The 132,359-nt window shown below is 46.7% G+C and overlaps 1 protein-coding gene across 1 annotated transcript; it reads right to left on the bottom strand.

The window, feature by feature from the left end:
- Positions 1 to 28,320: 28,320 nt before the first annotated feature.
- UBE2O (ubiquitin conjugating enzyme E2 O) lies at positions 28,321 to 126,344 on the bottom strand. The gene is made up of 18 exons (XM_073563172.1): positions 125,911 to 126,344; positions 114,169 to 114,228; positions 113,967 to 114,077; positions 109,600 to 109,697; positions 109,441 to 109,504; positions 107,026 to 107,169; positions 106,733 to 106,842; positions 100,033 to 100,183; positions 98,354 to 98,805; positions 71,383 to 71,537; positions 71,179 to 71,291; positions 70,344 to 70,472; positions 63,017 to 63,106; positions 62,150 to 62,834; positions 58,106 to 58,242; positions 33,065 to 33,268; positions 31,519 to 31,576; positions 28,321 to 30,783 (listed from the first exon to the last, which is right to left on the bottom strand). The coding sequence occupies exons 1-18, from the start codon at positions 126,286 to 126,288 to the stop codon at positions 30,080 to 30,082; spliced, it is 3,843 nt and encodes a 1,280-aa protein (XP_073419273.1). The 5' UTR covers positions 126,289 to 126,344; the 3' UTR covers positions 28,321 to 30,079.
- Positions 126,345 to 132,359: the final 6,015 nt, after the last annotated feature.

The raw sequence follows: 132,359 nt of genomic DNA, 5'->3' as shown, positions 1-132,359 counted from the left end.
GCCTTGGTCTCTTAAACTTCCTTTGAGTAAGAGAAGAGTCGGCAGATCACAAAAGAGGTCTTGTGATCTTGAAATGGCATTGGAAATGGCAAAAGACGGTGACCAGTAAGTATTGCACTGGTTCTTTAACTCATTGCCTATGCAGTGGATTTAGAGCTTTGAATCAAAAGAAAGCGCTTTGTGCCCTATGGCAATATACTACAAAAATTCATGGCTTGTAAATGAAGATCCTAAACAAGGACACTATGAAAAATGAAAGCTAAGTTTTGTAATTTTCTCAAGCACAAATGGTAAACGTCAAACTAATCCAAAAGGCAAGTGTTCCTTCCATATGACTGTCTTATCTGTAGTATTTCTCCAAGAATAGAACATATTTTTTTTTTTTGCTTTCTTCAATTGGCATTTTTAAGGCTGGTTATTTTGCAAGGAGTTCATTCCACGGTCTTTTTGCATACTGTAGAACATCCTTGTGTGGGATACTTAATAAATCTCATTGGTTTATCCAACAGCCACCATTAAAATGGGCGTCTGTCTTTGATTTTCCCAATAATCAATGTTCTCTCTGTGACAAACGGCTTGCTAAAGCCTGCTTATATAGTAATGGAGTGGGATTACAGCCTCCATATCCAATAATGTCATTGCCATTTGTTCTTCTTCAAGTTCTCACCATCATAACTGTCGCAGAGCAGGAAAAAGAGTCTATTTGCACACAAAAAAGTGTCCCCCCAATTACTGCCTTACACACCACAGGCCTTTCTCCTGGATTAGAAGTAACATATTCAGATTGCTTGTGCTTAAAGATTATTTGTAATAGTCTGCACTTGATACAGAGAAGGCTGCACTAAATGTCATTTATATGAAAACAAAATAAAAATGATTTTTATGTAAAATGAACTTGTCTGTCTTGTAGAAGCCATAAAAGTATTCTCATACGCTTGCAGGATTTATCGTACCACATTACAAGACAGGCTAGTGCATTTACTTGCTAATCCACTGTTTCCAATGCTTTGTGCTGTTGTAGAAACGCCTTTCCTGGCAGAGCTAATTTGGGGTGAGATACAAGAGTTCTCCAGATCTGCTGACTCTGGACAAATTAGGGAACGCTGCGTTGGAGAAAAGAGTGCCTGTGTGATGTATACACAAAGACAATTGGTTTTTATTGTACTCTCTGAAAGGAGGAAATTTCAGGACTTTGCCAAAAATGGATATAAGTTAACAGCACAAAAACTGTAAATCATAGATTCTGCTAACTTCACCCACTGAACCAGTTCTCAACATCTTCAGCAGTTCTCAGTAAGCTAATACCCTGTCTTGTTGCTTTTATAAATAAGACATATATATATATATATATATATAGAGAGAGAGAGAGGAGGACCGGGCTGCGGGGACCTGTGCAGAGCAGATTCCGGAACTGTTGAGGCTGCATCCCTTGTTTCCCGGGGGAAGTAATAGGGGACCGGACAGGTCCAATGACCCAGGAAGAGGAGGCGTGTTTAGTTGGGGAACCCGGCCAGAAGCTGACGGAAAAAGCGTGCAAGGCTGCAGAGAGGCCCCTGCCGTCAGCGAGCGAGCAGCAAGGCAGGCAGCGCGCTCCGCACTGTGAAGGATTGCAGCAGACAGACCCGGTGACCTAGAGGCAGGAGGCAAGGCTAAGAGGAAGAGTGCATGACTGCAAACAGTTTTGGCACAGACAGGGAGCGTGCAGCAGAGAGCGAGGTGCTCCGTCCCTAGAGCACCGGCGTTGCGCAGGCCTGCATCTGTTAACTCCCGCCGCTACCAGCGGGGACTTGAGAGAGAGGTGCTTAGTGATGGCCAGAGAGCAAGGTGCCATACGCTCTGTCTCCGTGAGTACAGCGCACGTGTCACATAAGAGAAACCGGGTACGGGACAGACACTTGCGCCCTGATTTGGCAGTTTATACTTGCCGGTCTACGTTGAACCCGGACAGTGCTGCAGCCTTAATTGTCTCGGACGCATCAACTTATGGACTAGGGGCTCAGCGGAAGGTACCGGAGACTGACCGCTGCCGCCAGAAGAAGGACTACTGTTACCAGCAGAATTCACACTCTGAGGAACTTCTGACACATTAAGTGTTTCACAAGAACTGCCGTTACCTGAGTCATTGTTCCTTAACTCTGTATATCATTTGCAAATTGAACTGTTTATTCCCTCATTTAACTGTTTACCTGCCTGCATGGAGTATCCCATTGTTAATTAAAATTGTTAACCCTTGCTCTGCCTCCTGTCCATACACACTAGATGTAGGCCCAATGTTATTGCATCGGGAGGGCGGTAATGTCACGATGGGGGCAGGCTTTGCAGCGTTCAGAATCTCTCCCTCCATGTGCTCACCAACCTATCCACTCTCTCTTTCCCCATGTACTGACTTCTCCCGTCTGTGCTCTCTTCTTTGACCTGTCTACCCCATGTCCTATCCCCTTTGTCTGCGCAGTGAATCATTCGGCTGATCCCGGCAGTTGCGCGACGTGTCTACAGGCAGAGGAAGCTGGTCACATTAAAGGGGTTTTCCCAGGAACGAAAGATCATTCATTTTAAAAATTGTCTGTTTGACCATATATGCAGCATACCACATCTCCTGGGTAGGGGAGGAAGCAAAAGATAATACTGACATTACAGCAGGAGATTGCAGAGGATACATTTTGTGAAATTTGCGCAGGCACAGTACAATGGTGTTCCGCTGGTGGTACCGCACAAGAGGGTGTGAGGTGCGTATAGAGTGTGTGTGGTGCGACGGTGTTCCGCTGGTGGTACCGCGCAATAGGTTGGTACCAGCATCAGTTTCCATATTGAGACACCCATCACTTGGGTGTCCCAATATGGCGGTTGGTGAACTTCCTTCACTTGGAATTCTGGGATACGGCGACATCTGGACAGAACAGTAAATGAAAACATTGCAAGGCAATTATATAAATACAAATTATATATATATATATATATATATATATATATACATACAGTATATATATGTAATTATACACACACACACAACATGGTGCTTTGCTATGTGATAATACAAATGCATATCTGTCATCAGTGAACTGATTTAAGTTCCAGCAATGGATATAAAGAGTCTGGAAAGAGATGCGATCTTTCTTTGCCTTGTATGTCAAGCACTGCTCTAGTTGATTGACAGGTCTGTATCGATGTACATACACAGAGACCTGTCAATTCGCTAGAAAGGTGCAAGGAAAAGCCTTTTTAAACTTTTATCTGAAACTGTGGAGTTTTACAAAGAATAACATACCAAGCTGCAGCTGTTAATCAGAGCCTGGCTGCACGTATCCCTTGGTTTGGGCAACATGAATTGACTGACAAGGGAACTGAACTCTTGGAAAAAAAAATTTAGCTGCACTTTGATTTTTCCAAATGTTTCCTTTTTTGCCTGCTGCAGGAACAGATCTCTGTTGCCAATAGTAAAGACTTATGGGGCATATGAACATAATGCCAGAGGAAGAGTTAAGGGTATTGGCCGCTGCGGATCTGCCGCAGATTCTGCTGAGTTGTACAGTACCATTATATCCTATGGAAAATGGAAACCGCAGTGCAGACGGTGCGGAATTTTCTGCGGTTTCAAATCCACAGAAAGAAATGACATGTCAATTCTTTCTGCGGATTCCCCTGCGGTTTACCAGCTCCTCCACTGTAGAGATGAAAAACCGCAGGGCAAAACCGCAGAGCAATCCGCAGGTAAACCGCAGGTCTTTTGACCTGCGGATTTTGCGAAATCCGCGCGGATCAATCCGCAGCAGAATCTGCAGCGTGTGCACATAGCCTTAGAATTCATATAGTGTGGTGTCAAGGTCTGTGGCTGCACTATGCAAACAGGACCTAATGAAAACAGTAGAATATGAGTGCAGCCATGACTGCTCATTCTAATGCTGTGTCAACCCTACATAGCAGCAGTTAAGCCACAGTCATGTGTTCATTATTTGGTGAGTATTATACATCAGTATTTATAAGAACAAAATACAGAGTGGAACAAATCAGAGGAAAAGTAGAATAGAAACCCGTCACCACTTCTGGATTTATCCCCCACTCCTGGTTTTGCCTTACAGATACTGAGGTAAAAAACTGACCAAATTCTGAGTGTCACCTTATAGGAGTTATCGCCTGTTATCTTTGCATTATGGCATCCCTGGATAGGGAAGAAAATTGAAGCCCTAGATGAAGCCAGGCCAGCTTCCTACTGGGGCAGTATTTGGTGAACATTCTATTTACTATGTGTAGGTCCGCTGTGAATTAGTTCATACTCTGATTGTGACCACGATTGAATGTAATCATTTTACATGAAACTGAACTTGTGGCTGCAGTTAAAAGCACACATTACAGGAAACTTTGTAATTTACAGTATTCTCTTCTGATCGCACAAGCCGTTCGAATTCTGTTTTGGATCCTTACCAGAAACCAAGTGGTTGAATTCATGTGAAATATGGATCCATTTGAAAACGACTCAAGCAGAAGCAAAAGGGCCAAGATGACTAGAATCAAGTTTGTCTAGTTTCCATTTTTTTATGAAACCACATAAGAAAAAAAAAAAAAGGGGGGGGGGGGGCTCTTAAGCTCCTCTGCCTAAACATTTTCCTCAAGGGACCAAGTTTCAGCTATATTTCCCACTAGGGGGATGTGGGCTAATGATACATTTTATTCATTTTTATAGTGCCAACTACTGACAAGCGAACATGCTCTGATAGGCTGTTATCCGAGCATGCTCATGTACTATCAGTGTCTTCGCCGTACGTGAATGTTTGGGTCCCCTCCGCTAATAGACAGCCGCTACACAGGCAGGGTTGCCCAATAGCGACGAGATATCCAGCCTCGGGGACTCAAACATATAAGTCGAACACGCCGAAGGCACTTCGATAACACCTTATCCGAGCAGGTTCGCTCATAACTAGTGGGTCGCCCTCCCAGGGCTGTGGGGTACTCGGTACCGGGCCGGTGTCAAGGGGGAAAGCATCACGGCAGCGGTGACCCGGTCCGTGGCCCTGGGCGCCCAATGTCAATGGTGGTTTGTAGTTAATGGAATGGAATAGTTCGTGGCGCCACCTGTGGTGTTCGGAAAGGGAGATGTTAAGCTGACGCTGCAGACAGATACTCTGGGACAGATGGTGGGATGCAGCAATGGTGGTATAGCCCTCCACAGGCAGGGCTGTTGTCCCAGGGCAGTGTAGATGTGGGGACACTTTGTTGGTGTAGTGTCCGGCGCAGGTAGTGTAAAGGATGATACCCAGATGTAGCGGTGCTGACGGTGTTGGCGTACAATGACTGGAAGACACCAGGGCTTGTAGTTCCAAAGCTTTACTCACAGTTCGTGGTACACACTGGTGCCTGCCTCCGTGCCGTGTCCTGCGGGGCAGAGACTCAATCAACCTCCCGGGCAAGTCAGGCTTCTCCTCTCCAACACTCCGCCAACATGTACCTGTCCTGAACGACTCCGCTATTGCGCCTATTAGTGTGAAGAGCTCCAGTACCTTGGTTACTCTGAAGTTCCTCCTGTCAGATGTTCCTAACAACTCTACTTGTATGACAGACAGCTGTAGCCTGATCAGTGACCTCCTGGAGCCCGGCTCTCTATCCGTGTTGCTGTTGTGTCCCAAGTCTTAGATGGGTGTAGTGCATTTACAGCCAACTACTCCACTGGTGTCTGCTGCAGAACCATAAGTGTCCATACAACCTCAGGGACCAGGCCCCAGCCTTGTACTGAGAACCTACAGGCAGGGTTCCTCTTCCAACCCACAACTCCTCTGTTCTCCTACTCCTTCGTTCCACACTGTTCCTTCTCTCTCTTATGGAAGCTTAGGTTGCAGTTCTACGTCTTTCTCCTTCTGTTCCTTTCCCGTGCCAGCTGGCTCAGGTCACTGAGGCAGCTTCAGCACTCCTTCCTCCATCCCTCTTCCAGGGATCCGTCCTCAGACTCTCCTGACTGACTGACCTCCAGACTCATCTGAACTCCAAACTTTCCCACTCTTTTATATCTAACTCCACCCACCTCCCAGCACATCTCGTGTTACGAAGCAAGGACCCATGAAAGGTGCTCTGCTACCCTCTAAGCATGAAGCCGCTATCTGGTCCCTTGCTGAACTATCCTGTGGGTGGCTGCAGGTGTGGAAAGGAGTTCCCGACTTACCTAGTTGGTGGGGCACTACACCTTAGAAGGTGCAGTACCTCTTTGGCGACTGAGCCTCAGGGGCACCACACTAGTACCAAACTATACTGCAGCACTTTACACCAGAGTAAGCGCCTTCTACAGAACCCTTCATATAAAGATCGATGAGACAGTGTCTGAGGACCTGAAACCATTGCTGCTGCACATTTGTCTCCTGTAATTTATTTCCTGTATGAACTTTTAAGAGATTTGGATGAAGTCTAAACGTGGTGAGCGCCGTGAATACCTCTTCAGATGAAGGACTTTGATTCATCTTACTTATCTACACAGAACAAATTTAACAATCGGATACTCGTGGGTAGAGTTGAGCGACTTTGGTCGGATCGGGTTTCATGAAACAAAATTTGTTTCAGATGAAACTCGTCCGACTAGGGCAAAAAAAGTCGGAGTTTCGTCCGAAACCCGACCTCAATGCAAGTCAATGGGAAATAAAAGTCGCCATTGAGCGGATGACATTCATGAATTTTTATTCTGTTAAATCAGAGAGATATGTGACACACAATGGTTAATAAATAACATTTCCCACATGTTTACTTTACATCAGCACAATTTTGGAAACAACATTTTTTTTCGTTAGGAAGTTATAAGGGTTAAAAGTTGATCAGCAATTTCTCATTTTTACAACAAAATTTACAAAACCATTTTTTTTTAGGGACCACCTCACATTTGAAGTCACTTTGAGGGGTCTAAATGGCAGAAAATACCCAAAAGTGTCACCATTCTAAAAACTGCACCCCTCAAGCTACTCAAAACTACATTCAAGAAGATTATTAACCCTTCAGGTGCTTCACAGGAACTAAAGCAACATGGAATGAAAAAATGGACATTTTAATTTTTCCAACCAAAATTTTATTTTAGCATCAGTTTTTTCATTTTCACATGGGTAACAGGATAAAATGTATCCTAAAATTTGTTGGGCAATTTCTCCTGAGTACACTGATACCTCATATGTGGTCATAAACCACTGTTTGGGCGCACGGCAGGGCTCAGAAGGCAAGGAGCGCCATTTTACTTTTTGAATGTAAAATATGCTTGAATGTTTAGCGGTTGCCATGTCTTGTTTTAAGAGTACCTGTGTGCCTAAACATTGGAGCTCCCCCACAAGTGACCCCATTTTGGAAACTAGACCCTCCAAGGAACTTATCTAGATGATAGTATGCACTTTGAACCCCCAGGTGCTTCACAAATTGATCTGTAAAAAAAAAAAAAAAATACTTTTTTTTTTTTTTTTTTTCACAAAATTTTTATTTGGCCTCAGTTTTTTCATTTTCACATAGGCAACAGGATAAAATGGATCCTAAAATTTGTTGGGCAATTTCTCCTGAGTACATCAATATCTCATATGTGGTCATAAACCACTGTTTGGGCGCACCGCAAGGCCCGGAAGGGAAGGAGCGCCTTGTGACTTTTTGATTGGAAAATTAGCTCCAATCGTTAGCGGACACCATGTCGCATTTGGAGAGCCCCTGTGTGCCTAAACATTGGAGCTCCCCCACAAGTGACCCCATTTTGGAAACTAGACCCCCCGAAGGAACTTATCTAGATGTGCGGTGAGCACTTTGAACCCCCAAGTGCTTCACAGAAGTTTATAACGCAGAGCAGTGAAAATAAAAAAATAATTTTTTTTCCTCAAAAATGATTTTTTAGCCCGCTATTTTTTATTTTCCCAAGGGTAACAGGATAAATTGGACCCCAAAAGTTGTTGTCCAGTTTGTCCTGAGTACACTGGTACCCCATATGTGGGGGAAAACCACTGTTTGAGCGCACGGCATGGCTCAGAAGGGAAGGAGCGTCATTTGACTTTTTGAATGGAAAATTAGCTCCAATCGTTAGCGGACACCATGTTGTGTTTGCAGAGCCCCTGTGTGCGTAAACTTTGGAGCTCCCCCACAAATGACCCCATTTTGGAAACTAGACCCCCTAAGGAACTTATCTAGATGCATAGTGAGCACTTTGAACCCCCAGGTGCTACGCAGAAGTTTATAACGCAGAGCCGTTAAAATAAAAATATTTTTTTTCCCTCAAAAAATAAATTTTTACCTGCTATTTTTTATTTTCACAAAGGTAACAGGATAAATTGGACCCCAAAAGATGTTGTCCAGCTTGTCCTGAGTACGCTGGTACCACATATGTGGGGGGGACCACTGTTTGGGCACACGTTGGGGCTCAGAAGGGAAGTAGTGACGTTTTGAAATGCCGACTTGATGGAATGGTCTGTGGGCGTCATGTTATGTTTGCAGAGCCCCTGATGTACCTAAACAGTGGAAACCCCCCACAAATGACCCCATTTTGGAAACTAGATCACCCAAGAAACTAATATAGATGTGTGGTGAGCACTTTGAACCCCCAAGTGCTTCACAGAAGTTTATAACGCAGAGCCGTGAAAATAAAAAAATATTTTTTTTTCCTCAAAAAATTATTTTTAGTCCACTATTTTTTATTTTCACAAGGGTAACAGGATAAATTGGACCCCAAAAGTTGTTGTCCAGTGTGTCCTGAGTACGCTGGTACCCCATAAGTGGGGGGGACCACTGTTTGGGCACACGTTGGGGCTCGGAAGGGAAGTAGTGACGCTTTGAAATAAAGACTTGATGGAATGGTCTGTGGGCGTCATGCTACATTTGCAGAGCCCCTGATGTACCTAAACAGTGGAAACCCCCCACAAGTGACCCCATTTTGGAAACTATATCACCTAAGGAACTAATCTAGATGTGAGGTCAGCACTTTGAACCCCCAAGTGCTTCACAGAAGTTTATAACGCAGAGCTGTGAAAATAAAAAAATATTTTTTTTCCTCAAAAAGTGATTTTTAGCCCACTATTTTTTATTTTCACAAGGGTAACAGGATAAATTGGACCCCAAAAGTTGTTGTCCAGTTTGTCCTGAGTACGTTGGTACCCCATATATGGGGGGGGACCACTGTTTGGGCACACGTTGGGGCTCGGAATGGAAGTAGTGACGTTTTGAAATGCCGACTTGATGGAATGGTCTGTGGGCGTCATGTTACGTTTGCAGAGCCCCTGATGTACCTAAACAGTGGAAACCCCCCACAAGTGACCCCATTTTGGAAACTAGACCCCCCAAGGAACTTATCTAGATGTGTGGTGAGCACGTTGAACCCCCAAGTGCTTCACAGAAGTTTATAACGCAGAACCGTGAAAATAAAAAATCTTTTTTTTCCACAAAAATAATTATTGTAGCCCCCATTTTTTTATTTTCCCAAGGGTAGCAGGAGAAATTAGACCCCCAAAGTTGTTGTGCAATTTTTCCTGAGTACCCTGATACCCCATAAGTGGGGGTACACCAGTTTGGGCACACGTCGGGGCTCGAAATGGAGGGAGCACCGTTTGACTTTTTGAACGCAAAATTGGCTGGAATAAATGGTGGCTCCATGTCGCGTTTGGAGAGCCCCTGATGTGCCTAAACAGTGGAAACCCCTCAATTCTATCTCCAACCCTAACCCCAACACACCCCTAACCCTAATCATAACCCTAACCACAACCCTAATCCCAACACACCCCTAACGAAATCCCAACTCTAACCCTAACCACAAGCCTAACCGTAATCCCAACCCCAACCCAACCCTAACCCCAATTCCAACCCTAACCCTAAGTTCAACCCTAACCCTAAGTTCAACCCTAACCCTAAGTTCAACCCTAACCCTAAGTTCAACCCTAACCCTTAGTCCAACCCTAACCCTTAGTCCAACCCTAACCCCTAGTCCAACCCTAACCCTTAGTCCAACCCTAACCCTTAGTCCAACCCTAACCCTAGCCCTAACCCTGGCCCTAACCCTAACCCTAGCCCTGGACCTAACCCTAATGGAAAAAAAAAAAAAATATTTTATTATTTGTCCCTACCTATGGGGGTGATAAGGGGGGCGGTGATTTACTTTTTATTTATTTTGATCACTATGAAAGTTTATCATAGTGATCAAAATAAATGAATGAATCTGCAGCGTTGCAGATTCGATTCGGCGCACTGCGCATGCGCCCGCCATCTTGCAAGATAGCGGCGCCCATGACGCTGGACGGCAGGACACCGGGACGGATAGCGGGAGGTCAGAGGCACAAAGGAGGGTGAGAGTGGGTGATCGGAGGGGCGATCGGAGGGCTGGGGGGGCGGAGGGAAGGCGGAGGGGCAGATCATGACGGCGGCTGCCGATCGGTGCCGTCAGACGGTGGCGGCAGCCGATCGGTGCCGTCAGTCGGTGTGGGGGGGGGGGTCGGGTCTCGGTGTCCAGCCATGTCCGATGCTATTTCAGCATCGGCCATGGCTGGATTGTAATATTTCACCAATTTTCATTGGTGAAATATTACAATCGCTCTGATTGGCAGTTTCACTTTTAACAGCCAATCAGAGCGATAGTAGGCACGTGGGGGCTAAGCCACACCCCCAGGTGTTAACTCTGAAGGGTCCTTTGTGTGCGGGTCGGGTGACCTTTCAGTGACCCCGGTCACCCGACCCGCAGGGGGGCTATTTATAGCATGACGCCTACGTAGGCGTCATAGGTCGTTTGGGCACCGCTTTTCATGACGCCTACGTAGGCGTCATGGGTCGTGAAGGGGTTAATACCCTAGACAGAAATATAAATTGTTTTTATGTTTTGCAGGTTCCTGGCAACTGGAGAGAGTCTTTCATCCCTGCATTTCCAGTACCGGCTGGGAATCGCCACTTTATCCGGGATTGTTGCCGACACCTGCAGGGCTCTGTGGGATGTTCTGTGTCCGGAGTTTCTGCCCTTGCCCACCGCCGAAAAGTGGCTTCAAATAGCGGACAAATTCTGGGCAGTCTGCAATTTCCCAAACTGCCTAGGAGCGGTGGACGGGAAACTTTTCCGCATCACAAAACCCGCAAGAAGTAGCTCTGAGTACTACAACTACAAGAAGTACTTTTCTACAGTACTCATGGCCATTGCGGATGCAGACTGCCGGTTTGTGGCGGTGGACATAGGGGCATTCGGACGGGGCAACGATTCCCAGACTTTTAAAAACTCTGATATGGGCCAGAGGTTGTATGGCAACCAGTTCAATTTTTCACTGGCACAGCCTCTTCCCCAAACCCAAGCTCCACCACTGCCATTTGTAGTGGTTGGGGATGAGGCATTTCAGATGTGCCAAAACCTGCTCAAGCCGTACTCCAGCCGTGACTTGGACCACTCCAAGAAAGTATTCAACTACAGGCTTACGAGGGCACACAGGACTGTAGAGAGTGCGCCTTTGGCATTCTAGTGTCCAGATGGCGAATTCTCAGCACCGCCATCAATCTCAAACTTGAAACAGTGGATGAGGTGGTGAAGGCGTGCGTGGTTCTGCACAATTTTGTTATGGCAAAGGAGCAGCCGAACTTTGACATGGATGAACCTGCTGCCAACCCTTTGCCAGATTTTACTCAGCATCCTCTTCGGTCATCAGTCGAAGTTGCCCAAATGAGGGACCAATTTGCGGACTTCTTATCCGATGTGGGTCGTGTAGCATGGCAGGATCAAATGGTGTAATAGCTTTGTTGCTTGTTAATAATAAAATACCGTTTTTTTTTTCCTGTACCCAGTGTACTGTGTCTTAATACACTCGACTACTCGCCTGCCCAGGTGTCCAGTGAAATCAGGATGCTGTGCTTCCTGATTTTACTAGGACTCCTGACCAGGTGACCCTACATATAAAAGTTGTATGACCTTCCTCATTTCTCCAGTCCGTGTTCATAAGGCATATTGGCGAGAAGGTGTAGATACAACTAATATTTATAACACCTTGCCTAAGTATATTGATTTTGGGATGCAGTAACATCCTTCACTCTGTCTGATAACTGACCATGTGATTAAAACTATTAGTTTTAGTATCTCCACTGTTGAACGCAGACTGGAGAGATGATAAAGGTTTATACAACTTTTACAATCCCCTGGCCTGGTGTCATGATGAATTGATGATGCCCCCAAAAAACGCATCCTGACTTCAGAAATTTTGGACACCTGGCCAGGTGAATACACATAGGAGTTAACCTCCAGCATCTCTACAGTCTGTGTGCAATAGATAATGAAGACTGAAGCGACGCTGCAGATTACAACTCATAGGTATACTCACCTGGCCAGGTGTGCTAAATAGTTATGACACCAGGCCAGGGTATTTGTAGATATGGCCTGTAATTTCTCCATCATCTATTCAGTCTATTTGCCACAGACTTGTATAGATGATGTGGTTCATGACAAGGTATCTAGGATCCCCTGGCCTTGTGTCACAAAGAGTGAAATGACGATGGGCAAAACACACCATCCTCAATTCACTCTTTATGACACCTGGCAAGGTGAGAATAGATATGCCTTGCACCCTCCACCATCAGTCTGATCAATATTAGCAGACTGAAGAGCCTGGTGGATGAAAATACAAGTCATATATTTGTGTTTTTGACATCACATTGCTCCAGGACTGGCACAAGAAACATGTGTCAGTACTGGAGCTATGAGGTGTCAAAAACACAAAGTGTACGGCGCAGTGTGTGCAGGCGGCGAAAGACACAATAACCAAACATTATTTTCAAATCAAACATTAAACTTTATTTAAATAAAAGAATTTAAGATTTAAAAAAAAAAAAAAAGAAATAAATTTACTTGGGGTCAGTTGGTGGAAACTGGGGGGTGTGGAGGGATGAGGAACGGCTTAGGGTGGAGGAAGGGGTTCTAGGGGAAGGAGGAACCAAAGAAGTGGGGGAAGGCAGCGGAGGTAAGGAAAGTTGGGAAGTGGAAGGTGAGGGAGTAGGGAGGGTTAGAGTCCTCCTCTTTTTTTTTTTTTTTTATGATGGTGGCCTGTCGGCGTGCTGCTGTTCAGCATGGAGCCTGAGGACTGGCTGGACCCCGGGGACCGCCTTGAGCCTGTGGACCGGCTGGAGCTGGGGGACCGCCTGCCAGGATCCTGTAGCCGCTGTAGCATGCTGGTGGTGGATGTCCTGGCAGGGTCCGTAAATAGTGAATGCGGTGCGGGTCCCCCAGCTGATGCTGCTCAGAGGTGGTGGTGCTGGTGGTGGTCCATGCAGGCGTGTTGGCGGTGGCGGTCCATACCGGGGTGGTCCTCCCGGTGGTGGTGATGGTGGTGGCGGCGGTGTTGCCCCAGTCAGGGGTGGTGGTGCTCCAGGTAGGGGTGGTGACGACGGGCCATCCAGTGGTGGTGGTGGCGGCAGCAGTGGTGGGCCAGGCAGGAGCAGCGCTTGGCATGGTGTTGGCGGGGAAGTGTCCAGCTGCACTCGGACTTGGGGCGGTATATTGGTGTCCGGCGTGGCTTGGAAGTGTGGTAGCCATGCAGTGATATGCAGCAGAAGTAGGTAATGCTGTGAATCGAGTCAGCGGTGGCACCGGTGGAAATGCCACCGCTGACTGCTGCATATACCTACTCTGCTGCATAGCCTGCATAAAAGCATTGTCAACTGGAGTTCAGGGGTAAGGTGTTCTGCCGTGTCCCGAGCTATTTGTGTATAGAAATGATGCGCTGGTCTGGCGAGGTCGACTTCCAGGCGCTCAAGGCGACCCTCTATAGACTTGTAGCGTTGGTCCAAAAGGAGGAAACCACTCTCAAGTCTATCGGAGAGTGCCTTGAGGCTACTCTGAAAGACCGAGCTCAATTCAACGAACTCGGGCATGACAGGCCTGTCCGAGGTCCTCTGCCGCTGCTGGCGGGAAGTGCCCGCAAAACCAGTGGCAGAGACCTGGGACAGGGGAACACCTGAGCGACCAGCTTCCTGTTCTCCAGATGACTGTGGTGCAGACCTGCAAGGTGCTTCCTTGCTGATGGATTGCTGGGACGGTCCGGGGCAGCTTGATGAAGGACCACTTCGGGCCCAGGTTGCAGGGTGCTGCTCCAGGTGCTGTGAAAAGAAAAGAAAGAAATTACTACCATAAATTAACAATCGCCAACTCCTGTGGAATAGAAAAGCACAGAATAAAACACAATACAACTAGAAAATACTTACGTTCGGGAGGCAAGGACCGGTCTTAAAAATGCCAAGGCACGATGATATCTGTATTTCGTGCCGGTCCTTGCCGCAGCACCACTGCGAACCTGCTTCTCCTGACGGATATCCCTGTTGAAGCGGTCCTTCATCGAGCGCCAACGGGTTCTGACTTTGTTCACTGTGGGTAAAAAAAAAAAAAAAAAAAAAAAAAAAATAAGAGTATGCACTGGAGGCCGTGATCACCCAACTGTGTGTGATGCTAGAAACTCCATGGAGTTACTAGCATCACACAGTTGGGTGATCCCGGCCAAGATCACTGCTGCATCACACTGCATTTATATACTTACGAAAATCCTTGCGGACCCGGGGAGAGGCGTTGTCCCAGCCATCCATCAGCGATGCGGTCACCTCGTTCCAGAGCCGCCGGATCACCACGTTGTCCGAGTGCAGTTGGTGACGGGTGTCCCACAGCGGGACTCGCTCCTGGACTAGACGGATGAGCTCGTCATTGTCCAGGGCGAGGTCCTCCTCCCGTTGTGGAGCCTAGAAAAGAAAGACAATTTTAAAATGAAAAATATAGAAAATAAACCAGCCATGAAAAAATTTTTTTTTTAAATGAAAATATAAGCAAAAAAAGCATGAATAACAAAACACAGAAAAAAACCCAGCATGAAAATGTTAAAAAAAATACTTTAAGAAATGATTACCAAAAAAACATAGAAAATAAACCAGCATAGAAATTAACAAAAAAAAAAAACACTGTACCAAAAAAAGGACCAAAAAATAACAGCAGGAAAATTACTAAAAAATACTAATAAAAAATTACCAAAAAACATAAAAAAAAAAAAACACCAGATAAAATTATTTCAATACAGTTCCAAAAAAAAAAAATAACCAAGCATAGAAATCAACTTTAAAAAAAAAAAAAAAAAAAAAAAACAGCAGAGGAATTAACCCAAACAAAAATGTGAAAAAAATACAGAACAAAATTAAACCAATAAATGAAGATGAAAAAAAAAGGCATAAAAAAGTAATGACAATAAAAAAAAAAAAAAATCAGACTGTCTGTACTTACATTCCATCTTCCCACCCGCACTGGGCTTTGCTGCTCCTGCCGTTCCTCCGGTGGTGGTGGTGGTGTGGTGGAGGATGAGGTCTGAAAATTAAACAAAAAAAATTAGCCACATGTGTATATTTTTAACAATCCATAGGGAAGCATGGTACTCACTTCTTGTGCCTCTTGCCCTGTCCCGGGGACATATTCTTCACCAGATGAAGAAGACATGCTGCAATAAAAAAAAAAAAAAAAGAGACATAAAAGTACATAGAAATGTATTCAAAATTCAGCCAGACATTAGGTTTTATACTTACATTGGTACAGCTTTGGGTTTTTGTTGTGACTCTTGCAGCAGTCTGTAGATTATTGGGGAATTCCAGTGCCCACACAATCTTTTATCACCTTGGTTTTTGGGAGTGGTTTTCCAGTGTCTAGACCACATTCCAGACTTGTTTACCGTATTTTTCGCTTTATAAGACGCTCCGGATTATAAGACGCACCACAATTTTTGAGGAGAAAAATAAGAAAAAAATATTTTTTAATAAAATGGTGGTGCCTCTTATAATCCTTGCATCTTATTGCTTACCGGGGTTGGTGGCTGCGGTGTAGAGGGGTCCCAGGCTCGCTGCTGGAGGAGGCAGGCGTGGAGTGATGCTGCAGGCCGCATTCAGGGATGAGGGGGGGCTCCGATGTGTGCTGTTGCTGCTGCAGAGTCTTGTGCTGGTGTCAGGTTTCTCCACTTGTCCGGCGGTTGGAGGCCGGTGCTGCGGGTGCTCCGGTGCGGCGTTGTGTGCCCATCGATGCCCGGGGCTCTGCCGACATTGTTCGACAGACCAGAGCCCCAGCATTTCCTCGGTTCCCTGTATATGTGCGCTGAAGTGCCGGTAAAAAAAAAAATGGCCGCCGGCGCGTGCGCAGATGGGATCTCGGGACCAGTTCTCGAGAGATGAGATCTGAAATCTCATCTCTCGAGAGCTGGGTCCCGAGATCCCATCTGCGCACGCGCGGCGGCCATTTTTTTGCAGGCACCACCGCGCGCACACAGGGAACCCAGGGAAAATGGCCGCCGGCGCGTGCGCAGATGGGATCTCGGGACCCACCTCTCGAGAGATGAGATTTCAAATCTCATCTCTCGAGAACTGGGTCCCGAGATCCCATCTGCGCACGCGCCGGCGGCCATCTTTTTACCGGCACACAGGGAACTGAGGAAATGCCGGGGCTCTGGCCTGTCGCACAATGTTGGCAGAGCCCCGGGCATCGACGGGCACACAACGCGGCACCGGACACACCCGCAGCAGCGGCCAGCAACCGCCGGACGCCCCCGATCACAGCCTAGGTAAGGCATGTCCGCTTTGTAAGACGCACCCCTGTTTTCCCCCCAAATTTTGGGGAAAAAAAGTGCGTCTTACAAAGCGGAAAATACGGTACCTAAAAAACGCATGCGTGCAAAAGCGCGCGCAAGACCATGCGCACGCACGCGTTACCATAGACTGCAATGTGTTGTTTTTGCGCATTCTGTGTGCAAGCGTGCGCATGCGTTGTTTTGATGAGACAGGGCGGACCAAAAAATGCAACATGTTGCGTCTGGCGCGCCTGGCGCAAAAGACAAAAAAGAGCATGCGCGCAAAAGCAGAACGTGCGCAAGACCATGCGCCCGCCATGTTAAACATAGGTGCGCCATGCGCATGCGCACGGTGGCGCTAGATGCGCTGCGCACAAAAGCGCTAATGTGAAACCAGCCTAAATCAGATCAGCATTAGGTTCCTTCTGCTTCCAAGATGGCAGCTGCAGAGGTATATGGAGTCGGGCAGACAAAGACAGCTCGTGGCCCCCTATCTTGGTAAACTACCGTAGCAATTACATAGTTTCTCTCATTATGTACATATTGCCGTCCCATATTACAGTGCACTCTCTTATGTACAGCACCGTCCCTTACAGATCAGATTCACGTCCTTTTTTGGGTATTTGCAGCACCCTGTTCTTTATTTCACAGCATCCTCTTTCTTTAGATATAAATTGAAACTACGGCGGATGGAGCATAGGAAAGCTTCTTTTCTATTAGAGGAGGCTGATGGACTGATCTGGTCAGATGCGGCTCCATCAACTGTCTTTTTATTTTATACCTATAAAGAGTAGACTATATAATAAAGAGAGGGCGATGTGAATACCAAAAATAATGAGAATACACGATGTAAGGAACGGTGCTATATATAACAAGACTCAATACTAAATTATAATGGGACAGCACTGTACATGACAGAGGATCCTATGTAAAAAGTGATCATACGTAATAAGGGACGCCCCTTCCAGGGATAATGTCATCCATCCTGGTCCCCTTCCATGTATAATGCCCCCATCCTGATATATACTGTATGTGTCCTGCATCTAAAACAAACGATACTACTCACCTCCCCCCACACCTCTTTGGGTCCTTTTCTACAGAGTGGGAGGCAGTAGCTGATTTTGGTTTCCCCGTCATGGCGCATGATATCACTGATATGTTTCCCCAGTCATGGGCATGCAAACGTCAGCTGCCAGTGGTCGGAGACGTGTACTGCAGCACAGGAAACCAGCGGAATCCCAACGCTGCAGTACTTTTCAGCTGAATGTGCATCGTTCGACACATATCTAGCTGAAGTAGTTGCTGGTGGCGGCGGGCATATCTTCACCCCTGTGGGGAGAGCATTGGTAAGTATAAACCACACCTTCGCTGTTTCCATCACGCAACACCGAAAAAGAAGGTAATGTGTGGTTTAAACTTACAAATGCACGTCTCATAGGTCTGAGGTGATCAATAATGAAGAACGCAAGTGCCTGTTACTCAATTTTGCCTAGGGTGCTTCAGTGACATGTTAGAATCCCCACACCGCATGTTTTGCAGCTGTTAGACAACCACAAAACATGCGAGGATTACCAACAGCCACGAAACGTGGGGGTGTTGGCTCTAACATGTCACTCGAGCACCCGCAATACTCGGTAAGGGCTGCCATTAGGAATTTCAGGGCCCCATACTGGCCAACTTTTAAGGCCCCCTTGAGATTTTGCCTAGGCTCCACCCCAGTTCTGACTCCACCCAAGATCCGCCTCCCCCCTCAAACTTTCCATAGTCTCAATGCCCATTATTGGAAAAAACTCCACTTCTGCACCATATCCTCACACAATCACAGGTCTCATCAAACACCAGATCACATACGTAGCCAGCAGCCTTTGTTTTGGCCAAAAGATTTTTTTAAGTCGCAACCACGACAAGGTAGACTCTTTTTGCAGCACCCTACTCTACTCTACTCTAACCTATTAAACATTTCTAAAAATATCCAATACTCCTTTTAGGTGTATTTTTCTTTAAGGGAATGTGTCACATACCTTTTGTAAACTAATTGACATCAGATTGTGATAATTTTTTATAATTTGTATTTCAGGTTTGCAGATTATTGTATTCTGTTTTCTGGACATTTATGGAAGCTGCTCTCTTGTCTGAGATATGGACATTGGACATATGCATGTATATATACACACATGGTCAAAATTGTTGGTACCCCTCCCCTTGTTTAATGACAGAAAAACCAACAATGGTGACAGAAATAACTTGAATCTGACAAAAGAAATAGTAAATCAAAAATCTATGAAAATGGACAAATGAAATTCAGACATTGCTTTTCAACCATGCTTCCACAGACTTAAAAAAATAAATAAATAAAACTATAGCCTCTCTATATACAATATGAGACCACACATAGCCTCTCTATATACAGTACAATATGAGCCCACACATAGCCTCTCTATATACAGTACAATATGAGACCACACATAGCCTCTCTATATACAATATGAGACCACACATAGCCTCTCTATATACAATATGAGACCACACATAGCCTCCTATATACAGTATGAGCCAGAGTTGTATCTAGTAGTGATGAGCAAGCATGCTCGCCATTGCTTGGTACTCGGTCAAGCATTGTGGTGCTCGGTTACACTTGTTACTTGATTGAGTATCGTGGGTGCTCGAGCACCATTTGCAAGTCTCATCCTCGTATGTTTAGCGACTGTTAGACAGTTAAAAAAACGTGGGGATTGCCTGCCATACACGATATAGCCATAGCCATTGTTGGGTACTGGAATTACTATGATTGGCGGACCGCATCACTTCTTCAGATCTTATACAAGACCCGGTGATACAATGCTCAGCACATGCTTCTCTGGAAGCAGTTCAGGGAGAGTTGATCTAGGAAGGAAAGCTTAGATTAGAGCAGGTATATAGGCAGTGTATAATTTCTATTGCAGTACTTATATACTGCTGCTGCACTATTAAAGCAAAAATCCTTTTCAGGGCTACAAACTGTCCTTTCTCTAGTAAAACTGCTGTTAGTGGCATTGAGTGTAGGCATAACTGGTGGAGGAAATGAGGGGGTGCCGCACTATGGAAAGCTTTGTGGGTGAAAACTAGCAGTTTAAATTGGATCTTATAATGTATGCAATGACTAGCACAGAGGAGAAGCATCTGAGTAAACAATGGCCAGATAGATGACCCTGGTTGCTGCATGAAGGATGTATGGGAGCTACGTCATGTGTAAAAAAAAAAAAAGCAGAATCCCACCTCAAGTGACCCCATTTTGGAAATTATAGCCCTTTGGAAAATGTATCTAGATATGGAGAGACGATTTTGACTGCACAGTTGTTTTCTAGAAACAAGCTGTGGATGTTACTGAGTGAAAATTGCAAACTGCCATTGTGGTTGGTGCCTATACAGTGCAGTCACCAATACATTGTAGTCACCAGTACGTTGTGATGCCCAGCTCATGCTTCTGGAACACACACCTTTAAATTAAGCAGGCTGTCATCGCTACAGAAATGCCAAACACGTGGATGCTAAATGTGGTTTAGGTACAGTGGGGCTCAGAAGAGAGGCGGCGATGTTTGGATTTGGGAGTGCAGAATTTGCTGAATTTATTTTGGGGGTGAGGAGCTATAGCACTTTTCTAGAGCTTTTGTACTACTAATAACTACTGTGCTACCGTTAACAGATGACAGATCTGAGTGGGGAATTGCTTTTTTGCAGATTGATTTGAATCTTCTGTTGACAACATTTTAGATAACATTTGTGATCACATTTATCCGGCACTCTACACTGAGCACTTACATTGGGGTTTACATCTAAATCTTCGAGTAATGTGATTCAGATAAAATCACCAAAGGATCCATTTAATTTAATAAGAATTACTCTTGGCTCCATCTGGCCTCTGCTTATGGGGGTCCTTTTCAGAGCTGCACAGAACTGTTGTGGACCACACTTTAATGCATGCCTAAAAAGACGGGACACTGCCGGATCATAGGCGGCTAGATGGCATCCACAATGCTTTCATCTGCTTCATTGTGGGGAATCTTCCATTTGAGGTTTCATCTGAATCATGTATTTCAGAGATTTACACAGAAATCTCGATGTAAGCACTCAGGACAGGATAAATGTGCGCCGAACCCTATTATGATCTTTGGGAGGCAGAATAAACAAATCAACAGCGGTTGAAGTATTGGTTTTATTTTTTTATGCCGTTCCTTGTGCAATATAAGTGATTAGGCGACTTTATTCTTGATCGGTGCATTTACAGCGATACCAGATTTATGGTTTTTTTTTAGGTTTGTCTGCTGTCACACACGAAAAGACGCTTTTTAGTGTAAATTCTAATTCTAACAGCTGACACCCAGCACTAGATGCTGAGCGGTCACTAGCGGCTCCCGGCACTTTAACCCCCGAAATACTGTGGATCAAACAAGATCGTAGCATTCCGGAAGCCGGCACAGTGCTGACAGCCCCTCTGCCTTTGGATTGGAGACCCTGCGGCGTGATGTGGGGTCCCGATCATTGCCATGGTGAGCAGATGTCATCATGACGACATCCAGTTCACCAGAGCTAGGAAACTTGCTGATCATGCACAGTGCATGATTAGCAAGTCTCCCTGAGTCAGTGCAGCGCTGACAGCTTCTATGGCATGCAGATGCTGCTTCATTCTGCATGCTATAGAAGCGATCAGCCTGCCAAAAAATGATTGTCCCATAGTGGGACAAAGCAAAAAAAAGTTAGGAAAAAGTAAAAAAAAAAATTTAAATTGTAAAAATATTTTAAAAAAATCAAATATCTTTAAATAAACATTCGTATGAAAAAAAAAAAAAAATCAAAACAATAAAAAAGTACACATATTTGGCATCACCATGTCTGCAACGACCTGACCTATAAAACTGTCCCACTAGTTAACCCCTTTAGTGAACACCATAAAAAAAAGAAAAAGAAACATCAATGCTTTATCATCATACTACCAAACAAAAAGTGGAATAACACGCAATCAAAAAGATGGATATAAATAAACATGGTACCACTAAAAACGTCATCTTGTCCCGCAAAAAACAAGACGCCATACAGCTCGACAGCGGAAAAATAAAAAAGTTATAGCTCTCAGAATAAAGTGATGCAAAAACAAATTTTTTCTATAATTACACTGGGTGCAGAATTATTAGGCAAATGAGTATTTTGATCACATCATCGTTTTTATACATGTTGTCCTACTCCAAGCTGTATAGGCTTGAAAGCCAACTGCCAATTATGTAAATCAGGTGATTTGCATCTCTGTAATGAGGAGGGTTGTGGTCTAATGACATCAACACCCTATATAAGGTGTGCTTAATTATTAGGCAACTTCCTTGCCTTTGGCAAAATGGGTCAGAAGAGAGATTTGACAGACTCTTAAAAGTCAAAAATTGTGAGATGTCTTGCAGAGGGATGCAGCAGTCTTGAGGTTGCCAAACTTTTGAAGCGTGATCACCGAACAATCAAGCGTTTCATGGCAAATAGCCAACAGAGTCGCAAGAAGCGTGTTGATAAAAAAAGGTGCAAAATAACAGCCCATGAATTGAGGAAAATAAAGCGTGAAGCTGCCAAGATACCGTATTTCAGAGCTGCAACGCTACTGGAGTAACAAAAAGCACAAGGTGTGCCATACTCAGGGACATGGCCAAGCTAAGGAAGGCTGAAAAATGACAACCTTTGAACAAGAAACATAAGATAAAACGTCAAGACTGGGCCAAGAAATATCTTAAGACTGATTTTTCTAAAGTTTTATGGACTGATGAAATGAGAGCGACTCTTGATGGGCCAGATGGATGGGCCCAAGGCTGGATCAGTAAAGGGCAGAGAGCACCACTCTGACTCAGACGCCAGCAAGGTGGAGGTGGGGTACTGGTATGGGCTGGTGTTATCAAAAATGAACTTGTGGGACCTTTTCGGGTTGAGGATGAAGTGAAGCTCAACTCACAGACCTACTGGCAGTTTCTGGAAGACACCTTCTTCAAGCAGTGGAACAAGAAGAAGTCGGTATCGTTCAAGAAAAACATGATTTTCACGCAGGACAATGCTCCATCACATGCATCCAAATACTCCACAGCATGGCTGGCCAGTAAGTGTATAAAAGAAGAAAAAATAATGATATGGCCCCTTGTTCACCTGATCTGAACCCCATAGAGAACCTGTGGTCCCTCATAAAATGTGAGATCTACAGGGAGGGAAAACAGCACACCTCTCGGAACAGTGTCTGGGAGGCTGTGGCGGCTGCACGCAATGTTGATCGTAAACAGATCAAGCAACTGACAGAATCTATGGACGGAAGGCTTTTGAGTGTCATCGTAAAGAAAGGTGGCTATATTGATCACTGATTTTTTGATTTTTTTTTTTGTTTTGTTTTTGAATGTCAGAAATGTTTATTTCTAAATTGTGTTGCTGTATTGGTTTACCTGGTGAAAATAAACAAGTAAGATGGGTATATATTTGGTTTTTATTAAGTTGCCTAATAATTCTGCACCGTAATAGTTACCTGCACAAACAGATATCCTTCTAAGATAGCCAAATCTTAAAAAAACCCACTCCAACTTCCAAAAATATTAAGCTTTGATATCTATGAGTCTTTTGGGTTGATTGAGAACATAGTTGTTATTCAATAATAAAAAGAATCCTCTCAAATACAACTTTCCTAATAATTCTGCACAAGGTGTAGTTTTTATTGTATAAAAGCAACAAAACATAAAAAAATATAAATGACACGGAGAATAAAACTGCCTTATCAATTTTGCCACACACGGAATGGTATAACCCCCCCCTCCCCCCCCAAAAAAAGAAAAAATAAATTCATGAATTGCTGGTTTTTGCTCTGTCTCCCAAAAATCAGAATAGAGAGCGATCAAAAGATGACATGTGCCCAAAATGGCACCAATAAAAACATCAGTTCGTCCCACGAAAAACAAGACCTCACGTGACTCTGGGTCAAAATATGGAAAAAAATATAGCTCTCAAAATGTGGTGATACAATAAAAACCATCTTTTAACGTGTGACAGCAGCCAAACAGAAAAACCCGCTATAATGCCTCATTCACGCGTCCTGATATTTCCGGTACTGAAGAGGTCAGTGTCCGTGTGTGTAATACTTGCGGCACACGTGTGGCATGCATGTGCCGCATCAGTACCACAAGGACGGGCGCCAGGGAAGACGCTTTACAGTAAGAGCTGTTCCCCGACCCCGGGTGCTGAACGTGGCTCTCATCATTCTCCCCGTTCTGCCGGCGATCGGCGCAAGCAGGAGAATGATGAGCGTTACATTTAAGTAATAAGAGACAGCAGGCGGCGGCTGATTGGACTATTACTCCCACCAGCCTACCCCTGCTGCTGCTAATAACAGTGACCGCAGGAGCGGCGGATGGGAGTATTCATCTCCGCTCCTGAGCTGTAAATAAATATGGTAATTAAATGAAAAACGGCGTGGGTTCGGCCCTATTTTTGATAACCAGCCAGACAAGACTCACAGCTGGGGGCTGCAACCCTCAGCTGTCAGCTTCAGCAAGACTGGTTATCAAGTATAGAGGGGTCCCCACGCTGTTTAACTATTTAAAAAGTTTAAAAAAACAGCATGGATTGCTAAAGCTCACAGCTGGGGGCTGGTATTCTCAGGCTGATAAGGTGCCTTGGCTATTGACTCCCCCAGCCTAAAAATAGCAGCCCGCAGCTGCCCAGAAAAGGCACATCTATTAGATGCGCAAATTCTGACGCTTTGCCCGGCTGTTCCCTGTAGCAGTGGCAAGTGGGTTAATATTTGTGGGGTTAATGCCACCTTTGTATTGTCTGGTGACATCAAGCCCACAGCTTAGTAATGGAGAGGCTTCTATTAATCACCTATCCATCACTAATCCTACAGTTGTATTGTAAATAAAGACAGACAGAATAAAGTCATTCATTTGAAAAAAATTACACAGACTCCTTCATTAATCTCAATTAATCCATACTTACAACCTGGCCTAATTCCACCGAAGCCCTCGATCACCAAAAGTAAAATAATAACACAATATACCACACCTGTCTGTCGTTGTGTCCCATGCAGTAATCCATGTCTGGGGATAATTAGTCTTCAACCTGTACGGTGCCAAGATGTGACCATCTCAGCTGAAAACCACTGGTGAATGAGTTGCTGGGAATGCGACAGTGACCGGGGGGTGACGTCATAGAAGTTATCTCTGGTCACTAAGCTCTGATAAGATCCCTGCTAGCACCATGAGCGCTCACGGTGCTAGTGGGGACCTCCCCCCCAAAGTAACCGCAGCTGTAAAAAAAAATAAAAAAAAAAAGTGTCATTTTCAGAGACACATAGTTTTGACGTTTTCTCGTTACACTGTTTAATAATGGATTAATTCTTTTTATATAGCGATATATATAGAAATCCGGCAAATGACAACCACAGGGGTCTGCTGCAGCCCTCGGGTTGTCATGCCAACCCATCGGCGACCCTCGGTCATGTGACACGGGAGCCTATGGAAGGGATTAGTGGGGTGCTTCTAGCGCGATCGTGTTAAATGCCGTTGTCAGATTGACAGCGGCATTTAACAGTTTAACAGCTGCGGATGGATCGCATTTCCACCCGCGACTGTTAGGGGCACATGCCAGCTGTTCAAATCAGCCGACATGTGCCAGAAAAAATGTGGGCTCTGCACCGGAGTCCACATCAAAGGGGGAGACCAGACATGCACCGTACATGGTTAATGTTTGTCTGAGGAACGTTCAACGCTATGCTGAATGCAGTGGGGCAGCAAATCAGCAAGATCTGCTGCTGGCAGCTTCCTTTGCAATTGACAACCAATGACTTCCCAAATTGCTCAATGGGAGAAAAGTCCGGAGATGTGTAGGCCATGGTAGAATGTGAATGCCACACAGGCTACTCACAGTTGTACAAGCAACATGCGGCCTGGTATTTTTTTTAAAAAATAGCTCCTTGGATACAGTAATCTTTGTATCAACGGTTCCACTACCAAATCAATGTAATATCCATCGGTTGGTGTACCTGGAATGAAGACTAGAAGAATCCAACTACAGTAGATGAGTTCACAACACACCATCATCCCAGAAGTAGAAACGGTGTAATGTTCTTTCTTGAACGTGTTCCCGTGACCTCTTGCCACCGCTCTCCAAGACTATGATAGTGCAGAGCAAGACAGAGATGGATATCCAGCTCATTTTTGTTTCAGACACCGATAGCCAAAGAATGGCCTGAAGACCACATGGTCACACATCATAACGAGGCATTGACAAAGGAATTTCACACACGTCCTACTCCATGGATTATGGTGTGGGGTGGCATTATGTATGGTAGCCAGCCCCTTCCAGTCTTCATTCCAGATACACCAACATTTTGGCCTTACACTGATTTTATGGTGGAACTATTGGTGTAGCTGTTTCTCCAAAGTGTCTCCCAGGAGCCATTATTTTTAACCCAAGCCAAAGTGTTACTCGTGTTACTGTGAGCAGTCTGTGTGGCCTAAGTATGCTACCATGTCCTTAATCATCTCCACAATAGTCTCACATGGAGCACATTTGGAACGTCATTGGTCGGAAATTGTAAAGGAAGCTGTCAGCAGAAAATCTTGATGATTTACATGCCCAAGTGCATTCAGCGTGGCAGAAGATTCCTTTGATGACCATTAGTAACTTAATTTATAGCATGCCAAGGTGTAAATTGCAGGTATATTGAGCATATGACACTCATACTCAATACTGAGCAAATCTAGATTTTTTTTTTTTAAACATATGCATATGAAAATCACAGGATCAAAAGACATGATCGTTCTAGGACTAGTGAGTATACTCGTTCGGGTTTTCCCGAGCATGCTCGGTGTCCTCCAAGCATTTGGGTGTGCTCGGAGATTTCGTTTGTGTTGAAGCAGCTGCATGATTTGCGGCTGCTAGACAGCCTGAATATATGTGAGGATTCCCTAACAAACAGGCAATCCCCACATGTATTCAGGCTGTCTAGCAGCAGAAAATCATGCAGCAGTGCCTACACAAACTAAATCTCCACGCACGCCCAATTACTCGGAGGACACCAGTGCATGTTCGGGAAAACCCGAGCAACGAGTATACGCGCTCATCACTATCTACGACTTTTACTTCTTGGTGTTACCAATTCAATGTTGAGGAGTGGTGATCAGGTTGAAATCTAAATATTAGGGATGTACATAGAACCTTATATTATGTTCAGTCTGCAGGCCATCAGTCTTGCGTTTTCCATAAGTCCTCCAACTTTTCCTTTTTGGTGATGCATTTTCAATGTTGAGGTGTGTATAATACAGTCAAGTGATTAAATTGTTTATGAGAACTAGCAAAGCTTTTTAGGGCTTGTGCAGGCGACTGTATTATCAATCAGAGTGCGATCCAATAAAATTTATGTTTTATTGGGCCATGTACAGGTCCAAGTTTTTTTTTGTACAGAGCCGGTCTGGGGAAAAAATTGCAGCATGCCAGAGTTTGGTCCAATATTTGAATCTAAAGGCCCCTTTACATTTAGCGATGCACCAGCAATCCGCCACGATATGATCCAGTCAGGATCGCTGGTGCATCGCTAAATGGTCGCTAGTGATCTGCCAAACAGGCAGATCTCACTAGCGATGTAGCGACGCAGCAGCGGTCGTTACTTACCTTTCACACGCAGCGATGATGACGTCCTCCCGCCCGCGTCCACGCGTCGGCGCCAGTAGGAAGCGCCCAACGAGAAATGGACCCGGCCGATCTCTCACGATCAGCGACAGACAGCGGGGGAGCTGGTTGGAGGCAAGTGTCACACATAGCGATATCGCTAGCAATATCGCTGCTGCGTCACAAAATCGGTGACGCTTTAGCGATATTGCTTGCGATATCGCTATGTGTAAAACCCCCTTAACTTGGCCATGAAAGTCACCGAGTCCGTGGAAAATAGAGTACATCTGGATGACAGCCGAGTGCAGTCCAATTTGCACAGACTGAAAGAATGGAGAAGATGGAGAAATTTCTTTTTCATCTTTTCTTCATCCGATACAATTGGAAAGCATCATGCTCACACTTTGGCAGGATGGGATTTGCATAACTGAACAGATTTTCTCGGATGAAAGAATATATAGTCAGCTGCACCTAGCCCAACCGTGTAATTCCGTCTCAGTGGAATTGTTTAATGATGAGCGAACGTGCTCGGATAAGGTGTTATCTGAGCATGCTCAGGTGCTAACCAAGTGACTTCAGCGTGATGGAAAATATATTAGAATCCCCGCAGCTGTTAGACAATCCCTGCATGTGTTGCAGCTGTTGAAGAGCGTGAGACCTGCAGCCGCGGAGACTCAAATATATTTTTCGAGCACGCCGAAGACACTGTTAGCACCCGAGCGTGCTCAGATAACACCTTATCCGAGCACATTCGCTCATCAATATTATTTAGCAGCTCTACAATACATCGTCACTTTCCAAATTTAATTTACAGTAAGCCACCTAGAATGGGTACCCTGAAAAAAAAAAAAAAAAAAAGACCCAAAACACAACTTCTTCTGGCATGCGACTCCCAACAGATTACCGCTGCCATCCATGGGTGACACACTGACAATGGGCAAGTATGGCAAACTTGCCTGCCATTTACATCAACCACTGAAAGTATGGGATTCCTTCTGACTGCGCTTCTCTATATACTTGAGGTTTGCAGTAGAAGTCATGGAACAATTTACATTTTATATAGTTTCCAATGTAATTCCATAGTGCATCTTTAACATATTGCATTTCTTGAATGCAGAGCATAGAATCAGAAGCAGCACCATCATTAAGCAGAGGCATCTTTAATTGATCAAACTTTTTAACATTAAATAGCAAAACAAACAAAAAAAAAATTGTAAAAAAAAAGAAAAGAAAATAAAATGAAATGATAACGTCTCACAGCACTATACACACATCAGAAGCACCAGCACTCAGAATTTTACAGCATTTGGTTCAGAATTATCCGCTGCCAGTAATTAAATACTGTACATCTGTCAGAAACAGGGTGTATAAGATCATTCCTTACATTTTTACCCCCTACAGCTCTGAGATCAAACTCCGCCATTTCTAAGGAGCCAATTGAAAACCTGTTGGGTGGTCATAGCTTAGGAGAAAAAACCCACCCAGCACATTCATTTGTGTACATTACCATAGACAGGAAAGCTAAATGGGTCAATTTAGAAGTCTCTTTAAGATCTCAGAGGTTTAGGGGATACAATGTCTAAAAAAGAAAAACATAATACAAAGCAGTCTATACATGTTTTATATAATATCACACAGCGCATGTCTACAAGGCCCGGTTATCACTCATGCTCTCCTCAATGCATGATAGTAGTGCTTTATTTTGCGTTCAGACCCCTATATAGTACATACACACAGAATATAATCCAGAACTAGAAGAATGGTGACCCTAAAACCAAATATCACATTGGGGACGAGGATTAATGTAAACATGCCAAAATGTAAGGCAGATCATCCTGAAGGCAAACAAGGGTTAACTAAGGAAACATGACTTTGCCTGCATGTTCTCGTCTTCACGGCAGTGGTTTATCATAGTAATACGAATAGAGATCTCATCCTGCTGGTACATCCCTCATAACTGATTAACGGTTATCAGGACATTGCAATGTATCCCCCTGACCAGGCTACGTCCCCTGAAATATTAAACAGCCCTGTCCCCATCAATTAGCTTTTGGCGAGAGGAACAGGATGACAAGCCAAAGTAATTACTGAAAAAAAAAAATGAATTCTTGACTCCCATTATTCAATGCTAGTTTCAAGTCTGGAACCTCTGCAGCTTAGTGCTGGGTGGGCCGTGCGTCACATGATTGCCACAGCAGGACACATAAGTGGCCGGAGGCATCATTTGAGGACTATAATGAGCAGCAATAGAGAAAAAAAATGATGCATATACCTTTATGGATGCAAATTATATCTTACAAGACCAGCCAACTTTACCTGTCCTCTATGTAGTGCTTGTTTCTAGGCCCCCTACCTTTTGATACTGCAAAAGAGAAGAAAGGGTTTAATCTACACCTTTAGCTCAGACACCATTCCGGAAGAGGTCCCCAAATCCCAGAACAATACCTCACGGCTCACATTCAGTAGCATATAGGACTATCAATAAGAAATACCCTTAAGTAAGAGGGTGGTGACAGACAAGGAGGTTCCCACAACCCATTTAGGGTCAGGGTCTCAGGTTGATGCAGTGGATAACGATCTTCTTCCATGAGCAATAATGGTACAATTCTCTGCCCCATAGCAGCAAGGCAGCCCGAGGCATTATGCCAGGAGCAGATAAACTGGACAGAGTAAATGAACAGAACAGCAGAGCAAACAGCAACATTTCAGCCATTATTATTAGGGTTACAATCTTATTTGGTCTCAATAGGAGACCCTAAAGTTTTGGAGTCTTACATTACCCCAGACCTTTTACTTGGGCCTCACTTGGCAGTGTAAAGGATGGGGGAGATAGAATGTATATGATGAAGGCATGTGGAGGGGCAGGGGAAAAACAAAAATCCTGCCCACCAAGTCCCTCACTTCTACAACGGTAATGTCAGTCTTCCTGCACGGGGCTCCAGGATGCCAGCTTCCAAGAGTGCAACCTTGTATTGCCCTAGAACACCCTGGATGCTTTTGATAAAGCCCTTGGATAGAGGGAACAATGGAAACCCAATGTCGGGGCAGCCTCGCTTGTCAGGCAGAAAACTGCGGTAGCTCTTTCTGCGTTTCTTTGGTTTCACGTTTGGCTGAGCCCCTCCTGTTGCTCCTCGTAGCTCTTCTGCAGGGCTGGTGTTACTCACCACAACCCCCTTACCAAAATTCTCCAAGTCAGAATAACGTGGGGCTTCTCCAGGAGAAGCAGTAGAGGCTCCACATCCAGAATCGTCCAGGTCCTTGGAATTTAATGTAGGCTCGGGCGTGCTTTCAGGTTCAGTGGGACTGTAGGGTACTATACACGGGTGTTCTTGACCATTCGACAACTCGCCACTCTTTTCTACCACAGAGTTGGTTTCAAGCCAAGTTTCTATCCTGTGAGCTAAACGCCAGCCACTGCTTTGAAAGTGCTCCAGGATCTCCTGCTGGAAGACTTCCACAGGTCTCCTCAACATCTGTGTCATTGACTGCACCACTCTGATGAGAGCCATCTCATTGTAGCAGCGACTATTCTCATAGCCTTCCTGTAGCCCGCGGTCACTGTCAAAGCCAGCCTCATTGTAGTATGGCTCATTGACCAAGATGAGACCTGAGAATTGGAAAAAAAAATAAAATTAGCATATTAATCAAAGCAGCATGCTTTCTAAAGGTGTATGGTGTGTAGAGCAAGTGCATTAATATGCTCACTGATCACAGTCTTCTTGGGTTTCCAGCACTGCTCCGCTCCCCTTCTTGCTCACGTGAGCCAGAAATCGCTTTTATACTGAAAGTCTATGGAGTGTAAGAATGAGGTGCTGTAGGCTTACATTGTAAAAGGGACTCCCTGCTCACACACAAAATCCTGTGCGTTCCAGAATTTCAGTCACGTAAGCAGGGCTGGAAGCCGGCGATCAGTGAGTATATTAACATACTTAGGGTACGTGCAGCAGAAAGTTATTCCGCAAGCACTCATAAGTTGGCGCTAATAATGATGTGTAAAATATGCATGTTTTGACATGTTTTTGCATATAAAAAAAAAAAAAAAAAAAAAAAAGTATGTTTCCCCATTCATTAAAATAGGTGAAAAATGCTGGAAAAAAGCCGAAAGAATTTATGTACTGCAGATTAGAATCTGCTTCAAATTTGCAAAAATAAGCAACGTGTGCATAAGATGTCAGATCTCACTCACTGCTGGGACAGTAAATGTGTTCATCACAGAAAGAACACGGCTTGTGAATATAGCCTTATACTACACATATGGTTTAGGAAATAAAAAAAAATTCCTAGGAGAGCTCCTGTAAAGCCATTTCCAAATGTCAACATTTTAGGAAAGCTTTAAACCCACCTTGAATTGATATTAGGACCTGAAGCAGACTAGACTTGCTTGTCCATCTCTCCGTACCCTATTGAATAATAGATAAACAGATCACTGCAGACAATCAGTATTACCAGGATCTGAAAGACACATATGTAAACTTATTTGCTTCAGTAGGGTTACTATTGTATGATATGAAGGGTTGACACCTGGTCACAGACCCATTCATCTTCCTGCACTATGCTAATGAGTCTAGTTGAACCCTTATGCCAATTGAATTAATTTATGCAGGCAAAATTTACCCAAGCACATTCAACCTTGTATTTTCCACAGCTTCCAAGTGACTGTTGTCTTTTAGAATACCTTTTTAGCAGGAACAGTCAGAGACAAGTCTTAAAGGGGTTGTCTGGTGAAGGGGAGTGATCACCTCGCCGAAGGATAGATCAAAACTCAGATCAGTGGCTGTTCAACAGCTGGAATCCCCACTGATCGTCAGAAAGGGGGCTCTCTCATCCCCATTGGAATGGAGCAGCACTGAAATGCACGACTGCTAGTCTATTCATAGTCTATGTGACTGCTGAGTGCTGTACTCCGGTTTTTCTAGCAGCTCCACAAAGAATGAATGATCAGGAGTCAAGTATGTGATTTCAGCTCCATTGTAACAAAAAACCACCAAAAACAAATCAGAACTTGTTGATGAGGTCAGTGTCGGTCCCACCAATGTATGAATTATCACCAGACCTGCAGAGTGGCGATAATTCCTTTTCACTGCACAAACTACAAAATCTTTTTTTCAGTTTCAACAACGCCTAAGCATGATGGAGCTACCACTACAACAGCATTAAAGGGAACCTCTCATCAGTTTTGGTCGACATGTTATGGCTAATACCTTTCAGGGCTGATATACAGAATTCTACAAATGCTGTATATCAGCCCCCAACCCGACCTGGAAGAGAAGAAAAAGAACTTTTATTATACTCACACGGGGGGGCGGTCAGGTCCAAGGGGTGTTGCTGGTCCTGGTCCGGCACCTTCCATCTTCATGCGATGCCGTCCTCGTTTCGTGTGGATGATGCGTCCCTGAGTCATATACACAGTCTCCTCGGCATTGCGCTCCTGCACAGGCGTACTGATTTGCCCTGTTGAAGGCAGAGCAAAGTACTGCAGTGTGCAGGCGCCGGGAAAGGACAGAGAGGCCCAGCGCCTGTGCACTGAAGTGCTTTGCTCTGCCCTCAACAGGGCAAATCAGTATGCCTGCGCAGGAGCGCGACACGCAGCAAGCAGGAGGGCGGCTTCGTATGAAGATGGGAGGTGCCGGACCAGAACCTGCGACACCCCCCAGACCGGACTGCCCCGCAGGAGAGTATAATAAAAGTTATTTTTCTCATCTTGCAGGTCGGGTTGGGGGCCCGATATAGGGTATTATAGAATACTGCATATAAGCCCTGAAAGGTGATGGCCGTAACTTATATCGGCCAAAACTGATGACAGGTTCCCTTTAATATGGTTGCCTTTTCATCTTTGGATAATATAAGGCAATTTCAGCAGTTCCAAGTCTATGTAAAGAATAAGTTACCTTTCCTATCCAGGTGCCCAGAAGACTAACACACACTTTCCCATTGTCATAAAGGTTTGGATTCAGCCTTCCACTGCATTGGGACAAATAACGGAAAAGTGGTGGCACGGCAGGATAGATGTTGGGCAGCTGAATGTCAAACAAAAACAAGCCATCTTCATATGGAGTTCGAGTGGGACCCTTTATAAAGGCAGAAAACAGGTCCTAAAAGGAAAGACACAAAGCATAAGTGAACATGGAGCAATAAATCTACTGACCGCACATAATTTACATTTGGACTAACGATCTAATCCTCGCAGATAAAAGAGTTGTCCGGTGCCACTCAAGTCACTTGCACCATTAGCAGTGGTCGTGCAACGGTATTATTTCTTAACAAAGTACATACCTGCATCCCAGCAGGTGTGTGCAGTTACAAGGTCATGGAGAAGTGAGCATCATTGGAGAACCCCTACAACATGCTAGCCCTTATGGTAGTGGTCCCCAACCTTTCCCACCTTAAGAGCCAAATTCAACTTTGAGAGATAGTCATGTGCAACATCAAGAACCTCCCCCCCCATATAGTGACATCCAGTTCTCAGCCTCCTCTCACCCCCCACAGTAGTGACATCCAGAGCCAACCATTACCAAAATAGATCACACCACGACCCTGTGGCGTCCTCCCTTTCAGGCAGTATGCCAACATCTAGGGGGTCCCATCTTCGCAAATATTTGGTAGTCAGGCATCAAGCACTCCCTCCACACTATTGCCTTCAGTTTCAAGCAAACATCTAAATGGCAGCATCATCGTAGCTTTAGCTTACAATATTACCCTATTACACCCGCATTCAGAAGATGTGCATTTGCTTTTTCATGCAGGACTATTCACTAAAGTCCCTATCTGGAGACATGCTCTTCATTACTGTTTGCTAGACCCTGTAATGAGTCACCAAGCTGGCAATCCACATGCGACTCCTGAGCTCCTGCCTTATGGAGTAGCAGACACCCAGAAACAATCTTTTAGGACTGCCGTGAATGCAAGAAAACAAGATGGCTTAAGTGTTTTTAACATTCAATCAAAATGCACAGAAAAAATATTTCAATGGCATTTTTTTTTTTTTTTAAATTCGTTTATTAATCCATAGACAGGGTATACAATATGCAAACTGGCAAATAATGAGAAATACCATATAAAGCGTATATGTTTCACATAGCATTAATTCCAAGTAGTATGTGTATACCGGTTGCTTACAGAATAAAACAATGTCAATTACCTTACATTAATCTTCATGGTATTATTCAACAATAAAGCCTGTCAAACCTCTAAACCATTACTATAACTACAAAACAACAACTATTTGCAGCCTGCGTCCACATAATTAGCTCTTTATCATGCGATATCTCCATCCTACAAAGTGAGATGAGAGGAATTCCACCTCTCCCATATCTTCTCAAATTTACCTGGGCATCCCCTGTTTTGGTACAGCGTACGCTGGTATGGTACACTCGAGTTTACCAATTCGATCCAGGCCCTAAGGGAGGGACCCGAACCTCCCATCCACGGCAGTGCCAGTACCTTTCGTGCCATAAACTACATCTCCGGCAAGAAAATCCCTGTATAGTGTCCCCACGTCTCGTCGTCCCACACCCCAAACAAACAAACTAATGGCTCAAGGGGAACAGGAATTTGTACCAGGGAAGTTAATAATGATGTCACCTCCTTCCAATAATGTGCTATAATTGGACACTGCCAGATCAAGTGGATAAAGTCTGCATCTAATGTATGGCATCTCAGACATTCCGAAGATTGGAATCGGCCCATCTTAAAAAGTCGAGTCGGATTCAAGTATGATTGGTTTATAATGTATAGTTGTACCATCCTGTTAATGGAAGGAGACACCTTAGTCAGCGATTCCAAGATTTCCTCCCACTCCTCTCCCTGTGTATCAGGGATGAGCCTTTCCCATTTCCCCCTAACCGAGCATATGGCGGATTCCACCCCTACTGACAGCATGTATGTGTACGAGACCCTGGGGACCCTGTGATTTGAGAATACCTATCAAGGGTAGAGACGAGATAGCATTATTCACACCCACATATCTCACGTGCGATTGAAAGGCTGATCTCAGTTGCAAATATCGGAAGAATTGCGACCTCGGAACATCGCATTTCGCTTGTAATTGTTCAAAAGATAATAGTGTACCGCAGTCACATAAATCCCTTATCGTGGAAACATTGCACTGAGACCAGGATTCAGCAGACGAGTGGACAAGTAGTGCCGGAAAAACAGGATTTTTGAGTTGCTTACCGTAAAATATGTTTCTCGGAGCCTTCCTTGGGGGGACACAGAGACCATGGGTGTACGCTGCTTGCCACTAGGAGGCTGACACTATGCACAAAAAAAGGTTAGCTCCTCCTCCGCAGTGTACACCCCACCGACCGGCAGGAAATTCCTCAGTTAATGAGAAAGCAGTAGGAGAAGTAACAGAATAGGTTGAAAAACAGAACAGACAACTCAACTGTAAATAACCAACAAACATAAGAACAGGAGTTGTAGAACATGGGAGGGTGCTGTGTCCCCCAATGAAGGCTCCGAGAAACAGATTTTTCGGTAAGCAACCCAAAAATCCTGTTTTCCCTATCGCTTCATTGGGGGACACAGAGACCATGGGACGTCCCAAAGCAGTCCCTGGGGCGGGAAAACAAACTTCCATCAGGCCTGCGGACTCACCACCGCTGCCTGCAGGATCTTTCTACCTAGGCTGGCATCCGCCGAAGCGTAGGTGTGGACCTTGTAGAATTTCACAAATGTGTGAACCGATGACCAGGTTGCAGCTTTGCAAAGCTGCAGCGCGGAAGCTCTGCGGCGCACCGCCCAGGAGGCACCCACTGCCCGGGTAGAGTGAGCTCTAATTCCCGGAGGGGCCAATCGATGTTTGACCCGGTAGGCCTCCAAAATTGCCGATCTGATCCAGCGAGCAATAGTAGCTTTGGAGGCCGGCTGACCTTTCCACGACCCATCTGGAATGATGAAGAGAGAGTCTGTCTTCCGCAAAGAAGTCGTCCTAGCTAGGTAGACCTTCATCGCCCTGACCAAGTCCAGCTTGTTCAAGGAGCGCTCCCGAGGATGAGTTGGACCCGGACAAAAGGACGGGAGAACAATATCCTCATTCAGGTGGAAAGTGGACACCACTTTAGGGAGGAAAGAGGGCGGAGGCCGCAGAACTACCTTGTCCTGGTGGAGTACCAAGAAAGGAGAGCGGCAAGAGAGGGCTGCCAATTCCGACACACGCCGGATGGAGGTGATGGCTACCAGGAAGGCTACTTTCCATGAAAGGAGGGATAGGGAAACTTCCCTGAGAGGTTCAAAGGGAGGACCTTGCAGAGCCTCAAGAACCAGATTAAGATCCCAAGGATCTACGAGCGCTCGGTACGGAGGAGCCGTATGAGCCACTCCTTGAAGGAAGGTTTTGACCGGAGGACGGGAGGCCAACGTCTTCTGAAATAAAATGGACAGCGCCGAAACTTGACCTTTTAAGGAGCTGAGGGCAAGGCCTGCATCAAGCCCTGCCTGAAGAAACGCCAAGACAGAAGGGAGCGAAAAATGCATGGGCGGAATGTCGTTGGACTCGCACCAAGTGAAATAGGCCTTCCAGGTACAGTAATAAATTTTGGAAGACGATGGCTTTCTGGCCCGGATCATAGTATGAGTAACTCGATCCAAAAAGCCTGATAGTTTCAAAACCTCAGTTTCAACAGCCACGCCGTTAAATTGAGCGGCCGAGAATTGGGGTGGCAAATCGGACCTTGAGACAGCAGATCTGCCCTGTCTGGAAGCTTCCAGGGGGCGTCCGCGAGAAGGTTGACGATGTCCGCGAACCAAGACCTTCTGGGCCAATTCGGTGCGATAAGAATGACTGGAATTCCTTCCGCCTTGATTTTCTTCAACAGCCTGGGAAGAAGAGGCAGGGGAGGGAATAGGTAGGGTAGCTCGAACTACGACCAAGGAATGGCCAGAGCGTCGGCGCCCACTGCGAGAGAAATTGGGCAAAGGGAACCGCCTCTGTCGCCGCCACCATCTTTCCCACGACTTTCATGGTTGTCCGGAGAGATGGAAGTCGTATGATCTGCAGCGATCGTACATCCTGCTGCAGGGAGCAAATCTTTTCTCGTGGGAGAAAAACCCTCGATCGACGAGTGTCGAACAATAGACCCAGACACACAAGACGTTGTGTCAGAACAAGGCAGGACTTCTTTTTGTTGATGAGCCACCCGAAATTGGACAAGGTGTCGAGGACGATGGTAAGACTTTGGTGAGCTTGATGAAAGGATGAAGCTTTGATCAGAATGTCGTCGAGGTACGGAAAGAGAACGAGACTTCTGATTCTTAACAAGGCCATCAACGCCGCCATGATCTTCGTAAATACTCTGGGTGCGGTGGCGAGACCGAACGGCAGTGCAACAAACTGGTAATGTTCCTGGCGAATCACGAAACGTAGGAATTTCTGATGGCCGGAGAAGATGGGAACATGTAGATAGGCATCTTGAATGTCTATTGAACACATGAACTCCTGCGTCTCCATGGAAGCGATTACCGACCGAAGAGACTCCATTCGGAAATGACGCAGTCGGACTCTCTTGTTGAGTAACTTGAGGTCCAAGATGGGGCGAACTGTACCGCCTTTTTTCGGCACCACAAACAGGTTTGAATAAAACCCTGTGAAACGTTCTGATTCGGGAACGGGCACAATCACTCCAGAATAGAGGAGAGAGGCGATGGACGCAAAGAACCCTGGAACTAAGGCAGGATCTTTTGGAGGTCGGGACTCGAAGAAACGATCCCGGGGACGAGAAACGAACTCTATCTTGTATCCTGATGATACAACTTCCCTGACCCAAGCATCCTCTACTGAAGCAAGCCAGACGTCTCTGAAGAAAAGGAGGCGTCGACCTCCCAATTGGGAAGGACCCTCGGGAGTTCGTTGATCTGCCCTGGGAGGAGTGAGATCGCCAGGAGGGAGTGGGTCTGAAGGACACCTTTTTCTATCCTGGCGTGCCTGCGCTCTCTGTTGGTTAGAGGAATTGTCTGCCGTATTGAAACGGCGGAAAGACCGAAAAGGCCGAAACTGACGTCTTAGCGGAGGTCTGCGAGGCTTGGACTGAGGGAGGAGGGAACTCGTGCCTCCAGTGGCGTCTTTAATAATCTGGTCCAGCTGGGATCCGAAGAGACGCGCTCCCTGAAAAGGCAGATTGGTAAGGGACTTTTTCGAAGACAAATCTGCCTGCAAAGCCTTGAGCCAAATCGTACGACGGATTGCCACAACGTTGCTTGACGCCTGGACTGCGCAAGACGCGGCATCCAAGGAGGCAGAGAGCAGATAATCCCCTGCATGGGAGATCTGGTTGGCTAGTTCGGCCAATTGCTCTGGTTGGGCCTTATCTAGGATGCCCTGGCGGAGATCCTCTGCCCAAGTGGCTATGGCCTTCGCTACCCAAGATGAAGCGAAGGCTGGGCTTAGCACCGCTGCGGCCGCTTCAAATGTTGACTTTGCTAAAGATTCTATAATTCTATCATTAGAATCCTTTAGCGACGCCACACCTGAAATCGGGAGGACTGTGTTAGACAGTCTGGACACGGGTGCGTCTACCGAGGGGGAAAGCAGACCAGTTGTCGGTGAGCTCTTTGGCAAACGGGTACAGCACGCCGAGGCGCTTCCCTCTTTGAAAATCGCCTGGTCGGATTCTCTCTATCCCTGGTAAGGATCTTGCCAAACTCAGAGTGGGAGGCGAAGACCCTGGCAGGTGTTTCTGCCAGTCTGAACGAAACCTCCTGTGCTGAGGATTTCGCAGGGGAGTCTGAGATTTTGAAGGTGTGGTTAATCGCAGCAATGAGGTTCTGTACCGTAACCTTCATGTCCGCGTCCTGGTCCGAATCTAGCTCTAAGATCTCTTCGGATGGCACATCCGAGAACGCTTCACCTGACTCGGGTGAGGAGGCACAGGAGGGCGACAGCTGGGAAGGACTATGTGGGGATGTGAGGTCAGGAGGGGATCCCGGCCGGAGATCCTGTCTGGGCCTTTTGCGGCTTCTGCTGGCTGGCTCAGATGGAGCTTCATGTGACCTGCTGGACCCTGCAGAAGTGTCCAGGGGCAACTTATCAAGGACGGCTACTAGGGACTGAGACACCCTGGTGAGGTCTGCCACAGATTGAGAAAGAGACGATGCCCAACCAGGAATGGGGGTTTTCGCTTTCACGTGGCACATTAGATGGCTCCTGGACGGGGTCATGCTGAATGGGATTGCTGCAGTCCAGGCAGAGGGGAGTAGGCTGACCTGAGGGAAGTTTGCGATTGCAAGAGGAGCAAACGAAGAACTGGACTAGAGAGACCGTGGGGGCCGGCGGGCGGCCTCGCTCAGCTTTAGAGTTAGGCATAATGAAGGAAGAAAGGAAGGACCCTGAAGAAATGCCGGAAGGTTGGGGGACAGAAGGCAGAGGAGGGTGTCAGTCTGCAGTTGCAGAGTTACTCACGATCCGGTGTCCCCAAAAGTGCTGATACACAGCTCGTCTGAAGATGCAGGGCCCCAGCAGAGGAGAACTTGGGACCCTCTGTGTCCGGCTGACAGACTGAGAAAATGGCGGCAGCCTGAGGATAAACGCGCACCTTCACACGAAGATGGGCGGAGCTAGCTGCTGAGCCAAGGAAGGTACCGCCCGCTGCCCACCGCAGGCTCTGAGAGGCAGTGGGTGGTCCTAGAACGGGCGGGAGAGAAGCCCGCCTATGAGAGAGAGTGGGGGGCGTGGCTGCGACGTCAGAGAAGGCCCGAAATGAAGCCGGGGACTAAATTAATGGCGGCGGCCGCCTGTCAGCGCGGGTCGGCGCAGAGGTCTCGCAGCGTCGCCGCGGCCACCTCCCTACCTATCACCGCTCGATTCCTGTGCTACCCCTGCCGAACGCAGGAGAAAGAAGGAGGTGGGGAAGCGTAGAACAAGGCCCGCGCAACGGCCGGGGCCTGTACGGATGCGGCTGCCGTCGGGAGGCGCAGGCGGCGCAGAGACCCTGAGTGCTCCCTTGGCGACTGCTCCCAAGATTCCGGGAACCGCCAGGGGGCCGGACTGCATACTCACCCCGTGATCCGATTGCAATAAAGGTACCTGATGTATCCCACGCTGTCTACGTCTTTTGTGGTATCCGCGCCTCATCCGACCGACAGGCTCTGGTAGGCGAGTGGGTGGAAGGCGGGGGGCGAGAACTCTCCGGATTGCTGGCATGCACCCGTGCTAAGCTGTGGTCCTGCAACGGAGAGCTATGAGGATACGGGGTGGCAGTACACACCGTACTCAGTCTCTTTGTGGGAGTACAGTTGTGACCATTCACACTATATCCCTCTGGAAACCTGAAAATAAACGACGCACATCGAGGTAGATAGGGGTCTAATGAAAGACCCGTGTCCACCTCCTACTGACACTAAGCTAAACTGAGGAATTTCCTGCCGGTCGGTGGGGTGTACACTGCGGAGGAGGAGCTAACTTTTTTGTGCATAGTGTCAGCCTCCTAGTGGCAAGCAGTGTACACCCATGGTCTCTGTGTCCCCCAATGAAGCAATAGAGAAAGATGGATTTTTGGTTCTTACCGTAAAATCTCTTTCTTGGAGCCTTCATTGGGGGACACAGATTACCATGGGTGTATGCTGCTGCTGCTAGGAGGCTGACACTATGCAAAACAAGAAAATTAGCTCCTCCCCGGCAGTATACACCCACCGACAGATACCAAGTACCTCAGTTGGTGAGAAAGCAGTAGGAGAAGCCACGGAACTTTAAACATATGTACCAACCCAACAAGGAGCTCAAAGCCCAACACGGTACAACTTAAACAGGGAGGGTGCTGTGTCCCCCAATGAAGGCTCCAAGAAAGAGATTTTACGGTAAGAACCAAAAATCCATCTTTCTTTATCGCCTTATTGGGGGACACAGATTACCATGGGACGTTCCAAAGCAGTCCCAAGGGCGGGAACAGCAAAAAGGAACGAAAGAACCGGAAAGGCTTAGGTCGGCCGGTGAGCCACCTCCGCCTGCAGAACCTTCCTACCAACAACTGCATCAGACGAGGCCTGGGTATGAACCCTGTAAAACCTCGCAAAGGTGTGCAAGGATGACCAGGTTGTGGCCCTGCAATTTTGCAGAGCCGAAGCCTGATGACAAACTGCCCACGAAGCCGCCACAGCTCGGGTGGAGTGAGCTCTCACTCCCGGAGGGGGCCGTTTTTCCTGAAGTCGATATGCTTCCTGAATGGTAGAACGAATCCAGCAAGCGATCGTGGATTTGGATGCCGGAAGCCCTTTCCGGTGACCTTCTGAGATGACCAGCAATGAATCGGACTGACGAAGTGAAGCGGTCCTAGCGAGGTAGACACGCAAGGCTCTAACAACATCCCATTTGTGGAGCGACTTCTCAAGAGGGTGAGAAGGAGCAGGACAAAACGATAGAAGAACGATATCCTCGTTGATGTGAAAGGAGGAAACCACCTTTGGAAGAAAGGAAGGAACGGGCCTGAGGACGACCTTATCCTGATGGAGCACCAGATAAGGAGAATGACATGACAAGGCCGCTAACTCTGAAACTCTTCTGATGGATGTAATGGCGATCAAAAAGGTTACCTTCCATGACAGAAGTGAGAAAGGAATGTCCTGGATGGGCTCAAACGGCGCCTTTTGAAGAGCGCCAAGAACGAGATTGAGATCCCACGGTTCTATTGGTGAATGATAAGGAGGAGCCACATGAGCGACTCCTTGGAGGAACGTCTTAACCTGCGTTAAGGAAGCGAGCTCTCTTTCAAAGAGGATAGACAAGGCAGAAACCTGGCCCTTGAGGGTACTGAGAGACAGACCCGAATCTAAGCCAGACTGGAGAAAACCCGCACCAACGGAAAAAAGCCTTCCAATGCCTATGGTAAATGCGGGAAGAGGCCGGCTTCCTGGCTTTGATCATTGTCTGAATCAGCTGGTTGGAAAAACCTGATTCTCTTAGGATTGCGGCCTCAACGGCCATGCCGTTAAATTCAGAGACCGAGAATTCTCGTGGAAAAGGGGGCCTTGCGAGAGAAGATCCGGACGGTCTAGAAGCCTCCAGGGAACGTCCGCGAGCATGTTCACCAGTTCCGCATACCAAGGCCTTCTTGGCCAGTCTGGAGCCACAAGAATTACTGGAACGCCTTCCGATTTTATCTTCTTGACCACTCTTGGGATCAAGGCAAGAGGTGGAAAAAGATAAGGTAGTTGGAACTGGGACCACGGAATTACTAGGGCGTCGCAAGCGACGGCTAGAGGGTCCCTGGACCTGGCTACGAAGTGCGGAACTTTGTGGTTCATCCAAGGTGCCATGAGGTCGACGTCCGGATAACCCCAGCGCTTGCATATCTGATCGAAGACTGAGGGATGGAGAGTCCATTCGCCTGACGCTAGGTCTTGACGACTCAGAAAGTCGGCTGCCCAGTTTTCCACCCCTGGAATGTGAACGGCGGAGATTGCTGGGACGTAACGTCCCGCCCAGCGCAGAATCCTGGCCACTTCTGACATGACTTGGCTGCGCGTGCCGCCCTGATGGTTTATGTACGCCACAGCCGTGGCGTTGTCCGACTTAATGCGGATCAGCTGCCGACGAGAAGGGGTTGCCAGCGAAGAAAGGCCAGAAAGATTGCTCTGATCTCGAGCAGATTGATAGGAAGAAGAGCTTCCTGTGGGTTCCACTGTCCTTGGGCCGTCCTCTGAAGAAAAACCGCTCCCCAGGCTGGCAACGGTGGTGATGACTTGCCCCTGAAGCGGGAGGAAGGACCTCCCTTGGAGGACTGACGTAGACCTTGTCCACCAAGTGAGGGATTGCCTCACTTTGAGAGGAAGGAGAATGGGCCGGTCTAAGGACCTCGTCGTCTTGTCCCAGACTGAAAGGAGGGACAGCTGAAGAGGGCGAAGTGAAACTGTGCAAAGGGCACTGCTTCCAAGGAAGCTACCATCTTCCCCAGAACTTTCATGCAGAATGGAAGGGGAATGGGCGTTGGCTGTTTGAGGACTCGAATCCCTTTGAACAGAGACGCAAATTTTTCCCTCGGAAGAAACACCCGGGCCAGATTTGTGTCGAATTCCATGCCTAACAAGGTCAGACGCTGAGTGGGGCTGAGAATGGACTTTTCTTTGTAGACTAACCATCCGAGACGGCCGAGAGTATCCAGGGTTATCTGAAGACTTAGGAGACAGTCTTGACGGGACAAGCCCTTGATAAAGAGATCGTCCAGATAAGGAATGATGAGAATGCCTCTAGATCGAAGGATGGCCATGACCGTCGCCATCAGTTTCGTGAAAACACGGGGGGCGGAGGCTAGGCCGAAGGGAAGAGCCGTGAACTGGTAATGACTTTCCTGAATCGCAAACCTGAGATATTTCTGATGCTGCAACCAAACAGGGATGTGAAGATAGGCATCCTGTATGTCCACAGAGCAGAGAAATTCTCCGGGCTCCATTGAGGCCATCACCGATCGAAGAGACTCCATTTTGAAGTGAAGAATCTTCACGTGAGCAATTTGGGGTCCAGGATTGGCCGCAGGGAGCAGTCTTTCTTCGGGATTACGAAGAGATTTGAGTAGAACCCTGAAAAACCGTTCGTCTGAGGGAACGGGAACAATCACTCCGGCGGAAAGAAGGGAAGAGACGGCCTGAAAGAATCCTGGAATGTGGGACCGTTGTCTTGGAGGTCGAGACAGGAAAAAACGCCTGTCTGGCGGGGAAGAAAATTCGATCTTGTAACCGGATGCAATGATTTCCCTGACCCAAGCGTCGTCGACAACCAACAGCCAAGCGTCCACGAAAAAGGAAAGTCTGCCTCCCACCCTGGAAACACTTCCAGGTGGGGGTGCCCCGTCACTTGGAGGCAAACCTACCGGAACGGACACCTGAGGACCTGGAGTATTGTCCTCTAGATCTCCAGCGGGGAGCGGGCTTGTAAGATGGTTTCTTCTGCTCTCGCTCCCTAGATGCGGAAGGGCGCTCTTGCTGGACAGATCTCTCTGTGGACGAGAACGGACGAAAAGGTCTAAAGGGCCGAAAACCCTTTCTGTTAAAAAGGCGTCTTGGTCGAGACTGGGGGAGGGAAGTACTTTTACCCCCAGTGGAATCGGAAATTATTTGATCCAGCTTGGCCCCAAAGAGCCTAGAACCATGGAAGGGCAGATTGGTGAGTGACTTTTTAGAAGTGGTATCCGCATTCCATGACTTTAACCAAAGACCTCGGCGTACAGCCACTATATTGCTGTTAGCCCTTGCTACGCAACCGGCCGCATCTAAGGCGGCGGCCAAAAGGTATTTACCCGCATGTTTAATTTGGTATGCCAGAACTTCCAACTCGTCCTGAGGGGCAGCCGACAGAATGCCCCTGCGAAGAATTTTTGCCCAAGCTGAAATGACTTTTGCCACACAGGCAGAAGCAAAAAATAGGGAAGAAAGAGGCGCCGGATGCTTCAAAGAGGATAGACGAGAAACTGGTGGGTCCACTTCGGGAGCTTTCGTCCATTTTGTAAGAAGGTCCGCATCGAATGGATACAGGACGTCTAAGTACCTGCGGCCTGAGAAGCGCTTCTCAGGGGGCTCCCAGTGTTTGGATAAAGTGGTCTCGAACTCCATGTGGTTAGGAAAGTTTAGGGAGGAAGGTTTTGCTCGTTTAAAGGGGACGGAGCCATCCTGAAGAGGAGCTTTATCTTTCTTTATTTCGAGCGTTTTGAAAATGGCCGATATGAGACTATCGACCATGTCCTGAGACTTAGACATGTTATCTGCGTCTGAGTCAGATCCCGTCGTTTTCTGACGAGGGAAACGAGAAAAGCAGCCTGGGTGGAGCGGACGGACCTTGCGAGCTGGAAGACGAGCTAGAGGTAACGCGCTTCCTAGCAATCCTATCCGGCCTGTCCCTGTGGAGGTCGCGGTCAGGTGCAGACGACTCACCGTGAGAGGCGGTCGGAGCACAGGTGGCTGAAGATAGTTGCATAAGACGTTCCAAGACCTGGACCAGGGACTGAGAGACATTGCAGCAGCCCACTATGGAGGAGGGGGGGTGCGCTCATCCCGGGACTCGGGGTGCTCCGGTGGGGCAGACATCCGGAAGGACTTCCGGACGGCCAGAAGGGAGACAACTGCCCTGACGCCCGCTTCTTTTTGCAGTGCGCGCAGGCGTAGAGGGTAGCGGAGGGTCTAGGGTAAGGAGCCCCTGCAGAGTAGGACATATGCAAGGACTGCAGAATTACTGCGGCCAGTATCTGAATAGGGAGTACTGCCGCGGGGGCAAAAATTAGGGGCTCAGAAAAAAATAAGAGCCTACCGTTACCAGCACCGTTAACTGATGTGCAGCAGAACAGCAGAAGAGTCCCCCAAGCTGAGATCCCTGGCGTGTGTCACACGAGGAATCAGGGAGGCGCAGGACCTTAGAGATGGGCGGCGCTGGGCGGCAGCGCTGCGCGATTGGCTGAGACCTGCGGGGGGGGTTTCATAAGTAGAGAAAGGGTCCATGAACAGAGCGCAGTCCTGTGACGGACTGAGGAATGGCGCCAACAAAGCGCGCGCTCTGCAGTGGGCGCGCACCGGAGCAGAACAGAAAGTGAAAGTAAAATCAGCGCCGCGCCGGTTTCTGCCCCCGCAGCCCTGATCCTGGCGCGATGAGCCCGTGACGGCGCGGTGGATGAGGGAGGTAAGGGAGAGAGGCCCCGCTGCCTGCTGCTTCAGGGAAGGGCACCCAGCGTGGGAGCTGAGAGGCGCGCGGCTGCAGAGAGGCGCGCGGCTGCATAGAATGGGCGGGAAATTCAAAGAAGACTCTGCTACCAGACTGTAAGGAGTGTGCATTGGACTGATGGTAGCGCTTTTGGCTGCTTACCTGACGTCCACATGCTTCCTGAAGAGGATGACCACAGGGGCCCGCGATGAGTGGGTGCCGCTGGGAATGAATGTCCTCTGCCCCGCACTCTCTCTGGATAGTGCAGAAGACGGCGCCAAACCTTTCTGCCTGCAAGGGATAGTCACCGCCGGTGACCGCCGTCTTCCTCTCAGCCCTGTCCTGGGAGAGGGGTGAGGAGGGGAATTGGCTAGGACCCGCCACCTGAAGTCAGCCCGTAGCACCCGAGGGTGATAGGGAAAGGGTCCTGCCTGCGGTCCTGAGAGTTGCGATGTGGGTAACACCACATTGCTCGCTCAGCCGCATGATATGGGAAAGCAGGGTGAACATTTACCCCCTGTTTCCCGGTGTAGAATCTGGAAAATAAATGGGAAAAGATTAATACACACACAAAACCTAAAAGAAAATGGTTAGATGCGGATCTGGGGAGATCCCGATCCGCCTCCTACAGACACTAAGCACAAACTGAGGTACTTTGTATCTGTCGGTGGGTGTATACTGCCGGGGAGGAGCTAATTTTCTTGTTTTGCATAGTGTCAGCCTCCTAGCAGCAGCAGCATACACCCATGGTAATCTGTGTCCCCCAATAAGGCGATAAAGAAATAACTATTATTCCATAAGGGCATCTCAGCTATGATATCTCCAAATCCAACCACCCTCTTAATCTGTCTCCACACTAATCTTGCCAGACGTGGGACATTTACCTTCTCCAACTCCAAAAAACCCAATGGGCAGTCAGTACGTGCGGCATGAAGCAAATGGCCTTCAGAGTTAGGAAGATGATTACCGGGCATCCATTTATTTTTAGCTCTGCCCTGTCCAGCCAGATAGCACAGAAGAAAAAAAAAAAAAATCATGCAGTGCTGCCCCTCCCCCCTTTTTTTGGCCTTTGTAGGGTGGACAGCTTGAGTCTTGGCCTGGTTCTCCCCCATATAAAGGACGTAATCTAGGAGTTCAAATTGGTAAAGAAAGACTTAGGCACCACCACAGCACTATGTTGGAGAAAATGGCTGATCTTGGGGAGTAATATCATTTTAACCCCTTCACCCCCAAGGGTGGTTTGCACGTTCATGACCGGGCCAATTTTTACAATTCTGACCACTGTACCTTTATGAGGTCATAACTCTCGAACGCTTCCATGGATCCCGGTGATTCTGACATTGTTTTCTCGTGACATATTGTACTTCATGTTAGTGGTAAAATTTCATTCAAATAACTTGCGTTTATTTGTGAGAAAAACGGAAATTTGGCGAAAATTTTGAAAATTTCGCAATTTTCCAACTTTGAATTTTTATGCCCTTAAATCACAGAGATAAGGCACACAAAAAACTTGATAACTAACATTTCCCACATGTTTACTTTACATCAGCACAATTTTGGAACCAAAATTTTTTTTTGTTAGGAAGTTATAAGGGTTAAAAGTTGACCAGCGATTTCTCATTTTTACAACACCATTTTATTTTTAGGACCACATCACATTTGAAGCCACTTTGAGGGGTCTATATGATAGAAAATACACAAAAGTGACACCATTCTAAAAACTGCACCCCTTAAGGTGCTCAAAACCACATTCAAGAAGTTTATTAACCCTTTAGGTGCGTCACAGGAATTTTTTTGAATATTTAAAAAAAAATGAACATCTAACTTTTTTTCATAAAAAAAATACTTCAGGTTCAATTTTTTTTATTTTACCAAGGGTAACAGGAGAAATTGAACTGCAAAAGTTATTGTGCAATTTGTCCTGAGTACGCAGATACCTGATATGTGGGGGGGAACGACTGTTTCGGCGCATGGCAGAGCTCAGAATGGAAGGAGCGCCGTTTGACTTTTTCAATGCAAAATTGGCTGGAATTCAGATTGGACGCCATGTCACGTTTGGAGAGTCCCTGATGTACCTAAACAGTGGAAACCCCCTACAAGTGACCCCATTTTGGAAACTAGACCCCCCAAGGAACTTATCTAGATATGTGGTGAGAACTTTGAACCCACAAGGGCTTTACAGAAGTTTATAACGTACAGCGGTACAATTAAAAAATCATATTTTTTCCACAAAAATGATCTTTTCACCCCAATTTTTATTTTCCCAAGGGTAACAGGACCCTAAAAGTTATTGTGCAATTTGTCCTGAGTACGCTGATACCCCACATGTGGGGGTAAACCACTATTTGGGCGCATGGCAGAGCTCGGAAGGGAAGCAGCGCCATTTGACGTTTTTGGCTGGAATTGAGATCGGACACCATGTCGCGTTTGGAAAACCCCTGATGTACCAAAACAGTGGAAACCCCCCACAAATGACACCATTTTGGAAACTAGACCCCCTAAGGAACTTATCTAGATGTGTGGTGAGAACTTTGAACCCCCATGGGCTTCACAGAAGTTTATAACATAAAGCCATACAATTAAAAAATCATATTTTTTAAACAAAAATGATCTTTTCACCCTCAATTCTTATTTTTCCAAGGGTAACAGGACCCTAAAAGTTATTGTGCAATTTGTCCTGAGTACGCTGATACCCCACATGTGGGGGTAAACCACTATTTGGGCGCATGGCAGAGCTCGGAAGGGAAGCAGCGCCATTTGACGTTTTTGGCTGGAATTGAGATCGGACACCATGTCGCGTTTGGAAAACCCCTGATGTACCAAAACAGTGGAAACCCCCCACAAATGACACCATTTTGGAAACTAGACACCCTAAGGAACTTATCTAGATGTGTGGTGAGAACTTTGAACCCCCATGGGCTTCACAGAAGTTTATAACATAAAGCCATACAATTAAAAAATCATATTTTTTCCACAAAAATGATCTTTTCACCCTCAATTCTTATTTTTCCAAGGGTAACAGGACCCTAAAAGTTATTGTGCAATTTGTCCTGAGTACGCTGATACCCCACATGTGGGGGTAAACCACTATTTGGGGGCATGGCAGAGCTCGGAAGGGAAGCAGCGCCATTTGACGTTTTTGGCTGGAATTGAGATCGGACACCATGTCGCGTTTGGAAAACTCCTGATGTACCAAAACAGTGGAACCCCCCACAAATGACACCATTTTGGAAACTAGACCCCCCATGGAACTTATCTAGATGTGTGGTGAGCACTTTGACCCCCCCAGTGCTTCACAGAAGTTTACAACGCCCAGGCGTGAAAATAAAAAATTCGTATTTTTTCCACAAACATGATCTTTTAGTCACCATTTTTTTATTTTCCCAAGGGTACCAGGAGAAATTGGACCCCAAAAGTTGTTGTCCAATTTGTCCTGAGTATGCTGATACCCCATATGTGGGAGAAAACTACTGTATGGGCACACGTCGGGGCTCGGAAGGGAAGTAGTGACGTTTTGGAATGCAGACTTTGATGGAATGGTCTGCGGGTGTGATATTGCCTTTGGAGAGCCCCTAATGTACCTAAACAGTGGAAACCCCCCACAAATGACACCATTTTGTAAACTAGACCCCCCAAGGAACTTATCTAGATGTGTGGTGAGCACTTTGACCCCCCCAGTGCTTCACAGAAGTTTACAACGCCCGGGCGTGAAAATAAAAAATTCGTATTTTTTCCACAAACATGATCTTTTAGTCACCATTTTTTTATTTTCCCAAGGGTACCAGGAGAAATTGGACCCCAAAAGTTGTTTTCCAATTTGTCCTGAGTACGCTGCTACCCCATATGTGGGAGAAAACTACTGTATGGGCACACGTCAGGGCTCGGAAGGGAAGTAGTGACGTTTTGGAATGCAGACTTTGATGGAATGGTCTGCGGGTGTCATGTTGCCTTTGGAGAGCCCCTAATGTACCTAAACAGTGGAAACCCCCCACAAATGACACCATTTTGTAAACTAGACCCCCCAAGGAACTTATCTAGATGTGTGGTGAGCACTTTGACCCCCCCAGTGCTTCACAGAAGTTTACAACGCCCGGGCGTGAAAATAAAAAATTCGTATTTTTTCCACAAACATGATCTTTTAGTCACCATTTTTTTTATTTTCCCAAGGGTACCAGGAGAAATTGGACCCCAAAAGTTGTTTTCCAATTTGTCCTGAGTACGCTGCTACCCCATATGTGGGAGAAAACTACTGTATGGGCACACGTCAGGGCTCGGAAGGGAAGTAGTGACGTTTTGGAATGCAGACTTTGATGGAATGGTCTGCGGGTGTCATGTTGCCTTTGGAGAGCCCCTAATGTACCTAAACAGTGGAAACCCCCCACAAATGACACCATTTTGTAAACTAGACCCCCCAAGGAACTTATCTAGATGTGTGGTGAGCACTTTGACCCCCCCAGTGCTTCACAGAAGTTTACAACGCCCGGGCGTGAAAATAAAAAATTCGTATTTTTTCCACAAACATGATCTTTTAGTCACCATTTTTTTTATTTTCCCAAGGGTACCAGGAGAAATTGGACCCCAAAAGTTGTTGTCCAATTTGTCCTGAGTACGCTGACACCCCATATGTGGGAGAAAACTACTGTATGGACACACGTCGGGGCTCGGAAGGGAAGCAGTGACGTTTTGGAACGCAGACTTTGATGGAATGGTCTGCGGTTGTCATGTGCGTTTGGAGAGCCCCTGATGTACCTAAACTATTGAAACTCCCCACAAGTGACCCCATTTTGGACACTAGACCCCCCACGGAACTTATCTAGATGTGTGGTGAGCACTTTGAACCCCCAAGTGCTTCACAGAAGTTTATAACACTCGGACGTGAAAATAAAAAAATCATTTTTTTTCCACAAAAATGATATTTTTGCCCCCAATTTTTTATTTTCCTAAGGGTAACAGGAGAAATTGGACCCCAAAAATTGTTTTGCAATTTGTCCTGAGTAGGCTGATACCCTACATGAGGGGGTAAAACACTGTTTGGGTGCATAGCAGAGCTTGGAAGGGAAGGAGCACCATTTGACTTTTTCAACTCAGAATTGGCTGGAATTGAGATCAGACGCCATGTTGCATTTGGAGAGCCCCTGATGTGCCCAAACAGTGGAAACCCCCAATTCTAACTCCAACCCGAACCCCAACACGCCCCTAACCCTAGCCCTAACCCTAGCCCTAACCCTAGCCCTAACCCTAGCCCTAACCCTAGCCCTAACCCTAGCCCTAACCCTAACCCTAGCCCTAACCCTAGCCCTAACCCTACCCCAACACACCCCTAGCCCTAACCCTAGCCCTAACCCTAATGGAAAAATGGAAATAAATACATTTTTTTTATTTTATTATTTTTCCCTAACTAAAGGGGTGATAACGGGGGGTTTGATTTACTATTTATGGCGGTTTTTATGTTTGGCGGCTGTCGCACGCTAAAAGACGCTTTTTATTGTAAAAATAGTTTTTGCATCACCACATATTGAGAGCTATAATTTTTCCGTATTTTGACCCACCGAGTCATGTGAGGTCTTATTTTTTGCGGGACGAGTTGACGTTTTTATTGGTACCATTTTCGGGCACGTGAAATTTTTTGATCGCTTTTTATTCCGATTTTTGGGACGCAGAATGAACAAAAACCAGCGTTTCATGAATTTCTTTTGGGGGGGGTGCGTTTACACCGTTCCGCGTGCGGTAAAATTGATAAAGCGCTTTTATTCTTCGGGTCAGTACGGTTACAGCGATACCTCATTTAGGTCATTTTTTTATGTTTTTGTCGGTTTTATGCAATGAAAACTATTTTATATAAAAAATAATTATTTTTGCATCGCTTTATTCTGCGAGTTATAACTTTTTTATTTTTTTGCTGATGATGCTGTGTGGCGGCTTGTTTTTTGCGGGACAAGATGACGTTTTCAGCGGTACCATGGATATTTATATGCGTCTTTTTGATCTCGCGTTATTGCACTTTTTGTTTGGCGGTATGATAATAAATCATTATTTTTTGCTTCGTTTTTTATTTTTATTTTTTAAGGGGTTCGCTAAAGGGGTTAACTAATGGGACAGTTTTATAGGGCAGGTCGTTACGGACGCGGCGATACCAAATATGTGTACATTTATTGTTTTTTTTTTTTATTATTTTAAAAAAATGAATTTATTGGGGAATATTTTTTTTTTTTTTTACTAATTTATTTGGCGATTTTTTTTAATTTATTTTTACACTTTTTTTTAAATTTTTTTTTACTTTATTACATAGTCCCAGGTGGGACATCACTGTCCTGTGACAGATCGCTGATCTGTCACATCACAGATCACTGTGACAGATCAGCAATCTGTCACAGGCAGTGCACAAGGCTTCCTCATGCCTGCGCTTTGCAGGCACTGAGGAAGCCAGCTTCCCCAGGCCCCCGAAGGCCCCCGTCGCCATCTTGGATTCGGGGGCCTGGAGGATAGGAGTCCCCCGCAGCAGCGCTGCACATTGCGCTGCCGTGGGGGGCTCAGGGAAGCACGGAGGGAGCCCCCTCCCTGCCGATGCTTCCCTTTAACTCCCGGTACACCGCGATCGCGTTTGATCGCGGTGTGCAAGGGGTTAATGTGTCGGGGGCGGTCCGTGACCGCCCCTGACACATAGTGCCGGGTGTCAGCTGTGATAATCAGCTGACACCCGGCCGCGATCAGCGGCGCTCACCACGTGGGCGCCGCTGATCGCGGTAGACGTACTATCCCGTCCCCGGTCATACGGGCCCGGGTACCGTGGACGGGATAGTACGTCTCATGTCAGGAAGGGGTTAATTAAGTTAATGCGTCTGGCTACAGACAGTGGGAGTTTGCTCCAGATCGCAAATTTGACTTTAACCATCTCCAGCAATGGATATATATTAAGTTACAGATCAAACGTGCTGCATTGAGAAATATGAACACCCAGATATGTAAAGTGTGGTACAATAGGCAACAAGGAGAGAGTCTCAAGTCGTGGCATCGGGGTATGGGAAAGAGGCATCAGAGCAGACCTCTCCCTATTGATATAGAGGCTGGAATATTTACTGAATTTGTTTATAGTGGCGATCACTCCTGTCAGTGTCTCCTCCGCCCTAGCCATAAATATTACCATGTCGTCAGCATATAGGCCTATAGTATCCACCCGATCTGCTATTTCTATGCCCATAATATCAGAGGAAGTTCTTATTCAAATTTCCAGCGCCACTATTGCAAGAGCAAAGAGGGTCGGGGAAAGGGGACACCCCTGGCGAGTCCCCTTGTGTAGAGAAAAGGCCTCAGATATGGAACCGTTTACGATGACACGGGCTTTAGGTTTCATATATAAATGTATTAACCCATTTTAGGAACCAATCCCCAAATCCATATTTCTGCAAGCATGCGTGGAGGAAGGGCCACTCAAGGGAATCGAAGGCCTTGGCTGCATCCAACGATGCCAATGCCCACTTATTGTCTGGCATCAAGGAGCTATATTGGACCACCGATTGGACCTGTCTAATATTAATGGAGGTGCTTTTACCAGTCATAAAGTCAGTCTGGTCAGGGTGTATAAGTTCCAAAATGATTGAATTCAGCCTAGTAGCCAAGATTTTCGTAAAAATTTTATAATCCACATTTACTAAAGATATGGGGCAATAAGATCCACAATCTAAAGGGTCCTTCCCCTCCTTCTTAAGCACTATTATATTAGCTTCATAAAAGGACTCCGGCATGACCCCCCCCCCCCCCCCCCCCGGAACACCGACAACAAAAATGGCGCCAAAATCTTCCGGTATTTCCTGTATAGCTCGATAAGAAACCCATCCAGCCCAGGGGCCTTCCCAGAGGCCATATCCCTCATGGCATCTTCTATCTCTTCCAAAGTGAATCCATAAAGGCCCGCTGAGAAGTACTCAATGTGGGAAACGTTATATCTGATAGGTAGTCCCTTAGATACCCGATGTGTACGTTAGTTACCATCTCCCTGCATCAGCGCGCTGGTAACTAACGTACACATTGGATTTCTAAGGGACGCACGTCCCTTGGATACCCGATGTGTACGTTAGTTACCAGCTGATAGCTGGTCTCCCGCCTGTCACACGAAGCGATGCGTGCTGGCCAGCGGGTGACCAGCGACCAAAGAAATGTCCAGAGGTTTCCAAGAACGATCAGAGATACCGGCAGGGGGGGCCGGTCGCTGAACGCTGTCACACACAGTGATCTTGCTGGTGAGATCGCTGTTGTGTCACAAAACTTGTGACTCAGCAGCAATCTCGCTAGCGAGATCGCTATGTGTGACGGGGCCTTAAGAGTCATTTCTTCCTGCTCAGTCTCCTCTCCACCCCCTGAGGGACGATTTTTACAGGTTTTCAGGTTGTGAAGAGGTATTCCTTAGAGAATGTGCACTCTCAGAAGGGTCGGGTCTGACAAATTCTTTTAATTTTTCTGCTGCCGTCGATCCTTTAGATCGATTCATGGTTAAGAGCAGTGAGATACACCGGGGTAACTAGAAATGTGCAGTCCAGGATTTCTTCCACTGCAATTACATACACAGCAGCGACCAGGTTTACTAAATGTGGCCTGGGAGCAGTATCTGTGCAGACAGAAACACCATATCACTGAGGCTCCTTATGGCAGGGGGGAGGGGGAGAGAGATCCACCCTCAGAGACAGCAGCAGTGGGAGGGAGAGCAAGTTCTCCCACAGTAATGTCACCAACAGGCCAGCAAGTCTATTAGTAGGAGGGAGGGAGTAATGCAGGGCCCATTTTCCAGGGCACTCACAGCAAATCGCCCCCCCCCCCCCCCCCGATTCTGCAGGATACAGGTCGCTGCCCGGTGATGCTGCAGCGCTGGGAGCTGGACACTGCCGCTCCCTCTTATAGAGCGAGCATCCAAGATGGCCGCCGCCTCGTGTGGGCCCCGCCGTCCGCCCCGGCTTCCCAGGTCTCACGCTCACCGGAGCTGTCCTGCGCCCTTCCGCGGAGTTCCCGGGGGGTTCCGGTACCCAGGGACACCAAGCGCTGCCAGGTACATAGCAGCAGACATGCGGTAATTGCAAGATTGAGGCAGGATGGTCAGGAGCTCTTGCAGCGCGCGTCTGTTCTCCTCAGCTACATAGCCACGCCGCCCCTTTCAATGGCATTTTACTTCCATATGTGTGTGTCAGATATTCAGCATGGAAAAATCAGGAGTTCAGTAGAGCTCTAAAAACTAACAATCTGACAAAAGTTAATTTTGGGCTTGTTTTCCCCCTTGAAGCTCGCATACTTAAAAATTCTGAAGTACTACATGCCTAAACCCGGAATATTACATTTACAGGACTACTAGAATAGAAAGTAAGAGACTATCAGGGTGTGCACACACGTAAGTGGGTTTTTTTTCTCGCATTTTTTTAAGCGTTTTTACCGGCAAAAAACGCTTAAAAGAAGCATTCCATTCATTTTTTTCCACGAAAAAAACGCATCGCGGTAAAAAACGCAGCATGCTCATTAATTTCGTGGAAAAATCTGCATTTTTAACTATTTTCTATGACACTGGGGCCGCTCCAGAAAAAAACGAATCAAAAACGCGCAAAAAATGTGCGTTTTCTGGGAAGGAGTCCGGTTTTCAGTCAGGGATTTTCTGCATACTTGGGTACATAGCCTCAATCTTTGTGGTATATGAACCCCAATAAATGCTTAACCATCCAGGACTGGGTTAAAGCAATTATTTCTATGATCAGAATGGCACCAAAGTGAAACAAAAATTCTCAAGTAGATTATTAAACAAGTTTTACCCAGATTGTAAGTTATCCTCATATTCACTGGATAGGGGACAGCTTGCTCATTGCTTGTGCTCTATCTGAAGGGCACCCATTGACCAAGGCAATGAGGCTCTGCAGAGACCTGTCTGAATGGAGCAAAGGACGAGCATGTGCATTTCCTCTGCCCCATTCATTGCACATAGGACTGTAGGACAGAAGAATGCAACGCTCTTATTTCCAGAAGTCACAGACAATGATTGTAGCAGAGCTGCACATGCTCATCCTTCTCCACTCCAGATCTGCAGAAAAGTGTTATTCAGATTGGTGGGGGGGCAAGGGGTTAGTGGGAAATATTTGGACCCCCAATAATGAGCAAGTTAGCAATATTACAATCTTTAACATATTAATCCCCGGAGGCATTTTCAGTTTTGTGTTTTCGCTCCCCTTCTTACCAGAACCATAGCTTTTTTATTTTTCCATCAATATGGCCGCGGGAGGGCTTGCCTTTTGCGGGAGGAGTTGTACTTTTGAACAACAACATTGGTTTTACCATGTCGTGTACTAGAAAACAGGAAAAAATTCCAAGTGTGGTGAAATTGCTAAAAAAGTGCAATCTCACAGTTGTTTTTTGTTTGGCTTTTTTGCTAGGTTCACCAAGTGCTAAAACTGACCTGCCATTATGGTTCTCCAGGTTATTACAAGTTCATAGACACTAAACATGACTAGGTTCTTTTTCATCCAAGTGGTGAAAAAAAAGTCTAAAATTTGTTTTGTTAAAAAAATCTGTGCCACTTTCTGAAACCCGTAGCATCTCCATTTTCGTGATCTCGGGTTGGGTGAAGGCTTATTTTTTGCATGCTGAGCTGACGTTTTTAATGATACCATTTGGTGCAGATACTTTCTTCTGATCTCTTAATTCTGGTGTTTTGACTTTCTTTCATGCGACACTGTTTATTGATCAGGTTAGCCCTTTTTTTTATTGATAGATCGGGCAATTCGGAAAGCAGCGATAACGAATATATGTATGTTTGATTTTTTTATTGTTTTATTTTGATTGGGGCGATTTGAATGTTTATATCTTTAAAAACTTTTTTTTTTTTTTTTTTTTTACCTTTGGCGTGCTTCAATAGCCTCCATGTGAGACTAGAAGCTGCCATAGCCTTATCGACACTGCTATATTCAGGCGATGATCAGTTCGCCTGTATGTAGCTAAACTACTCACTTGCTATGAGCGTCGACCACTGGGTGGCGCTCAAAGCAAGCTGGCAGTGACAACCATAGAGGTCTCCAAGAGACTTCTGGTTGTCTTGCCAACCCACCATTGACCCACGATTATGTGACACCGGTGAGTGGATTTCCGTCACGATTGTCGGAAGCGCATGTTAAATACCGCTGTCAGCATTTAACAGCGGCATTTAACAGGTTAATAGCAGCGAGTGGATCGCAATTCCACCTGCAGCTCTTCCGGGCACATGATAGTTGTTCAAAATAGCTGCCATGTACCTGGAAAGATGTGGGCTCACCGCCGGAGCCCACATCAAAGGGAGGGAGTCTGACATCAGCGTAGTATTACAACCGATGTCGAAAAGGGTTAAAATCCCTTTGACTAATTAAAATGCACAAAATTAAGGAAGTGATGGGAAAATCCACAGGCCTATTTATATAATTGCCTTGTAATGTTTTCATTTCCTGTTCTGTCCAGATGTCACCGTATCCCAGAATTCCAAGCGGAGGAAGTTCACCGATCGCCATTTTGGGACACCCAGTGATGGGTGTCCCAATATGGAAACTGCTGCTGGTACCAACCTATTGCACAGTACCACCAGCGGAACACAGTCACACTGCGCTTGCGCGAATTCCACGCAGGCGCAGTGAATCATTCGGCTGATACCGATGGCAGATGCACAACATCTCTACAGGCAGTGGAAGCCGGTCACATTAAAGTGGTTTTCCCACAATGAAAGTTCATTTTAAAAGTTGTCTGTGTTTGAACGTGTACGGAGCATACAACATCTCCTGGGCAGGGGAGGAAGCAAAATACAATACTGACATTACAGCAGGAGATCAACAGAGGATTCATTTTGTGAGGTAAAATATTTCACTGACTGTTTTTAAACAATATTTTACCTCACAAAATGTATCCTCTGCGATCTCCTCCTGTAATGTCAGTATTGTCATTTCCTTCCTCCCCTGCCCAGGAGCTGTGGTATGCTCCATACACGGTCCGACACAGAGGTGAGAGAGACAGAGCACAGGGGGGAGACAGCTCAAATGGGACAGCACATGAGGGGAGAACACAGCACAGGAAGGAGACAGCAGACAAGGGGGATAGCACATCAGGTAGACAGGTCAAAGAAGAGAGCACAGACGGGAGAAGTCAGCACATGGGAAAAGAGAGTGGATAGGTGGGTGAGCACCGGGGGTGGGGGGGTGGGGGGATTCTCAACGCTGCAAAGCCTTGCCCCATCGTGACATTACCGCCCTCCCGATGCGACAGCATCGGGCCTCCATCTAATTAATAATAAGGGTCAAAATAAGAGGACATGCAGCATCCAAACAAAACTTACCATCCGGTCTTCAAAGGTCTTCACCATGATGCCATCAGGGAGGGATGTGGCAAGTAGAGCCATTTCCTTACGTACGGTGCTGAAGAACTTCTTTGCTTCTGGTGCCTGAAACTCCAGCTTTTTGAAGGCATGGCTCTCTGAGGAGAGGAGAACAAACAGCAGATTACAATTTAGATTGTAATTAGCACCAGGCGATTTGCCTGAAGAACTGAGTGTTTGGCATTCCATGCCCATGACCCGACCTCTATATCCAACTATCGTCCCATATCGCTGCTCCTGTTCACTTCCAAACTCCTCGAACAGCATTGTCCATGATGAACCACTTCTCATTTAACTCACGCTTTGACAACCTACAATCCGGATCTGTCCCCACCACTCCACTGGAATTGCCAAAGCTAACAAATCATTCTCTAATCCTCCTTCTAGACTGGTCCTCTGTCTTCAACACAGTCGACCACTCGTTCCGACTACAAATCCTCTCTTAACCCTGGCCCTGTCCTGGATCACCTCATACCTTTCTAATCACACAATTAGCATTTCCCACTCCCATACTAACTTTTCATCATGCCCTCAAGGCTCTGTCCTGGGACCTCTACTCTTCTCAACCTACAACTCTGGCCTTGGCCAACTGAAAGTCCTATAGCTTCCAGTACCACCTATACGCTGATGATACACAGTTCTACCTCTGTGGCCCAAACGTCCTCTCTCTGCAGACCAGAATCCCAGAGTGTCCATCACCCATATCCTCCTCCCCTAGCTTCCTAAAACTCAATGTGGACAAAACTGAACATCTTTCCTCCATCTCAGCTAACTCCCCTAGCAATCTCTAGTGGCTTGTGAAAGTATTCACCCCCTTTGGCTGTTTACCCATTTTGTTACATTATAACTTGTGTTTAAATATTTTTGTAATCCGATTTGTGCGTTGGCGAAGTGAGAAAAATATAGGCAAAAATTAAATTTATGTGATAAAATAAATGTGACTTGCAGCTGTAATTGTTGCAAAAGGAGGATCTACAAAGTACTGACTTTAAGAAGGTGAATAGCTATGCACAATAATGTTTACAGTTGTTTTGTTCTATTTGTTGTTTGCTTCACAATAAAAAGAAAACCTAATGTTCATAGTTATAAACATGTTTATTACAAGAACTGATGCAAACTCTCGAGAAAAAAAAAAGTGAAATTCCAGGTTATGAGGTAGCTAAACATGTAAAATGCCAAGGGTGTGGGCTTACTTTCGTAAGCCACTGTATCACAATAAATAATAATAATCTTTATTTATATAGCGCCAACATATTCCGCAGCGCTTTACAGTTTCAAAACACAAGTCATAAGTAACAACGTTAACAATACAATAATTAAAGCAAAATAAGATAAGACGACCCTGCTCGTGAGAGATTACAATCTACAATGAGGTGGGGGAGATACAAAGTACAGGTGTGTATTTACAAGGATGTATTTACAATGATGGTCCAGCCATCTTGAGGGAGTGAGGGATAGATGGAGATAGTGAATGGGCTACACACGCTCACTTACATATAAAATGACTTTGAATAGTGAACGTGATAGGCCGCTCTGAACAGATGCGTTTTGGAGGGAGCGCCTAAAACTGTGCAAATTGTGGATAGTCCTAATTTCTTGGGGTAGAGAATTCCAGAGGATTGGCGCAGCACGGGAGAAGTCTTGGAGTCGGGAGTGGGAGGTGCGGATTAGTGCAGAGGTTAGTCGAAAGTCGTTTGCAGAGCGCAGCGGTCGGTTAGGCCAATAGACAGAAATGAGGGAGGAGATGTAGGGGGTGTGCCGCCCTGTGGAGAGCTTTATGGGTGAGAACAAGTACTTCAAATTGGATCCTATAATGAATGGGCAGTCAGAGTAACGATTGGCGAAGATCGGACGCGTCCGAGTACCGATTAGCCAGATGGATTACCCTGGCTGCTGCATTAAGTATGGACTGTAGCGGGGAAAGTCAAGTAACGGGGAGGCCAATTAATAGAGTGTTGCAGTAGTCCAGGCAGGAGTGGATCAATGCGACAGTGAGGGTTTTCGTTGTTTCCATGGTGAGAAAAGGGCGGATTCTGGAGATGTTCTTTAGGTGTAAGTGGCAAGAGATTGTACATGGGATGTGAAGGAGAGGTTGGTGTCAAACATAACACCCAGACAGCGCGCCTGCTGCCGGGGTGTTATTGTGGTGCCACCCACAGAGAGGGAAATGTCAGCTTTAGGGAAGTTAGTAGACAGCGGGAGCAGAAGTTAAGTTTTTGAGAGGTTAAAGGCCCCGTCACACTAAGCGACTTACCAGCGATCCCGACACCGATATCAAGGTGTCAGGATCGCTAGTAAGTCGCTATGTGATCGCTGGTGAGCTGTCACACAGACAGCTTCACCAGCGATCAGCACAGCGATGCCGAGCGCCCGGCATCGCTGGCCATCCATGTAAAAAATAGAATCAAAATAAAAAATATAGTTATTCTCACCTTCCGACGTCTCGTTCAGCCATCCTGCCTCTCTCCACGCTCCGGTCCCAGTGATCCTTTGCGAGAATGACCGCGAGATGTCACGGTCTCGAGGGATAACAAAGTCTCGCGGTCATTCGGGCAAAGGATCACTGGGGACCGGAGCGTGGAGAGAGGCCGGAAGACTGCGTGGGACATCAGAAGGTGAGAATAACTATATTTTTTATTTTTTTTTATTATTTTTTACACCTGATCGCTGGTCTCCCGCTTGTCACACACAGTGATGCGTGCTGGCCAGCGGGAGACCAGCGACCAAAGAAATGTCCAGAGGTTTCTTCCAGCGATCAGCGATACCGGCAGGGGGGCCGCTCGCTGTCACACACAGCGATCTCGCTGGTGAGATCGCTGTTACGTCACAAAAGTTGTGACTCAGCAGCGATCTCGCTACCGAGATCGCTTAGTGTGACGGGGGCTTAAGTTTCAGATAGAGAGCAGACATGATGTTGGAGACTGTGTACAGTCACTGGCGTTCTGTAGTACTGCGGGGGTAAGGTCGGGGGATGACGTGTATAGTTGTGTGTCATCAGCACAAAGATGGTAATGAAAGCCAAATCTGCTGATGGTCTGTCCAATTGGGGCCGTGTAGAGAGAAAACAGAAGGGGGCCAAGGACTGAGCCCTGAGGTACCCCGACAGTGAGAGGAAGAGGAGATGATGTGGAGCCAGCGAACAAAACACTGAAGGACCGGTCAGAAAGATAGGAAGAGAACCAGGAGAGGGCAGTGTCCTTAATGCCTAGTGACTGGAGCCTAGAGAGTAAGGTCGAGAAGTATGAGCAGAAAGTGGTCACCGTTACATTTTGCTGTCAGAAGGTCATTGGTAACTTTGATGAGTGCAGTTTCAGTCGAATGTAGGGGGCAGAATCCAGACTTTGAAGGATCTAGGAAGTAGTGAGTGGAGAGGTAACTGGTAAGGCGGGAGTAGACTAGGCGCTCCAAAAGTTTGGAGATGAAGGGGAGATTGGAGACTGGTTTGTAGTTGTTTGTGCAGGATGGGTCGAGAGCGGATTTCTTTAGTAATGGAGTAACGATAGAGTGTTTGAAGGAGGATGGGAAAATGCCCGAGGAGAGGGAGAGATTAAAGATTGTAGTTAGGCGAGTGGTGACATTATGCTTTCCCTATACCAGAAATCCACTGCCTCAGAGTAATCCTGGACTCTGTCCTCTCCTTCAAATAACACATCCAAGCTTTCACCACGTCCTGCCGCTTCCAACTCAAAAATATTTCCAGAATCTGTCCTTTCCTCAACCCACAAAAATGTTAGTGCATGACCTCATCATCTCCTGTCTCGACTACTGCAATATCATCCTCTGTGGCCTCCCTACTAACACGCTTGCACCTCTCCATTCCGTCCTTAACTCCACTGTTTGACTAAGCCACATCTCTCCTCCACACATCCCCTCATTGGCTTCCAATTCCCCAACGTATTCAGTGCAAACTAGTATCATTGACCTAAAAAGGTATCCATAACCTCTCCCCTCCTGGTCAATTTGCATTTGCCTGGTCGATATAGACATGAATCCCTTCAACTTTACCTGGTGCAGTCTCCAGCACAGAGAACACCTCTCCTTTAGCACTTGTGAATATGACACCAGGTTTGCCACCACACTGCTGACAGAGGACAGGTGTGTCACTAGGCCATTCAGAGCGGACCGGTGTCTGAGCTTCTGGTTTATCTTCTTTTTCAGTCTCTGGCGCAGATTCCATCTTCTCTTCCTCTGCAATGGCCACATTATCAAGTGTCTTCTTTAGATTTTCCTGCAACTTCTTGATATCATCCAGGAATTTTTTTTCCCTAGTAAATTTCTCTGGCTCAGCAATGGGTGAGGTTGGAGAACCAGTCAGCAGCTGCTCTACAGTCATATTTTTCAAGCTTTCTAGGATCTTTATAGCCTCCTTTAACTCCTTGAAGCTCTTTACCATCCCTTCCTTTTCATTCGCTTTAACCACAAGCCCAGGGACCACTATAGAGGCCACAGAAGTTCCTTGCCCAGGGTCATCCTTCTCAGTCTGTGGAGCTTGCTCTGTAGATGCACTTGGATTCGGTGCTTCCTCTACTGCTTCGGCAGCAACACGTGCGTGTTCGTCCTCCGTCAAGCCATTGTCCGTCTCCCAGCTGTCACTGTCGTCTTCCCACTCATCAGAGGAGGCGCCACTGGTGCTACTATCCACAGAATCATAGAAAGACTCCTCCAACTCTGATTCCACATTGAACAGATGCTGAAGAGGAACATAAAGGTAATGAGAAGGGCAGTAATAAAACACTTTAAAAAGCAAGCTCAGAAATTATGTTACTTTCAACCCAGAGCCACATAGGAGGAAAACAAAAGGCCAAAACTTTTCTAGTGTAGGCTCCCTGTCTTCCATTCAGCCAAAAAAAAAATCAGTTAAGATATTCTCACCTGTGGAAGGATAATGGTCCTGGAGTTGTCAGCCCAAATTACTTCTACTTTACTACTAACGTCTACACGGGCAACTTGTCCCACGGAGGGCTGCAAGAGGCAGAATGAGAGAGGACATGTTTATTGCAGCTTACAGCAACCGAGCACTGTGGAAACCCTAGATAGCACAAGCCGGCTTTAAATACTTTTTTTCCCCTCATAGCAGCTCTACCATTACCTTAATTGCTCATGTCCCGGATTCAGATTATACTAATATCAGAACTGCTTCTAATGTAATTTCCCACTTTAAAGACCGGCAAGCAATTTTTCTTTTTTCTTTTACGAGGCTCAGATTGTTTCAGTGCACAGAATTCAGTTGAGAAAGCTGTGTGCAGGAGGATCTCCTCATCTCCTGTGAGGAGAAGCTAGGAAATAATGCCTGATCTTTAATAACTGTTCCTATGTTAGGTGGTTAGTCAGCTAGTTTCTTCATGAAAACCAATGTAGCCAAGAAATAAGGGAAACAAACCTGAATTCATTGTAATGAGGGGTTTCTCTGGGTTTAGGCATCTGATGTTCCAACTACAGGATAGATCATCTATACCAGATCCCCTTTTTTTGGAGGAGGCAGGGGTTGCTCCAGCAGGGGCCATATGTAAGCACTTTGACTGAAACTGCACTCAGAAAATCTGTTCAAAGTAGCAGCCGCAGCACAGATCCTGTTCTTCTGAATAGAAGATGTGCTGCAGCAGCCAGCAACAGCATCTACACTTTCATTCAAAGTGCGCTCAGTGGATCTGTTCAAAGTGTTTATATCCAGTTGCCCATCTTGTAGGGAGACTAATACTTAAAGCTAAGACCAGCCCTTTAAAGTGGGTCCAAAAAGGAAATACATTGATCTTACTTACCGTGTTTTTCTACCGATAAGATTCTTTTTTAGTAAGATGACATCTTGTTAAAATTTATGTGCATCTTATGGTTCGCAGTCACTAAGCTCATCAGTGCCAGATTTCCCCGATTCCTTAAATCATAGGGTAGATCAGGGATAACGCTTGGTTATCGTGGTCATCGTTCTCTCGATGTGTGCAATTAATGCTGATAGGGAGAGACTGAGCTGAGCTTGCTAGCAGTTAAAGGGGTTGTCCACTACGTTAAATTAACCCCCCAATGTATTGCCCCGGGGCCTCTAATGAATTTTGTAAATACCTTATGTTGTCTATACTGCCTGTGAGCGGCGCTATCCGTGGCCCACAGCCTGGCAGCCAGCGTGGAAGGAGGAAGAGGGACCCCCTGGCTGCTGCCAGCACTTGTCGGGATGTCAGCGGAAGCAAGAGCCAGCTGCAGCCGGGGGTCAAGTGCTGCCTGTGAGCGGCCAGCGTGAGGCCGCTCACAGGCAAAAGGGGGATTTTTGGAACTTACCGTAAAATCTTTCTTGGAGCCTTCATTGGGGGACACAGGTTACCATGGGTGTATGCTGCTGTCACTAGGAGGCTGACACTGTCATGAACTCATTTTCTGCTCCACCAGTTGAGAGTTCCCCTTCCGTTCTCCCTCTGGTGGTGACAGGAGGTAGTGCGGTTGGTTTAAGTGGTAGTGATCTGCCACCTGATGAGGAAGATAACGATTGGATCTCTGGAGTATCAGACTGGATATAAGACAGCCGACGCCCTATCCGGGTGCTGGTGATTCAGTCTGCTTCTCAGGTCCTGGACTTCAGCTCTCTTCCAGTCTTCTCAAGTTAAGTTTGTTTTTTGCTATTGTTCACACTTGCTCTTGTTGGTCAATTCAGTTTGTTGTTTAATCAGCCTGCCCCTGTTGGGGCTATGCTGAAATTCCACTCCTTTTAATCAGTATTTGCCAATGTGCTTTTTGTCCCTTATTAGATTGGCCTCTTTTTTTGCTCTGTCTCAGAATATTTCAGAGTGCTGATATAGGTTTAGAAGTCTAGTGACTTCAGGGTTAATTTTGCTATCAGAAGTGTTGGACAATATTTTTGTAGGTTGTTTTTGGCATATTGCAGACAGTGTCTTTCCTTTCCTGTCCTTTCTAGTTAGTCGGGCCCCATCGTTTGCTCAGCCTATTTTCCTGCCTGTGTTTGTGCATTCATCTTGTTTCACCGTCAATACATGTGGGGGGCTGTCTTTCCTTTGGGGTCTGCTCTGGGGCAGTTAGTCTTCCTCTTTTCCTGCTTTAGGCTTATGTAGTTCTCCGGTTGTGAGGAGGTGTCTAGGACCAACGTAGGAACGCTCCACGACTGCTTCTAGTTGTGCGGTTAAGATCAGGGATCTGCAATCTGCATAGTTACCAACTTCTCTGGTTTTCTGAGACTTAACTTGTTGTCCTGTTTTTCCTCCTCGGTTCCCATTCATAACATGACACTATGCAAATAAGAAAAAGCTAGCTCCTCCCCAGCAGTATACACCTACCGACAAGCCCAAATTACCTCAGTTGGTGCAAAAGCAGTATGAGGAGCTACTAGAAGAATTCAACCGTAAGAACTCAACCTATGTACCAACCAAAACAATGGCCCATTGACCAACACGGTACAACATTAAGGGAGGGTGCTGTGTCCCCCAATGAAGGCTCCAAGAAAGAGATTTTACAGTAAGTACCAAAAATCCCCCTTTCTTTCTCGCTTCATTGGGGGACATAGGTTACCATGGGACGTCCAAAAGCAGCCCCACGGGTGAGAAAGAAATGCTGAGAGAAGGGTACTTAGGTCAACCGGTGGGAGACCGCCGCCTGCAGTATCTTCCTACCCAAGCCTGCATCAGCAGAGGCGTGAGTATCTACCTTGTAAAATCTCACGAAGGTAAGGAGTGACGACCAGGTAGCAGCCTTGCAAACTTGCAAGGCCGAAGCCTGGTGACGAACGGCTCAGGAAGCTAATACAGCTCGGGTAGAGTGAGCTCTCACCCCGAGGAGGCTGTTTGTCCTGGACGCGGTATGCCTCCAGAACCGCTGAACGAATCCAACGAGCAACGGTGGATTTGGAGGCTGGAAACCCTTCCGACGACCCTCAGAGACGACAAACAGGGAATTGGACTGACGGAAAGGAGCAGTCCTAGCAAGGTAGATTCGAATTGTCCTGACCAAGTCCAACTTGTGAAGGGATCTCTCCAAGGGATGAGCTGGAGAGGGACACAGAGAGGGGAGGACGATGTCCCCATTGATGTGAAAGGCGGAGACTACCTTTGGCAGAAAGGCAGGAACCAGTCTGAGAACTACCTTATCCAGGTGCAAAACTAGGAAAGGAGAACGGCAGGATAATGCTGCCAACTCTGAGACCCTCCTTATAGAGGTGATGGCGACCCGGAAGGCGACCTTCCACAAGAGGAGGGAAAAAGAAATATCCTGAATCGGTTCGAAAGGCGCACGCTGGAGGGCGCCCAAAACAAGATTCAGATCCCATGGGCCGACTGGAGACTGGTAAGGAGGCGCTATGTGAGCGACGCCCTGAAGAAAAGTCTTCAACTGGGGAAGAGAAGCCAGATCCGTTTGTAAAAGATAGCCAGAGCGGACACCTGACCCTTTAACCCCTTCACCCCCAAGGGTGGTTTGCACGTTCATGAGAGGGCCAACTTTTACAATTCTGACCACTGTCCCTTTATGAGGTAATAACTCTGAAACGCTTCCATGGATCCCGGTGATTCTGACATTGTTTTCTCGTGACATATTGTACTTCATGTTAGTGGTAAAATTTCATTCATATAACTTACGTTTATTTGTGAAAAAAACGGAAACTTGGCGAAAATTTTGAAAATTTCGCAATTTTCCAACTTTGAATTTTTATGCCTTTAAATCACAGAGATACGGCACACAAAAAACTTAATAAGTAACATTTCCCACATGTTTACTTTACATCAGCACAATTTTGGAACCAAAATTTTTTTTGTTAGGAAGTTATAAGGGTTAAAAGTTGACCAGCGATTTCTCATTTTTACACCATTTTATTTTTACGGACCACATCACATTTGAAGCCACTTTGAGGGGTCTATATGATAGAAAATACCCAAAAGTGACACCATTCTAAAAACTGCACCCCTCAAGGTGCTCAAAACCACATTCAAGAAGTTTACTAACCCTTCAGGTGCTTCACAGAAATTTTTTGAGTATTTAAAAAATAAATACGGTAAATAAATAAATGAACATTTAACTTTTTTTCACAAAAAAAATAATTCAGGTTCAATTTTTTTTATTTTACCAAGGGTAAAAGGAGAAATTGGACTGGAAAAGTTATTGTGCAATTTGTCCTGAGTACGCTGATACCTGATATGTGGGGGGGGGACCTCTGTTTCAGCGCATGGCAGAGCTCAGAAGAGAGGAAGAAACATCCTTTTGGGGGCGAAGAAAATTCTATCTTTCAGCCTGATGTGACAATACCCCCGGACCCAAGCGTCGTCGACCGCCGCCCACCAAGTTTGCTTGAAGAGAAGAAGCCTGTCTCCCACCCTGGAAAGATTCCCAGGTGGGGGTGACCTGACCTTTTGAGGAAAATCTGTGGCCGCAAGAACCGGAGGGCTTAGAGAGGCGGCTCCTAGACCTCCATCGCGGGGCGGGCAGGTTTGAAGGAGGGTCTCCTTCTTTCCCCTTGTGCGGAAGGACGGTCCTGCTGGGAGTATCCGACTGAGGGAGAGAAAGGTCAAAAGGGCTGAAAAGGCTGGGGGCCCTTTCTGTTGAGGGGACATTTTGTCCTGGATTGAGGTAGAGAAGTACTTTTGCCCCTGGTGGCATCCGAAATAATCTGGTCCAGCTTGGCTCCAAAGATTTTGGAGCCTTGGAATGGAAGGCCAGTGAGTTTTTTTTTGTTTTTTGGAAGCTGGATCTGCGTTCCACGCCTTCAACCAAAGGATGCGGCGAAAAGCAATAATGTTGCTGTTTGCTCTTGCTGAGCAAACAACAGCATCCAGGGAGGCATTCAACAGGTATTTACCCACATAGGCAATCTGGTCTGCCAAATCTGCTAGCGCTTCTGCAGGAGCTGCCGCCAAAATGCTTCAACGAAGTATCTTGGCCCAGGCAGAAGACGGCGTCACCCATTAGGAATAAGGGGGAAGTCCACCACCGGTGACCACCGTCTTCCTCTCAGCCCTTCCGAGGAGAAGGGTGAGGAGGGGATAAGGCAAGGACTGGCCACCAAGAGTCACCCTAAAACACCCCAAAAGGTGGACAGGAGACAAAGTCCTGCCAGCGGGTCCGAGAGTGGGCGATGTGGGTGATACCACACTGCTCTCTCGTTCGCTTAAATGTGGGAAAACTGGGTGAGAATTCTGCACCCTGTTACCCGACGAGCTGTATCTGAAAAATAAAGGGGAAATGATTAATAAAAACACACACAAAACCTGTAAGGAAAAACAACTGCGGATCTGGTGTTAGATCCAGGTCCGCCTTCTTCAGACACTAAGCAAAAACTGGGGTAATTTGGGCCTGTCGGTAGGTGTATACTACTGGGGAGGAGCTAACTTTTTCTTATTTGCATAGTGTCAGCTTCCTAGCGAAAGCAGCACACACCCATGGTAACCTGTGTCCCCCCAATGAAGCGAGAAAGAAATAGGCAACATGAGGTGATTACAAGATTCATTAGGGGCCCCGGGGGGATACATTGGGGGGTTAATTTGAAGTAGTAGACAACCCCTTTATGTAAAGCTTACGTCCACATGAGTCAATATAATGGGTCTTTGTGCACGGGTTAAAGAAATATAAAACTGTTGCACAATTGTCAGACAAAAGCCAATCTTTTGCATTTGCACCATATAGGGTACATATGTGATGCTGTCCTCGTTGGCCCACATTAGTGTGTGGTCGTGAAGGGCACAGAAAATCAGAGTGGCACAGGACTGCATAACATGAAATCTGCAACAGGCATCCTTGATAGAATGGAAATCAGAATTACTTCTAAACTGTACAACTGGCAAAACTCTGCATAAGGAGCTGAAGTGGCATACACGAAAGAAATTACACCAATAAGACACCAAGGACAATAGTTGATTCCACAATAAACGTATTTATGCTCTTTATGAATTTTGGTACAAGAAAACCTAAGTAAACTGAATTGGGACCTAGAGGATCTTATATTGTGCCCTTTATTTTGTTGATATAACACTGCTACCTCTTTGGAATAGAGGTCACGAAACAAGCACAACCGGAGACCTCCAACATTAGTGACATTACCCCCTCCATATCTTTATATCACCAGGGAAGTTTTATTATTTTTTTCAGAACTTGTTATCCAAACCTGGGTGCGATTTATAAAGGTACAACATTCATGAGAATAGTGCTTCTTCAGTCTGCCTCTTTCAATAACATGTATACTTTTTTAGGCCGCTAAAATATTTTTTTATGTTACAAAATAAAGCTTTATTCTTTATTTGAAATCACATTATTTCAAATTTTTTTTTATAATTATGGTCTTTTGAGAGGATAAAATGCATTTTCCAAATTTACATTTGTGTCCACTACGATTTTAATATGGAACATGACTTGGTTAAAGGGAATCTGTCACCCCATTTTTCGAGTATCAGCTGCCGGCTCCGCCATCAGGGGCTTATCTACAGCATTCTTTAATGCTGTAGATAAGCCCCCGATGTAACCTGAAAGATAAGAAAAAAAAAAAAAAGTTAGATTACTCTCACCGGGGTCTTGGTCCGATGGGTGTTGCGGTCCGGCGCCTCCCATCTTCTAACGGTGAGGTCCTCTTCTTTGCTGCCTGTCGTGGCTCCTGAGCAGAGCAGAGTCCTGCATTGTGCAGGCGCCGGGAGAGGTAAGTCTGCACAGGAGCCACGAAAGGCAGCAAAGAAGAGGACGTCACCGTTAGAAGATGGGAGGCGCCGGACCGCGACACCCATCGGACCAAAACCGGACCTGGACCGCCCCTGGGTGAGTATAATATAACTCATGTTTCTTATCTTTCACGTTACATCGGGAGCTTATCTACAGCATTACAGAATGCTGTAGAAAAGCCCCTGATGGTGGTGCCAGCAGCTGATACTTGAAAAATGTGGTGACAGATTCCGTTTAAGGAATTATTTCAGGACTAGGAATTCAGACACACTGGGGTGAATTTTTTCTTTTTTAAGAGTATTATTTTTAAATATAATTATTCTGTAATGTTATTTATTATGTATAAAGTGTCAGACATTGTTATCACGTTCCCCATCGGGGCTAACAATCCAAGTTCCCTATGATGAGGAGGAAACCTATGCAAACACAAGGAGAACACAATCTCCTTACAGATGTTGTCCTCGGTGGGATTTGAAGAAAGGACCCCAGTGCTGCAAAGCAACGGTGCTACAAACCAATAAAAATATTACCATTTTCACACTGGTAAGTGGGGCTATTTGAGAGTTACCTGACTGCCATCAGCAGCAACATCAGGGTCTGAGCTACCAATACGTATAACAATATCTGTGGCTCGGAAACGGAAGTCTGGATGGTCAGCAATGTCATAGACACTAACATCATCTTCTTCGCCAACAACCTAAAATATAAAGGTTTACTTTTTACATCAGTTTGGAATAAGGCATCAATTTTGTCTTTTTTAGGTTTTAAGGGGTTGTCCACTACTTTAAATTAACCTCCCCAATGTATCCCCCCGGGGCACCTAATGAATTTTGTAAATAACTTATGTTGCCTATACTGCCTGTGAGCGGCGCTATCCGTGGCCGCTCACAGGCAGCACGTGACCCAGCACTGACGTCACGTCAAGTGAGGAGTGACTCAGCGCTGGGTCCCCACAGTGGCTGCTGGGTTGTGGGCAGGGTTACCCCCGCGTCACACCCAGCATCCACTGCGCGGTTTCTCAATGAATGGGCGCGCGGTGGATGCCGGGTGTGATGCGGGAGGATAACCCCGCCCACAGCCTGGCAGCCAGCGCGGAAGGAGGAATGACCCCCGGCTGCTGCCAGCACTTGACGCGACGTCAGCGAAAGCAAGAGCCAGCTGCAGCCGGGGGTCACGTGCTGCCTGTGAGCGGCCAGCGATAGCGCCACTCACAGGCAGTATAGGCAACATGAGGTATTTACAAAATTCATTAGGGGCCCCAGGGGGATACATTGGGGGGTTAATTTAAAGTAGTGGACAACCCCTTTAAGCCCATCAACTTTTTCGATTACATATTTGTGCTGCTCTTAGACTAATACACAATTAATACCCAACAACCCTAGAAACAGATTCTAAACCCTCACCTCGACAGCAGTGCCTTCCGAATTCAACTTGATCCATTTGACAACACAAGTCCGCCCTGTGTGATCTCCGGACTGCACCACACCATAGATGCTAGGATCCTGCAACGCGTGCCCTGAAAGAGATCAAAGGAACATCATTAAAAAGATGAAACCACTACCATAACACAAGGTCATTTACTGAGAAGAACAGCATGATTCACCGACCTCGCTTATCCACAACAAAATCTCCTGGACAGAATTCATTGTTGTCCAAGTGCTGAATAGGGATGAGCTCATTAGACCGAATGTTGGTTTCTACACTTCCATCTTGCCACATGACATCCGCTGTTGTTACGGTGGTGATGACTTCCACAGCCACCCTGCAGAGAAACGGTAAGAGTTATGGTGAAACCCATCTTTGAAAAATATCTTTGACAATTGAACACTTGGTTATATCAGATATGATACTATGGTATTTACATCCTTTAAGAAAAAGCAATGTGTCGTCACTATAAATTGTGATATTACAATTTGAGTTACAGCTAGGCCAAAATTATGCTAACGACAACTAAAATCCATCCTGCAAAAATAAGTCCCTTTGAAGGGATTTCCCCACAAACAAATGTGATATTATTCTAAGATGTATTGATTAAAAAGTTCCACAATTGGTAGGTTTCTTAAAGAAAAAAAAAAAAAAAGATCCTGTGCTGAGATAATCTTATAAATGTGCCCCTGCTGTGTACTGTGTAATGGCTGTGTCTGGGAAAAAAAAAAAGCATGCCCAGAAAAGACCATAATAGGTTACTTATCTGATTCCAGCCCGAATAGCATCGTCCATACGCGTTTCACACCCTCCCAGTGTCCGGGCTCATCAGGTGACCACGCGTTTCACCCCCCTCCCAGTGTCTGGGCTCATCAGTGGACCACAATTAAGGAGTAATCCATAATGGGACTGGATTCAGATAAGTAACCTATTATGGTCTTTTCTAGGCATACTCTTTTTTTTTCTTTTGAGGTCTTGAGGCCTCTTTACATTTAGCGATGCACCAGCGATCCCGACCACGATGTGACCTGGTCATGATCGCTGGTGCATTGTTAAATGGTCACTAGTGAGTTGCCAAACAGGCAGATCTCACCAGCGATGCAGCAGTGGTCGGCGGTTGTACTCACCTTTCAGATGCGGCGAGGGTGACCGTCTTCCGCCTGCATCCATGGCTCGCTCGTCGAGCAGGCAGACGAGGAAAAATGGACCAGGCCGATCTCGCGTGATCAGCGATAGCCAGCAGGGGGGGGGGGGGGGGGCGGTCGAGGGTAAGTATCACATGTAGCGATATCGCTAGCAATATCGCTGCTTCGTCACAAAATCTGTGACGCTTTAGTGATATCGCCATGTGTAAAGCCCCCTTTGGGATTGACTGTACCAAAACTGTGATATAGGATTCCTGTATTTGATAGGGACTATAAATTACTAAGCATGTTCAGATATTTACTAGCTGAGTAGCCAGAGAATGTTTGTACATCAAGCTTATGTGCATTTCACTATAAGAGCTCATTTTCTTTATTGCTTGAGGGAAAGTTTCTAGACTAGGCATATTACATCCAGGTAGTGGAATTCTTGGCCATCTAGTACTTTATATGGCCCAGTCTACGGGATGACTAGCTGGCGAAGAATACCTCTTATTGAGGGTCAGTTTTGATGGGCATTTTTTGAGACCATGTTTTCACCAAGTTTAGTGAGCTATACTATAGTTCACACTGCTTCAATTTAGGAGCAGGTGCTCGTATCCTCAAAGACATATAAACTTTACTGGGTATTCAGCTGTTTTTTTGTGTGTTTGTGGTTGGGTGGTGATAGGTTGGTTTTGTTTTTTGTAATATACTATTAATTTATGTCGTCTTTGTAGTCTTCTATTGCAATAGGACTACTTTTATATATTTTTGTCAAGTAAAAATATTGTTTGTATTGGTATTCAAGAGGGCTTACCGTATATTTGATATTCCCCTCTTTTTCTGAGATTATCTGTATCGTTTTTTCAAAACCTACCTTGTTCTAGGTGCTGTCAGTTATATTTGTCTACATATATTTACTCTATTGTATCCAAAAAATGTTTAAAAAAAAAAAAAAAAAAGGCCTAGGGTTTTCTTTATGGTGGTTCTTCAACTGAGTATACCCATATATTAGCAAATGCTTTAGGTGTGTCTGACCATACAGGAACATGGTCCGATCATACCACACCTCATAGGCAGGAAAGGGTGGTGAAAGAATATACAGACATTACGGCACAAATTATTCTTTGAGGTAAAACATTTTTTAATAACAGGCAGAGAAAAGTTCTCTCTCAAAAAAAAAATCAGCTGTGATCCCATGTAATGTCTGGATACTATTTTGCTTCCTCCCCTGCCCAGGAGCTGTGGTATGATCAGACCATGTTCCTGCACGGTCAGACACAGCAGAAGCACATTTACCAGATACGATGGGCATGTCAGAAGACTGGCTAACACAGTCGGTAGAGCACGAGACTCAGTCTCAGGGACGTGGGTTCAAGCTCCACATTGGGTGGCTGCTTATTGCCTCCTTAGGAACAAATGACACAGCAAAAAAGAACATGGAAACTATATACTGAAACTTTGAAGACCTAGGCCGGAAGGTGAAGGAGCTGAAAGCGCAGGTCATCCTCTCAGCCATCATCCCAGTGGATGAACATGGACCAAGGAGATTGGACAGGATTCTATAGGTGAACAACTGGATATGTCGAAGGTGCCGTGAGCAATGCTTTGGATTTCTTGACCAGGTTAGGATAACATATCTCCACAGAGATCAAAGCTTCAGAGACTGGTAGCTCTGTAGAAACTGTTTGAGTAAGAATACAAGGACAAAGAACAGAAAGGACACTATTGAGTTTACTATAGGCTACCTGGACAGACAATCTATGAATGATTTCTTCTGACATCAGATTGTCAGGAACACCGCACTGCACTTGCTCACTGAACCAGTGCGCATGTCCTGAGTAAGACAAACTGTGCTCAGCGATACCTGTGGAGCGGGTAGCAGCAGAGAAGGTGTGTGCTTCAGACCAGCAGGACCTAAAGCACGTGACTGCTGGGGGCGTGGCCTAAACCTCAGAGCGCTAGGAGCTGCAGGAAAACCCCTAGCAGGGTAACTACGGGACAAAGTTACCAAGGGGCATAGACAGGCTGGGGTCAAAGCCCAAGATAGCACGACAAAACCAGAGGATAGACAGAACGGGGAGTCAGGATGTAGCCAATGAGTCAAACACGGAGATAGCTGCAAAGTACGAGAGGCGAGCAAAGAATAGTCAGGTCACAGGCAAGGAATCATGCACAGAGAGGGTAGTGCAGTACAGAATCAACAGGCAAACTCACAATGGGGGACAGAACCGGGTCAGAACCATATAAGCAAGCTAGAAGACAACGAACAGGCGCACAGGGGTCAACACACTCGGCCAAAGGCAAAAGTATAACTGACGGGGATTGGAGTTTCCCAGGGCTATAAGAAGCTCTCCCTGAACCAAAGAGGCCACAATAATTAACCCCAGGTGTGCAGGTCAAAGCCTGCACTGGGCTCAAGACATTAACCCCTGACGTGCAGGTCAAAACCTGCACTGGGATCATGACACAGATGTCTTTGTTCTCAAAAAAGTATGACAGTGATCATGGGAGATTTTAACTTTTCAGATATTTGTTAGGAATCTCTCTCAAGCAAAAGTAATGGGTCTAGAAAACTCTTATCTACTCTTGCTGACAACTTTATCTTTCAAAAGGTAGAAGACAGAACAAGAGGTTCTGCAATCTTGGACCCAATTCTTACCAACAGGGAGGAAATGGTTGAGGAAGTAAATGTGGTCTGTAGTCGAATTTTGCATTACAAGAGGAAGACAACCAGAGAGGACTCGGCCCCGTCACACACAGCGATCTCGCTAGCGAGGTCGCAGATTTTGTGACGCCACAGCGATCTCGTCAGCGACATCACTGTGTGTGACAGGGATCAGCGACCGGCCCCCCCTCCAGGTATCGCTGATCGTGCAGCATCGTCCTGGGCCATTTTTTCATCGTTGCTCTCCCGCTGGCAAGCGCGCATCGCTGCGTGTGGCAGCGGGAGCCAACGATCAGCGACGCTCCCAGCGCTCTAAGCAGGCGCTGGGAGCTGGTATCTAAGGTAAATATTGGGTTACTAAGCGGCGCGCGTCACTTAGTTACCCGATGTGTACCTTAGAAACCTGCGTGCTGGCAGCTTCCGGCGCAAGGACGCAGGTTTCTAAGGTACACATAGGGTAACTAAGTGACACGCGCCGCTTAGTAACCCGATATTTACCTTAGATACCAGCGTTGTCGCTGGTGCTGATCGCTAGTGAAGCTGCCTGTTTGGCAGCTCACCAGCGATCATGTAGCAACACACCAGCGATCCTGACAATATCGCTGTCAGGATCGCTGGTGAGTCGCTATGTGTGACAGGGCCCTTAGAGTTGTACTTCAGGAAGGCAGATTTTAATGTCAAAAAGAGCATAGGCAAGGTTCAATGGCTGAATGTTCTAAATGACAGAAGTGTCTAAGGATAGGAGATTTTGCTAAATGGAATTCTCAATGTACAATCAGTAACAATCTTGAAAAGAAGAAAGAATTGGAAGCATTTAAAGAGACCAGGATGGATAAACGCAGAACTCACTTGTTAAAAAGGAAAAAAGAAATGTATCTTAAATGGAAAGAGGGGGGCATATCTAAAGAATATAATGCTGCATGCAGGGAATGCAGTACAAATGTTAGAAGAGCTAAAGACAGTAATGAAGTAAGGCTTGCAAGGGAGACCAAAAACAAAAAGGATCTTGGGGGTATGTCAGAAGCAAAAGAAAAAAGTCAAAGATGCTATAGGATTTTTACAGGATGAAAAGGGTGAAGTGGTCAAAAATTATGTAGAGAAGACTCAACTTTTAATTTCCTACTTTGCATTTGTATTCTCTAAGAAAGCAACTGTAACTTTAATTGATGTTCACGGTGCTATCGAAGGAATAAAATTACCCACACTAAAATAAATATATATAGATAGATAGATAGATAGATAGATAGAGAGATGGTGAGGGAAAATGTACCCAATTTAAATGAGTTTAAATCTCCTGGTACAGATGAACTACATCCTAGGGTACCAAGAGATAGAGGAAATTGCAGAACCACTAGCCAGAATATTTGAAAATCCTGGAGGGCAAATGTTGGGGGAAGAAGATGTACCCAGAAAATTACAGACCAGCGAATCTTACTTCTATACCAGGAAAAATCTTTGAACAAATTACGAAACATTATGTATGTAAGTACTTGGATAAGAATACAGTAATCAACTAGAAAAAAAACCATGGGTTTGTAGAAAACAAGTCATGCCAAACTAATGTACCATATATACTCGAGTATAAGCAGAGTTTTGCAGCACATTTTTTTTGTGCTTAAACCCCCTCCCCCGGTTTACACTCGAGTCAGGTGTACTGAGGATGGAGGGGGAGCATCAGAGCAGCAGGTCACAGGAGGCAGGAGCCGGCTGCTGCGGCTAAAGAAAAATGAATATTCACTGCGCTGGCAGTAAATATTCATTTCTCTGTAATATCGCAAACAAACAATGTCAGCCACAGCAGCAGTCTCCTGCATCTGCTGGGCAGTCACGTGTGCCCGCTATTTAAGAGAAAAGAGAATGTTCACTTCTGTCCACTCCCATGGCCATGGAAAGAGGTGAATATTCATTTCTCTTAAGTAGCGGGAACACATGACCGCCTGGTGGCTGACACTGTGCGCGCTACTTAATAGCAATGAATACTCACTGCCCTCCACGCACATAGTATCGGCGTGGGGAGCGATGAGTATTCCGGCAGCTGAGCTTTGCTTGTGAGCTGCGCATGACATACCTGCCATGCCCTGCTTACAAGCATAAAGCAGCTGCTGGCACCGGAACAAGACGCTGTAACAAAGCGCAGGAAGTTAAGTATAATGGTTTATTTTTGAAAAAAATTTTTGATGAGGCCGCGCACACCAGGATGGGGACGGGGAGGCCGCGCACACCAGGATGGGGACGGGGAGGCCGCGCACACCAGGATGGGGACGGGGAGGCCGCGCACACCAGGATGGGGACGGGGAGGCCGCGCACACCAGGATGGGGACGGGGAGGCCGCGCACACCAGGATGGGGACGAGGAGGCCGCGCACACCAGGATGGGGACGAGGAGGCCGCGCACACCAGGATGGGGACGAGGAGGCCGCGCACACCAGGATGGGGACGAGGAGGCCACGCACACCAGGATGGGGACGAGGAGGCCGCGCACACCAGGATGGGGACGAGGAGGCCGCGCACACCAGGATGGGGACGAGGAGGCCGCGCACACCAGGATGGGGACGAGGAAACAATGCATACCAGGCTTATACGTGAATTAATAAGTTTTCCCAGTTTTTTGTGGTAAAATTAGCTGCCTTGGCTTACACTCGGGTCGACTTATACTCGAGTATATATGGTAATTTCCTTCTATGATGAAATCGTTGAATGGGTGGATCTGGGAAATGCGGTAGATATAGTGTATATCTCGACTTCAGCAAAGCATTTGATAAAGTATCTCATACTATCCTTATTGAAAAAATGACCAAGTATGGGACTGACTAGGTTACGATTAAGTGGATTCATAACTGGCTCAGTGATCGTGATCAATTAGTGGGTGATAAATGGTTGCACATCCAATTGGAAGAGTGTTTCAAGTGGAGCATCACAAGGCTCTGTCCTAGTCCCAGTGTTGTTCAACATTTTTATAAATGATCTAGGGGTAAACTAATCAAATTTGCAGACAATGCTAAGTTAGGAGGGATAGCTAACACTAGAGAAGACAGAGAAAGGTTTCAGAATCTAGATAAGCTTGAACAATGGGCAGCAACTTAAGGCCCTGTTACACATAACGATGTTCCAGCGATCCGACATGATGGGATCGCTGGGACATCGTTAGGCTGATCGCTGGTGAGCTGTCACAAGACAGCCCCTCCAGCGATCAGGACCAGCGACGCTGGTTTCTAATGTAAACATCGAGTATCTAAGAGCCGCGCGGCTCCTGGATACCCGATGTTTAAATAAGAGTCCAGCGTCGCCGATTTCTCGCTGCCACACGCAGCGATGCGTGCTGGCCAGCGGGAGACCAGCGATCGAAAAATGGCCCAGGCCAATCGAGGACGATCAGCGATAACAGGCAGGGGGGCCGGTTGCTGATCCTAGTCACACACAGCGATCTCGCTGGCGAGATCACTGTGGTGTCACAAAATCAGCGATCTCGCTAGCGAGATCGCTGTGTGTGACGGGGCCTTTAGGGTCCCGTTACACTTTAACGATGCACCAGCGAGCCCGACAATGATACGACCTGGTCAGGATAGCTGGTGCATCGCTAAATGATCGCTAGTGAGCTGCCAAACAGGCAGATCTTACCAGCGGTGCAGCAGCGATAAGTCGGCGGTTGCTCTTACCTGTCACAACGCAGAGATGATGACTACTTCCGCCTGCGTCGCTAGTCGGCGCCAGCGGGACGCCAACAAGGAAAAAATGGCCCAGGACATTCGAGCGCAATCAGCGATATCCAGGGGGGGAGCCGGTCGCAGGTACGTGTCACAAAAAAGCGATATCGCTAGTGATCTCGCTATGTGTAAAAGGCCCAAGAGTGGTATTTAAAAAGGGAGACATGCAAAATTCTACAACTGGGCAAGAAAAGCGAAAATTACATCTATAGAATGGGAGGAATAGAACTAAGCAACAGAACATGTGAGAAAGACTAGGGTATACTTATAGATCACAGACTGCACAAGTCAACGGTGTGATGCAGCAACAAAAAGGCAAACAGTTCTAGGATGTATTAAGAGAAGCATAGAGTCTATATCACACAAAATAATTATCTCCCTCTATTCTCCTTGGTCAGGCCTTATCTATCTGGAATAGTGTGTCCAGTTCTGGCACCATATTTTTAAAAAAAGACATTGAAAAACTGGAGCAAGTTCAGAAAAGAGCTACCAGGATAGTGAGCAGACTACAAAGTATGTCCTACGAGGAATGGTTAAAGGATCTGGGAATGTTTAGCTTGCAAAAAGAAGGCTAAGAGGAGACTTAACTGTCTACAAATATCTGAAGGGATGTCAAAGCGTAGAAGGGTCATCCTTATTTTCATTTGCACATGGAAGCACCAGAGGCAATTGAATTAAAATGAACATACAGATATTAGAAAAAATGTTGACAGTTTGGGCAATCAATGAGTGGAACAAGCTGACATGAGAGGTGGTGAGTTTTCCTTCAATGAAAGTCTTCAAACAGAGGCTGGACAGACATCTGTCTGAGATGGTTTAGTGAATCCTGCATTGGGCAGAGGACGGACATGATGACCCAGGAGGTCCCTTCCAACGCTAACATTCTATGATTATATAAGATTATCCCAGCACAGGAACATTTTTTAAACACATCCAGTTGTGGAAATTATAATTATTCCAAGATGTATTGATTAAAATCAACTTTAAAATTAACTTTGTTCATGGGAAAACGCCTTTAAAGCCTATACGGTGGCATAAAAATGGATTTTCTTCCCCTATAATAAGGCATATAGACCTACAAGAGACAGAGTATAAAGTCCAAAATTGTAGAAACATTTAAACAAGCTTTATTACACAAGTAATAGCAATGACTCCCATGATAAAAAGAAAATGGCGCACAATGTCAAAAGATATCCATTGCTCAAATGCACCAAAAAGAGGGATTTTGGGTTCTTACTGTAAAATCTCTTTCTTGGAGCCTTCATTGGGGGACACAGATGACCATGGGTGTATGCTGCTGCTGCTGCTGCTAGGAGGCTGACACTATGCAAAACAAGAAACTTAGCTCCTCCCCGGCAGTGTACACCCACCGACAGGCACCAAGCACCTCAGTTGGTGAAAAAAGCAGTAGGAGAAGCAACCAAAACCATAAACATATGTACCATCTCAACAAGGGACTCTTAGACCCAACACGGTACTAATTAAACAGGGCGGGTGCTGTGTCCCCCAATGAAGGCTCCAAGAAAGAGATTTTACGATAAGAACCCAAAATCCCTCTTTCTTTATCGCCTTATTGGGGGACACAGATGACCATGGGATGTTCCAAAGCAGTCCCGAGGGTGGGAACAGCAATAAAGGAACGAAATAAGGAAGGGCTTAGGTCAGTCGATGCGCCACCGCCGCCAGCAGCACCTTCCTACCAAGAGCTGCATCAGACGAGGCCTGGGTATGAACCCTGTAGAACCTCGCGAAGGTGTGCAAAGATGACCAGGTCGCGGCTCTGCAAAGTTGCAAGGCCGAAGCCTGGTGTCGCACAGCCCAAGAAGCCCCTACAGCTCGGGTGGAGTGGGCTTTCACCCCCGGAGGAGGCTGTTTCTCCTGAAGACGATAGGCTTCCAGGATGGTAGACCGAATCCAACGAGCAATTGTGGACTTGGAGGCCGGAAGACCTTTCCGGCGACCCTCAGAAATGACCAACAAGGAATCAGATTGGCGAAAGGAAGCGGTCCTGGCAAGGTAAACACGCAAGGCTCTCACTACATCCAGTTTGTGGAGCGACTTTTCCAGAGTATGAGCAGGCGCAGAACAAAATGATGGAAGGACGATATCTTCGTTAATGTGAAAGGGGGATACCACTTTCGGAAGGAAAGAAGGAACTGGCCTGAGAACAACCTTATCTTGGTGGAGGATAAGGTAAGGAGAACGACAGGATAAGGCCGCCAGCTCAGAAACTCTCCTGATGGAAGTAATGGCGATCAGAAAAGCCACCTTCCATGAAAGAAAAGACAGAGGGATGTCCTGAATCGGCTCGAACGGCGCCTTCTGGAGAGCGCCAAAAACAAGATTGAGATCCCATGGATCTATCGGAGAACGATGAGGAGGAGCCACATGGGCGACTCCTTGGAGAAAGGTCTTCACTTGCGGTAAGGAAGCCAGATCCGTCTGGAAGAGGATTGCTAGGGCAGATACCTGGCCTTTGAGAGTACTGAGGGATAGGCCCGCATCCAAGCCGGATTGGAGGAAACCAAGAATGGAAGGAATTGAGAACGATAGTGGAAAAACATCGTTTTCGTCACACCAGCGAAAAAAGGCCTTCCAGTACCTATGGTAAATGCGGGAAGAAGCAGGCTTCCGAGCCTTAATAAAGGTCTGAATGACCCGGTTGGAAAACCCTGATTCCTTCAGAATCGCGGCCTCAACGGCCATGCCGTTAAACTGAGAGATTGAGAACTCTGGTGGTAAAGGGGGCCTTGCGAGAGAAGATCTGGACGGTTTGGAAGCCTCCAGGGGACGTCCGTGAGCATGTTCACCAGCTCCGCGTACCAAGGTCGTCTCGGCCAGTCTGGAGCCACTAAGATGACCGGCATGCCCTCTGACTTTATCTTTTTGACCACTCTTGGGATTAGGGCAAGCAGAGGGAACAGGTAAGGTAGGTGGAACTGGGACCACGGGATTACTAGGGCGTCGTAACCGACGGCTAATGGATCCCTGGACCTGGCTACAAAGTGAGGAACCTTGTTGTTCATCCGAGAGGCCATGAGATCGACGTCCGGGGTGCCCCAGCGCTGGCATATCTGACTGAAGACTGTGGGATGAAGGGACCATTCGCCTGACGCTAGCCCTTGGCGACTCAAGAAGTCGGCTGCCCAGTTTTCCACCCCTGGAATGTGAATGGCGGAAATCGCCGGCACGTGACGCTCTGCCCAACGAAGTATCCTTGCCACTTCCGACATCACCTGCCTGCTGCGAGTACCGCCCTGGTGGTTTATGTACGCCACGGCCGTGGCGTTGTCTGACTGAATGCGGACCGGCTTGCCTACTAGAAGATGCTGCCAACGAAGGAGAGCGAGGAAGATTGCCCTGATCTCCAGAAGGTTAATGGGCAGAAGAGTCTCCTGGGCGTTCCAACGCCCTTGGGCCGTTCTCTGACAGTAGACCGCCCCCCCCATCCTAGGAGACTGGCATCGGTGGTGATGACCTGCCACCGAGGCGGGAGAAAGGATCTTCCGTGGAGAAATGACGTCGACAACGTCCACCAAGTTAGCGATTGTTTGACTCTGAGCGGAAGAAGAATGGGGCGATCCAGAGAAAACAAGGTCTTGTCCCAGACTGACAGGAGGAACAGCTGGAGAGGGCGAGAGTGGAATTGTGCAAATGGCACTGCTTCCATAGAGGCCACCATCCTCCCCAGGACTCTCATGCAGGACCGAAGGGACATGACCCTCGAGCGCCGAAGGGACTGTATCCCCTTGCGAAGGGTTGAAAACTTGTCCCTCGGTAAGAACACTCGGGCCAGATTCGTATCGAACTCCATGCCCAAAAAGGTCAGTCGCTGGGTAGGGCACAGAGTGGACTTGTCCTTGTTGACTATCCATCCCAGGCGTCCGAGGGCATCCAAGGTTATGTGAAGGCTGTGAAGACAGTCTTGTCGGGACGAGCCCTTGATCAGAAGATCGTCCAGGTAAGGGATGATAAGGATCCCTCTGGATCGAAGGATGGCCATGACTGTTGCCATCACCTTCGTGAAGACACGAGGGGCGGAGGCTAGGCCAAAGGGAAGGGCCGCGAACTGATAATGGTTGTTCTGAATCGCAAAGCGGAGGTATCTCTGATGCTGGCGAGAAATGGGGATGTGGAGGTAGGCATCCTGTATATCCACCGAGCAGAGAAACTCTCCGGGCTCCATTGAGGCTATTACCGAACGCAGAGACTACATCTTGAAATGGCGGATCTTCACGTGGCGATTGAGCAGTTTGAGGTCCAAAATTGGGCGAAGTGAGCCGTCCTTTTTTGGGACTACAAAGAGATTCGAGTAGAACCCTAAAAACCGCTCTTTTGTAGGAACGGGAACGATGACCCCGGCGGAAAGGAGAGAGGAGACGGCCTGAAGGAACCCTGGAACCTGTGATCGCTGTTTTGGGGATCGGGACAGATAGAAACGACTGTTTGGGAGGGAAGAAAACTCGATTTTGTATCCGGACGTGATGATTTCCCTGACCCAAGCGTCGTCGACAACGGATAGCCACGCGTCCTTGAAAAAGGAAAGTCTGCCTCCCACCCTGGAAAGCTTTCCAGGTGGGGGTGACCCGTCACTTAGATGAAAACCTTCCGGATCGAGCGCCTGAGGACCTGGAAGGCTGACCCCTGGATCTCCAGCGAGGGGCTGGCTTATACGATGGCTTTCTCCGGTCATTGGAAGCAGTGTTACGGTCCTGCTGGGATGAACCGTCTGTGGGAGAGAAGAGGCGAAAGGACCTAAAAGGCCGAGAAGCCCTCTTGTTAAAGAACCTCTTAGGACGGGACTGAGGAAGGGAAGTGCTCTTTCCACCCGTGGCATCCGAGATTAACTGATCCAGCTTGGCGCCAAAGAGCCTAGTGCTGTGAAATGCCAGGTTGGTGACTTCTTTGAGGTAGTATCCGCATTCCAAGACTTCAACCAAAGAATGCGGCGTATTGCCACAATGTTGCTGTTAGCTCTAGCAACGCACCCTGCCGCGTCCAAGGAGGCGGCCAGAAGGTACTTGCCTGCGTGATTAATTTGGTCTGCTAAATCTGCCAGCTCGTCTTGAGGAGCTGCCGCTGAAACGCCCCTGTGCAGAATTTTTGCCCAAGCCGAAATGGCTTTCGCCACCCAAGCGGAAGCGAAGATAGGGAATAGGGATGCACCGGATGCCTAAAAGATAGACTTAGCCAACGACTCTATTTGCCTGTCTGATGGGTCCTTGAGAGAAGCTCCGTCCGGAAGGGAAAGGACCGTCTTAGAAGAAATACGAGAAACTGGTGGATCTATCTCGGGAGCTTTGGTCCATTTCGTGACTAGCTCCGCATCAAAGGGATAAAGTACATCTAAGTACTTGCGGCCTGAGAAACGTTTCTCAGGATGTTGCCAGTGGTTGGCTAAGGAAGTGTCGAAATCCTTATTAGGGAAGGTTCGAGATGGAGGCCTTGCCTTCTTAAGGGAAACAGAGCATTCCTGAGGGGGGGCCTTATCCTCCTTAATCTTGAGTGTTTGGTATATAGCCAATATGAGACTACCATCTCCCGAGTACTAGCTATGTCGTCCGCCTCTGAGTCTGATCCAGATAGTGAATCCTCGTCTGACCCCGGATCGTCTGCCGATGAGGGGGACGAGGAGCGTAGCCTGAGAGAAGCAGAGGGACCCTGCGAACCGGAGGAAGAGCCAGACAGGACCCGCTTCCTAGAGCCCCAACTTGGTCTGTCCGTCTGAGGGCCACGGTCCGGTGTTGGCGACTCACCATGCGAGGCGGTCGGTGCACAGGTGACAGCAGATAACTGAGGTAACCGCTCTAAGACCTGGACCAGCGATTGAGACACCTTTGTCAGCTCAGAAACTGACTGAGACATCGCCACGGCCCACTCCGGGGATGGGGTGGTCTCCGCCCGGGGTTCGGAGTGCTCCTGAGGGGCCGACATGGTGGAAGGGCTGCAGGAGAGGCAGAGGGGAGACGACTGACCCGAAGCCCACTTCTTTTTACAGCGCGCACAGGCGTAGTGAGTAGCGGTGGGTCTGGAGCAGAAGGCCCTTGCGGGGTTGTGCATAAGTCTCAGTGGCAGAAAAAACACAGCCTGAGGAAACTGCGGGGGGGGAGCTAAGTTAGGTGCCAGGGATAGTCAGCGTCTAGCATACCGAGGATCAGAAGCGATGTGTCCCCCAGGCGAGGTCCGGAGAGAAGGAGGAAGAAGATCGGCAATCCAGGAAGAAACGCTGGCGGTGGGCGGGGCTAAGCCACCGCACGGCGCGATTGACTGAGACCCCAGAGGGGAGGGGGACGGCCAAAGACAGTGACAGGGCTGAAGTGAAAGCAGCCCTGAGATAGGCTGAAAAAGCGCGCGGGGAAAGCGCGCGCAGGGAGAGGGAGGAACTTTTGAAAATGAAAGTGCTCCCTCACTTTCACTAGCGACGGCGCGCCCGGGCTTGAAAGCGCTCCCTCCCTGTAGCTGATGAGGACGGGGAGCGCTGATGGAGGGAGCGCTGACGGAGGAAGCGCGCCCCCCCCCGCGACAAGAGGGACGCGCGCCTGTCAAGAGTGCTGGTTCAAGGGGCGGGAAATTCAAAAGGAGGAGAGGTACTCTGTTGTCCTAGACTGGCATGTGAGCGCAGGGCTGCAGGGAACATTCAGAAAAACATACCTGATGTCCCTGAAGAGGCTGACCACAGGGGCCCGCGATAGAACGCAGGTCGCTGGGAGAGGTGATCCTCAGTACCCGCACCGCCGTATGGTGCAGAAGATGGCTCCAATCCCCGTGTCAGGGAAACGTCACCGCTGGCGACCGCCGTCTTCCTCTCAGCCCTGTCCTGGGAGAGGGGTGAGGAGGGGAATCGGCTAGGACCGTCCATCCATGGCCCCTAGTACCCGAGGGTGATAGGGGAAGGTCCTGCCTGCGGGCCTGAGAGTTGCGATGTAGGCGATACCACATTGCTCGCTCAGCCGCATTAATAGGAAAAGCAGGATGAACTCACATCCCGTTTCCTGAGCTGTATCTGAAAAAGAAAGGGGAAATCATTAAAAAAAACACAACAAAAACCTCAAAAGAAAAGGATTAAATGCGGATCTGGGGAGATCCCGGTCCGCCTCCTACAGACACTAAGCACAAACTGAGGTGCTTGGTGCCTGTCGGTGGGTGTATACTGCCGGGGAGGAGCTAAGTTTCTTGTTTTGCATAGTGTCAGCCTCCTAGCAGCAGCAGCATACACCCATGGTCATCTGTGTCCCCCAATAAGGCGATAAAGAAAACAGTGCTGTTTTTCGGTGGATTTGTGCAATGGATATCTTTTGACGCTGTGCGCCATTTCCTTTTCATTATGCGAGTCATTGCTATTACTTGTGTAATAAAGCTTATTTATGTTTCTACAATTTTGGACTTTGCACTCTGTCTCTTGTAGGTCATCTATAGTCTTAGTGGAGTGTCCATATTTTATAGTCCATGTATAACTGGGTGTTATTATATTGTTTGTATGGTATTGATCTTATAATAAACGTTTATATATCAGCAAAAGTAATCAGTGCAATTTTATTTCCATTCCCAGAAACTTTTTTTTACATGTTTGTTACCAAGAACCAAGTGGCTGCAGCTAAAAAAACAAAACAAAACAAAAAAAACAAAAAACAAAATCTGTCTTGGGGTCACACTTGACTCCGAGATTTCCTTTGCCCCCCACATTCGATCACTGGCTCGCTCTTGTCATCTGCACCTCAAAAACATTTCTAGAATTCGACCTTTTCTTACTTTTGACTTTGCAAAAACTCTTACTCTTTCTCTTATTCATTCTTGTCTCGACTATAGTAACTCTTCTAATCGGTCTCCCTCTTACCAAACTCTCCCTTCTCTAATCTGTCTTGAATGCTGCAGCCAGGATCATATTCCTCACCAATCGTTACATTGATGCCTCTACCTTGTGCCAGTCATTACACTGGCTACCCATCCACTCCAGAATTCAGTATAAACGTATTACCCTCACCCACGAAGTCCTCCATGGCTCAGCACCACCCTTCATCTCCTCCCTTGTTTCAGTATACCACCCTACCCGCGCCCTCCGTTCTGCAGATGACCTGAGGTTAGCACCCTCAATAATCAGAACCTCCCACTCCCGTCTCCAAGACTTTACACGTGCTGCACCAATTCTTTGGAATGCACTTCCCAGGTCAATACGATTAGTCCCCAAGCCCCACAATTTTAAGCGTGCCCTGAAAACGCATTTATTCAGACTGGCCTACCGCCTCAACACATTAACCTAATCTATCCCTGGGTGGCATAGTCAAAAGTTTTACCATAACCAGGTTCCCCGCATCATGTTCCCACATGCTTTATGCATCCATTAGCCCTGTGTCTGTACTGTTACACACTTAACATTATGGCTGGTCCGAACAATCAGGGCAATTGTTACCACCCACCTTTCGTGTCTACCTCTTTCCTCAGACTCTAAGCTTGCGAGCAGGGCCCTCATTCCCCTTGGTATTTGTATATCTATATATCTATGTGATTATTGTTATGCTGTAATGTCTATTGTCTGTACAAATCCCCTCTGAAATGTAAAGTGCTGCGGAATATGTCGGCGCTATAGAAATAAAATTTATTATTATTATAACAAAACAAAATAAGGCCACATACAACTGTCAAGTGAAGAACAATGTTGTAGGTCCAAAAGGCCCCCAAAAAGGGCATTCCTTTATGGGGTTATCCAGCACCTCTCAGTTCCACATTAGTAGGCAACAGACTGGTGCTACATTAGGCTAGTAACATCAGTTGGATACTTGCCAAGTATTGTATAGTCATTTTGTTCTGATAGGACAGGTGAATGATACTGGGCAACTGCGCACGAGACCTGGCGAGTGGCTGCCACATGCCATGTCAGTAAGGTCTTTCAATGCGGAAGAGAAGAACACTGGGTAAAAGTGAGGTGTTAAAAAGAGATGTCCAGAACAAAAGGTTTTAAAATCCACCTCAACAACATTATACACTGATCAAAAAAATAAAGGGAACACTTACACAACAGAATATAACTCCAAGTAAATCAAACCTTCGTGAACTCAAACTGTCCACTTAGGAAGCAACACTGATTGATAATCAATTTCACTTGCTGTTGTGCAAATGGAATAGACAACAGATGGAAATTATTGGCAATTATCAAGACACCCTCAATAAAAGAGTGGTTCTGCAGGTGGGGACCACATCTCAGTACCAATGCTTTCTGGCTGATGTTTTGGTCACTTTTGTATCTTGGTTGTGCTTTCACACTCGTGGTAGCATGAGACACTACAACCCACACAAGTGGCTCAGGTAGTGGAGCTCATCCAGGATGGCACATCAATACGAGCTGTGGCAACAAGGTTTGCTGTGTCTGTCAGTGTAGTGTCCAGAGGCGCTACCAGGAGACAGGCCAGTACACCAGGAGACGTGAAGGGGGCCGTAGGAGGGCAACAACCCAGCAGCAGGACTGCTATCTCCACCTTTATGCAAGGAGGAATAGGAGGAGTACTGACAGAGCCTTGCAAAATGACCTCCAGCAGGCCACAATGTGCATGTGTCCGCACAAACTGTTAGAAACCGACTCCATGAGGATGGTCTGAGGGTCCGACGTCCACAGATTGGGGTTGTGCTCACAGCTCAACACCATGCAGGACGCTTGGCATTTGCCACAGAACACCAGGATTGGCAAATTCACCACTGGTGCCCTGTGCTCCACAGATGAAAGCAGGTTCACACTGAGCACATGTGACAGACGTGACAGAGCCTGGATACGCCGTGGAGAACAATCTGCTGCCTGCAACATCCTTCTGCATGACCGGTTTGGCAGTGGGTCAGTAATAGTGTGGGGTGGCATTTCTTTGGAGGGCCGCACATCCCTCCATGTGCTCGCCAGAGGTAGCCTGACTGCCATTAGGTACCGAGATGAGATCCTCAGACCCCTTGTGAGACCATATGCTGGTACGGTTGGCCCTGGTTCCTCCTAATGCAGGACAATGCCAGACCTCATGTGGCTGGAGTGTCAGCAGTTTCTGCAAGATGAAGGCATTGAAGCTATGGACTGGCCAGCCCGTTCCCCAGACCTGAATCCGATTGAGCACATCTGGGACATCATGTCTCGCTCCATCCACCAATGTCCAGTTGCACCACAGACTGTCCAAAAGTTGGCGGATGCTTTAGTCCAGGTCTGGGAGGAGATGCCTCAGGAGACAATTCGCCGCCTCATTAGGAGCGTGCCCCGGCGTTGTACAGTAGGGAGGTCATACAGGCACTTGGAGGCCAAACAATACTGAGCCTCATTTTGACTTGTTTTAAGGACATTACATTCCACTTTAATTTTGTGTGTGACTCAAAATCCAGGCTTCCATTGGTTAATAAGTTTGATTTCCATTGATTATTTTTATGTGATTTTGTTGTCAGCACATTCAACTTTGTACAGAACAAAGTATTCAATGAGAATATTTCATCAATTCAGATCTAGGATGTGTTATTTGAGTGTTCCCTTTATTTTTTTTGAGCAGTGTATATTATGGAATTCATTTGTCCTTAAATGACAGCCATGATCTTGCGAGGCATCATGGTCAGGCATCATGCTGGACATCAGTTCATCATGTTGCTTTCACAACATGGTTCAGTATAGATGGTAACAAAATGTCAAGTTTTGAGTCCGTTTTAACTCCTTCCCAGTGCAGCCAATTTTTGATTTTGAGCCTTTTTTTTTTTCTTCTTCTTCTTTCTCTTCTTTCAAAAGTCATAACTTTATTTTTCTCTTGACATAGCCATAAGAGGGCTGTTTTTTTTTCCTTTTTTGACACTGGGGTGTCACTATTTTAAATATACAATGTGCTAGAAGAAACCCAGAAAAAAAATTACAACTGCAGTGTAAGGAAAAAAAAAAGGAAAGAAATAACCTCGCAATTTAGTGTTATGCTTTTATAGTGTGTGGTGGCAAATGACCTGGCAACTTGACTTACCAGGTCAGTATAACTACAGACTTCTATAGTTTTATGTTGTTTTTGTTTTCCCGATGAGAAGGCTTATTTTTTTCGTACAGGTTGGTTTTAATTGCATTTTTTAAAAATCTTTTTTATCCGGGTGCGGAGACCAAAAGATGTCCCCACGCCCAAGGGGTTTTAGTGATCTCACTACAGGTCTGCCTCACAAAGACCATTCTGATACTAGATGGTGGTGGACATTCTGCCAGAAAAAACAACAACAAAAAAAACCACAATACCTCCTTTAACCCCTTAACGACCGCCGATACGCCTTTTAACGGCGGTAATTAAGGGTACTTAAACCACAGCGCCGTTAATTCACGGCGCTGTGATTTAAGTGAATAGCGCCCCCCAGTGTCGGATTTTCTCCGGGGTCTCGGCTGCCAGGGGTAGCCGAGACCCCAGAGAACATGAATCGGTCGGTTTTTACCGACCCCCGCTTTTGCGATCGCCGTTATTAACCCTATAACGGCGACCGCAAAAAAAAAAAAAAAAAGCCGCGATTTTACATTTAATTTCTCTTTCCTCTGATGTGATCGCACATCAGAGGATAGAGAAATAGGGTCCCCGATCCCCCCGGTCCCCTCCCGGTACCTCTCCCTTGTCCTCCGTCCCCTCCCGGTGGTCCCGCGCCCGCCGGCGTCATCCGATGGGCGCCGCCATCTTGAAAATGGCGGGCGCATGCGCAGTGCGCCCGCCGGGAATCTGCTGGCTCCGGCTGGCAGATTCCATTCATTATTTTGATCACTATGATAAACGATCATAGTGATCAAAATAATAAAAAATAGGTATTAGACCTACCGGTAATGATGTTTCCAGGAGTCCATCCTGACAGCACTATGGAGGACGTCCTCCTCCTCCTTACAGGGACAGGAAAGCACACGAGAGGTTAAAAGGCCATGTCCCACCCCCTTTCCCTCAGTGATTTGACAAGTACCACAAGGTGGATGATGCTAGTAACGGTTTAATGAAACAGTCATATTACAGCATATGACATAACATAATACAACATAGTATAACATAACAGGGAGGGAACTACCCGTGCTGTCAGGATGGACTCCTGGAAACATCATTACCGGTAGGTCTAATACCTATTTTCCAGGACGTCCACCTGACAGCACTATGGAGAGTACCAAAGCACCTCCTCAGGGTGGGATTACAGCTTGGAGAACTTTTCTCCCGAATGCGGTTTGTTGGCCAGCTAACACATCTAGTTTGTAGTGTTTGCAGAATGTATTAAGACTAGCCCAGGTTGCCGCTCGACAAATTTGATCAACTGACGCCCCCGCCCGCTCGGCCCATGAGGCCGATACCGCCCTTGTAGAGTGGGCTTTTAAGGAATCAGGCGGGCTGGCGCCCTCAGCCTGGTAGGCGTCCGAGATTACTGAGGTAATCCAACGCGCTATGGACGCCTTAGAGGCCTTCTTCCCTTTATTCCTACCACCAAAGAGAACGAACAGGTTCGGGTCGATACGCCAACTATTGGTGGCCTCTAGGTATTCTATAACTGCGCGCCTCACGTCTAGCGAGTGGAGCCGCCGCTCCTTTTCATTTCGGGGATTATCACAGAAAGAGGGTAACACTACCTCCTGGTTCAGATTTCTTGTAGAGGCTACCTTCGGGGTAAATGCCGGGTCTAACCTTAGGATTATACTATCCTCTCTTATCTGGAGGTATGGATCCTTAGTGGATAGGGCCTGGATCTCCCCTATTCTTTTGGCCGTGGTAATGGCTACTAGAAAGGCCGTTTTACGAGTGAGAGCAGGGATGGGTATCTTCTCACTAAGGGCGAAAGTGTCCGAGCAGAGGAACCGAAGTACCAGGCCCAGGTCCCATGGCGGGGTGAGCTGCCTAATCGTGGGACGCAGGCGCTGTGTGGCTTTTATAAACCTTATCACCCAGGGATGTGTAGCTAACTGATAATCAAAGAAGGCGCTCAAAGCTGAAACCTGGACTTTTAGAGTGCTGGGCTTGAGGCCTTTATTAAAACCTGCCTGCAGGAACCCTAGTATGTTAGGGAGATCCGGGGTACCTGCCACGAGCTCGGACCTGCCACCCTCCAGACAGAATCTCTTCCATATCTTCCGATAGATTGCCGACGTCACCGGCTTCCTGCTGGCCTGTAGGGTGGATATGACCTGCTCCGACAATCCTTTTGCCTTCAGGATGTCCCTCTCAGGATCCTGTCCCACCTCGCGAGAATTTCTCTTTGTAACAACCGCGAGTGGAATTGGGCCCAACTGACACACTGGATGCAGGCCGTCATGAGGCCCAGGACCTCCATTGCTTCCCTTATGGAGAATTGACGCTTCAACAGATCTCTGGTTCTGGCCTGAATGGACTTCTGCTTCTGCTCCGGTAGCCAGGATATTCTGTCGGCTGAGTCTAGGAGGACTCCCAGGAATACCTTTCTGGTGTTTGGAATGAGGTCCGACTTCTCCCAGTTGATCACCCAGCCCAGGATCTCCAACACAGTAGTTGTTCGGATCCTGTCTCGGATGAGCGCTTCTTTGGATCTTGCCACCAGTAAGAAGTCGTCCAGGTACGGCACAATCACAATACCCTGATCTCTCAGGTAGGCCACCACCTCTACCACCAGCTTTGTAAAGATCCTGGGGGCTGAGGCCAGCCCGAATGGATGACCCTGGAACTGGAAATGGCAGGTCCGGGCTGGTGAACTGATCGCGAACCTTAGTAGGCTTTGGGATGAGGGATGAATAGGAACCTGATAATATGCCTTTTTTAGGTCTAGGGTGCACATAACTGCGTCCCTGTCTATCAGAGGAATTGCGGATCGGATTGACTCCATCCGGAACCTCCTGTATCTGACCCAAGCATTTAGTGGCTTCAGGTTTATGATGGTGCGGGCCTCGCCGGATTTCTTTGTAATTGCAAACAGGGAAGAGTAGTGACCTTTCCCTCTTTCTGATGGTGAAACTGGTATTATGACCCCTGAGTCTAACATGTCCTGAAGATCCGACCACATTGCGGAGTCCTCCTGGACGGCAGTGGGGGCAATATATCTGTCGGGGGGAGGAGAATAGAGCTCTATCCTGTAACCTTCTCTGATGGTTCTGAGGACCCACTGATTGTTGGTGACTCGCGACCAGTTTGCTGCAAAGTGGCGAAGTCTCCCCCCAATGCCTATGGCGTCATTGTCTCCTCGACCTCGATGTCGATGCAAATGGGGGATCTCTGTTCTTCCCACTTTGGCTGAAGGAGCCTCTGTAGGAGCTTCTATTAGACCTCGCCCGGCCCCTAAACTCTGACTGTCCTCTGAAGAAGGAGCCTCTCCGAAAGGACTGGGACCGCCTGGGCTTTTCTTCCGGGAATCCCTTATTCTTATCAGACACCAGCTCAAGGATATTATCCAGGGCTGGACCAAACACCCTCAGACCCGAGAAAGGGATGGCACATAACTTGGCCTTAGAAGGGTTATCCCCCGACCAGGATCTAAGCCAGACTGCTCTCCGGGCCGCATTAGAGAGGGAGCTGTTTCTGGCCGCAAACCTAACTGATTCCGCCGACGTATCCGACAGGAACGCCGTGGCTGATTTCAAAAGAGGAAGAGATGCTAGTATCTCTGACCTCGGGGTCTTGTTGGTTAGGTTTTCCTCCAACTGCCCCAACCACAGGAACATAGACCTGGCCACCGAGGTGGCTGCTATGTTGGCTCTAATCAGGGCCGCCGACGTCTCCCATGCTCTTTTTAACAAGACGTCCGCCTTTCTATCCATTGGGTCTCGAAGACCGGATGAGTCCTCGGCTGGGATAGCCGATTTCTTCGTAACCTTGGCAACCGGGACGTCGATCTTAGGGACCTCTTCCCACGCCCGAGTTTCCTCGGGATCGAAGGGCAGTCTATTTTTAAAGTTTCGGGAGAGTGTCAACCGACGCTCTGCTTCTTTCCACTCCTCCTGGATCATTGCTTTGATGTGCTCGCTCACAGGGAACACCACCTGTTTACGGGACACCAGTCCTCCAAACATTAAGTCCTGTCTGGACTGTGGCTTAGGGACTTCTTCCATCTGCATGGTATTTCTGACCGCGTGTACCAGCTCGTCCGTATCCTCCAGTCTGAACAGGTACTTTCTGTTCTGTTCCTGACTATCCCCCAGGATCTCGCCTTCTTCCTCCTGATCCGAGTTCCGGAAATCGGATTCCTCGCTAGGGCTCGCCTCTGATACTGGGACTGGTTCCCACCTCGGACGCTTGCGACTTGGCCCAGGGCTGGGGGATCGACGCCGGGACGTAGAGGCCTGAATCTCTTCCCTTATCAGCGACCTCATTTCGGAAAGCAGAGATGGCTGTTCCTCGCCTATGACCCTGGAGGTACAGGGACCGCATAGGGTCTTGCTATAGGTGTCTGGCAGCTTTACTCTGCACACCGGACATCTGACTGATTTGGCGGTGGCTTTCGCCGGGTCCTTCCCCAAGGGGGACTCAGCCGGGGTTCCCTTTTCCTGATAATATAAGGGGCACCTCATCAGATCTGGGCTGTGGGGACGGGTGGGGAGGGTGGTCTGCGCTATGCGCACTTACCCCTCCACCAGATGCAGTGTTGCCTTCCATCCCCTGGCGTCCGATGCAGTCACACAGCTGGAACCACCTGTGACAACTCTGAAGAACGCTTTGGTCCAGGAGCGCGCGCGCCCTGGATTTGAAACCGGCGTCTGACGTCACCGGATGTGACGCTGGTAAGCCGCGCCTCCACTTCCTGCCGGGCATCTGCGCGCGACCGCGCTCGGCGCGAGCCCTCCGGCCTCCACTGCCCAGCGTCAGCGTCTTCCTGCGGGTACTCGGCCCGCCGCCCCACTTCTGTCGGTGCCCGCATGGCCAGCCGCCTGCGGGGAGCCGACCCATCCTGGAGCCGAGAGCCCCCCCACCGGGAGGAACGGCTCCCTCCAGGAGCGTCGTCCTGCTCCTGGCCTTTGGAGCCGAGGGACTCCCCACCGGGAAGTTTCGGCCCCGGGACCTCTTGACAGGGGAAGGATTGGACCGGCCGCACGATCCCCTGGGTCCCTCCGGTAAGCTCTCGCGTGTCCCTCCGTGCAGGGACAGGAAAAACACTGAGGGAAAGGGGGTGGGACATGGCCTTTTAACCTCTCGTGTGCTTTCCTGTCCCTGTAAGGAGGAGGAGGACGTCCTCCATAGAGCTGTCAGGTGGACGTCCTGGAAATAGTACATAACCCCCCCTTTTATCACCCCCTTATTCTGGCACACATAATGAAATAAAAAAAATATTTTTTTTTTCAGTTTTCCATAAGGGTTAGGGTTAGGGTTAGGCTAGGGTTAGGGTTAGGCTAGGGTTAGGCTAGGGTTAGGGTTAGGCTAGGGTTAGGGTTAGGCTAGGGTTAGGGTTAGGCTAGGGCTAGGGTTAGGCTAGGGTTAGGGTTAGGCTAGGGTTAGGGTTAGGCTAGGGTTAGGCTAGGGTTAGGCTAAGGTTAGGGCTAGGCTAGGGTTAGGGTTGGGCTAGGGTTAAGGGTTAGGGTTGGGCTAGGGTTAGGGTTGGGCTAGGGTTAAGGGTTAGGGTTGGGCTAGGGTTAAGGGTTAGGGTTGGGCTAGGGTTAGGGCGAACTAGGATTAGGGTTAGGATTAGGGATTAGGGTTGGGATTAGGGTTAGGGGTGTGTTGGGGTTAGGGTTGGAGCAAGAATTGAGGGGTTTCCACTATTTACCCACTTTGGGGGTCTAAAAATTGGGGTCTAAAAAATCACTTTTGTGGAAATAAAAAAGACTTTATTTTCACGGCTCTGCGTTTATAAACTTCTGTGACGCGCTTGGGGGTTCAAAGTGCTCACCACACATCTAGATAAGTTCCTTAGGGGGTCTAATTTCCAAAATGGGGTCACTTGTGGGGGGTTTCCACTGTTTAGGCCCATCAGGGGCTCTGCAAACGCAACATGATGCCCGCAGACCATTCCATCAAAGTCTGCATTCCAAAATGGCACTCCTTCCCTTCCGAGCTCTCCCATGCGCCCAAACAGTGGTTCCCCCCCACATATGGGGTATCATTGTACTCAGGACAAATTGCATAATAACTGTGGGGGTATGATTTCTCCTGTTACCCTTGTAAAAATAAAAATTTGGGCGCGAAAAGATCATTTTTGTGGAAAAAAAATGGATTTCTTATTTTCACGGCTCTGCGTTTATAAACTTCTGTGAAGCACTTGAAGGTTCAAAGTGCTCACCACACATCTAGATAAGTTCCTTCATGGGTCTAGTTTCCAAAATGGAGTCACTTGTTGGGAGTTTCCACTGTTTAGGCCCATCAGGGGCTCTGCAAACGCAACATGATGCCCGCAGACCATTCCATCAAAGTCTGCATTCCAAAATGGCACTCCTTCCCTTCCGAGCTCTCCCATGCGCCCAAACAGTGGTTCCTCCCCACATATGGGGTATCAGCGTACTCAGGACAAATCGCATAATAACTGTGGGGGTATGATTTCTCCTGTTACCCTTGTAAAAATAAAAATTTGGGGGTGAAAAGATCATTTTTGTGGAAAAAAAATGGATTTCTTATTTTCACGGCTCTACGTTATAAACTTCTGTGAAGCACTTGAAGGTTCAAAGTGCTCACCACACATCTAGATAAGTTCCTTCATGGGTCTAGTTTCCAAAATGGAGTCACTTGTTGGGGGTTTCCACTGTTTAGGCCCATCAGGGGCTCTGCAAACGCAACATGATGCCCGCAGACCATTCCATCAAAGTCTGCATTCCAAAATGGCACTCCTTCCCTTCCAAGCTCTCCCATGCACCCAAACAGTGGTTCCTCCCCACATATGGGGTATCAGCGTACTCAGGACAAATCGCATAACAACTGTGGGGGTATGATTTCTCCTGTTACCCTTGTAAAAATAAAAATTTGGGGGTGAAAAATCCATTTTTTTTTCCACAAAAATGATCTTTTCACCCCCAAATTTTTATTTTTACAAGGGTAACAGGAGAAATCATACCCCCACAGTTATTATGCGATTTGTCCTGAGTACGCTGATACCCCATATGTGGGGAGGAACCACTGTTTGGGTGCATGGGAGAGCTTGGAAGGGAAGGAGTGCCATTTTGGAATGCAGACTTTGATGGAATGGTCTGCGGGCATCATGTTGCGTTTGCAGAGCCCCTGATGGGCCTAAACAGTGGAAACCCCCAACAAGTGACTCCATTTTGGAAACTAGACCCATGAAGGAACTTATCTAGATGTGTGGTGAGCACTTTGAACCTTCAAGTGCTTCACAGAAGTTTATAACGTAGAGCCGTGAAAATAAGAAATCCATTTTTTTTCCACAAAAATGATCTTCTTATTTTCACGGCTCTACGTTATAAACTTCTGTGAAGCACTTGAAGGTTGAAAGTGCTCACCACACATCTAGATAAGTTCCTTAATGGGTCTAGTTTCCAAAATGGGGTCACTTGTTGGAGTTTTCCACTGTTTAGGCACATTAAGGGCTCTCCGAACGCAACATGGCATCCGATCTTAATTCCAGCCAATTCTGCGTTGAAAAAGTCAAACGGTGCTCCATCCCTTGCGAGCTCTGCCGTGTGCTGAAAAAGGGGTTTACCCCCACATATGGGGTATCGGCGTATTCAGGAGAAATTGTACAACAAATTTTGTGGTTGATTTTCTCTTTTAACACTTGTGAAAATAAAAAAAATTGGTTCTGAAGTAATTTTTTTCCAAAAAAAAGTTAAATGTTAATTTTTTCCATCCACATTGCTTTCGGTCCTGTGAAGCACTTAAAGGGTTAATAAACTTCTTGAATGTGGTTTTGAGCACCTTGAGGGGTCTAGTTTTTAGAATGGTGCCACTTTTGGGTATTTTCTGTCATGTACACCCCTCAAAATGACTTTAAATATGATGTGGTCCCTAAAAAAAATGGCTTTGTAAATTTTGTTGTAAAAATGAGAAATCGCTGGTCAAATTTTAACCCTTATAACTTCCTAACAAAAAAAAATTTTGCATCCAAAATTGTGCTGATGTAAAGTAGACATGTGGGAAATGTTATTTATTAAGAAATTTATGTGACACATCTCTCTGATTTAAGGGCATAAAAATTTAAAGTTTTAAAATTGCAAAATTTTAAATTTTTTTGCCATATTTGTGTTTTTTTCATAAATAAACACAAGACTTATCGAAGAAATTTTACCACTAACATGAAGTACAATATGTCACGAAAAAACAATCTCAGAATCAGCAGGATCCATTAAAGCGTTCCAGAGTTATAACCTCATAAAGGGACAGTGGTCAGAATTGTAAAAATTGGCCTGGTCATTAAGCTGCAAACTGGCTCTGTCGCTAAGGGGTTAAGAGTGGAAAATATTACTTACTAGAAAGAAAAACCTTAAATGTGTCACTCGCTTGACATGAGCTCCTGAAATGAGTGTAGCTGATCACAACGCCAATGAATATAGGAAATTGGCCACAGGAGACTAAACGTATGTAGGTCTATACCCAGTTGGTGAATCTCTGAACACACTAGGTATTCAACATAACTAAATATGCGAAGAGCAGAGCCTAACTTTTTGCCTGTGTAACACCTCCCATAGTAGCAGCTAATCGGTAGAAGTTTCACACTTACTATTCTTATAAATAATAAAAATAATGAAGAAAGCATTGCATATGGCAAGTATCTTTCATGCGGTTTGGATTATAACAAATGGGGTCTCCCCATGTACAAACCTGTCCCCTGTTTTAAACTCTCTGTACACCTTGCTCTTCTTTTTCTTTTTGTGCTTCCTCTTCAAATTTCGTATGGACAGAGGGATACTCTTCTTACGCCCAGGCCCACTGCCACTTTTTGAGGAGGTTGTAGAACTTGCTGATGACGTTACAGAACTGGTGTCATCAGTGTCTTCTGCGGCCTCATCATCTGCATCCTGCTCACCAGGCCGGAGCGGCAAGTCCTGAAACATCTCCCGGACATTCCCGATCAATTGATCCTGCGCAGAACATTCGTCAAAACTTTGCACTGTCCTCATTTCCTTAGCATGGTCATCATCACCTTGCAGGCCGCCTTTCTCAACCGTCTCCGCATTAAAAGCGTTTCTCTTCAGTAGCTCTATTGGGTTGCTAGGCTCTTGTGTGCATGAGATAATCTTCACAATTTGCTTCTCCCGCAACTTTTCTACTTGCTGAAAACAAGATGAAAGAAGAAATGTATCATAACATTTATGATAAAGCACAACAGATGAAACAATAACTCCACACCACAGCCTATGTGCATCCTAGAATAAATGCTCTTATCCTTTACACTTGTTTCAATGCTAGGTACAGGAAGAGAAAACATTGTAAGATTTGCCAGATATTAAATAATTTAAAGAAATCCCAATGCTTTAGTAGTGTTCCATAAACTTCGTTTAATACAAAGAAGCCAAGCTGCAAGTGGACAGAACTGCAGACTGACCAAATCACACCGCGCCTATACCCAGGGTGGGAACCGACTAATCTTCCACAAGAGTATTTCTTAAGTGTCAGGAGCACACACTTGGTCTTCTTTATTCCCCCATTTAGGTATCCAAGAAATTTGTAGCATCCAAAATGGATGACCTGGCAACCAATGGATATGGTCTATAGGCAGGTTACACTGCAAGGTTTTTACCTTTTGAGTTCTTCAGTCTTATGACATCACACTGAGTACACTGGGGTAGCGACCCTTACATGCTTTACCACTTCTTTGGTTTTGTCTGTAAAATGGCCATAGTGTGAACATGTGCACACACATTGCACGTATACCAACTTATGCTCCAGCTCATTTCTTTGGTTTTGCTGTAGTTTGTTGCACTTTGTACAAACAGGGGGCATAGCCCCCTTTCTGAGCTAAGCATTTCATCTATATAGCTTCCCGTGTACGGGTGTCTGAATAGTTGGGTGCCTGTCCTGCTCTTAGTCACATTGACATCAGCGGACACAAGGTAATATTTTATTTCTGGAGACAGGATAGGACCGTCCTGATTGGATACACCTTATCGCAATGGGATTGCTTTTATGCTTTTTTGATCAAAATAGTGGTAACCAAGTACTCTGTTATTTACATGTACTATTCACTCAAGTACTTACTACAAAGGTTTATGCGCATTTCATTTTTTTCTTGGGTTTTATCCGTGAAACGGCCACAGTGTGAATGTGCTCTTACACACTGCATGTATACCAACTTATAACCAAAGAAATGATCCGGAGTATATTATTCAGATAGGCTAAGCGTAAGCTGTACTCTCCAGGTACAGATATTAAAAAGGTACATGTGACTAGTGGTTGACTATTAGGCTACTCATGCAGTAGGTTCTGCATATGTGCCTTGACCAGTGCACTACACGTTTACATTTGGACAACCCTTTTCTCTTTCCGACTTCACTGCATACCTTCCGAGAGCTAGTCATCTCTCCAAGCAGGCAATTCTTCTCCAGGCTTTCACATAAGATTTTAGTGGGTTCTACCATAGTTGGGAAGATGTACAGACACCGCTCTCCCAGCTGCCGCTGCGTGTGGTCAAATGAGCCAAGTCTCTTCACCCTAACAGAGGAAATCAGAGAAATCATAAAACAGCGTAAACTCTCACAATCAACATGTAAAGAGATAAGCAAGAATATGGAGATAGATAGATATATATATATATATATATATATATATATATATATATATATATATATATATATACACACACACACACACACATACATACACACACATAGCAAAAAAAAACCCACAGGGCACAAAGTAATTTCAAAGGGTCACACGTATCACAATTTTACTATGGTGACGCTGCAAGGAAAGTGTGCAAAGCCAATCAATTTTCCATATATAGACTTATTGCTGTGGAAGGAATAATTAATGACAAGTTGTATACATAACATAACCCGTAAATATATTTTTCCTATTGTGGGTTATATTATGTATAAAACTTGTCAGCAGAAAGAACGCTATTAACATGCAGAAATGGGGTTAATATGCAAGTTCATTTTCTCCCTGCAGCGTTCAGACAAGTGCCAGGGCTGGGCTGGTTAGTAACCCTATCATCCTGCAGATTAACCACATATCTGCAGGTGAATAGCTTTTTTCCCTGGTGACAGGTTCCCTTTAAATTATTCCTCTTACACCTCTGCATATTTTAATGGTCTGTGTATGTTTTTTTGTATACTTTATTCTGACCTTTTTCAATAAAATACATTTCTCTATCGCCTTATTGGGGGACACAGGAACCATGGGTGTATGCTGCTGCCACTAGGAGGCTGACACTATGCAGAAAAAAAAAAGTTAGCTCCTCCTCCGCAGTTACTCCAGGCACGGGCTTCAATTTGGGCCTTGTTCGGCGTCGCGGCCACGCCCCCCGCCTTCATCCTTGGGCAGGCTTTTTTCCCGCCCGTTTCGGGCCCACCCACCGCTCTCTCCCTCTATGTTCTGCGCCCCTAAGGCGGCGCATGGCCCCGCCCACTCCCACTAGCCTGCCTTCTGTCTTTAGGCTGCGCCATCTTCGGCCTTATAACAGTGCAGTTGATTCCGCCTATTCTCCCTTCCTCGGCCCCTCAGTGAAAAGCGCACGCTTTTCTGCACTGCTCCTCTCAGGCTGCATCCATTTTCTCAGTCCCCCAACCTTCCGGCAAAAGAGGCGATCGTTGTCTTCCAGCGTGAGACACGGTTAGTTCCTTCACCGGGCAGGTACAGCCTTTCCTGCCCATCTCCGCTCGGCCTAAACAGGTACAGTGCGGAGCATATTCCACTTATAGTAAAATTAAGCTGGGCCTCTCTATCCGCAGGCCAGTGATGGCACATTGAATCCATCTTTCCTATGGAAACTGATGGGAATTGTGCTATAGTGATGCAGTCTCTCATGTAAACAGTGCAGCCATTAGTGTAATAAGTACCCCTAGCCGTACTATCATTAATAGTAATATAGCCGGGCAGTCACTAGCGTAATGGTGCTCTGGAAACGTGCGTTCACCGACGTAACAGTGCTCCAGAGCCGTACAGTCGCTAACGTAATTGTTCCTGGGCGTCGTGTAGTCACTGGGGTAATGGTGATCTACAGCCGGTAGTTCTCTAGAGCCGTGCAGCCCTAGGCAATCATAACCCAGTGCCACCGGCCATTCTAGGATGAGCGTGACCGCATTCGTCAGATGCGACCGATAAGCAGCTTGAGCCTGGGCTGAGACCTGGATGGGAGACCAGCCTGCGTTCGCAGGTCCGGGGTCATGCACAAAATTCACTCGCGTAATGGTAATCTTCTGCCGCTCAGTCTCTAGTGGAATAGTACATCCAGTATCATAGCACACAAGAGCCATGCAGTCGATGGTGTATTAGTTACCCCTTGAGGCTGTCTTCTGTGTCACGATCCACTCTACGTCCGCCCACGTACATTGGACATGTTCAAACTTGCCATATGGCGTCTGCCTGGTAGAAGTTTTCACTCGCACGTCTTGCCTCGGAGATCTGACTTTGTCTCACCGCTGTTGTGGTTTCTGCTATCGCAGATCCGTACCTTGATTCTCGGCGGAGCAGGACTCGACCATTGCTTCACACATGATTCGGGAGCCTCAGCACAGCAAATGCTTCCATATCTCCTGCTCGCAAGCAATCCGGGCGCTGGCGTCACACTGCTCTAAGCAGAATGATGAGCTGTTTCTGTCCCTTCACTTCTGCAGTGTTTGGGACGGATTTCCAGCTGGATAAGAAGTCAAAACTGTGTGACACGGCAATTTTCTGCGGTGGCTCAGTAGATAAAGAAGCTGACCAAAACTCGCAGATCCAGTAGTTGGAACCCTGTCGCACAACAGAGAGTAGAGTTTAGTCTCCCTCTGATTCCAGGCCTACTGTTCTACTGTCAAAAGAATTGACTGGTCAGAATATGCTTTAATACAGACTGCGTGGTACGGCTTACCACACGTGAAGCCATTATTCTATCCCAGGCCACAACACAGAAGCCGTTAATCTGCCTAATGTCGTCAGGTATCTAGGCCTAGACCGCACCGCAACAGAGCGGCTGTCTCCCATATCCTTCTCTGGGTTCTCTCCACGCTGATTTGTTCACAGGTAACTTAGAGCCGTTGGCAGCTATACTATATCCACTATCCAGGCTTCAGACGCAATACCTACCAGGTATAGTGGTTGAAATAGCCGTATTACTGTGGAGACGTGTCCGAGATTGACTGCTCCAATGGTACTGGTGTTCAGTACCGTATTCTGGTGAGTCACACGCCCTCGTATTCAAGTTCCTCGCATCCTATTGCAGCTGCATTCTATTCTTATCGAGCATTTGGATAGTCCGCTACCAGACATGGTTAGTCATTACCGGAAAGATGGCGTGTATTTCAACCGTACCCGAGGTCGAGCGACTATACTGGTCCGGCTCTACTGTCCCATTGGCAGATGAGTCAGGAGCGTCCTCTCTCACGTTCCTCAGGGTCCTTTGCAGTGTCTGCCTAGCTCCTGTATAATCACCACTCTAGATGTGGTAACGGCATTTATTACCTCCAGCGGGCTGCAGCTATGCTTTCAAGTCTCTTTCATGTGAGTCTAAGACATGTTTCAGCTGCTTATTTCATAGTCAATAACATCTGTGGTCTATTAGCAGTTAAACGTCAAAGGCTACCAGGTCCAAACGGAGGGGATCTCCGTACCACAGGGCAGATCTCAGTAGCAACATATCTGTAGACTCCACCATCAGATAGGTCAGACACTCTCGTGTCAGGTACGGATGGTCGAGGTTTACTGTAGCATGATCTGGACCCTAGGGGTGAGTTACTCTACAAGAGTTTTGTCCCACCTTCTGTCCAGTTACAGTACAGTCTGCAGTCTAGCTTTACTGCACGGTGTGTTACGCCTATCATTAGGGTTTGGCTAATAGTAGTTTATAGGTTCTAATATGTCTCAAGGGCCTTTGAGCTACCACATTACCCAAGCTCCTTATTTGTCGGAACTTACCTATGCTTTCTTACAGACATCGGATAAAGCCTCCAGCGGATCACAGATGTGACTTTTGGCCGTGACTGGGGCAAGTATCTCACCTCAGACAGGAGTGGGATCTCACTCTGCGCAAGTATTGACCAGTGTAGAAAGCTGCTCCAGTCTTGGATCTAAGGATGAGTATGGTGATAACATGTTTCTTATTTCAGCCGGCATTGTATTTTTTTCTCTGTCTTCTTCGGGCGCGTGTTGTCTTAGACTTAGGCACACGGTTCTACACACTGTAATCCTCTCCCTACTCCGGAGGGTCCAGGATAGATTCGGCCGTTTACATCATCATAAGAATTGACCTTCCTTTCACCAGCCTAGTTGTCTTTCTGGGGTCTATTTGGGCTACCTAGAGCCAACTTTCTTTGCAGTTGCCATACTTCATGCTTTGCCGTGAACTTTCCGAGCTCGACTGTTCGTTGTTATAAGTCTAGCTAGGCTAGGGGTTTATCTTCCCCTTGATCTCAGTCTGAAGGGGCATCCAGTAGTTTTCAGTCTACCTGCTTAATGGAGCGATCAGCTGTCTCTTCATAGCCAACTGGTGCCTACATTGCAGCGATGAGATCCAGGTTATTCCCTGGTTCTATTCAGTGTTCGGTTCTTTAACAGGTTCTCAGGACCTGCTTTCAGAGCTTGTCATATTCTCATGGAACAGACTTCAGCCGTTTCCAAATAAGGAGGCGCCTCGGTGTATCCTTTTCTCCTGAGCGCTTCACAAATTAGACTACTTCTGCGACTACGAACCCTCCGGTTCCAAGTTCTCTGCTACGGCCTTTCCTTGCCCAGACGTTCTGCTCTCAGGGATACCAACGTCGAATTCACACAGTAGTTAGCAGGATCAACCTTCAAAGCACCCGCCGCTATAGCGTGTCCTGCCTTAGCTTCCTCTAGTGTGGCGAAGTTCTATGGATGCGCGGCCTAGTTTGCTCAGAGAATTCTTTCTGGAGACCGGTCGGTAGATTTGACCGTTCCTACTGTCCAAAAAATTTTTCCTTGCAGGGAGACAGTTTTTCGCCTAATCGTTTCCATCTAAGGGTCCAGTTGGCTTTCTGTTCATGAGCGAAATTATGCCCATATTGGTCCCTCACCAATTTTCCGTTCCTTCCGTGTAGCTCCAATAGACCAAATTATTAAAAGAGATCACCGGAAGGACAAGCGCTCCCGTTCCTCAGTCGCAGCCTCGTCGTTTCTTTGGTGCCTCTTCCTCTGCATGACGTTTGGAGATCTAGGATTGAGCCCATCCTTGTTTTTCAGGAAGGAAATTTCTTCGTTCAACATTTACCTTCTGTGAATCGCAGGATTTTTCCTTATTCAATGAAGCTCTTATCCAGTTCCTGATTCTTCAAGGCTTTGGCGATGTCCGCTTTGGCACGAACGGGTTCATTTCCCCGTTTTAGTTGGTATCTTTCTCTTTCAGACTCTCAATCACTCCTGGGGTCTTCCATAGTCTGTAACAGCTGTGGTGCACTTCCTGTGGATCAAGGGTCCACTCTCCGTCATTCTGAATTCCCTTTCTTACATCCGCCTTGGGCTTTCCCTTCATGACGCACACTCATCAGGCTACTTGGCCACAGCAACGGTACTTCTCAAGCTCAGACTTGAAGTATAGACTTCCTCGGGCCTTCAGGTTAGACTTCTGTTCAAGGAAACTGGTCGGCATTAGTAGGGTTGCCGGCTCAGGAAGGACTGCGCTTTTTTCAGTACGACGCACTCTGCCTGGGCAGTGTGTGTCCTCCTGACGGTACTCTTGGGGTCTTCGTCGGGCACCTTTGCAGTGCCATGATATGTTCCCCACAGGTCCATAAGATTTTCAAAGCCCAAGCCTAGCTTCGGCAAGTACAGATCGGGGTAAAAAAGACCTCGCAGGTGACCTTGCAGGTGACGAGGGTGATTTCCTCATCCGGTTGGAGTTATTTGCTGTTCCCTCCCCTTGGGGACTGCTTTGGGACGTCCCATGGTTCCTGTGTCCCCCAATAAGGCGATAGAGAAAACAGGATTTTTAGTTGCTTACCGTAAAATCTGTTTCTCCGAGACTTCATTAGGGGACACAGCACACTCCCAAATTGAACAGCTCGGTTTACTGTATAATATTGTTACAGTGTGGATTTGTGTATCTGTGGTTTTTATATCGTTACAAGATTGCTTCTCCTACTGCTTTCTCACTAACTGAACATCCTACTTCCTGTCGGTGGGGTGTATACTGCGGAGGAGGAGCTAACTTTTTTTTTCTGCATAGTGTCAGCAGCATACACCCATGGTTCCGGTGTCCCCCAATGAAGGCTCAGAGAAACAGATTTTACGGTAAGCAACTAAAAATCCTGTTTATAGATTTTTTATTTCTATTCTTATATATACACACACACACACACATTTTGTTGATTTGTACATTGCTGATTATTCTTGCCATTAATTTTTCTATTACAATTTGGTACTTCCATCTAAATCTGGTTTTATTATTGGTGTGGGTGCCTGCAGCAAGATTTCCCTTTACCAGTTAGTTAAAAAGGAACTGGCAAATCCCAGTATAGGTTATGCTAACACGTAATAAAAATGATCTGGAATTGTGTATGCAAAATCTGCAGCGGAATACCGCACCAACAAAGTGGATGAGATTTCTAAAAATCTCAGTTACACGCTGCAGAAAAAAATCCCCACAGGGAAAGCAAAAGTAGACATTTGCGGTAAATCCACAGCATTTCCACAGTTACATCCTGTATGGACACAGTAAGCAGCATTTAGTTAGTGAGGGGTCAGGATAGATACAATTATGTGGGTGCAAGCAGCAGTTCAAAAAGCAATAGTTCACATTCATAAGATACACAAACATTCACTGAATCTCTATAGACAAATAGATTAAGACATGTTACGTAAGAGACGAGAAGGGGGAACATTTAAATCCATAGATTTAGGAAGTAAAGGTGTCATGTCATACAACACAAGTGTACGGAGCTGCCAGTCCCAACAGGGGTGCTGGAGTAAATTATATGCTACAAGGAGCGTACTGAGAACAAACTACTGTGTAATGATCAGTGACATTATAGAGATGATCAAAAAATGATGTATCAGAGAATAAAGACATGGAAATATTCCAGTTGGAACACACAGCTTACTCACTTGTGCAAGTTTTCTTGCGTTATTACAGATGGTGGAGGGTCCATAGAATCTGTACCCCCAAGACAAAAGCTTTTTGTAATCCAGGTTACTCTCAGCTCTGTAACCTGCACCTGGATAGAGCATAACAGGATAGGGTGAGAAAATGAACGCACGATGGATATGATGTGATAAGATGGGTATTAGTAAGCAGGAACATGACGCACTACATGCAGTACAAAGCCTTGTAGACAGGATGTTGGGTAGGTGGGCACACAACAGGTTGTACAAAGGACAAACTACCACACAGTATTCACCTCTTCAACGCCCACACGGAATTTGCTCTTGGCGCTGAGGACTGGTTTCATGCCAGAGAGCCACTGGACATTTGAAAAAACTTTGGATGGACCGATAAGCACTTGGCCTGGGTAAAAGCCGTAGGAGTCATCAAAAAACAGGCCCTGCAAATGAGCAAAGACAGTGAAGTATACACAGCAAGACCTCTCCAAAAGACCATTTGTCATCTAAACCAGGGTTCCCCAACTCCAGTCTTCAAGGCCCACCAACAGATCATGTTTTCAGGATTTCCTTAGTATTGCTCAGGTAATAATTGCATCACCTGTGCAATACAAAGGAAATCCTGAAAACATGATCTGTTGCTGGGCCTTGAGGACTGGAGTTGGGGAACCCTGATCTAAACCATGTAAGTTTGTGCAATGTGCACCCCAGGTCAAAATGACTCTGCTATTGTGAACAGTTAAGCAAGTTGAAGATGAAATGATCTCTCAAAGACCTTAAGTTAAAGCTGAAATTTCAGTTTCGGCACCCTTGGAGATTTGAGTGCTCAGATAACTTTGATCAAGGTTTCAGACCTTAATTAGCCCATTACGGCTTGTTTACCATCATTAGGAAAGGCCAGGTGATGCAAATGCAAATTTCCAAGCTTTATAAAAACCCAGCCTCCTCTAACCTTGTGACCAAAAAAAAAAACAAAAAAAAAAACAAAAAAAACAGCAGCCATGGGTTCTTTTAAGCAGCTACCTAGCACTCTGAAATGAAAATGTTGGAGGCCCACAAAGCAGGAGAAGGCTATAGACAACAGCAAAGAGTTTTCAAGTTGCCCTTTCCTCAGTTCGAAATGTAATTAAGAAATGGCAGGTAACAGAACAGTTGAGGTCAAGATAAGGTCTTGAAGACTAAGCAATATTTCAGTGAGCGCTGCTTGTAGGATTGATAGGGAGGCCAATCATCTTGACTGCAAAACACATTCAGAAAGATTTAGCAGACTCTGGAGGTCTGGTAGATTGTTCTACTGCTAAGAGACACCTGCACAAATATGGACTTCAAGCTAGAGGCTTCAGAAGAAAACTTCTGCTTCCTCACCATAAAATTCGGCATCAGAAGTATGCAAAAGAACATTTAAACAAGCCCTGTGGACTGTTGATGCTAAAATAGAACTCTGGCCACAATGACAAAGGTGTGTGCGGAGAAAAAAATGGCACAGAATTTCAGGAAAAGAACATCTCTCCAACCATTAAGCATGGGAGAGGATCAATCATGCTTTGAGGTTGTGCTGCAACCAATGGCACGGGAACATTTTACGTGTAGAGGGAAGAATGGATTCAATGAAATTTCAACAAATTCTTGATACAAACATTACACCATCTGTAAAAAAGCTGAAGTTGAAAAGAGGATGGCTTCTACAAATGGATAATGAACCTAAACACACATCAAACTCCACAATAGACTGCTTTAAAAGGCACAAGGTGAAGGTTTTACAATGGCCCTCACAGTCTTTTGATCTGAACATCATTGAAAATCTGTGACTAGACCACAAAACAACAGCGCATGCAAGACAACTCTGGAATCTCACAGAACTGGAAGAATGGATGAAAATCACTCAAACAAGAATTGAAAGACTCTTGTTTGGATACAAAAAGTGTTTACAAGCTGTGATACTTGCAAAAAGGGGTGCTACTAGGTATTAACCATGCAGGGTGCCCAAAATTTTGCATCAACCCATTTTGCTTTTTGTAATTTTTTAAATATAAAAGATGAAAATACATCCATTTTTTTTCCGTAACATAGAAAGAAAATATGTAATAGACCATTCAGAAATTATTTAATCTTCAACTTGCTTAACTATTCACAATAACCGTAATTTTGACCAGTAGTGCCCAACTTTTACATGCCACTGTACATTCTGGCTTAGAAGGGGGATGTGCTGTTCCTGGGACCCAGCTTCCAGTTTTGCCAGGGAAGGTGCAGTCCTGAAGATTGACAGTTCAGACCCGCAGCATGGCCTGGCCACTGGTCTGAACCGTGCACTCTTCCAGGCTACTTGTAGAGGGAAATTTACCTCTGTATCACGAGAGAAGTGTAGCGGCACGGAGGCAGGACAGATACAGCGCTCTAGCCAGCTTCAGAGTGGGTTCTATATCTAAGGGACTAGAAGTGCACGGTTCTACCTAGGTAACTGACCACTCTGAAAGCAGAGTGGCTGGTGACCTAGGCAACGTGCTGTACACTATAAAATTAAAAATCCCTCCAATCTTGAGAGCAGAGAGGATTTTTAGTAGGAGGCAAGTTGCAAAGTTGCTCATTTTTATCCATTTATCATGGAGCTGTAAAATAATGCTTTTAAAATTACCATCACCTCTTTTCTAGAAGAGGTTGACAGAACCCGCACCACAATAAAAGTACTTAAAACAGGAGAACATTCATATTATTACCGAGTCACTGGCATGAGGACAGACATCATATAGTTTAGAAGCATCTTCTGTAGTCATAGAGCACCTGCAACAAGAGTCTTGTGAGACAGCAATACAAGAGCAGGGACAATGACAGCCATGTGGCATTGCATGACAGACAAGTATCTGGTATGACCATACCTCGCTCCATTAGACAACTTTAGGATAACTTGATTTTTAAGGTCATAGATTTTACCCAACCAGCAGTCATATGCAATGTAATCTCCATACATGATGGGCTATAATGAAAAAAAGCAGGATTATCGTATTGGTTTCAAGTACATTTCCGAATCGCCTATATTAAGAGGTTGTCTGCTTTACACCATGCCACTCAAAACTTTACTTTTCCAAAATTCAGTACCTTGAGGTGTCCCAGACAAACTGTCCCACCACCATCAGTCTGTATAACCTACAAATTTTACTAATATTTTAAAGGATTATTCTCAAAAAGTCAAGTTATCCATTGTTCATGGGATAGGGGGATAACTTGTTGATCACTAAGGGGCCCAACCAGTGGGATCTCCAGGGGTACAGAGCTTCGGGCTCAGAAATCCCGAGAAGGAGGTGGTGCAGCCCCATACTAAATGCAACAGAAGTGTATATATGTTCAGTCTCCACTCCATTCATTGAATATGGGAGTGTGGGAAAATACTGATTGCCGCACTCAGCAGTCCCATAGATAACGAATGGTGCAGAAGCCACGTGTGCACTCCTGCTACATTTTGGAGTCACATGAACCATAGGATCCTGTAGACTGGAGAAAATGACTTCTATGAGACCGCATAGGGGACAAGCTATGACCTGTGCAAGGAAAGAGTCGAGCTGTACCCATCACATAGAGATTGGTGAATCCGATGCCATCTGTCTCTAGCTTTACAATTTATATGACGATTACTTAGAAGTGATCTTTACAAAGCAAAGTATCTTCAATGATCTCCCTACTCTATTACAAGACTTGTGACAACAGTAAAAATATTTCCAATCCATTCCCAGCCTGTATCAGAGAGGGCTTTCAACAAATAACTCACCTGCACCACGGGGTCATGTCAAGTGGGAAGGGCAATAGGAGCGGGTTCACAACAGCACCAGCAACAATGTCATTTAAAGAAGCACTCCGCCTCCCATCAACATTTTTATCCACTTAATATATTGCAGTCATCATATTATATAGCGCTGTGTACTTACAATTTCTCCTTTTGCCCTTCTACCAAGATAAACCCTTCACAATACAATTTGTTTCGTAAAATGGGGGTTCATCTTATAATTCAAATATACATTACTGGCTGCAGTGGAGCAGAGCCGCTGCTGGTGGAGGCAAGAGTGAGGCGATGTTGCGGGCCTCAGGCTGGGAGGAGGGGGTGTTCAGAGGTGCAAGGGCTCCACCGACATTTTGTGAAAGCCCAGAGCCCCCACACTTCCATGGTTTACATTGCAGTGGACTCAGGGAAAATGGCTGCCGGGGGCGGCGCATGCGCTGATGGAGAGATCTTGGCACCAAGATTTCAGGAGACCGAGATGTCGTCGTCGAGAATCTCCTCCTGTGCATGCGCTGCCCCAAGCGGCCATTTTCCTGGAGTCCACCTAAATGTAAACCATGAAAGTGCGGGGGCTCTGGGCTGTCACAAAATGTCGGCAGAGTCCCCGAAACACTGAACATCCGTAGCGTCGCACCTCTAAACACCCCCTTTTCTCCCAGTCTGGGGTCCGCAGCATCACCCTACTTCTGCCTCCTCCATCAGTGACCCCAAAACTCCACTTTACCGCAGCTGCCACCCCAGTAAGCAATAAGATGTACGGATTATAAGAAGCACCATCATTTTATTAAAAAAGTTTTTTTTCCTATTTTTCTCCCCAAAATTTGGGGTGCGTCTAATAATACACAAAATACGGTATATGTCATGTCCCTGACACTGATGTGGGTTCCGTCACTGAGCCCGCATCTTTTTCTGCACGACCGCTCATTTAAATCAGCCATCATGTGTCTATAACAGCCGCAGGTGGATCGGAGCTGCACCCACAGCTGTTATCCATTTAAATCTTGCTGTCAATCTCTGTCAGCGGGAGTTAACATGCGCCAGTAGGAATTGGGTCACAAATCCTGCCCATCGGTGCCCTGTCACATGATCAGGGGAACCGATGGGAAGCACTGCTACGTGCAGCACAAGCAATCAGATGATATCAGCTTCAATTCTCCTAAAGGAGCTATTAAAGCGAACCTGTCAGCAGTTTTGGCCAAAATAAGATACGGCCACTGCCTTTCAGGGCTTATCTACAGCAATCAATAAGGCTGTAGATAAGCCCCCAATCCGACCTGAAAGATAAGAAAAAAGTTTTATTATACTCAACCGGGGGCAGTCCGGTCCGATGGGCGTCGTGGGTCAGGGTCCGGCGCTTCCCACCTTCTTGCGATGCCGCCCTCCTGCTTGCTTCATGGCTCCCCGGCATCGGGCTTCTGCGCAGTCGTACTTACTGTGTTTTTCGGACAATAAGACGCACTTTTTCCCAAAAATTTTTTTGAGGAAAATGGGGGGGTGCGTCTTATACTGCAAACGTAGGCTTACCGGGGGGTTGCGGTAGTGGTGTGGTGGCGGCAGAGATGCGCGATGCTGAGGCGCGGTGTGCGGTACGGCGTGCACCTGAGCAGGGTCCCTTCCTCAGGTGAGGTAACGCTGCGGCCCCGTGTCCACGGAGAGCAGAGCAGGGAGAATCAGGGGTTTCTCAGTGGCGGCGGCCATCTTCCTGAGGCCGCACGTGCGCAGATTGAGTTCTCTGCTTCCCAGGGATTCTGCGTGTGCAGATTGAAATCAGGGTGGCCATTTTCCTGAAGCCGAGTTCGCAGATTGAGATCTTGGCTTCAGGAAAATGACAGTTGCGATCTCCATCTGCGCGCGTACGCACAGCCTCCCGCGGCCATTTTCCTGAAGCCCCAGGAAGCAGAGTACTCAATCAGCGCACGCGTGGCCTCAGGAAGATGGCCACCGCCACCGAGAAACCTGTGATTAACCCGGCTCTGCTGCTCGCCTTGGACACCGGGCCGCGGCGTCTCCCCACCTGAGGAAGGGATCCTGCTCAGGTGCACGCTGTACCGACCACCTCGCCTCAGCATCACCGCACCTCCGCCACACGACTGCTGCAACCCCCCGTGGGCACCAGGCCGTGGCGTCGCCACATTTCTGGCATCCAAAAGAAGAGACCCTGCTAAGGTGCACTCCCCCACAGCCCACACCAAACATCAGCAGACACCAGACTGACCCCAGGACTGCAGCATTGCCCCACTTCTCTAATCCTGAGGAAGGGACCATGCCTCCTGTGACCCTGCTGTACCACCGCCAGCCCTCAGGTAAGATACCTTAAATTCGCATAATAAGACGGACACCCATCTTTTTTTCTGCTATTTTCACCCCAAAATTTGGGGTGCGTCTTATGATCCGGTGCATCTCATAGTCCGAAAAATACGGTATCTGCCCTGTTGAGGGTAGAGCAAAGTACTGCAGTGCGCACTCCCCGGGAAAGGTCAGAGACACAGCGCCTGCACACTGCAGGAATCTGCTCTGCCCTCAACAGGGCAGATAAATACGCCTGCGCAGGAGAGCGATGCCGGGGAGCCATGAAGCAAGCAGGAGGGCGGCATCGAAAAAAGATGGAAGGCGCCGGACCCGGACCTGCGACACCCATGGGACCGGACAGCCCCTGGTTAAGTATAATAAAAGTTATTTTTCTTGTCTTGCAGGTCGGATCGGGGGCTTATCTACAGTATTAGAGAATGCTGTAGATAATCCCTGAAAGGCGGTGGCCGCATCTTATATCGGCCAAAAGTGCTGACAGCTTCCCTTTAAATACTGTAAAAAGGGGAAAAAAAGTTAAAAAAAAAAAAATGAAAAATAATGTTCAAGTCACTACACTTTTGCCTCATCAAAAATCAAACAAACAAGTTTGGCATCGCTGTGTTCAGAAGAGCCCAATTAGCTGAATCCTTCTAAGCTCTATGTAGAAACGTGAGGTCAATTTTCCCTGTATGAGTCATGAGTTGCTGCAAAAGTCCCCAGCAGAGGGGAGAAGAGAGCAGCTTGGTCAGACGTTCAACAGGGGGATGATATATCAGGGACACGAGACTTCCCGTTTCTACAAAGAGCAGAGAAAAGAAGAAATAACTGGGTAGAAAGACAAAATGAGCAATTGTAAGTACACAGTGCCATATAATATGATTGCAATATATTTAGAGGATAAAAATTTTGATGCGAGTTCTTCTTTAAATGACGTAGTCAATGACTGGCAGCAGCTTTTAAACGATTAAACTGCAGTATTCGGAGCTTAGCTCCAGTCATTACTGCTATAGGCAGATTCTGGCTGTGTAAGGCAGCTGGTATCTGCCCAGTAGGAGAGAATTCAGGTCCTGAACCAGCACCATACAAGCACACTGACTGTCACATACAGTAACGCCAGACGGATTAACAAGCTTTCCTTTCCTAAATAAATACCTACGAATGTAGAGAGCTGATAAATCTCACCCATATGTGCTGCAGGTCCTTGCTGTTGACTGGATTTAGGAAGCAGCTGGTCCCCACCACTTTCACCATACAGTCTATATTTACATCAATGACAGTGCCACACTGGCTGTCCTGCAATGGAGGGGAAGAAAGAAAATTCTCTAAGAAAACCAGGGAATCCATTCAAAGGAGAAGACCATTATAGCAGTGGACAAGACGTTACCTTTGAACTCATGCGACGCACGGCATCCCTGGGCACCAAAGACCTGTCCTCTAACTTTAGCTAAATGATAGAAGAAAACAGAAAACATTATTGAGGCACAAATCATAACAGATGTTCCACTACATAAATGGTGGGTTTCCCAAAAACAACATTCATTATTAAGGTTGGTGCAAATTGATTTGCAGTCCTACTCCATTGGCACATGACAGTGTTGTTTGGCCGCTGCACGGGAGTGGAAACTAAGGGTTCCGTCACATTAAACGATGCACCAGCGATCCCGACAACGATACGACCTTGTCAGGATCGCTGGTGCCTCGCTACATGATCGCTGGTGAGCTGTCAAACAGGCAGCTCTCACCAGCGATCAGGACCAGTGAGGACGCTGGTATCCAAGGTACACAGCAGGTAACTAAGCGACGCATGCGCTTAGTTACCCGATATTTACCTTGGATACCAGCTCCCAGCGTCTGCTTACAGCGCTGGGAGCTCGCTGATCGTTGGTCTCCCGCTGCCACACGCAACGATGCGTGCTGGCCAGCGGGAGACCAAGGATCAAAAAAATGGCCCAGGACATTCCTGCACGATCAGCAATACCCGTGGGGGGTGGGTGGTCGCTGATCCCCGTCACACACAGCGAGATCGCTGGCAAGATCGCTGTTGCATCACAAAATCAGCAATCTCGCTAGCGATCTCGCTGTGTGTGACGGGGCCTTAAGTCTCTTAACTATTGGCATCTGTGGCTCTTTGTAAGCTGCCCTGGCTGGCTAATCAAAAGATCCGCGGATGTCGGCAGGTAAGAGGCGCTACTGCCACTCCAGTGTAACGGCCGCACACTGCTGTCATGGCTGATGGAAGGGGGATGTACAAATAAATTTGTTCCAACTCTATCCATGGCCTATCCACAAGATAGATAAAAAATGTATTACTGCTGGAGATCCGGCTTCGGAGACCCCTGCCCATCCCAAGAACTGAGTGGCTCAAGTGGGAAAAGAGCAGTAGCACACACACCCACATTCAACCACCACTTTTATAGACCGTGAATGAAGAAGTGATTGCACTTGCTCACTATCAATCCACACAAGGGACTCGCTTCATAGTAATTAGTGGGGCGATCACATCTTTATCATGGATGCTCTGGATGGGTGATATGATGCTTATGGAACAACACTTTAAAATTAGCTGATTTTCATGCTTAGATTTATCGCCACGCATTACCAAGGAGCGCCATTTTTACAGGATCCATTAGCCAGGGTAGCGTCTTTGTGCACATTATTTTACACTTGCTACACTAATCTGAACATATTATCCCTAAGGGGCACTTCCCCAGGGCTGTTTATATAGTAACCTCTCAGAAGAAAGAAAAGATTGACAATACTATTGTAGCCCATGACATCCTACATAGTCACTGAGGTCTTTTAGCCATTTGGGCTTCTAACAAAAGGCGAGCTGTTCCCCATTCTGTTCAGTCCTCTCTAGAACTGCTGACTGCTCTAGTAATACATTCACACCATAGGAACTGAATGTATTAGCGCTGCTGAACATATAGGCATCCTGCCAGAACACGCCTAGGATACAATGCAGACAAACTGCATCAGATGAGCCAATACTCCCTAGATCAATGTGAATACCGCAGCAGAACCACATAGAAAAGTCACGTCATTGTGCCACTACCCTGCGTGCAGCACATCTGAAGCAATGTCATAGGAGCATTATATAAATTATCTAACGCTAAAGAAAGGTACACATCCTACAAACGATAAATTGTGCACTTATTTTTCATTAAAGTATTCGTCCAAGCTAACTAAAAATTTGTCTACAGGAAGCAACACTGAAATTAATGCAAAAATATTCAGTACTGTACAAGTTTTAGGCAAGTGTGGAAAACACTGCACAGTAAGAATTCTTTTATAAACAGAAGTATTGTCAATTTTTATCAATTAACAAAACGCAAAGTGAATGAACAGATGAGAAATCTAAGGGTATGTTCCCAGTGTCAGTAAACGCTGCGGGATGGATGCTGCATACCTCCACAGTGTCCAGATGTTACAGCATAGTGGATGGGATTTCAAGAAATTCCATGCCCACTATGCGTGCACGGACACCTCCTGCTTCCCTGCGGAGACGACATGAGGCGCGTCTTTCCAGACCACAGCATGTCAATTTATGTAGTGGAGACGCTCAGTAAATTACCCATACACTAGCATTAGATGCGGTAAAACCGCATTATCTTCCTAGTCACATGCATATTAAGTGTGGGAACACAGCTTACTACGCATGTGTACCAATTTACATAATGCTGCACCCGTGTTCAGCCGGAAGTTCACATACACTGCAGTTCTCGGGATGAACTGAGCTGACCGCGAGAACTGCCGTGCACGTGACCGCCGGGGATGGGGTTAATGCCACCGTTCAGCCAAAGACATCCAGATGTAGCAGAGCTGGACTCGTCGTCGGACAGTATGTATGTCTTCTCAGCGGACAGGTAAGGATATTGTTGCTTTTTTATTTTAATTCTCTTACAGGAGAACGAGGGCTTCGGCGGAATAGGCGATGCGGTAAGTATGGTTTAATTAAGATCTATTGAAAGAAGTCTGTCATTATTTTAATTAAAATACTTTATTCTGGCAGTGTCTTTATTACTATAAGATTAGTAATGGATAGGTGTCTTATAGACGCTTCTCCATTACTAAGCCATGGCTTTTTCCTTAGCTGGTTAACAAAAAATAGGGGGACCCCACTATTTTTTGCTAACCATCCAAGATAAGCAGACCGCTGCGGCCTGGTATTATCAGGCTGGTAAGGTTCATGAATATTGGATCCTTACCAGCCTGAAATACCAGTCCCAGTAGTCTGCTTTACTCTGGCTGGTTAACAAATATAGGGGGACCCCATGCTATTTTTTTTTTTTAATTATTATTTATTAACCCCTGTCTAACATTTGACGTACTATCCCGTCAATGTGCCCTGGGCTCGTATGCCCACGGACAGAATAGTATGTCAAAGCGATCAGCTGCGCTCACGGGGGGAGCGCAGCTGATCGCAGCCGGGTGTCAGCCGATTATCACAGATGACACCCGGCACTATGTGCCAGGAGCGGTCATGGACCGCCCCCATAACCTTAACCCCTGGCACACTGCGATCAAACATGATCGCAGTGTTCTTGGGGCATAGGGAAGCATCACGCAGGGAGGGGGCTCCCTGCGCGCTTACCCGAGACCCACGGAACAACTCGATCGGCTTGTGTTGCTTCGAGGGTCTCCTCCCTGCGGGCCTTCCGAGTCCTGCAGGGAGGTGGCTTCTCAGCGCCTGCTGAGAGCAGGCGCTGAGAAATCACCGGCAGTGCCTGTTAGATCGCTGATCTGACACAGTGCATTGCAAAGTGTCAGATCAGCGATCTGACTTTATATAGTAATGTCCCACACTGGGACAATATGATAAAGTAAAAAAAAAAAATTCAAGTGTAAAAATTTTTTTTAAAAATTCCTAAATAAAAAAAAATTCCCTAATAAATTCTTATTTTGTAAATAAAAAAAAACAAAACAATAAAAGTACACATATTTAGTATCGCCGCATCCGTAACGACCCGTCCTATAAAACTGTCCCACAAGTTAACCCCTTTAGTGAACCCCTAAAAAAAAAACAAAAACAAGGAACAATGCTTTATCATACCGCCCAACAAAAAGTGCAATAACGCGCGATCAAAAAGACAGATATAAACAAACACGGTACCGCTGAAAATGTAATCTTGTCCCGCAAAGATGAGCCGCCATACAGAGTCATCAGCGAAAAAATAAAGTTATAGCTCGCAGGATAAAGCAATGCACAAATAATTATTTTTTATATAAAATTGTTTTAATTGTATAAAAGCGCCAAAACATAAAAAATATATAAATGAGGTATCGCTGTAATCGTACTGACCCGAAAAATAAAACTGCTTTATCAATTTTACCATACGCAGAACGGTGTAAACGCACCCCCCAAAAGAAATTCATGAATTGCTGATTTTTGTTCATTCTGCGTCCAAAAAAAAATTCGGAATAAAAGGCGATAAAAAAAAAAAGTAATGTGCCTGAAAATGGTACTAATAAAAACGTCAACTCGTCCTGCAAAAAACAAGACCTCACATGACTCTGTGGGTCAAAATATGGAAAAATTATAGCTCTCAAAATGTGGTGATGCAAAAACTATTTTTTGCAATAAAAAGCGTCTTTTAGCGTGCGACAGCTGCCAAATACAAAAACCCACCGTAAATAGTAAATCAAACGGCCCTTTATCACCCCCTTAATTAGGGAAAAATAATAAAAATAAAAGTGTATTTATTTCCATTTTCCCATTAGAATTAGGGCTAGGGTTAGAATTGGGGGTTTCCACTGTTCAGGCACATCAGGGGTTCTTCAAATGCGACATGGGGTCTGATCTCAATTCAAGCCAATTTTGCGTTGAAAAAGTCAAACTGTGCTTCTTCCCTTTCAAGCTCTGCCATGCGCCCAAACAATGGTTTACCCCCACATATGGGGTATCAGCCTACTCAGGACAAATTGCACAATAACTTTTGTTGTCCAATTTCTCCTGTTACCCTTGGGAAAATAAAAAATTGGGGACTAAAAGATCATGTTTGTGGAAAAAATTATTTTTTTATTTTCACGCCTGGGCGTTATAAACTTCTGTGAAGTTCCTTGGGGGAGGGTCGAGTTTCCAAAATGATGTCACTTGTGGGGGGTTTCCACTGTTTATGCACATCAGAGGCTCTCCAAACGTGACTTGGCGTCAGATCTCAATTCCAGCCAATTTTGCGTTGAAAAAGTCAAACTGTGCTCCCTCCCTTCCAAGCTCTGCCATGCGCCCAAACAGTGGTTTACCCCCACATATCAGGTATCAGCGTACTCAGGACAAATTGCACAATAACTTTTGCTGTCCAATTTCTCCTGTTACCCTTGGTAAAGTAAAAAAAAATTGGACCTGAAATAATTTTTTCGTGAAAAAAAGTTAAATGTTCATTTTTTTAAACATTCAAAAAATTCCCGTGAAGCATCTGAAGGGTCTTGAATGTGGTTTTGAGCACCCACCTTGAAGGGTGCAGTTTTTAGAATGGTGTCACTTTTGGGTATTTTCTATCATATAGACCCCTCAGTGACTTCAAATGTGATGCGGTTCCTAAAAAAAAAAAAAAAAAGTGTTGTAAAAATGAGAAATGACTGGTCAACTTTTAACCCTTGTAACTTCCTAACAAAAAAAAAAAAAAATTGGTTCCAAAATTGTGCTGATGTAAAGCAAACATGTGGGAAATGTTACTTATTAAGTATTTTGTGTGTCATATCGCTGTGATTTAAGGGCATGAAAATTTAAAGTTGGAAAATTGCAAAATTTTCACCAAATTTCCGTTTTTTTCACGAATAAAGGCAGGTTATATCAATGAAATTTTACCACTATCATGAAGTACAATATGTCACGAGAAAACAATGTCAGAATCACCGGATCCAAGGAAGCGTTCCAGAGTTATTACCTCATAAAGGGACAGTGGTCAGAATTGTAAAAATTGGCCTGGTCATTAACATGCAAACCACCCTTGGGGGTAAAGGGGTTAAAAAAGAAGGGGACCTCTCTCTGTGCTTTCCTCCACTTCCTGTGTCATGTACATCTAGCTGTGTCACAAGATTCACCATTATGTAAATTAGTACACATGTAGTAAGCTGCGTTCCCGCACTTAATACGCATGTGATTAGGAAGATAATGCGGTTTTACAGCATCTAATGAAAGTCTATGGGTAGTTTATTCAGCGCAGACTGAGCGTCTCCACTACATAAATAGACATGCTGCGGTCTGGAAAGATGCGTCGCATGTCCGTCTCTGCAGGTGAGCCGCGGGCATCGGTGAAAACATAGTGGGCATGGGTGAAAACATAGTGGGCATGGGATGTCTTTAAATCCCATCCACTATGCTTTAATAGCTGACCGTGGGAACATACCCTAATATAGCTGCGAACAGGAAATCACTTTTTTTCCTTCCCACAAGCCAACTTTCAATTAGCTATATTTCAAGTGACAAAAAAAAACAAAAAACAAAAAAAACGCATGCAATGAAAAAACACATGTGCAAAAAATGCCCCAAAAACGCATGTAAAAACCGAATCAAAAACACAGGTGACCTGCCAGTGACCACAGATGCAGATTTGGTGCAAATTTGACCTTCGTCAAATCCTGAGCCATTCCTGATCGTGTGCACATACCCCAAAACACATCAATATTTGGTGTGACCGCCCTTTGCCTTCAAAACAGCAAAGTATCAGTTCACATAGGTACTCTTCCACACAGTTTTTGAAGGATCTCGACAGGGAGGTTGTTCCAAATATCTTGAGGAACTAACCACAAATCTTCTGTGGATGTAGGCTTGTGCTGATAATTCTGTCTCTTCATGTAATCCCAGACGCAGGCGATGATGAAACCAGGACTAGGTGGGGGCCTCAACATAACTTTGAAGACTCCTTGTTCTTCTTTCCTTTGAATATAGTCCTTAATGACATTGACTGTATGTTTGGGGTCGTTTTCCTGCTGCAGAATAAATTTGGATCCTATTAGACACCTCCCTAATGGTATTGCAAGATGGATAAGTATCTGCCTGAATTTCTCAACATTGAGGACATCAAGAAATGAGCTACGCCGAGGACTGTAGACACAGTAATCGTACAAAGTAACTTAGAAAAGAAACATCATGCATGCTCACTTCCCTTCAAGTCAGAAGATATCTAGCAGTGCCCTCAGCTCAGAACTGCCAGCAACCAGTGGGACCAACCTACACCCATCTACAGTCCAGAGAAGACTGGCCAGAAGTGGTCTTTATGGAAGAGTTGTGGCCAAAATGGCATACCTTCGATATGGAAACAAGGCCTAAAGATTGAACAATGCAAAAAAACTCAAGTACTGGGGTGCTGAAAAATTGCAGCCGCTGCTCTGGTTTGAAGAGTCAAAATGTGAAATATTCGTCTGTAACAGAAGGCAGTTTGTGCAGGGAAGGGCTGAAGAGTGGTACAATAATGACCGTCTTCAGAAGCAGAAGCATGGTGGAGGTTTCTTTTATGTTTGGGGCTGCGTGTCAGCAAATGGAAGTTTGGTCAGGAATAATAATTTGCTTAACACTAATATATGCAGATACTTATCCATCTTGCAATGCCATCAGGGAGGTGTCCGATTGGCTAAAAATTAATTCTGCAGCAGGATAACGACCCCAAACATACAGTCAATATCTTCAGTGTAAAGAAGAACAAGGAGTCCTGGAAGTGATGAGGTCCCACAGAGCCTTGATCTCAACAATATTGCATCTGTCTAACATTACATGAAGAGACAGAAGGAATAGCACAAGCCTACACAGAAGATTTGTGGTTACTTCTCCAAGATGTTTGGAACAACTTCCCTGCCGAGATCCTTCAAAAACTGTGTGCAAGTGTATCTAGAAGAATTTATGCTGTTTTAAAGGCAAAGGGGTGGTCACACCAAAAACTATTATTTAGATTTCTCTTTTGTTTATTTAGTTTACACTTTTAATAACTTCTATTTTTTAAATATTTTAACTTTTGCAGCATTTTTCCTACACCTGCCTAACTTTTGCATAGTACTGGAAACTCACCAGTTTCTAGCGCTGCCTCCCCAATGCAACGCACTTGCCTTCTGTTCCATTTTGCAGACAGCAGCCTGCATACCCTATGCGACTGCTGCAGCCAATCATTTGCCTCAGTGGTCTCATGCAGTAAAGTGCTGAGGGTAGTTATTGACTGCTGCAGTAATGTGGTGCATAATGGCAGTGACAGTCCTCTGAAGACAGGGTATGGTAATGCTAGATTTCCTAGTGATCAGCTCGAGAAAGTGCTCAATTTCCCTGCAGCGCCACCACAGGAGAGATGAAGCATTATAGAATTCCTACTAAAATAGCTGTCATTAACGAATGTGCTAAATCCTTCTGAGCAAAATGCTCTTTGTAGCTGCTCTCCTCTAGGAGAACTGCAGATCCCCCATTTCGAAACTTTGATTTCACTAAACGTGTATAAGAAGAAGGTGTATAGAAAAAAAATGCCAGAGATAAACAAGCCAATTTGCCCAAGAAAGTATGATCATGTGGTAGAGCTGTATGAGGTCCTCCATGTGGCATCTGCCAGTGTGTTACAAAGGTAAAGATCCCTCGTGTCTCTATGTGCAGTCTATGGGAGATCTTATAGCAGCTTCTCTCTTTAAGGGGGTTTACAGTGTTAACTACAGTTTTAAGTGCAGTAGAAATCTAGGCAGCCAACTAAAGATTACAGTAAATGGTATGCCCCAAGAGCGCTCCAACCCGAGAAGTCAAAAATGTTGGCAGCCACTTAACATCCAGTTAACGGAGACTCAAAGCTGTAGAAGACTTGGTCAACAGCAGAGGACATGCCTCGCTTCCACCTGTTTAACTCCTGGGCATCATGTAGATGCTACCAGTCCTATACTGGGTCATGTGCACATTTTAGGGAATGCCACAATCTGAATAAAGGTAGCTCTGTTCGCAGAGGTCCAATGCTTGGAGCCCTGTGAACAGGTTAATATTGCTATGGTGTAAAATGTATATTTATTTTCAAAGTGACATTGTGGGGAGTCCATCGATTTCTGCGGTTGCCTGCAGTACTTCAGAGAGCTGGAAGTGACTCAGAGAATCAGAACACCCCTCGCCTATTAACTCAACTCGCTCAGGACCCGTTGAAGCGCAAGTGCGTGAAACGGCCGTCATCCACTCTCTGTACGTTCCTCCCGTGCCAATGCCTTTTAATCAATAAAGAATGTTCACGACAGAACGGTGAGTGCCATCACTTTTTTTCTCTTTTGTACATATATATCGCACTATAGAAAGACATGCATCGTTTGTAGTGGGTTTCACATCTCCTATCAACTTATGGTAAGTAACATTTGCCCACATTGAGTCGGCACAACAAAAAGGCCACTAAAAACAAGGGTGAAAAAAAACAAACAAACCCACCCTGATTTACCCACCAGAAGTAGTTTTCCCCTTCGTGTCCCTCCTGTAGCTTTTTGTCCTTCTATGCCATGTACACAAGTTGAAGCCATGACGTTTGCCACATCTGTCTGCATTAGTATCAAATGTGCATTAAAGTAAACTTAATGGGGATATGGGCATCAAGGACGTGCCCTCTTCCAATATACAGCCATTCGTAACCATGACGAGCTCCCACATTATAGGTCTCTCCCGATTAGGCCTCATTCACATGTCAGTATAAAACACGGACGAGGAAAAAAAAAAAAAAAAAAAAAAAAAAAAACAGTACCAGGGCCAGTGTTTTCCATCAGTGTGGCAATTTTTCCTATCCGAGTGTCTGTGCCTCAGTTTTTGTCATCAGCATGTCCCTTTGTGTCAGTGCCTCCGTTCTTGTCATCCGTGTGGCAATTTATGTCACCCGTGTGTCAGTGCGTCCCTTTTTTGTCACCCGTGTGTCAGTGCGTCCCTTTTTTGTCACCCGTGTGTCAGTGCGTCCCTTTTTTGTCACCCGTGTGTCAGTGCGTCCCTTTTTTGTCACCCGTGTGTCAGTGCGTCCCTTTTTTGTCACCCGTGTGTCAGTGCGTCCCTTTTTTGTCACCCGTGTGTCAGTGCGTCCCTTTTTTGTCACCCGTGTGTCAGTGCGTCCCTTTTTTGTCACCCGTGTGTCAGTGCGTCCCTTTTTTGTCACCCGTGTGTTCCTTTGTCATCCGTGTGTCCGTTTTTGTCAGATGCCACACGTACTGGAAACACGGAGGTGTGAAGGAGGCCTGGTTTATCCAGACGCATGTTACATGCCCTTTAACCTTGACTGTATGGACTTATAGAGGGGTGAACTTCATGTCCCCCCCAACTCCAGCGTTCTTGCTCTAGGGAAGGCTTTTGGAGAAGGACAGGACTGATTGGCCCGTCCGTTTCTGGAAGAGAAATTGTAACAAGTGTTCTCACATGAAAACAGAAAAAGGCATTTGTACTAACCCACAAATTTGTAAACTACAAAAAAAAAATTACATGAGCAACCTCCATGACTGAACTCCCCAGCGCCACCCCTCCTCCGCTAAGTTGGTGAAGGAGAAGAGCAAGAGGCACATGGCTCAGGAATAAATCCTTAGAGTACATCCAAGTTAGGCCACGTTCATACGTTCAGTATTTGGGGAGTATTTCACCTCAGTATCTGTAAGCTAAAACCAGGAGTGGGACAATCAGAGGAAAAGTATAATAGAAACTCGTCACCACTTCTGTATTTATCACCCACTCCTGGTCTTGGCTTACAGATACTGAGGTAAAAAACTCACTAAATACTGATGTGCACGTGGCCTTAAGCCGGAAAAACTGCAAAGGGAAAAATACGCAGCATAATCCGACATGCTGAAGATGTAATACCTGGAGCTCTGGTCAATTTCCTCCGTTAATGAGATTTTGTAAAATGTGTTATGTAATATATAACGGATCTCACGTGCATCAGTCCAATGAGGACAAGACCCTAGAGTCCGTTCTAAGGTCTATCACCTGCTCAGAGGATAGGTAAGTGAATGCTGGCTGGGGGTCCATGCCGTCCCGAGAATTGCTACCCTAGCAGCCTGTAATGTAGTGTGTAAGGAACATGGATTTCCTTCCCATTCACACATTGTATACAGTTTTTCTTACATCCTGAAAATACCAATCTGGAAGTTATAACACATAATATTGGTGACAAACAAGTTCTTTTTCCATAAACTTGATAAATCTGATAGAACCATAATGGCAGGAATACCCCTTAAAAGAACTTGGGGGAGGGGAGTTTGTAACAAGATATGGGTCAGATTCCTGCATTATAAGTGATAAGGGAGTATACGGTGTGAACAGAGCTCTAGGACGGAGACAGACTGTATGAAATCCTGGCGCGTGCTGCAATGTGTAAATCATCCATTTGTGAGAGGTCGCAGGTAAGGACAGAACTGCACGGCCGGCCACAGATGATGGGATGGTTCCCGCACACCCATGTGACTTGTGTACACTGCCATGTACTGTTATCCCCCAGTCTGTTAACCCTTCATAGCCAGGGCAGGCTGCTCGCCATCCAGTGCAGTCTATGTAATCAGTGAGTGATCTGCACCGTATATATCGCACAGGCTTTTATCTGATGACAATCCAAGGGCCTAAGCACGAGTCTGCTCCATCTGTCACTGCCCCGTTACCCGTAAACCTTAGGCCGAGTGCTCCATCTGTCACTGCCCCGTTACCCGTAAACCTTAGGCCGAGTGCTCCATCTGTCACTGCCCCGTTACCCGTAAACCTTAGGCCGAGTGCTCCATCTGTCACTGCCCCGTTGCCCGTAAACCATGAAGGACGCACCTCATACGTATATTATACGTCATCTGCGGCCACAGGAAAGCCAAAGGATAACATTTAGTAGCCAGCCCCTGGGACTTCATGCTCCCAGCTAATTGCCTCTGAAAGCAGTGGCCACAGTGGGACTGGCAGACAGGCTCCAGCGGGCAGGAACATTGGCACAAACCCAGATTTCACACAGAACATACGATGGAGAACGGGGACTGGATGGAAGGAGATCTGCACAGCCCTGGGAAGCCTGGAGCTTCCAACCGTCCACAATCCCGAGATTCTCCGGCCCCCCGCACTGTACCCCCCCAGAAGTACACAGATCCTCACACTGCGGCCTTCCACAAGGATCATGCGCCTCACGTACACAATGGCTACTGCTAGGGCTGCTGGATGCTCCGTGCACACAGCGCCGCTCACCTTGGTCTCCTTCACGTCCTGTCTGATGCCTTCTGGGTACCACTGCACCCGCACATAGCCCCTCTTCAGGGGCCCGAACCTGCTGGCCTCCCACACAGCATCGGATGCGGAGCTGCCCTGCTCTCCCCCGCCCGCTCCTCCTCCACCGGCGCCTCCCTTTCTTCGGCCCCCGCTGGCCCCCTCTTCCACCACATCCTCCTCTTCCTCGCTCTCCGAGTCCTCCCCATGGATGAGCCTCACCAGGCCGAACCGGCTCTGGCCTCTGTAGGCACCGAACACCAGATCATGTGAGAAAAGGAGCCGCTGAGAGCCAACGCTGCCGACCAGTGGCGGGGACTCGCCTGTCACAGGGGATGAGGGATCCGCGGCATCCGCCATTGTTGTTGTCCGGAAGAGAACAGAGGAGCAGCCGCCGGCCTGGGCGGTTACCAAGGAGAGACCGGCGGAAGAGCGAGGTGACGTCATCCCGCCCGACGTCGTTACTAGGTGCAGGGATGCTGTTGCTGGGGTAACCGGCACTGTGTTACCAGGGAACCGGCTACAGCTCGGACTACCGCGGCGGTTTTTTGCGTTTTGATGCGTTTTTTTTCCGCAGCGGTTTCAGATCTCATGGAAGAAGCCAAAACCGCTGAAAAATCGGCAACATTAAAGGTACGTGCACACGCTGCGGAATCCGCTGCGGATTAATCTGCACGGATTTTGCAAAAGCCGCAGGTCAAAAGACCTGCGGATTATCTGCGGTTTTGCCTGCGGTTTGGTCCTGCGGATTCCCCATCTCCACAATGGTGGAGATAGGAACCCGCTGCGGATTCCGCAGAAAGAATTGACATGTCACTTCTTTCTGCGGTTTCAAAACCACAGCAAATCCGCGCGGATTTTTCCGCTACGTCTACACAGCGGTTTTTTTATACCATTCATTTGAATGGTACTGTACACCGCAGCTAAAACTGCTGCCGGTCCGCAGCGGCCAAAACTGCTGCGGAAACGCAGCGGAATCCGCAGCGTGTGCACGCAGCCTAATTAGCATGCTGCAGTTTTTACCGCGATGCGGTTTTTTCACGGTAAAAAACGCATCAATGTGCACAAAAAGTGCAAAATGCATAGAAATGACTGGGAAGCTTATTTTTAGCGGTTTTATAGTGAAAACCGCTGTAAAAACCGCTAAAAAACGCTGTGTGTGAACACAGCCTAAGGGTATGTGCACACGCTGCGGATTCCGCTGCGGTTTTTTCCGCGCGGAACCGCAGGTAAAACCGCAGGTAAAGTGACCTGCGGATTTCCTGCGGTTTGGTCTGCGGTTTTGCCCTGCGGTTTCACACCTCTACTATGTTAAAGGTGAAAAACCGCTGCGGAAACCGCACAAACAATTGACATGCTGCTGTTTGTAAACCGCAGCAAAACCACGCGGAAAAAAACACAGCGTGAGCACAGCGTTTTTGAAACCCCATAGGGTTTCATTGTACTGTACTTGGTCAGCGGAACTGCTGCGTTTCTGCAGGGCCAAAACCGCTGTGGAAACACAGCAGAATCCGCACCGTGTGCACACAGCCTAACTATGAGCGAGGAACAAAAGGCGCAACCGACCACATGCGCAGTAGTCTGAACGTTATCCACCTGCATGTAACACCAACATGTCAGTAACGGCCAGCACCGGACACCTCACCCACGTGTAGTAGCGACGTGTCAGTAACGGCCAGCACCGGACACCTCACCCGCATGTAGTAGCGACTTGTCAGTAACGGCCAGCACCGCACACCTCACCCGCGTGTAGTAGCGACGTGTCAGTAACGGCCAGCACCGGACACCTCACCCGCATGTAGTAGCGACGTGTCAGTAACGGCCAGCACCGCACACCTCACCCACGTGTAGTAGCGACGTGTCAGTAACGGCCAGCACCGCACACCTCACCCACGTGTAGTAGCGACTTGTCAGTAACGGCCAGCACCGCACACCTCACCCACGTGTAGTAGCGACGTGTCAGTAACGGCCAGCACCGGACACCTCACCCGCATGTAGTAGCGACGTGTCAGTAACGGCCACCACCGGACACCTCACCCGCGTGTAGTAGCGACGTGTCAGTAACGGCCAGCACCGGACACCTCACCTGCGTGTAGTAGCGACGTGTCAGTAACGGCCAGCACCGGACACCTCACCCGCGTGTAGTAGCGACGTGTCAGTAACGGCCAGCACCGGACACCTCACCCGCGTGTAGCAGCGACGTGTCAGTAACGGCCAGCACCGGACACCTCACCCGCGTGTAGTAGCGACGTGTCAGTAACGGCCAGCACCGGACACCTCACCCGCGTGTAGTAGCGACGTGTCAGTAACGGCCAGCACCGGACACCTCACCCGCATGTAGTAGCGACATATAAATAATATGACACTCTAGATTATGTATAGGATGTGATCGATAGATGGATCAGTATTCCATCTCTGTGGGAGGAGCGGGTGATGTTTGGGGGTGACATCTTCAATTTGGACTGACACATCACCATATTTATGATCACATGTAATTTTTAGCATTGTTGAATAAAGATCTTTGATATTTTTTTACGCAATTCATCGCATGCTCTAGTTTTTTCTCCTGTATCCCAAGTTTTTGGAGTTTATGCATTTTGGTACTGGAGCTGGGGAAATGATCCCCCACCTTCTTGGTACTATATAATGTCTATGGGGCTTCTGTTGCCACACCTCAGCTACTGCAGAACCACTTAATACACACCTCAGCTACTGCAGAACCACATAATACACACCTCAGATATTGCAGAACCACATAATACACACCTCAGCTACTGCAGAACTAAACACCTCAGCTACTGCAGAACCACATAATACACACCTCAGCTACTGCAGAACTAAACACCTCAGCTACTGCAGAACCACATAATACACATCTCAGTCACTGCAGAACCACATAATATATACCTCAGCTACTGCAGAACCACTTAATACACACCTCAGCTACTGCAGAACTAAACACCTCAGCTACTGCAGAACATCATAATACACACCTCAGCTACTGCAGAACTAAACACCTCAGATACTGCAGAACTACACACCTCAGCTACTGCAGAACTACACACCTCAGCTACTGCAGAACCACATAATACACATCTCAGTCACTGCAGAACCACATAATATATACCTCAGCTACTGCAGAACCACATAATACACATCTCAGTCACTGCAGAACCACATAATACACACCTCAGCTACTGCAGAACTACACACCTCAGCTACTGCAGAACCACATAATACACATCTCAGCTACTGCAGAACTACACACCTCAGCTACTGCAGAACCACATAATACACACCTCAGCTACTGCAGAACTACACACCTCAGCTACTGCAGAACCACATAATACACACCTCAGCTACTGCAGAACTACACACCTCAGATACTGCAGAACCACATAATACACATCTCAGCTACTGCAGAACTACACACCTCAGATACTGCAGAACCCCATAATACACACCTCAGTCACTGCAGAACCACATAATACACACCTCAGCTACTGCAGAACTACACACCTGCAGCACTCCTTCTTCTCTCCCTCTTCTAGGGATCTCCTTCCTCTCGGACCCGTCCTCAGACTCTCCTGACTGACTGTCCAGACTGATCTGTAATTCTAAACCTTCCCAACCTTTTATATGGATCTCAACTCCACCCACATCCCAGCACATCCAGTGTTCCATGCAGGGAACCACCAAGGCACTCCTAATGTCTAGGAGGAGAGAGACACCTCAATGTGGTTGTGCAGAACTACCCTGTTGTGTGGGGTGCGAGTGTTGGAGTGTGGAAAGGCATTCCCAACTTACCTAGGTGGTGGGGCACTACACCTTAGGAGAAGGTGCAGTACCTCTGTGGCGACTGAGCCACAGGGGCGCCACATACCCCCCGTTAAACACAGCACATCCGCGGGCTGAAAAACAGCAAAGTTGACAGTATAGGAACATACAAAATTATTATAATACTGCATAAACAATTCTTATACTAAACTTCCTAGTATAGGAGGTACTTATTCTTGAATGTTACAAACAATTCTTAATTAACTATCTAAATGTCAAGTCTCAAAGTGCAATTTTTTTTTTTTCTAAGTGCCATTATCTGTGACTCACTATCACTTCAGTATTATTCAGCTTTCCTTCCCTAGTACACGTTTCTTTATCATTTTACTCTCTTCTAGACGCAAGACGCTGACCGCAAGTACCTGGTCCGTCACCTGTCTACTTTCAATTCTTTATTCTTAATTCTGTATCAAAACATTCTCAATTCTCTATCTAAAAGCCATTTCTCAGTTACTAATACTCTTATAAAACACATTATCAAGTACTTCACAGTAAAACATTCAACAATTATCCTTGTAAGTGCTGGACACCGCTCCAAGCCGGGATTTCCTTGCAGTGTCCTTTGAGGTAGACATCATCTTTGAAAAGTGTCCATGCAAAACATCATCTTCGCAAAGTGTCTTTATGTAAAACCAAGAAAGGGCACCTACAGAGGTGCAACTATTTACAATAAAAGTTTTTGGATCACTCCAAGTTCATGATCGCTTAGTTCAATAGGAAGGCTGCCAGTTGCCGGATGGTGGCTTAACATTGGGCCCAGTTCTCCTCTTCCTCCCGCTCTTCCTGGGACCGATCCAGGCTGGTATAGTACTGCGGCGCCACCTTCAGGGGTTCCGGTGTTCCCCCCCGGGGACTGATATCCCGGTCCCAGACCAGATCTAGCACGACCTGGCCAGCCGCTGCAACCTTGGTGCACCACAGGGCCTTCCCAGTTGTCGGGACATCAGACATACCTGGGGCTTCCTGGCGGTGGGGTCTCTGCTCCGGTGCAGCGGTGACAGGTACCGGTGGCAAGGGTACCAAGTTCAGGGGCGCCGGTGGTGTAGGCCCCTCCGGGGCGTGCGGCCTGCTCAGTCTCCATAAGGCCTCCTGCCTCAGTCGCAGGCGCCACGTCAGCTGGGCGATTTCGTCCTCCAGCTGCTGGCGGTTCATTTCAGAGATCGGGTCGGAGCCTTCAGCCATGGCGCCGGGGAGATCCAACTCAACCTCTGCGCGCTCTCCAGGCCTCCTTCCCTCACTCTCCAAAGTGGTGTTCTGGCGTTCTTCTTCCTGCCTCGGCCCCTTTCCCGCCACTGGCTTCTTCTGCCCCTCCTTCCGGGGGCGGCGTCTTCTTCCAGCGCCTCCATACCAAGCCAGTATATGAACCCCTCGGGGGGTGGGCCATGTCGCTGTCACATAGTAATTCAGGCAGGGAAGGCCCAATACTCCTCGCGGTCTTTTCCTAGGACCTCCCATCTCTTCACGCCCTTCTTCTCCGCGCCAGCGGCCATTTCTAATGTCCATTTTACAGTCTATTAAATTAAGTCTTCTGCACATTTTCAAAAGTATAAAGTCTCACAAATTTCAGGCGCACAGAACCCGATGGTATCGGGTCTCATCATCCTGTTCGTGACGCCAAAATTGGGTCGCCCTCCCATGGCTGTGGGGTACTCGGTACCGGGCCGGTGTCAGGGGGAAAGGTGTCACAGTGGCGGTGACCCGGTCCGTGGCCCTGGGCGCCAAATCAATAGTGGTTTGTGATATAGTTTATGTGATAGTTCGTGACACCACCTGTGGTGTTTGGCAAGCAAGATGTTAAGCCAACGCTGCGTGCAGATCCTCTGGGGCTGATGGTGTGTTGCAGCATAGATGGTGTAGCTCCCCACAGGTGAAGCTGTAACTAATGGCAATATGTAACGGTGCTGACGGTGTTAGCGCACAAATGAATGGAAGACACCAGGGCTTGCAGTTCCAAAGCTTTACTCACAGTCCGTGGTACACACTGGTGCCTGCCTCCGTGCCGTGTCCTCCGGGGCAGAGACTCAATCAACCTCCCGGGCAAGTCAGGATTCTCCTCTCCAACACTCCGCCAACATGTACCTTTCCTGAACGACGCCTCTATTGCGCCTTAAGGTGTGAAGAGCTCCAGTACCGTGGTACTCTGGAGTTCCTCCTGTCAGATGTTCCTAACAAATCTACTCGTATGGCAGACAGCTGTAGCCTCTCTTGGGGGCTCCCTTTATCCGGAGTCCTGGCTCTCTATTCAGTTGCTGTTGTGCCCCAAGTCTTAGATGGGAGTAGTGCATTTACAGCCAACTACTCCACCGGTGTCTGCTGCAGAACCATAAGTGTCCATACAACCTCGGGGACCGGGCCCCGGCCTTGCGCTGAGAACCTCTAGGCAGGGTTCCTCTTCCGACCCACAACTCCTCTCTGTTCTCTCTACTCCTCTTTCCTAGGGAAGCTTAGGTTGCAGTTCTACGTCTTTCTCCTTCTGTTCCTCTCCCGTGCCAGCTGGCTCAGATCACTGAGGCAGCTGCAGCACTCCTTCTTCTCTCCCTCTTCTAGGGATCTCCTTCCTCTCGGACCCGTCCTCAGACTCTCCTGACTGACTG

This window comes from Dendrobates tinctorius, unplaced genomic scaffold, assembly GCF_039654945.1.
Source record: "Dendrobates tinctorius isolate UK_male_01 unplaced genomic scaffold, ASM3965494v1 ptg000383l, whole genome shotgun sequence".
NCBI classification, from domain to species: domain Eukaryota; kingdom Metazoa; phylum Chordata; class Amphibia; order Anura; family Dendrobatidae; genus Dendrobates; species Dendrobates tinctorius.
The sequence above is the reverse complement of the archived record's forward strand: the minus strand, read 5'-3'. Positions and strand labels throughout refer to the sequence as shown.

Excerpts from the sequence above, each read along its gene's own strand:
- UBE2O (XM_073563172.1), bottom strand. The coding sequence starts at position 126,288 with ATGGCGGATGCCGCGGATCCCTCATCCCCTGTGACAGGCGAGTCCCCG. Across the intron at positions 114,229-125,910 it reads AGGACGTGAAGGAGACCAAG|CTAAAGTTAGAGGACAGGTC; the intron begins GTGAGCGGCGCT and ends TCTATCATTTAG. Across the intron at positions 30,784-31,518 it reads GGTCCTAATATCAATTCAAG|GTCTCATCTTGGTCAATGAG; the intron begins GTGGGTTTAAAG and ends TCCAATTCTCAG.